The following is a 140232-nucleotide window of genomic DNA, read 5'->3' as shown; positions in this document are numbered from 1 at the left end:
GACCTAATGCAGTGTAGTCAAATGCTATAGGACCCTGATCTATAGACAGTCTTGTAAGTTTTTCAGTGCTATTCTGTGACTCAGCAGCTATAATGCAAATGTGCCCCACTGCTCCCGGCACCCTAAGGTCTAAACACAGGCATTTCCCAGATCTTCAGGTTTCCTTCAGATGTGATTTGGCATTTTCATAGTGTGTGACCATCTTTTTTAACCCTTCAGCATTCAGGAGTTTTCAGACAAACCTGGTTTTCTAGCATTTGCTTTTCTAATTCCTTGAAAGCCATTGTTTTTAGTTGGTCTGGGAAGCCACAAGCTCCTTGACTTCGGTGCAGAAGTAATATTAAGTCAATCAGTGGGCTCATGACAGTTATAATGAGGGAATATGTTCTTAAATTAGAAGTCGGTGAATCAGCCTCAGTGTTATACGGCAGTGGCACACTGGTCTGCTGGACTTTCCTTGTTGGTACAGAAAACATTCATTGTTTCTTGCTGATTCTCAGTTTTTACTAGCTAGTGATGGGTCCAATTTTTAGGAGGACCCCTAAAAATACCCTGATCCGTCAGCCTGCACAAATGCTTGGGGCAGGAAGATGTGCAGGAGTGTTGTGCTACCTGCAGATGCTCAGTGTGTGCTTTCTGAACATCTCCTGTACAAAGAGTCTAGCAGTGGATGTGCTCTTAGAAACTACTACACATCAAAGGGCATTTATACCTGAAGAGGAAGAATTACAAGGCACTGTGGCTCTCTGCCATCAGCCCATTATGGGAAACCTCAATAGACTAGATCTCTTTCCAGTTAGAGACAAAATAACTGGGAGACCGAGTGACCGCTCTTTTAAATCAATTAAGACCAGAAGAAACTATGAGTTAGTCTTCTGGTAGTAGGGCATGCACTCCAAGGAAGGAGAATTAATGCTGTTCCTACAGATAAATTCATCTCAGTACGCAGGCATCTGCCTTGCAGGGCCGGAGCGAGAGATGATGCTGCTCGGCGAGAGCAGACCCTGCACTGAAGGCAAGGTTTGCTACAGCTTTTGGTGCATTTGGAATATAAAGGATGGGAAGGACACGTATGGTTGGATGTTCCCGTGTAACACTACTTGGTGTGCTACTCAGTGTTAATTCCTCCTTGTGACATTCTCTGTATGTATTCACAGCTGGTACATATTTCTCTGCCTCCTCTGTCCTGTATCACTGGAGAGCAGCCATTAGTAAAACCGCTTTTACTAATTATTCAGTAATTTATTGTAATTTTTTAAAAGTACAAATAATACATGTGATTTTACACTGTCTGTCTGTCTTATCTGTCATGTACTCAATAAATGAACCAGAATCCTGTATGCTACCTTGACTGCCTCTTATTTCTCTGAGCTCATTGAGTATTGCTTGTTCTCTGTCCGTGGTGGTTATCTAAAAGAACAGACTTGATGTGACTGGAGTCTGAGGGCTTTTTTCCCTCTTTTTGCCTCCCTCTTTTTGCCTCCCTCTTTTTGCCTCCCTCTTTTTGCCTCCCTCTTTTTGCCTCCCTCTTTTTGCCCTTCCCTTCCCTTCCCTTCCCTTCCCTTCCCTTCCCTTCCCTTCCCTTCCCTTCCCTTCCCTTCCCTTCCCTTCCCTTCCCTTCCCTTCCCTTCCCTTCCCTTCCCTTCCCTTCCCTTCCCTTCCCTTCCCTTCCCTTCCCTTCCCTTCCCTCTCCCCCCCCCTAATGTTTTTTTAAAATCACTATTCTGTACATTTACTTTCTAGATAAGGCAGCCTGACGCAGCTTCAGGTAGGCGCCGACACGACCGTCGGTTACTCGGCTGTTTTTCCTCCTGGAGGAAGGTTACCTGTATCCACCACGCCACATCCCGGCTACCCTCGCCAACTCTCCCGCCGCCTCGGCTGCGAGGCGTTGCCTTAAGCCTTCCCGTGTGCGGGCAGCTCAAGCTATGGCCATGGGCTCAAGCTGCGCCAGGGGAGGTTTAGGTTGGATATTTGGAAAAATGTCTTCATGGAAAGGGTGGCCAAGCATTGGAACAGGCTGCCCAGAGAGGTGGTGGAGTCCCCATCCCTGGAGGCGTTCAAAAAACGGGCAGAGGTGGCACTCTGGGCCATGGTTTAGTCTGGTCTACCCTTGATTGGTTTAGTGTGGACTTGGTAGTGTAGGTTACTGGTTGGACTGGATGATCTTAAAGGGCTTCTCCAACCTAAACGATTCGATGATTTTCCAGGACGGGAGCGGCTGCCCGGCGGGCGCGGGGGCCGCGCGGCGTCACGTGGGCGGAAGGCGCGCGTTGCCGTGGCGAGGGCGCGCGGCGGGATGGCGGGATGGCGCCGCCGTGCTGGGCGCTGCGCTGCTGCTCCTGCCGCCGCTTCCAGGTGCAGCAGGTGGGTGCGGGCCGGGCTGGGGAGCGGGCGGCGGGCGGCGGGCGGCGGGCCGCGGCTCACCCCTCTGCGCCCTCTAGGCCAAGCGGAGCGGGAAGTGGAGCTGCAGCGTGTGCGGCCAGCGGCAGGCGGTGCAGAAGGTGAGGGGCCGCGGCGGCCTCGGCGGTGGGACGGGCCCGGGGGAGGCCTGTGCGGTGGCTCTGGGGAGCCCAGCGGGGTGGCGGACAGCCCTGTGCGGTGGCAGTGGGGAGCCCAGCGGGGTGGCAGGTAGCCCTGTGCGGTGGCGGACAGCCCTGTGCGGTGGCTCTGGGGAGCCCAGCGTGGTGGCAGTGGGGAGCCCAGCATGGTGGCAGACAGCCCTGTGCGGTGGCTCTGGGGAGCCCAGCGTGGTGGCGGGGAGCCCAGTGTGGTGGCAGGTAGCCCTGTGCGGTGGCTCTGGGGAGCCCAGCGTGGTGGCAGTGGGGAGCCCAGCATGGTGGCAGACAGCCCTGTGCGGTGGCTCTGGGGAGCCCAGCGTGGTGGCGGGGAGCCCAGTGTGGTGGCAGGTAGCCCTGTGCGGTGGCTCTGGGGAGCCCAGCGTGGTGGCAGTGGGGAGCCCAGCATGGTGGCAGACAGCCCTGTGCGGTGGCTCTGGGGAGCCCAGCGTGGTGGCGGGGAGCCCAGTGTGGTGGCAGGTAGCCCTGTGCGGTGGCTCTGGGGAGCCCAGCATGGTGGCGGACAGCCCTGTGCAGTGGCTCTGGGGAGCCCAGTGTGGTGGCAGGTAGCCCTGTGCGGTGGCTCTGGGGAGCCCAGCATGGTGGCGGACAGCCCTGTGCAGTGGCTCTGGGGAGCCCAGTGTGGTGGCAGGTAGCCCTGTGCGGTGGCTCTGGGGAGCCCAGCATGGTGGCGGACAGCCCTGTGCGGTGACTCTGGGGAGCCCAGCGTGGTGGCAGGTAGCCCTGTGCGGTGGCAGTGGGGAGCCCAGCGTGGTGGCAGGTAGCCCTGTGCGGTGGCTCTGGGGAGCCCTGCCCAGTGGGGAGCCCGGTGCGGCAGTTGGCCCTACTGTCCTGGTTTCGGCTGGGATAGAGTTAATTTTCTTCCTAGTAGCAGGCACAGTGCTGTGGTTTGGATTTAGTAGGAGAAGAATGCTGATAACACACTGATGGTTTAGTTGTTGCTCAGTGCTGCTTATGCCAGTCAAGGGCTTTTCAGCTTCCCATGCTCTGCCAGGGGCACAAGAAGCTGGGAGGGGGCACAGCCAGAACAGTTGATCCAAACTGCCCAAAGGGCTATTCCATACCATATGGCGTCATGGGCAGTATAGAAACTGGGGGGGGTTGGCCGGGGAGCAGCGATCGCTGCTCAGGAACTGGCTGGGTATCGGTCGGCGGGTGGTGAGCAATTGCATTGTGCAGCACTTGCTTTGTATATTATTGTTATTATTATCATTATTGTATTGTTGTTATTATCATTACTATCTTACTTTATTTCAATTATTAAACTGTTCTTATCTCACCCCAGGAGTGTTTCTTGCTGTTACTCCTCCGATTCTCTCCCCCATCCCACCGGGGCAGGGGGAGTGAGCGAGCGGCTGCGTGGTGCTTGGTTGCTGGCTGGGGCTAAACCAGGACCCTAGCCAGGACATCAGCTCCCAGCCATGTGTGCTAACCTTAGTTAGCACTTCAATACACCTGGGGTGGAGCCTCACTTTGGGCTGTTTCCTTCTGGCTGCTCCCTAAGCCTTATTTGGGGTTTTTTGGTTTGTTTTTTGGTTTGTTTTGTTTTTTCTTTTCAGGTTTACGGCCAAGGATCTGGTGTGGACTGTAGGCACCATGTCCAGAAATTAAACTTGCTGCAGGGTGAGGCAGAGGAAGCAATTGATTGGACATATCGGTAGAGTGTTTACTCTTTATCTGCTTGTTTCTTTTGATGCGCTACATACAGGTGATGCATGTCTTCACGCACTGGGTGCCTGTTACCTAATTTGAGCTCACAGGAGGGGTTTCTGTCCTGTTGTAAAGCCATGACATGTGCCAGTTTTGTCGTCACCTCATAGGAACAAGCTATTTGTTGGGTTTAGTGTCCTGGCATGTTTCTTTTGACACAGAATTTTTTCAGATAAGTTTACTTGATCAATAGTGTGTGTTGGTCAGGCTTTTACCTGTTAAAATATATGCAATAGGGTTTGGTGTTGTGTTTTGGGGTTTGGTTTTTTTTTTTTAAATTGGTCTTTCTTATTTACTGTTTGATGAGCTGAGTGTGGAGGTGTCCATCTTACAGATTGACAAGCAGTGTGGAGGTGCATCCTCAGAGAGAAAATATCCTCCGCTCTAAGCTGTTGCTACCTAACTGTTGGCATTCAGGGGTTTCACACTGTGAATCTGTTGAGTAATCACTGCTGCTATTGATAAAAGGACTTGTTTAGTGCAAACATTTGGGTGTAATTCCTGCTGGGCTGGAAAATCTGAGTAGCACTTTCCTGTTTATTTCATTGCTGAATCTGTTTACAAATTGCCTAATCTTGAACTGGTCCAGCTTCCTTTTTATTCAAGGTTATTTTCAGAAATCAGTCAAAGCTAGTTAGATAACTTTGTGTATATGCAGTGCTTCAGGGTTAAGCTTTGGGAAGAGAACTCATTGTTTGTTCACTGTATCAAAAAGGGTTGCTATTTCTATTCTCAAAACATTTTGAATTTCATAATGTTTTGAAATAACTTCCTTTTTTCCTTGGTTGCTTGGGTTGTAATTAGTGGGTTTAAGCTGTTGTCCCAAAAGACACACTGTTATATCCCTAGTTATGATCAATTAGAATTTATCATTTTGTGATTAGCAGCTTTAGATCAAACTTGCTACTCTATTTTTATAGAAGGAAAGAGGACTACCCTCTAACTAGATTTTTTTTTGAAGTATTTGGGCAATATATCTTGCAAATCCTTTATTTGACATCTGCTTTTCTATAGTCCCTTTTTTTTTCTGGCATGTCACCTATCCGGTGTTCCTATCCATGCTTTCTATCCAATCCCTTGTGCTATGACTAGGTGTTTGAAAATTATAAATCAACAGACAGAAGTGTGTTCTAGAAAATCTAGCTTAAACATCTATTTTAGGTGCACAGAAGAATCTGTAAATGACAGCAAAAATATAGCAGCCCAACGTGAAGACAGTTCGGTCCAGCAGGTAAGATACCTACAAAGCTGAGGTAAATATCAACCCATACTGACCTAGGTGAATCACAGTGAAATCAGTGATCCTTTTATATGGGTTCAGGCAGCTGAAATGGTGTATATAATCAGAGAGGCTCCAGCAAAGAGAATGAGATGTACACAGAAACTCTCTGCTCCACCAGGATACTGAACCTGGGAACACGATACAGGAACGTGTCCTAAACTGACTTGTGATTTGAGGCACTTTGCATATATGTAACAATGCCAAAAATGAGAATCCTGCATTTTGCTGTTTTCAGTAATTCTCCAATGTTGTAGGAGGGAAGGGCACAAGTCAGTCGCTGGAGTAAATATCTGGACAGGGACAGTGAAGATCAGGAAGATGGAGAGGACAAGGCAGGTACAGAAAGGCAACGGTTCTGTTCCCGGAGGAAGAACACTGTGGAAGAACAAAGGTACAGAAAGAATTTTTTTTTTTTTTTTTTTTTAATTCCTATCCCCGAGTGGTGACAATTGGTTTGGAGATGTGGGAGGTAGCTCATCTCTGATAGCTGAACAAAGTACAGGTTGCAATATATGACCTGAGCTGAGCAGGGATTTGGTATTTGGGGGTAAAACTTCTCTTATTGCTAGAGCATTTTATGAACATTTCCAGTGATCTGTGAAAAAAATTCACAGTGGAGCTAATCTGTCCTCTTTGTGAATGGTTTTCTTGGCCAGGAAACACCAGAAGAGCTTCCTCTCCAGTGATGTTCAGGAGTATGCAGAAGAAAATGGAGTTTTCCAGCTTGCCTGCCGAGCCAAAAAGGTTAAAACCTCTGAGGTATTTTAGTTGTAGGACGTGCTTCCTAACAGTAAAACAAAACAGTGTTATCCTGACCTCTTTTGTGTCATCATAATTTTGAAGTTTTATGAGTCTTCCTCTGCTCTTCTGTTTGAATGACTGGGAAGAAAAAAGTTGTCAAGAGTTTGTCTCTAAAAGGTTTGAGTCAGGCAAGAACAATGCCAACTTGTGTAAGCTGAGTGGCTGAGCTGGATTCCTCTATCAGCACAGTTGCAAACTATGCTGCTTTTGCCTTACTGAGCAGTGGCACCCGTGTAGTGTGCAGTTATTAAGGCTGCTGTGATTACCTGTAGTGCTGGTGAAGCTGGCCTGAGCCTTCACAGGCCCACCCAGCGCATCAGCCTCAGCTCTGCCTCAGGGGGCTGGTGAGAATTTGGGCGCATTTGAAGGACCTGAGTGCTCTTTCTTTGCCTGCTTCTGTGCAGCTTGGCTGTGTGTGCTGGATTTATAACCGAGCTCTCCTTCTTACAGCACAAGAAATGTTTAGTAGCAGTGCCTGATCAAGATGATGGAGATGCTGTTTCTGGAGACAGTGTGGTTCCTACTGTCTCTGAGTCCGTATTGCCTGAGGAGAATACACAAACCCCAACTGCTTGTACCAAGCCCTCAAAGTGGGAAAAATTTCTCTCTTGTTTGGACAGCTACAGCGAAAATGCTGCCAGGGCCAGCTTGTCACCACAGGAGGGCAGTGGAAGGTTGGGGCTACGCAGCACTGCAGTAGATGTTGGTATGACCAGTAGATGCTCAGAACAGACTGGAAGAACTCTACCTCAAGGTACAGGTTTTGAATTTAAAAAGTGTGCTGCTAGCACCAAGTGGCCTGCCTCAAAACTGCCTGGCACTACGGTGCCCAGCACCAGTCGCTCAGTTGAGGAGGATGCGTTGTTCAAAGAACCTCAAAGCCAGTTGGTGAGGGCAGGATCTGGTGTTTTAGAGACCGCTGCAGGAAGGTGCTGTTTGGAGAGCACAAGGAGGGCAAACACCCTTGTTAACTGTAACACTGAGCCAAAGCCTAGCAGTGTTTCTTGTGAACACCTCTTCTGCACAGGTGAGGAGTTTGATGATGATCTCTGAGTTCAGGCACCTTTGGCATTGCTCTTTTGTTTGTTTCTATAATGTATTTGGTATGTTGAGTTCTGAGGCAACATTTTGACCCAAAGATGGCTTTACTCTTACAGAACTGCACTATTAAAGCTGTTTACTTGCTCTGTGGCTGTGTTTGGGGGAAGGATACAAGGGTGGAAGGGACTGTTGCAGAGGGCAAGTACCAGGGTTACGCAGTGTTGTCTAGCAACCTCATCAGCTAGAAATAAGAATGGAAGTAGGTCAGCTTGGGGGGGTAAGAAAGCTCCAAGGATTCCTGGCCAGTACAATTAAATTCTGTGATTAATTCCCATTACAAACTACAGCGCTCTTCCCCTGCACTACCTCTTTGTTTAGATCTCCCATAGCAACCCTTTCTTCCAGAGCTGCAGAGGCGGGCTTCAGAGCCAGCAAAGCATTTGATTTCTCTTCACAAGTGTAGCCCTAAGGGGGTACACCAAGCTATGTGCAAAAAGGCACACCTACAGTCCTGGGCTGCCTCCCTCACACAGGGAGCTGCTTGATGAAATCACATGCTCTCAGCCAAGTCCTTCCACTCTTTTAATTAATTAATTAAGCTGCGATACTTACAATAATCACACAGACTCATCACAGGTAGTAGTATTTATTTTTCCTCCATTCTACAAGCATTTAGGAACAATGAGACAGAAACCCTTAGCTGGAAGAAAGATGAACCACTGTGTAAGTTGTACTGCATTGTTTGCTTTCAGTTAGAAGGAAAGTGCTTTTTGTTACACAGACCACTACAAGTGAGGTGGCTGCTTGGAATACTGGATGGCATCTAGCGCTGCCCCGATGTCGCAGTTCTTTGTCTGCAGGAGTCGAGTGAGCCATCCACCCTCATCAGAGAAGCCCATAGAGAGCATCTGGGACAGAGATTCAATGAGGCAAGGGTCTGCTTCTGTTGAGAGGAATAGTTTAAAGTTGAAATATTTCATGTAATTTGCAAACCAGCCAAGGCTTTAATACCATACAGTAGGTAGGCTGGCACTAATCCTAGTAAATCTAGCATAGCTGGTTAAATGCAAGAAGACATGCTCTCCTGTCTCTCAGGAGGGCAGATGTTTTAAGATACATAACCAGCTGAGAAAACTGCTGAGTCAGACACAGCTGGCCTTGCTGTAGGACTCTATGCTGTTGATCCCAGTTAAGTGGCCTGGCATACTGTTACTGGCTCCCATCAGAAAAACGCTGTCTTAAAGTCACAGGATGTACTAGTCTGCATCCTGCATTAAAAGGGCTCTCCTGAAGAGTACATAGCAAGGACGTGATTTAGGATACCACCTTTTTTTGTGTTGCTTGAATGGCAAATAGGTCTAAGGTCAGGAGTCTTGTTAAGACTTAGCTGCCCACATTCACAAGAACCACCTGACTGTCTCTAACAGGGTGCAACAGCTGCCATTACCTGCTAACAAAGTTATGGACAACTTTAGCTGTAACTTATGTGACCTTGGATTCTACCATCTCTAAAAGCAGATCTGCTTATGTCAGGCAAGTTGGCAGTTCTCAAGTGAAAGATTACTCACTTACAAAGCCTGCATAGATTCTCGTACCTGGTGGGAGATGTGGGTAGAGTGCAGCTTCTCGCAGTCCTGTAGGTCCTGGTTGGGGAGGATCCTGAGATACATCAAGGGAACTGGGACCCTCTGGCATTTGCAGAGACTGCAGTTCACCTGTGGAAGGATCCACTTCTTTGGAAGATAAGTGGGTCCAGTCCTCATCACCCCCTGATGAACTGCTGGACTCACTGTGTTCCTGAAATGGAAAGAAAAAAGGTCCAGGTGTTGCAGTGCTTTCCAGGTAGGATGCATGTTCCTACTATCTGCCTTTAATACGAAGAGTTACATCCACAAGAAGTGCCACCACCTTTGCTGTAAACCTGTAAAGCAGAGGTGCTGTACATCACTTAGTCTGCAGACATCTTAATATTCAATCCCACAATGCATGCTAAATTATTATCTTCCTTTGCAGTAAAGCCTCAGCAAGCATATTAAATTAGTGTCATAGTTCTTGTACCTGGGACTGGAAGCTGCTGTCTTCCATTTGTGTGGACACAGGATCTATCACCATGTCTTGTATCTGCTCTGCAACAGCATTTACTTCTGTAGCAGAATCTGTGTTATTCCAGTCTGGTTTGGTCTGAACATTCTGGTTAAGAGTATTGCTGCCTGACTCAGCACTGTTCTTCTCTTGATTGGGAGAAGCAGGAGTCACTTTGCTTCTCTGTCCTCCATGTTCCACATCAATATCGACTTCAATACCTAGAAACATATTTGAGATGGAGAAAGCCTTACAGAGAGATTTTTCCAAAGCACAGTCCTAGAAGAGCATGGATCAATCCTAGTCTAGATGCTGTAAGGTTTCTGTAATCCTAGAGTTTGCCATGTAACACGTAGGAATTAAAATGCAAAGCATTCTTTAAACAAAGAATAGCTAAGCACCAAACAGTCATCTTCCTCTAGACAGACAAGCCATACATGTAGAGGATCAGGGCAGAAGTTATCTATGTCCACATAAGCCAGGAAAAATCCTGAGTCACCACTGACTGAAACTTAGTGTTACAGTGGCAACATGTTACTGAAATATTTTCCTCATTTCCTTCCAAAGGAGGGCTCTGAAAAGGTACTGAGTGGCTGTTCTAAGCCTGGGCATTATTAGTGCCACAAGTAAATTAAGCCTTCAAGGCTTAGTAGCATGAGGTAGTTCCGGTATGAGTCACAACAGCTGACTGCTGCTCCTGTTAAAGGACCTTTATGCCAGTCTCGGGGATTGGGATAACAAACTGTAAGTCACTTACCCAGGGGGCTCAGAAAAGCTGCAACACTCTCCCCAACATTCTTTAAGAAGGTGACATTGGGGTCCTGAGGCTGGCTGTTAGTAGAAGCTTCTAGAAAAACAATTTCTGTTAGCACACATAGAAGCTCAGAGGGAAAGAGCACCTATAGAGTGTATCCCCATGAGATCTTGGTGCTTGTTTCCTGTCACTTGCTTACACTGCACAACAAAGGCAGCAGAGACACAAAAACTAACTCTGAGCTACCTCTGGAACAGAAAACCAGTGGCATTAGCATTGTTAAGGCTCATTAGCCATGCTGAAAGGCGGATCTGGAGTAGTGACATGCTTGACCTAACAGCTCAGCTTGGTTTGGTTCCACATAACCTCTGCATCCTCATCTACTGCATGGGCCAAAGCACGCCTTAAAATGTAATCCTGCTCCATGCTGAAAGGTCTTTTTCCTACCCAGATTCCACTCTGTGCTGCAGAACCTCAACTACTCTGGCTCCACCACCACCATTTACTAGAGCATCTCCTCTTACCTTCTGCAGCGGGTGGACTAGAGGCTGCAGCACTGGCTTGGGCTTGTTCGGAGTTTTGGCATGGAGCTGCAGGGCCAGGATATCCCCAGCAGTGCATCCATGGGAAGGGTGGAACACCATGCCGCATTTTACGGAGCCAGCGTCCTCGGGGAAGCCACTGTAAAGGGTAATGTTCATGTGACTCTGTTCACACAGCCAGATTCTGAATAACTGAAACCTATGACTTAAATTTGAGGAGTATCATAGAATGCTTTGGGTTGGAAGGGACCTTTAGAGGTCATCCAGTCCAACCCCCTGCAGTGAGCAGGGACAGCTTTAAGCAGATCAGGTTGCTCAGAGCCCCGTCCAACCTGACCTGGAATGTTTCTAGGGATGGGGCCTCCACTACCTCTCTGGGCAACCTGTGCCAGTGCTTCACCACCCTCATTGTAAAAAATTTCTTATGTCTAGTCTAAATCTATTCTTCTTTAGTTTAAATCCATTATTCCTTGTCCTGTCACAACAGGCCTTGCTAAAAAGATTGCCCCCATGCTTCCTATAGGCCTCCTTTAAGTACTGAAAGGAATATCCCATTCATTAGTTCCCCTCCATAGATTTTGCTCACCTCAAATGGATTTAGCAGTGGACTTTGAAACATCACCATGTTGTGCTCCTTGTGGATGCCTTTATGCTCACAGGTGCTGCACAGGTCATAGTCTGGACAGACAGTGCACTTGAACCTGGTACCCACCACCGGTCCTTCACAGCCATCACAGATCACATTGGGGTGCACCATGTCCCGGGGAGGCTCCTGGCTGCACTGCGAGCGATGTTCCCGCCTGCACTCCTTTTTCTCTATTAAGGAAAGGAAACTTTGCATCAAGAACGAGGTTACTATTTAAAGGCTGGAAATCAGGCAGAGAAGGAAGCACAAACAGCCCTTGTCAGAGCAGTATTGACTTACTAGGTCAGTTTATTTTTACACTGGCTGCCAAACACAAGCTGGGGGCATGTAAGAGAACTTAAACTAAGCGTGAAGGGGTTTTGCAGATACCTGCTCCTCAAACTGAGCACGCCTTATCCCTAACAGTCTCTTGGCATGTTTATTTTAGATTAGTACCACACCACCCCATTTGGCTTCTCATCCTACCTTCCTAAGCACTGCAAGAACAAAATGTTTTTGGAGAGGGAGTTATGAAGAAATGCCAGGAGGCATAACAGATGAGAACGGGGACAAGCAGCGCTGACTCATTCGATGGACTGCAGATAAAGCTTTGCAGGTATTTACGTGAACAGAAGGGACTAGAGAGCAACTACGCGCTAAGGAATAAGCTGGAATTAAGGCTTCCTAACACACCGTTGTGAATATTAACAATACCGGTGCTAGTGTCTAGTGTTTCCAGGGAGACAGCATGACAATGGTGGCTTGCATCGGGCCAGCTGAGATGACAGGGCTAGGAGGAAACTTTACCCCACCTCAGCAGGGAGGATTCATATTCCGGCATATTACCCTGCCCTTTATTTAACCTCCCCCCGAAGGCTGCAGGTTACACCAGGCCCTTGAGCACAAGGGGAAGGGCCAGGGCCTGCTGCTCGCGTTTGCAGAGGCCTGCCAGCGAGCAGACGGCACAAAGCCGGAGACCGGCTACTGCTCTGCGGAGCTGCGCGGCCTTACCTTTGATGTACACACGAAAGACGCCATCCTGCACGTAGGGCATCGCCATCTCCAGCTCCTCATCGGTGGAAAAAGCGATCAGGTCCCCGTCTTCATCTAGAAAGGGTAAAGGGCAGGATTAGGCGCCCGGTGAGGTGTCATGGGGGGGTGCCTATGGCGGGGAGCCCGGGGGGTGGCAGGGACACCCCGGGCGCTGGGCCACCCCCTGCCCCGAGGCCTTCCCACCCCCAGGGCCGCCGGTCTCGGGGCCTGACCCGGTGCAGGGGCGGCCCGGCCCGCGGAGGAGCCCCCGGCCCCGACTCACCCTTGTAGTACATGCGGAAGGTGGGCGGCGGCCCGGCCCGCAGCAGCCCCTGGAAGAGCTCGGCGACGCGGTCGTGGACGGCCTGGTAGCGGGCGGGCGGCGGCAGGGAGAAGCGGCGGATCTCGCGGGCCGCCTCCTCCTTGCCTAGCAGGTAGGCTTTCACCGTCAGCGCCGCCATGGCTGTGGCGCAGCAGGAATTGCCGTCGGGGGTGCCGGGAGGGAGGGCGGGCGGCGGGCGGGCGGCGGGGCGGGAGCCGGCCCTGGAGCGGCCGCTTTATAGCGTCTGCGCGCTGGCCCCGCCCCCGGCGCCGCAGGCCCCGCCCCCGGTGAGGCAGACCCGGGCGGCAGGCCCCGCCCCTGTGCCACAGGCCACGCCCCGGTGCCGTAGGCCACGCCCCCGTGCAGCAGGCCACGCCCCCGGTGTGGCAGGCCCGGGCGGCAGGCCCCGCCCCTGTGCCACAGGCCGCGCCCCCAATGCCGCAGGCCCCGCCCCGGTGTGGCAGGCCCGGGCGGCAGGCGCCGCCCCCGGGCGGCAGGCTGGGTGTACCCGCCAGCTCCAGGCTCCGCCCCCCGCGTCTAGGCCCCGCCCCCTGTGAGCCAGGCCCCGCCCCCTGTGAGTAAGGCTCCGCCCCCCTGTGAGCCAGGCCCCGCCCCCCGGTGCGGGCCGCACTCACCCCCCGGCTCCGGGCCGGGTCCCGTCCGTTCCCAGCGCCGTGGGCACGCTGCGGCTTTCGTTTTTCCCGGCACAAAGGGGTCAGTGCTCCTCGGTACGTTTCCTGCAGCTGGAAGCACCTGTGAATGCTTGCAAATGCCCGCCTTCGCCCTCTGCCCTGCTCGCCCCCCGCGAGCGGTACCCGTGCCGGTCGGGGCAGTGCCCGGGAGCGCGCCGGTTTGGGGGCCCAGGGCCGAGTCGGTCGCGAAAGCATCTGCGGTGCCTGAGCAGCGGGGAGCAAGTGCGGCCTCGGTACCTGCTGGGCGGCCGCATGGCCTCCAAGAGCCAGCAGCGGGGAAACACGACCGCGGGTCTGCTCTGCACCGTGGGGCAGCTGTGGGCTGTGCTGTGCACCCTGGGGCAGCTGTGGGTCTGCTCTGCACCCTGGGGCAGCTGTGGGTCTGCTCTGCACCGTGGGGCAGCTGTGGGCTGTGCTGTGCACCGTGGGGCAGCCGTGGGTCTGCTCTGCACCCTGGGGCAGCTGTGGGTCTGCTCTGCACCCTGGGGCAGCTGTGGGTCTGCTCTGCACCGCGGGGCAGCTGTGGGCTGTGCTGTGCACCCTTGGGCAGCTGTGGGCTGTGCTCTGCACCGTGGGGCAGCCGTGGGTCTGCTCTGCACCGTGGGGCAGCTGTGGGCTGTGCTGTGCACCATGGGGCAGCTGTGGGTCTGCTCTGCACCCTGGGGCAGCTGTGGGTCTGCTCTGCACCGTGGGGCAGCTGTGGGCTGTGCTGTGCACCGTGGGGCAGCCGTGGGTCTGCTCTGCACCCTGGGGCAGCCGTGGGTCTGCTCTGCACCGTGGGGCAGCTGTGGGCTGTGCTGTGCACCGTGGGGCAGCCGTGGGTCTGCTCTGCACCCTGGGGCAGCCGTGGGTCTGCTCTGCACCGTGGGGCAGCTGTGGGCTGTGCTGTGCACCGTGGGGCAGCCGTGGGTCTGCTCTGCACCCTGGGGCAGCTGTGGGTCTGCTCTGCACCCTGGGGCAGCCGTGGGCTGTGCTGTGCACCGTGGGGCAGCCGTGGGTCTGCTCTGCACCGTGGGGCAGCTGTGGGCTGTGCTGTGCACCCTGGGGCAGCCGTGGGCTGTGCTCTGCACCCTGGGGCAGCCATGGGTCTACTCTGCACCGTGGGGCAGCTGTGGGCTGTGCTGTGCACCGTGGGGCAGCCGTGGGTCTGCTCTGCACCGTGGGGCAGCTGTGGGTCTGCTCTGCACCCTGGGGCAGCCGTGGGCTGTGCTGTGCACCCTGGGGCAGCCGTGGGTCTGCTCTGCACCGTGGGGCAGCTGTGGGCTGTGCTGTGCACCCTGGGGCAGCCGTGGGCTGTGCTCTGCACCCTGGGGCAGCCATGGGTCTGCTCTGCACCGTGGGGCAGCTGTGGGCTGTGCTGTGCACCCTTGGGCAGCTGTGGGCTGTGCTGTGCACCCTTGGGCAGCTGTGGGCTGTGCTCTGCACCCTTGGGCAGCTGTGGGTCTGCTCTGCACCCTGGGGCAGCTGTGGGTCTGCTCTGCACCGCGGGGCAGCTGTGGGTCTGCTCTGCACCCTGGGGCAGCTGTGGGCTGTGCTCTGCACCCTGGGGCAGCTGTGGGTCTGCTCTGCACCGCGGGGCAGCTGTGGGCTGTGCTGTGCACCCTTGGGCAGCTGTGGGCTGTGCTCTGCACCGTGGGGCAGCCGTGGGTCTGCTCTGCACCGTGGGGCAGCTGTGGGCTGTGCTGTGCACCATGGGGCAGCTGTGGGTCTGCTCTGCACCCTGGGGCAGCTGTGGGTCTGCTCTGCACCGTGGGGCAGCTGTGGGCTGTGCTGTGCACCATGGGGCAGCTGTGGGTCTGCTCTGCACCCTGGGGCAGCCGTGGGTCTGCTCTGCACCGTGGGGCAGCTGTGGGTCTGCTCTGCACCCTGGGGCAGCTGTGGGCTGTGCTCTGCACCCTGGGGCAGCTGTGGGTCTGCTCTGCACCGTGGGGCAGCTGTGGGCTGTGCTGTGCACCGTGGGGCAGCCGTGGGTCTGCTCTGCACCCTGGGGCAGCTGTGGGCTGTGCTCTGCACCGTTGGGCAGCCCTGGGCCAAGCTGGTCCCCATCGCTGGCTGGCAGCAGCCCCAGCATTGGCCAGGGCACGTGGTAACGCAGCACTCGGCCATCCCGGCCCTGCTTGTCACCTCCATCTTCTGCATCGGGGCGAGCAAAGCCAACCCCAGGCAGCGTGATGGAGGTGGGGAGCCTTGTGCCTGCCCCGCTCCCGCTGCAGTGGCAGCGCCCATCGGAGGGGTTTGCGCTCTCAGCGTGGCAGGAATAAATAACTCTTCAGTTAATGCTCTTCCCTGAACCCAGTGTTTTGGAAGGGGGGCTAAAAATAAAGATACTAGTATAAACACAACTGACATTAAGGAGGATGTTCTGAGGGCTTTCCAAGTTGGTTGGCAGCAATATTTTTTTGCAGATCAGATACAGTTGACAGGCCTCTTAATCTGGCCACAGGAGAGTCCAGCTGGCAGAAGGCACCGTCTGTGCCGTCCAAGTGTAATTAAATAAAGATGGATCAATGATTATTAGGTTCCTCACTGGTGTTAATTTCCTCTCACCCAAAGGGCCTGACCACTCTGACTCTTAGTGATATATTTCTTGGTTTAAGATAATAAAAACTTAGGAGAAACTGTGTCATGATTTATCATCTTCTGCAATCAAGAGAAGGGTATGTTTTAATTTCCATGATGGAGAGGTAGTTTATTTCTTGACCTAAAGTATATATGTTAAAACACTTGGCCTTCCATATAGATAAATTTTTGGCATATGTGTGGCAATTTTGAAATCACAACGCTTTTCTGGAAAATAGTATTTACAGTGAAAAGCGTTGCCCTTCCTAACTTAAAAAGTTTCCTAGGAATTGGGATTTCTAGGTATGACATGGCCAATATTCCACTGTGAAGTGATGAGTTCAAGTTGAGACACAAGCAGATTCAGGTTTAAGCAGGAATGATGCTGCACAGGGAATGATTCTCCATGTTTTACAGCACGAGATATCAAAAGGTTTGGGCGTGCAGCAAAGGCGTATTGCACCCACCTTCCCTTTTGCCTCTTTCCTGTGTGTATCCTTATTTCTGAAAATGTTGGTGAAAGTTGCTGACTTGACGTTATTGGATTATTTTTTTTCTCCCTAAAATCAGAAGAGGGACCGGTGGTAGCAGGGCGTGCAGTACAGGACACGCTGCTATTGTCGTACCTGCCTTGCCAAGCAGCACCTCCAGCACGTCCATCTCATGTCCTATTTCTGAGGACACCGATGGCCACTTTTGGTCTCATTTATAGAGCCAGAGACTTGTATTTTGGGACCCAGCCCCAGCACATTCACTCCTTAGGCACCGAGTTGCTGCCCTCCCAGACAGGACCGACTCCTTATTCCTCTCTCCGTCACTGCCTGGGTGTTTGAGGTGCAGGGGATTGTCCTCAAGTTCTGGATCTTCCCAAGCCAGTTGTGTCTCCAGATTAATTGATGCATTTATAATTATCAGGCGATGCACCAAATTAAAAGCAGAAATCTCAGTTTTCCTCTGGGTGAACTTTAATCCAGTTGGCAAATATGGAAGGGGCCAAAAGCCAGAGAGAATTTCCTTTCTCCCGGTGGGGTGTGCTGAGTCACGCTCAGCTTTCTGGTCGTGACATCATGCGCTTTTACAAAACAGAAGGAAAACAAGGCTTTCACCAGCCTGCTGTTAGCTTACCTCACCAATCACGGGACAGGGGTGACTCAGTGAGTTGCCTCCTCCTCCTCATCCTCCTCCTCCTCCTCGAGGTCGGGGATTTCCTCCCGGCGAGCCCTTCTGCGCAGACCTCAGCCCTCGCTCTCCCCTGTTTCCCGTTGCCCCCAGCCCTGGGCTGTGCCTCCGGGCGGTTTCGCAGCCCCCTGGAGAGGCCATGTGAGAAGCTGTGCTGTATTCCCACATATATTAACTTGAGATGTTTCTCCCTCCGTTCACTGGGGGATCCGGGTTTTGGCATTCTCGGCGTGAAGGACTGGCTGCGTGGATGTTTTCTTAGGGTTCGCTAGGAATCCGATAGCATCACAGCAACCCCTGCCCAAAAAGTGGTTTGTCAGCCCTAGCTGCTGAGCAGCCAGCTTCACAGATGGAGGTAGCAAAGGAACAGCAAAGGGGATGGGAAAAAAAGCTGTTCAAGTTTAAAATTTCAAGGATACAGAAGAAAGGCTCAAAAAGGAGCAATTAGCATCCCTGCAGTGCTCTGCTTTCTCTCTACACCCACTTTCTGCTGGGAAGTGTTTAAAAATATTTGGTGAGATTCTTGCTCCGAGGGCACGATCACCAGAAATACTCCTTATATCCAAACTTTTCATGTGCACAGGAAAGTCCTGGTGGGATGAAGGCGGGGGGTGGGGTGGGGGTGGGCGTCCAGTCTTTTCCTTGCTTGCAAACCACAACAGAGGCTGATGATGATTTTCCAGAGGGAATTCTTCCCCAAACCATCACTCCAGCCTGAGGTCCCTGTCACTGCCCCGGCACTCCCAGAGGGCTGCTGTGTGGTGGGGAGGGGAGGGGAGGGTTTGGCCCCCGAGCACCCCCCACTCTGGCAGGACGGTGTGCGGCGATGGAGGGACGGTGTGCGGCGACGGAGGGACGGTGTGCGGTGATGGAGGAACAGTGTGCGGTGATGGATGGAGGGTGTGTGGTGATGGAGGGACGGTGTGCAGTGATGGAGGGACGGTGTGGCGATGGAGGGATGGTGTGCGGCGATGGAGGGACAGTGCGGCGATGGAGGGACAGTGTGCGGTGATGGAGGGACTGTGCGGTGATGGAGGGACGGTGTGCAGTGACGGAGGGACGGTGTGTGGCGATGGAGGGACGGTGTGCGGTGATGGAGGGACGGTGTGCAGTGACGGAGGGACGGTGTGTGGCGATGGAGGGACGGTGTGCGGTGATGGAGGGACGGTGTGCGGCGATGGAGGGATGGTGTGCAGTGATGGAGGGACGGTGTGCGGTGATGGATGGAGGGTGTGTGGTGATGGAGGGACGGTGTGCGGTGATGGAGGGACGGTGTGCGGCGATGGAGGGATGGTGTGCGGTGATGGAGGGACGGTGTGCGGTGATGGATGGAGGGTGTGTGGTGATGGAGGGACGGTGTGCGGTGATGGAGGGACGGTGTGCGGCGATCGATGGATGGTGTGCGGCGATGGAGGGACAGTGTGCAGTGATGGAGGGACGGTGTGGCGATGGAGGGATGGTGTGCGGCGATGGAGGGACAGTGCGGCGATGGAGGGACAGTGTGCGGTGATGGAGGGACTGTGCGGTGATGGAGGGACGGTGTGCAGTGAGGGAGGGACAGTGTGCGGTGATGGAGGGACGGTGTGCGGTGATGGAGGGACGGTGTGCGGTGATGGAGGGACTGTGCGGTGATGGAGGGACGGTGTGCAGTGAGGGAGGGACGGTGTGCAGTGAGGGAGGGACAGTGTGCGGTGATGGAGGGACGGTGTGCGGTGATGGAGGGACGGTGTGCGGCGATGGAGGGACAGCGCAGAGCCACAGCAGGCAGACGCTCGCTGGGCTGGACCAGGTGTCACGGTCCGCATGCTGCCCCGGTGCCACAGGCTCCTTCCAGAGGCTTCTGGAGCGGTGCAGGATCCTCCGGACACGTTGGGTCAGGCGCCGGTGACTCAGCCCGGTCCCATGACGGCTTCCCTCCTCCTCTTCCAGCCCAGCGAAAACACTGTTCGCCGCCTCCGAGGCAGAAACCCTCCTTCTTGAACAGCGCAGGCAGAAAGAAAACCAAGCGGGTTTTTTTTTTTTTTGCTATCTCATTTTTGAGGCTGACTTTTCCAGAAGGTTAACGCTGCCACGTCAGGTGTTTACACAGGCTCAGCACCATTTCTCATTGCTGTGACAGGAAATTTTTAAGGGCAGAAAACTCTGGGACAGTTTTTTCACTGAGACAGAGGAGCAGATAGGGAAAACGGGTGGAAAGCAGGCACAAAGTACAAACACGCTAAGGGCGTTGTGCAAATACGTAAGGATTTTGTGTTCCCGACGGCAAGAAGGAACTTTCTGCAACCTGCACGAATTGCTTGGGGGTGAGCGTTGCTTTGAGAACCTGACTTGGAGCTTTTGCCCTGAGTTAAAGCATCAACGTGTCAATACATCGCGGGTGAGCACCCTGTTGAGATATTCATCTCTTGTGGCTAAGAAGCATTTGGAAACTTTTGTGCCGCAGTGAAACAAGCCCTGGTGATGTTTAAACAGAAACCTATAAAACACATAGGAAATGAAGTTACTTTATTTTATGAGAAAATAGCAAGTGCTCTTTGCTTAAAGCAGCGTGGGAAGGACCGAGCCCGACCTGCTCGCAGATGAGCCAGAGTCAAATGCTAGAGCCAAGCTCTTTAGAGAGCTCAACAAAAATAGCTATTAAATCTGGATGAAGTTTTATATCTAGACCTAATAAATGTTTTCTCTTTCTAATCTTTGTAATGGCCTCAGGACCTGTGGATTGCTATCGAAGTGTTTTCGGTGGAAGGCCCTGATTTCTGCAACGTGCTCGGTACTGCCAACATCAACTGTTCAAAGATCACGAGATCCCCTTAAAAACCATCTGCCCTCTCTTTATTTGCTGTTGGGGTTTTGAGTCTCTGCAGTTCATTTTTGAAACTTTGCTCTGCCAAAGGACCAAGGCTCAAAACTTGCAAAACAGAATAAAAGCCAAAATTGGGGTAGGAGGGGAGGATTTCAAGAATAAAAGTGGGCTTTGCAGGTCTGACATAAAAATCGCAAGTGCTGACAATGTTGTTTCATCCCTCTTTTTTTTCCAAGAGAGCCCAAGGTTTTTGTCATGCGAGGGTGGTATAAAGCACATTCATTTCTTCAGACTTTTATGAAGGCAAAGTAAAACAACAGAAATTAGATTAAGCTTTATCCTTGGGAAAGAGTCTAATTAATTGCCTTGGAGAAGTTATTAATGTTATTCTGTTCTCTTCTGCTGCAGACACATATCCCGAGCAGGAGGAGTGTTTTGCACGTCTGAAAATAAACACCCAGCATCTAATGCACTAAAACGTGTCGTGTTATTTCTCTAAGCTCTTTAACGGCAGTAGCATTTCGCACGCCTTTCCCACAGGCAGCTCTTACTTATCTGCCAGCTCTGGAGGGTTTTTGCCATTAGTTCCTGTGACTCCTCTGTCAGCTCCTGCGTTTAACACATAGGTTTAAGGCAAGAAGGCAAGCAGGCTGGGCGGGCAGAGCTTCTGGGGCTTGTTTTCTTTGCTCTACCGGCGGAAATGCTATTGCCGCTGCGGTTGAGGCTTCACCTGCAGCCGAGGAGCGAGCTGTGGGTGGGTGGGCGGGGGGCCTGAGCCCGGGGACGTGGCTGCTCTCCGTGGAGCCCATCGAGCGCTCAAGGGCTGCACCGCTCCGGGACACGGGGCGCGCTGCTGGCTCACGTTCTGCAGCGACGGTCGCTCAGGCAACGCCTTGCAAAATCCAGGTGAGGAAGCACAGATCCAGCCTCCCTCGGTTTTTTTCAATATTCCCAAGTGACGTTCCGTGCATTTCCCTCCCGAGGGATGTGCCCGCTGTGAGCAACGCTCCGTGCTGGGGCCCTGCGGCTCCTCGCCGGCTCCTGGCAGTGGTAAGGCACAAACTTCTGGTGCCATCCAAAGGGCTCCCTCTGCTGATTTTCTTCTCCGATTTTCTCATCACCGCGAGGCGCCATTTCAAGATTTGAAAAAATGTGGTTTATTTTATAAACTAGAGAAGACTCTAAAGACGCGGGTAGGGACAAGACCGTCTCCTGCAGAAACGGGCGATCCGTGCGTCCCCTCGTACACATTTACGGCTTTCAGCGAGGCACACGCGTTGCCCAGCGCGCCTCGAGGCAGCCCCTGCACCCACCCCTCCCGGGCGCTGAGCTCCCTTCGCCCCTCGCCTTTCCAGAAGGAAGCGGAGCGGAGGCCTGAGGACCCGTTTGCCGGATTCCCCCGTTTCAGAAGGATTCCCGCGCGGGCTGGAGCACTGCCCGGAGGAGGCGTGCCTGCGGAGCCCGGCTGGCTCCCGGCGCATCCCTGCCCTGCCGCCTGGGCCGGCTCCGAGGCCGCGGCCGAGCATCGCCGAGCGCCCGCGTCCCCGCTCCTGCCTCTGGCGCTGGCACGCGCTCCGCTTTACGTTGCTCCTAACTGGCCCGAACATTTCGCGCAACAGACTCGGGTCGCTGGAAGCCAGTCCCACGATATTTACACGTCCGAGAGAAATATTTACTCGCTCGCAGAGGCCCGGGGGGCGGCAGATGACAGCTTTAGGCAGAGGAATTACGCACCCGCGTACGGGGCACACCAGCTGCCGCCTCCTCGCTGGCCTCAGGAGCAACCGCAGGGGCGCGTTCAGGCGACGGAGGCACCGAAACTCAGCATTTCGAACCCGACCTCGCTGTACAGCTCCTCCTAGTCTTCAGGAAATAAAGCCGGACCCACCGACAGAAGAAAACACGAGCAAAATAATTTTTAAATGCGATTTCTTCTGGCCTTCATCCGGGCAAGCAGCTTGAGGCCATAACCCCCGAATGCCAGGTGCTTTGGAAGAGTGACGGCGTCCTTCCGGGCAGCAGCGTCCATTCGCGTATTCGCCTGGCATCGGTTTTCGCTCAATAAACATTAGATGCCATTGCCTTAACCAAGACGAAACGCTCCTGCGGAAATGGCAGCGAATGCGCACGGCACGGCTACGGGGGCTGCTGCCCCCCGACCTCGCCCTGCACCCCCCCCGAGCTGCGCACACCCCTGCGTGTGGGGCCACCCCTGCGTAGGGGCCGGGCGCACGCCCCGTCCATAGGTGCCCCTGCACACCCCGGGTGCCCACAGTCATGTCCACGCAGCCCGGGCACAGAGGCGCAAACGTGGGGCCACGTGCATGCCCCGTGCCCAGAGATGTGCGCACCCCCGTGCACGGATACAGGGGCACGCACGCACCCACACGGACATACGGACCCGGGCATGCGCATGTGTGCATACACACACACAGACATACGGACACGGGCATGCACATGTGTGCATACACACACACACAGAGACATATGGACCTGGGCATGCCCATGTGTGCATACACACACACACAGACATACGGACGCGGGCATGCGCATGTGTGCATACACACACACACAGACATACGGACACAGGCATGCGCATGTGTGCATACACACACACACAGCGACATACGGACCCGGGCATGCCCGTGTGTGCATACACACACACAGACATACGGACACAGGCATGCCCATGTGTGCATACACACACACACACACACACACACAGAGACATATGGACCCAGGCATGCCCGTGTGTGCACACACACACACACAGACATACGGACACGGGCATGCCCATGGGTGCATACACACACACACAGCAACATACGGACCTGGGCATGCCCGTGTGTGCATACACACACACAGACATACGGACCCGGGCATGCCCATGGGTGCATACACACACACAGAGCGACATACGGACCTGGGCATGCCCATGTGTGCATACACACACACACAGACATATGGACCCGGGCATGCACATGTGTGCATACACACACACACACACACACAGAGACATATGGACCTGGGCATGCGCATGTGTGCACACACACACACACACAGACATATGGACCCGGGCATGCACATGTGTGCATACACACACACACACACACACAGACATATGGACCTGGGCATGCGCATGTGCGCACACACACACACACAGACATATGGACCCGGGCATGCACATGTGTGCATACACACACACACACACACAGACATATGGACCCGGGCATGCACATGTGTGCATACACACACACAGACATACGGACCCAGACACGCACACACATATGGACATATGGACCCCGACACACACGCAGACACATGGACCCAGGTGTGTGCACACACGCGCGCACACACGTGCATAGCCCCAGGCAGGCGCAGCTAGCTGTGTGTTTATCTTTGCGTGCATACGTGCATGTGCACAAGTACGCATGTGTGCACCTGTATGAGTGAGGCAAGTATACAGGAATGTACACTTATAGGGGTAACCCATAAATGCGCACCTGTACACGCACGTACACACATATGTACACACACACGTACACACACTTACACTCACACACTCCTCACACACACAATCACTCACTCCCATGAACTCACACACAGTCACACACACACATACTCTCACACACACACTCTCACACTCTCTCTCACACACACACTCTCACACTCTCACACTCACACTCACACTCTCACACGCACACACACACTCACACACAATCTCACACTCTCTCACACTCTCACACTTTCACACACACACACGCACACACACTCACACTCACACACACACACACTCTCACACACAATCACACACACACTCACGCACGCACTCACACACACTCACTATCACACGCTCACACAATCACACACACACACTCTCACACACAATCACACACACACACTCACACACTCACACTCACACTCTCACACGCACACACACACAATCACACACTCACACTCACACACTCACACTCACGCACACACTCACACTCAGTCACACACACACACAATCACACACACACCCTCTCACAATCACACACACACACTCAGTCACACACACACACAATCACACACACACACTCACACACACTCACGCACACACTCACACTCTCACACGCACACACAATCACACTCACACACTCACACTCACGCACACACTCACACTCAGTCACACACACACAATCACACACACACTCTCACACACAATCACACTCACACACACACACTCACGCACACACTCACACTCAGTCACACACACACAATCACACACACTCACACACACACACTCACACACACACACTCACACACACAATCACACACACACACTCACACACACACAGTCACGCACACACACTCAGTCACACACACACAATCACACACTCACACACACACACTCTCACACACACACACACACTCACACACACACAATCACACACTCACACTCAGTCACACACACACAATCACACACACACACTCACACAATCACACACACTCAGTCACACACACACACTCACACTCACACTCACACACACACACACACACAATCACACACACACACACTCACACTCACACACACACACTCACACACACAATCACACACACACTCTCACACACAATCACACTCACACACACACAGTCACGCACACACTCACACTCAGTCACACACACACAATCACACACTCACACTCAGTCACACACACACAATCACACACACACACTCACACAATCACACACTCACACTCAGTCACACACACACACTCACACTCTCACACACACACACACACAATCACACACACACACACACTCACACTCACACACACACACTCACACACACAATCACACACACACTCTCACACACAATCACACTCACACACACACAGTCACGCACACACTCACACTCAGTCACACACACACAATCACACACACACACTCACACACACACAGTCACGCACACACACTCAGTCACACACACACACACACACTCACACTCACACACACACACTCACACACACACACTCACACACACAATCACACACACACACTCACACACACACAGTCACGCACACACACTCAGTCACACACACACACACACACTCACACTCACACACACACACACTCACACTCACCCCCTCACCCCCCGCCCCGCCGCCCTCAGCAGTCCCGCAGTGCCCCGCACGGGGGCGCCCTCGGCCCGCTGCCGCCCCGCCCCTTGGCCCCGCCCCTGACCCCGCCCATTGGCCCCCGCCCCCCCGGCCCCGCCCCGCCCCGCCCCGCCCCGCCCCGCCCGCCCGGCGCGGCCCGGCCCGGCCCGGCGCGGCTCGGCCCGGCGCGGGCGCTGCGTGCCGGCGGGCTGCGTGCCCCGCTCCGCTCCGCTCCGCGCCGCGCCGCGCCGCGCCGCGCTCGCCGGGGCCCCCGGGGCCGCCGAGGCCGCGCCGCGCCCGGGACATGCGGCCGCCCCCGCCGGCGAGGAGGCGATGAGGCTCCGCAGCGGCACGGCGCTCACGCTGCTGCTCGGCTGCCTGTGCGCGCTGCTCTCGCTCTCCTGGTACGGCGCCTTCGGCGGGCACAAAGGTAAGGGGGGCTCGGCCGCCTCCGCCGCGGGAGCCTGGGCCCGGCCGCGGCCCCGCCGCCGGGGCTGGAGGCTGGGGGGGCTGCGGGAGCCGGGCCCGGCCGGACCCCGGGGGGTCCGGCGGGATCCGGAGCGGGGGTGGGGGGTGGGTCCTGCGGGACCCGGGGGGTCCTGACCGGCAGGATCCTGCTGGAGCCTCCGGGATCCGCACCCGGCGGGATCCTGTGCGCCCCTGCCCCCTCGGTGCTCCCCTGCCCCCGCGGGACCGGCGGTGCGGGCGTGTGCCCGTGCCCGTGCCCGTGCCCGTGCCCGTGCCCGGCGGGGCGGGAGGGGCCGCGGCCGGGGGTCCCTGCTCGTCCCCGGGGCGCCCACGGAGGACCGGGGGGAGGGTGGGGGGGCTGCGGGGCGCGTTGGGCTTCGCTTCGGTGCCGCACTCCTTTGCACCCCCGCGGCTATGGCGGAAACCTTCGTGGGCGATGGGAACCACGCAGGTTGAATTCTGGTGGGGGGGCGGTGGTGCCCGCAGCTGGGGGGGCCCCGGGCTGGGGGGGGTCTCGGGGCAAACTGGAGGTGAGGGGCAACGTGAGCAGCCCTGCCCGCCCCGCGCCACGCAGGGCTCTTGCGGCTGGACACCCAGTCCAGTGACTTCAGCGCTGGCGGGACGGGTGCGAGGGCTGCCCGCTTCGGCACTTCAATATCGCCGCTGGTTTTGCACCGAGCGGGCGGCTGCAAAGCAGGGGTGCGGGGCCCCGTCCCGTCGAGGCTGCGGGGGGAATCCCGCGCAGGTATCGCGGATGCTCGCCGCCGATTTTTCCTGGCAAGATAATAGTTGCTTTTCCCCGTCCTGTCGCTCACTAAAGCAGCGCGCTGGATTTAGCCTGGCCTGGAGGACAATTCCGGTAGTGGCTTCTGAATTGTGTTTCTGTCTCGTGTATGGGTGCGCGACCTCTCACGCCCGTGCTAGTCGCTCGGCTCTTCCCGTTCCTGCGATTTGAGAGGTCTTTGAAGGCGGGCGGCCCGGCCATCCAGCCCTTGACCCTCTCTTCCCACTCGCCATGTAAGCGTCTCTCCCCGTTACAGGCGAGAAGCGGCTTTTGCTGAGCGTTGAGACGTGACTCGATGGCTTTGCGCTCCCGCGGCACACCGTGCACAATCGCAAGGTGCAGCTCGCGCACGGTGCGAAGCCGGCGTCGGGGCTGGGGCCTCTGGGGACGGGGGAGGTTATTTTGGCTCCGATGGGCAGGATGACACGAGCCCGTGTAGGTGCCCGTCCAGCCCAGCCCCTTCCCCGGCAGCAGGGCAGGAGCGCCTGGGACGTGCCACCTTCTCCTGGCAGCTGCAGGCGCCTGAGGGGCGGCTGCTCGGGCTCCTCTGCCTCGCTCATCAGCTGAAGGGCTCTCCCGTCGTGCCGCCGACATGGTTCAAATCCCACCGGAGCTACCTCCCCGCAGAGGTTTGGGTGATGGGCGTTTGTAACACGGGGGTACCGCCGGTGGATCAGCTAGCTTGTGCCGGTGAGATTTTTAACCAGACAAAACGTTTGCCCAACCAGGTGGTGGTGTACGTGTTTTCAGCCAGAAATGCTAGACCGCGGTAAGTTGTGCCGGAGCAGAGGAGCGCTCCGAGAGCTGCTTTCTTGTGGTTACCGCCGAGCGGTTGCTTCGCTCGTAGCTCCCTCCCGTAAGTGAAGTGAAACCAGCATGCAGTGCCGCACGGCTCCGAGCGGTCACTCCCGTTTTCTGAAGCCTGGTGGCCAACGCCGCTAGGTAGTCTGTGCCGTCTGGACTGTGTCGTCCTTTGACTCACTTTGATTTTTTAACAAGCAGCTTTTCCCCATTGCTCATTCAAGTGCCAGAATAATAACCTTGGGTGCCACGGTCCCTGTCCTTCTTGGTAGGACCCTCCCTGGGATACGCGCTTTCCTCTGACAGCAACAGATTGTCACGTGCAAACAGCAATCCCTACAACGGGTCGCAAATGGCGCGGGTCGGGCTGTGTGTGTCAGCACAGCAGCTTCCCGGCTATTATGCTTATTTACATACCAGGCCATTATTCAGTACAGAGCTGGAGAAGACCTTGAGAGGTCATTCAGTCCATCTCCTGCCCCTACGCAGGATCGGTGATAACCAACCCCTTCCTGACGGATGTTTATCATACTCATTCTTAAAAACCTCTGACGACAGAGATGCCTGGACAATCTGTTTGACATTTAGCCGCCCTGCCATTAGATTTTTTTCTTACGATCTGAACAGAAACGTCTTTTCCTTCAGTTTGGTTTCATGATTGCTCTTTTTTTTCCATTTATTGGGCACAGGCAGAAAAGTTCCTTCCGTCTTTCTTTACAGGAGCCTGTTAGATATCTGGAAGTTGCTACCGTGTCTCCCCTTAGCCCCTGCTAATATAGATTAAGCCACGCTGGTTCCTTAGATCATTCTTTTTAGGTCACGTATTCTTGGTCTGCAGTTGTTCTTCTTACTCTCTTCTGGACCATCATCCTTTGTAAAAAGTGATGCTTAACCTGCGGTACAGGACTGAAGTCGCTGCCTTATTTTCGCTCAGAATAATAAGGGATTACTTCAGCTCTTTTACATACAATGATCCTGTTTATACATCCCAGTGTGTTTGCTTTTTACTTTTGCCACAGATGACTCGTGTTTCATTTTTTTTATCCCATTGACCCTTCAGCCATTCTTCTCCAGAACTTTTCCTGCTTTTCGTTCCTTATCTTGTATTTGCCTGGTTAATTATTCTTACCAAATCGCATTAAGTCATGCTTGTCCTTGGTGAACTGTGTCCTTTTTTTTCCCCGACTGTTTCTTCTAAAGCGTCAGGATTGTTCTGAATTCTGATCTTGTCCTCTCCCGTGCTTGCAGTCCCTCTCAGCTTGGTGTAGCCTTCAAAGTGTGTTTTCTCTGCCATCAACCAAGTCATGGATGAAAACACTGAGCGGTATCAGATCTGGGATGGGTTCTCCTGGAACCCACTTCAGTAAGGTCCTCCCAGTCGGTGTTCAAAGAGCAATGACCGGTTCACCGGTGGTCTTCTCAGCAGTGGCGCACCCACCTTCAGGTGGCTTCACCCAGCCCCTGCGTCCCTAGCTGTGTTATGGGGACGTCCCATGAGATGCTATCAGAGGCGTCTCTGAAATCTTTATTTCTTCTCCCCTTTCTACAAGTCCTGGCACCCTGCCGCAGAAAGAAATATGATAGATTTGATGTGATTTGTTCTTGATAAACAGAGGTTAGCTCTTGCTCAAGTTCTTCTCATCATCTAAGCACTTCAACTGAAGTTAAACTGATTATTCTGTAATTTCCTGCATCCTCCTTATCGCCATCTGCTAATTTTTCAAAGACAGGCTTCGCGTTTGCCAGTCCTCTGTAACATCAGCCATCCCCCGTGAGTGGCTGGAGACAACTCCTGGTGATCCTGAGCTGCTCATGTCGTTGTGTTCTGGGGAAGGCTGGCAAGGTGTCCACGTTGCCTCTGATGGGGAATAAAATTATATTAAAACACATGTAAAGCATTACAGAGCCTGCTTGTCTTCCTGCTCTGTATTGGGAGGACAAAACAATTAGTCGAAAGAAAATAAACCAGGTCAAACCAGCTCTAGAGCTGCTTTTCTGTGACCGATGCAGTGTGTGTTTACCTGCTAATGGTGTTTTGCCGTGCTGTGGCTATTAGTAAAGTTTTGACTTCATGGTCTGCAAAACCAGATGCTGCCTCTTTCCAATTATAAGCACGGTTTGCAATAGTCTGCTGGAGTAGGAAGAGAAGGGCAGCCTCAAATAGCACGACTAGTCACCCAGGCAGCTGATGTCCAGCATCACGGGGTGGTTCGGAGGTGGACCACGTGCTGTGTATCATGGCAGTGGGTGTCTTGGCCAAAGTTTAATATTCTCTCTTTGCTGATTTTAGGTTTCAGTACGGTTTAACTTTCAAAAAGCAACAGCTGCCTTGGAGTAGCTCTTCTGTAACCTGCTGTCATGAGGTGGACCTGTAGGGTTTAGCTGTGGAGGGCAACCTGCAGTCAGAGGATGAAGCCTTTGGGAAGGCAGCGGGCAGGCTCGGGCATTAGCATGCCCCATGTGGGGGTTACAGGGGATGTTTTACCGAGGGCTCAGTAAAACCAAGAAGCTTTCATGACCTTAGATAAGTCACAGGTGCAGATGGGACGAAGGCGAACAGTTTAACCTACCTGCAATTAAACTGTTGTGGTTTTTTTTCTTTCCAATGATGAAAACTGTTCAGTTCTCATCCATAATGTTTGTTCTCACCTTGACTGACCCACCAGCCATGTACTGTCTTTCCAGCCCTTCTCGTTGCCCCTTGCAGCCTATTCCAGAGCCATAAATGCTACATGATATTTGTTTTTTAAGAGGGTTTTTTTTTTAATTTATTTATTGAATAGGAAATTCTAAACCTTGTGTGAACCTTTTAGGAGACTCACGACATGCTGCCCCTTGGAAATGCTGCGTTTTGAGGTTGGGATTGCACCTCCAGGGTATGGCTGAGTAGCTCAGGGTGGACTCTGTACCCATGCTGCCTGTGCAGGCTTCCCCCAGCAGGTTTTTGCCCTCTCAAATTTTAATGATTTATAGTTACCCAGCACCAGCCAGCTCCAGGTTTCGATTCTGAAACCACAACTGCAGGCACCTCTGTACCGGTAGATTTGCCTGTGAAGTGGGGTTGCTCTTTGCATAGTGGCTTCAAACCCCTAAGATCAGTTTTGATTGCGCGGTATTTTGGATGCTCATCCCGTGGGAACTGTTCTTCCCGTGGGCGTTGTGAAAGCGTTTCAGAATAGATGTGCACGGCTCCTTGAAGGACTCGCCGCTCGCATCCCGGGTGGGTATCTCGGTGCAGGTCTGAGTGCGGGGTCTCTCCCTTGACTTGCGAGCGTGGTGGGGAGCGGGATGCTGGGGTGTTGGTGATCGCGGGGCACCGGCTGCAGCGTGGATGTTGCTCCGGTGCCTGTTGCAGTGGTGCGGGCTCAGGCAGCATCTCCGTAAAGAAATACTGCTTGTTCGGTGCTGCAGGATGCTCCGCTCGCTCGGGGCGTCCTTTGTGGGAAGCAGACTTTGTCCTGGAGGGACATTCCTCTGAGCGTGTTTACAAAGTCTTGTATAATGTATAAAAGCCGCGAACGCTAATCCGCTCTAGAAGCAGCAGGGTCAAAGCTTGCGATACTGCTAAATACGAGCCGTATCTTGCGGCATGGGGGGGTTCCCGCTGCTTTTTCATTTCTGTTACCTGCGCTGGCTTGACTTCAGGCTTTTGTAGTTTCTTTGAGGTCTCGGGCACAGGCTGCAGCCAGACGGGTGCGAGTGAAAGCCCTGGTCTGAGCTGGGGTCATTTCACTGCAACCCTTGGAAGCATTTACCAAGAGGAGAGACGCCGGCGGCAGACCCAGCGTGTGCTTCTGAAGGCTGAGGAGGTGCAGATGGGGACCTGGCTGAGGAGCCGCAGAGTTTAGAAATCTGTCATTAAAATGCATGGCGAATAAAAAGATGTGCAGGAGCATTTCTGAAAGCCTTTACTAGGCCTGTGTGGTGCTCAGCAGACATTGTGTGGAATTGGTGGCTGGAATGCAGCAGCGTTTGCAAAATTATCCCACATATGGTTTGACCAAATCCATCCCAAGAGTGAGGGACACCATGTAATCTGTTGATACGCATTTATCAAAATAAATCTTTCATTGTCTGGAGTCACCTGTATTTCTGTTTTTACTTCCTTGCAGTTTTTATTAGGGCTTTAAACGGGGCTCCTGACCTGTACAGCACGTGCACTTGTCCATGTCCCATTGCTGCTCCAACAGCAAGAGCTGCAGTTGCGTGACGGAGCTGAAGTACTGGAAGTGGAAGAGGGCTTCCTCCTAACCGGGACAGTGTTCCCCAGCATAGGAGACCTGGATTTGGGTCCTTGCTATGCCGTATCCCTCCCAGTCTTGGGAAAGTCAGTCGGCTGGTTTCATGCCTCAGTTCCCATCTGCTCTCTGGGGACAGTGGCATCTCCTGTCGCAGGGGTTTGGAGGGCACAGCCGCGCTTCTGTGACAGCGGGGTCTGTGTCAGTGCGTAGGAGAGGAGCAGGCAGAGGAGGTTAACACACACACCCGCAATTACATCAAGTACTTCTCTTGGTTTACTTCTGTTACAGAACAAAACCCTTTCTCATTTGTGATTCCCTTTGATTCATCTAAAACAAATCATTGATTTGTGCTTACATCCTGAATGTTCATTGATTATTCACTTAGTGTTTAATGTAAAACACATCTATAGCTGGCTAGTTTAAGTGAAGTTGCCAGTCATCTCTAGAAAGCTTTGAAGCCTGCTAAGTGATAGAGAAATTGCTTTAGCGATAGATTGGGCGAGGCTGCTAGTAGGCTACTGCAGGTAGGCTGGGGTTATCCACGGTTCTCCCTGTTCACAAAACCCAAACCAGTCACCAAAGTACCAATTTCTCAGTTCATGGCGTGAAGAAACACGAACAAATATCCGTGCTGGGGTGCCTGGCTTGGCACGGGCATCCACAGCCACCCGGTGCTTTGCAGGAGACCTTTGCAGGGGTGGGACCCTGCCACCTGCCTACAAGGATTCGGAGATGAAGCTTTATGTTTCACATCAAGATTTTTCATATCATCATCGTGCCAATTCTAATGTTGACATTTTGTTTTTCACGAGACAAAGCCCAAGAGATCTGTGGCGCTCCGTGGGTGAAGAGGGCTGCCGCGGCAGCAGAAGTCATTGCTCAAATTAAAGGATTATGGAAACTATTAAAATAAACAAAGGGCTTCAGCGGGGGCTGGCAGGTTAACGCTGTTAGGAGGAGAGGCTTTTTGGGAAGGGTTGATCAAGCATCTGCTTAACAGCTTCCTGATTCAGGGAGAGGACTGTTGTCTTTGATGAGGGAAATGCATTTTTTCTGCCTTTTTTATTTGAATTGAAGTGTGGGGGGCTTTTTATTCAGCGATGCCCTTCTTGGGTTTGTTTTTGAGCTCATGTCAGGCTTCTCTTGCAAAGCAAGAAAATCTGTGAGGGGCAGATTTCTGGTTTAAACCATCTCTTTCAGCATTAAATGTGGCACTGGCCGCTTCTCTTTCTGTTTTTGTCCTGGTGTCAAGTCACATTCGAGCCTCCAGGATCCATGCATTAGCATGGACGCGTCTCTGGTGCACAGAGACGGCTCTGTAACTCCATCTTCCCTCCTGCCTGCCCCTGCCTTGGACTGACTCCCTTAATATTTAAATAGTCCTGCCCTCTTGCGCTACGTACAGGGTAAATGCTTACCTAAAGGTTAATCTGTATTTTGAAGTGACTAGACACGTTTGTGCAAGATGTTTTCATTTCTGCTTACATTAAAGTGGACAGCAGTAGCATTAAAATGTGAATCATTAGTCTTTAAAGAAGCTTCTGTGCAAAAATTAATCTCCAGCAGTCTTTTATTTTCATTATGAGTTTTGTTGAGTTGCAGCGCCCATTCACCTGTAGCTGTAAGTGTTGCACTGGTGGTTTAGGACTTGTTGGTGGCGGGGTGGATGCTGAACTGGGGGAAGAGCACGGTGCTGGCTTGTGTCAGTGCTGCTACCTGGTCCACCCCTATTCCTCAATGAGTTTTTAGACCATCCTGATCACATTTTCAAGACTGCCAAGGAGCACATAGGGTTTTCTTCTCTCCCTCTGATGGCGAGAGCTTTCTGGGAATAAGGTTTAACCTGGAGACCCTTTTTTGTCACACGCTACTTCTACGTACGCTGCAATAAATCCTCCATGTATTGTCACTGCTCCGAGGAATTTCATGGCTTAGATAGGAGGCCTGTGGTACCAAAAAAGTTGTGTAGCCTTCAAAAGCCCTTGTAAATAATCAAAGAGAAACTTCCAATACTGAGATATTGAGCTACTTCAGATGTGTGTAATAGCACTGCGTGTTTGTATCGCTTGTTCTAGTGAAAGCATAGTAGCAACACTAACCCTGCCAGTACCAAGAACGTCATACAGAAGAAGCTGGAGAAGTTTTCTGAGTGAGGACTAAATTGCTGTATTCCTCCCCAAATGATGGGCGCTTAGGGGAGCGGAGCTGCTGTGCAGTGTCCCCGCGGCGTGTCCGTGTCTGGATGTGAAGAGCAAGAGCAGTGTTTGATCGTATGGGTTGCCGGGAGGACGGATGGACCTGGATGGTGGTGGACTCTCTCGGACTCAACCACTGCCACAGACAAGTGCCTGTCAAATGAATTATCCAATTAATGCTGGCGAAAAGCGGTGTGGTGGTCTCCCCTCCCTCTTCTCTGCACCCAGACTGTGATCTTTTGCTTTTATTTGATCTTGCCTTTCGTGTTTTAACTATTCCTTTTTTGCGCCATCTCTCATTGCGCTCCCTCCAGAGCTGGCTTTGATATCTTTTCTCTTTCTCTTCCATTTCCCTCAGTTTCCTCCCTTCTTCCTTTGATGTTGCAGAAAATGACCAAGAGGGACGTCTTCCCACACGTCTCTCCCGCTCTTAATCTTGTCCAGTTCAAGTCATCCACCATTTGAGGAACTTTACCAGATGCTCACCTACTAGTGTGGCTTCGTTAACTCCAAGTAATGATTTTGGGTAGAAGCTGGTAAAGGTTGGGCTGCCCAGGGACGAGGCGGTGCTGGTCCTTGCACCGGGTGCCAGGGGTTGCTCCGAGTCCCTCCGGGTCCCAGGCGTGACGGCGAGGCCGGGCACGGTCCCCCAGGACAATCCCTCCGGCTTCCAGGTGGGGACGTGCCGTGGGGATGCTCGCGTGGGCGGCCGGCGCTGCCGGGCGGCAAGAGCTGATCCCGCGCCTCGCGGATGGAGCTTAAACTAAATTGAAGGCGAAGCAAGAATCGTGTTTAAAAGCAGATTAATTTGCTGACTTTGGGGAGCGAGAGTTATTTAGGAAAAAAATTGGAAATGCAAATTCTAGCTGAGCACAAGCTTCGTCATTTGATGGCTGAAATTCTCTGCTTTGTCGTGCCAGTGAAGCTGCATGAAACATGTATTTTTCCGAGCTAAAGAGCTGACCTGGGTGGGGGAGGTAAGTACCCAGAATGGTGGATGAGCATAATTAGGACATGGATTGTGGGTTGGCTCCGTATAGATCAGTTCGTGTTTTGTTAATGTCTGGTTCCACCCTGTCTGTCTGTTTTATTAGATTAATTTATTACTTTCTGAAAGTGCCTCTCCAGTGAGCTAAAATATCTATTTACTGGAAGTATTTGGTTACCATGAAAAAGTATATTTGGCTTGTGTTTGGCAAATATTAACTACTTTCTTCTGTTTCTTTTGCAATTTAATTGTCTATTTATCTTGGGTATTGATTGCTGAAGGCCTTGGTAATTATTTGCTGATTTTGGAAATAACAATTTTAAAGGCTTGGATTACTTTTGTAATATTAATTGTTCTCTTGGTGTGCTTGCCTCAAAGGATGGGATGTCTCTGATGGCTCCAGTTGCAATGTGGACATTTACTGTCTGAAACTATGCCGCTGTCTTAAAATAACAAAATCATTACTGGCGTTTTGTTCCTGAAACTAAGCAGATATTTGTGGAGATGCAAACCTGGCAGTCGCAATTAGCTCACAAATTTGCTGTTCCTGTTGGCGGAAGGAATGGCCAGATTCTGGAGTCAAATAAAAAGATAATTTTATTTACTTTCTGCTGTTTCACTCTTTCCAAATTAATTTCATGCCGTATTGGTCTCAACTCTGGTGCAGGGCTGGTGGGGAAATGGGCTGCCCCTCTCCAGTGGCGGCACAGCAGCAGTGCAGCTTTGCTTTGTGGGGGAGAAGCAATACTCCGACAGGGTGTTGTTACACTTGCAAGTAAATGTGCTGCTGTACAGCGGCACATCTTGCTTTGGGGGAAGGTGAGAAATTGGAAAGTCTCTGCCGGGAACTGAGTAATTGGCACCTGCTATTATTGTGTCCCTCCTCCCCCTTTTAATAACTTGTTTATAAAGATAACTCTCCTACAGATCTCATTACACAGCCGTAAAGCATGCTTTTTTAAAAAAATACATGCATTCCTAGTCATGTCAGGTCCGAATACCTACCTCCTTATGTTTCTGTGACGAGGAGGGATAGTTTTCGCGTTGTCCAGGCATCTTTCCTCACTGCTGGGCATCATTCTCGCAGATGTCCATGGGGAGACGAGCTGTGTCCTCGCTGTACCTGGAAGGAGACGTAATTCTTCCATTAGTACAAAACCTGGCAGGCGGTTAGAGTGGCTGGGAGGGGAATTTTGTCGTCTTGTTGTTTTAGGCCTTGAAGCAAGGGATTGTGTTGGCTGTTTGAATGATGGTGGCTTTATCTCCATCGGAGCTCGCATAGTGACGTATATTACTAGAGAGCACGAAAGGCAGCGTTTAGCATACGCCCCTGGGATCTCTAGTTGCAGCGAACCCCACTTCTTTCTCTTGCATCAAGTGATTTGTTTAATTGGCTTTAACAGTTTCATCCTTGTTCTTTTATTAGTGGATTGTGGCGCAAAAGGAAGCTGGGAGCATTTTTGGATCCTGTCGTGGGTAATTTGATGACTAAGTCTCGTTGAGCTTCATCTCTGTGCAGGTGCAGTGGTGCATCTCCTGCAGGGGATGCGGTGGGAAGAGCGTGTCCTCCCCCTCCCAAATGCACGTGTGGGGAAGGAAGAGGAGGAGCGGGCAAAATCAGGTCCGTGACAATTGTTTTCTAATTCTTTTCATCACTTCATAGAATGAAAATGATAAAAGGAGCCTCAGAAAAGAGGGCATTGCAGCAAGCCTTGGCAGGGATGTAATCTCTTTTCTTCATACCGAGGTATAAAGATAATTCCAATCGGGATTGAAACAGTGGATGGCAAACAATTCTTGAACAATCCGCTTATGGTGTTCCAGGATGCGAATGAAAACCACTAATGGGATGAAGAAGGATCTCGATAATTATCTTGACTGCGTTAAATCCTGTCCTTTCAGGAGAGTACTCTTGTGTGGACACTGATTTCATGTGCATGAAGTGCTAAAGCTGACTAGACATTTTCAGAAGTTAGCTGATTCCAAAATAGCCATCATCGCTTGGTGATCATCTATCTTTTATCCACCTGGTTGGTCCTAATAAATCCGATTTCTGGTCTCTGGTATCGCGGTTCCCTTTTCCCCCCTCCCTGCAGCAGGTTAAAGCTGCGACACACATTTTCTCCAGGGTGGATCTGAAACCTCCTTCATCCTTTTCTTTTGTCATTTGGTCTGCTGTTTTGGGAGACATCCTGGGTTTTTTTCCCTTTTACAGCTGGTAATGCTGTTGTTTTAAGTCTGACGGAAGAGCTGCTTGAACTATTAAGGTATGCAAGATATTTTTTAATTTGATCTGTTTTTTTTCCCCCAGCAAGAGCTCTGCCTTGCAGTGCGGGGGATGGCACTGTGCTCCAAAACAAATCCAGTTGTACAGGCGGCTAATGAGCCTCTTGTTGTAGGCTCTTTGCTGCCTTTGTGTTTGAACCTAATGGATGCTCCATGGATGAAGTGGAGGATGGCAGGAGGAGAAAGGAACAGTTTTGTATTGACAGGAACCATGACATTTGGATGGGGTCGGATCAGTTAACAGCGTTCAAAGATCTGCGTTACAGGATCTCTGTTCTCTACGACCCCGTGGTCAGAGGACATCTGCTGTTCGGAGGTATGGGCGACAGAAATGCGCCTCTAAGAAGCGGCTGGTTCTTCGTTATCCCCCGTCAGCTGCAGGCAGCTGCATTTGCCAGCTGTCACAGAGTTGTCTCTCTCCAGCCTCACACCAAGCGACCTGAGGCACGCCTGAAGCGGCTGCAGCATCCTTCAGTGAGCCAGGATGTGCATCCGACAGCGGGATCCAGGTCTGGGGACTTCAGCCGAGACGGCTGCCCGCGAGCCGTCCTCCAGCTGGAAGAGGAGGACGGGCAGTCAGCATCACCCCTTTGCACACCGGAGGACAGATGCTGTGCATGGCTGTCTTGTCAGGGAAGGACTCCATCATTCACCACGTGGAGAGTGCCCAAATGTAGTCTCTCAGCAGCGGACCCTCTTGAATCACACGGTTCCCATCTTTTCTTGCCAGCATGGCAGTACAGTTAAGGTTCAGATGTCTTTTGGAAGTACGGAAGGGCTTCCTTGCTTTTAATGCAAAGTCAGACAAGAAATGCTGTCCTGTCCAAGGTGCACTTGGGTTTCCAACCTCCTTCACGTGGCACAGAGGGGTTACAAGGGCCAATCTTGTGCTGAAATCCAGGGAGTTGGTATGTCTACTTTTGCTGCGGACTGGAAGTTGCCCTTGACACCAGATTTGCCGTTCACACCACCATGAGCTGTCACTTGCCTGTCCCAACCAGAGGATGTCCTTAAAGGCACATGAAGTGCAGCCTTCCCATACCAGGCTTGGATTTGGGACAGGTAGCCTGCAAGAGGGCCTGATGCACAATTAGGCACATCCAGATAAGGCACTTCCCTAGTAGGGCTGTGTGTAGGGAAGAGGGTACGTGGGATCCTTGCTGCCTCTGGAAGGCTCTTTAAGAAACAAATTACACTCAAGAAATGTGGTGACCTTTCGTCTTGGTGACACGGTTCTTGACCAGCAGCTCTTAAACTCAGTTGCTCACACAGAAGAGTCAGTATCAAGGTTTCTTCGCCTCCTGGTCACATTTACTAGCCCTGTGGCTCTAGGAACAGGGCTGAGCTTTAACAGTGGTGCCTGGCGCAGGCTTTTGCCTAAAACTGCCGACGTTCTGCAAGAGGAATCTGGTGAGGTCTAGCAGTTGACCCCTAAAAAATCGATCGATTGCTGGTTAAGGCAAGACACCCGTCTTATCTCTGAGAACACCAGCACTCCTACATGCTCTTGACTTCCACAAAGATCTTAATGGGGATTTTTACCTGGTTCTTGGTATCACTGCATGCCTTTTGAATGAAGCGCTCGCTAGGAAAGCTCATTACTTGCTCCGTGTTAAAGGTGTCGGGTTAGCTGAGTTGCTAGTTGAAGTCTCCTTTCCTCCTGTGCTGTGATGAAGTGGTACCTGGAGCTGTTGTGCCAAGTGTTACTTCCATAGAACATAATAAACTATCTCCTGCCATCTCCTGCTCGGGTGAGTTGTACCCAGAGAGAAACTATTTTTCTGGATGTCTGCAGAGCTCTCTGTGTGTGCATCGTTCAAGTCACTTGCGGAAGGCAGATATTTCACATCTCTCTGGAAATCTGTCAAGACAGTGGCAGATCACTTACCCTGCGTGCTGCTGTCTGGGCTGTGGTTTGTAACTTCCAAAAGGCAGGTCAGGGAGTATTGCTGGAATAGTTAAAGGTCAGGGAAAATGACGACCTTTAGCTCTTCGTAGCAGCTGTGGTGATCAAAAGAGGTGTTTTACTGGTGGGATTGAAACATCAAGCGCTCACCTGTTGCTCCAGAGTGCTGGTTAATTATTCTTAAAGCCTTCAGACCAAAGGTGGTCGTTTCTGCAGCTACCCCTGACGGTGAGCCCGTGGTGCTCAGAAGCCCAGCTGAGAGCAGGATCCTTGCTGGCGTGCCCTGGGCGTGCTGGCTGCGTGGGGAAGCCTCCCGCGTCGCCGCACCAGGGGCGGCTGGCCTAGGAGAAGCGGGGCAGTCATCAGTGGCAGAACTGGCCATTTAAAATCCACATCTGCTCATCGACGCCGGTGGCCAAGGTTGCTGCAGTGCCGGGGACGGGCGTGGGTGCCGTTTGCATCAGGCTTACGGATTTGGCAGAGAGGAGGAAAGGGGAAGATGTTGGCAAGAGAGGGCTTGTAGGTGCGTAAAATTCGGATTGCCAAACAGTGCAGAAAAGGTCAAGAGCTTCTTTTGTCTGCTGGTGTGTGGCATAAAGTACAGGTGAGAAGGTGTGGATTTATTTGTATGTGTACTCCTGTTTCGTTTGGCGTCCAGGAGAAGTCCTTATCTCTTCTGCTGCCAGCTTCCTCTGAGCTGCCCCCTTTCCCTCTGCTCTGCCTACACTTCCTGCTGTGATTTCAATTATTTACAGTATTTCTTTTCCCCTTAAACTACTCCGCTGCGTGTGCGCTATTTAAGCAGCTGTCGCTTCCCGAGCCCATTCCGCTGATAGGTGAAGAGACGGTCCCTGTGCATGCAACTCGTTAAGAGCATTTCAGGGCTTCTCAGTGTGGGCAACTATGTGAATGTAAAATTGCAGTTGGATCTTATTTTATGGAAGGTTTTGATTGCAGCTGGTGAAATAATGATCCGCTTGTTAATGTAGGGTAACGGGAGGAAGCTGCCGAGGATCGCAAGGGGAGAGGAGGGAGAGTTTTGCAGAGGAGCATGCCCCCTTTTTTTTGGTGAAACTTAAGGAGCCTACAACAAGAGGCATATTCTCCTCTCGGTTACATCAGTGTGCATCTGGAAGAAACTCGTTAAAATAATTTAATTTCTTCTCAACACAGGCTGGTGTCACAGAGAGGGGGTCCGTGGTGGCAGGGAAGCGCAGGCTTACTGGGCTGCTCTGAATCCAGAGCCGAGGCTGGGAGAGGCAGGTTTAGCTGTTCAATTTAGTACCCCCTCATTTTTACCTCTGCAGTCTCAAGCTTAGAGAGGAAGCAGAAAATATTTGTTTAAATCCCTTTCTTCATTGCTGCCATGTTCAAACTGAATTAACTCGCATCTGAAGGAAACATCTGCCATGGTCCAAATTGTGTTTGAGGTCGGAATTAAAATGTATGTAACTGTTCGGCGGTGAGCAATGAATACACAAACCCTGCTCTTTGCCAACAGTTGTTTTGCGAGACATGATTTGTACGCTTCCCTTGTACCTGTGCGGTTACACGAATGTGTTACTGGAATACGAACCAGCACAATGTGTCTCAGGAAATAATGATTATAAGGTGTAGCGGCTTGCTAGAATGTCAGATAGTTCCTTATTTCAGGCTTATGTTTGTTTGTTTATTTATTTGTCTTCTATGAACAGTGTTTCTGGAGCGTACTAGTAATTGATGTGAGGGTGTAATTGTATTCATGGTGCATCTGTGTCGGGGGCAATATTTATGTGCAGCGGCTGCTCCTTGCAATATTTGTTCTCCTCTTAGCTCCTCCATCCAATGAGTTGACGTAAGCTCTCATGGAAAGTACGAACAATTTTTAGAGCTGTTCTAGATATAGTCCTTACAGATTTTTTTTGATTGTGTAACTGAAAAGAGCTCTTGAAAAGATAGAACAAGTCTCAAGTATAGACCGATCAGGGAGAGGCTGGTGCTTTTGCTGTATTTGATGAGCTTTCAGTCCACTGAATTAAGAAAAAACTAAAGCTCCCATTTTGTGGAGTATTGTCTGAGGACCGGGACTCTTGCAGTGTATTTGAGTGCCTAGGCTTCCTTCTGGCTTCTTTTGGGTAAAGACCGTTCAAGATCTTTAAATTCTGTCCTGTCTTTCAGCGGGAATTGCAGAGGTAATTGCAAAATAAACTGAGGAGTGACTGACAAAAATGAATAAGGCAGAAGTTTGGGCGGGACTCGGTGGTGCGTGCTAACACCATATTTCTGGCGCATGGTGGCAAATGTTGGTACCACATGTATTTTGGAGGTTAGTTACATGATATTGCCGGATTCCCAATGGATTAATGGACATTTTGGTTCAGACCGGCAGCTCCTGGGGCCCCAGAGCACCAGGGTGAGGGTGGTGGCACGGGGCTCCTAGATGTGGAAGTGGACTGATGAAAAGCAAAGCCCTCTACAAAGTTGGCCGGGTATCATTCAGCCCATTTCACCGGTGGGAAATCAAGGCACAGGAGGGGTTCCCAGCTTGCAAGGTGCAAAAATCCCTTTGAAACATCCCTCTGACCATCCCTCCTGCAGCCCCGCAAACACAGAAGCCATGCCTACAGAAGGATGGGTTTGAATTTCTCTGCTGGCACATTTGCTGGCAGAGAAACCACATTCATTGTGTTGCTCCAGGAGGTCTGTGCTTGTACTGGGATGGCGAGTCTGCAGGGCTCGGGGCAGGGACCTCGAGTGCTGCAGCAGCTGCCGGGAGGACAGCCGGAGAAGACATCTACGCACCTGGGGCTGGGATGCCCCAGCATCTTGCCCCTCTCGGCTGTATGTTCTTCAGCAAGACTCCTGGTGCCAGACAAAATACGTGTGCGGGGAGGCGGAGGGTGCCAAAGCGGCTCTGGGAAAGCAGCAGTTGGCCATTAATTTGCTCTAAGGTTGGGTGGATTGATTCTGCTGCTGTGGAAGCCCAAGTGGATGAAGGGGCAGGGGGACAGGGGTGGTAGGTCACACCAGAGTCTGCTGCCAGCGCAGAAGAAAGAGGGAGATTTTTATGTTTTGTGGCGCCTCTTTTCCTACTTTGGAAGAAGCTTCCTTTTTATGTGCCTGTGTAAATGCTTTATAGCCTGAGTGCCGTGACTTTGAGTAGTTCCTCGGAAACTGATGATGACTTTTGACCATGTACAGCTGGTGTCTTCAACTTCCTGAGGACTCTGCTCTCAGTTTATGATGTGATTTTTTTACTGCATTTAAATAACTGATTTTATGTAACTTCTGAGTATTGGCAGGCTTACAATCACTTTCTTCCCCCCTCCACCTTTTTTTTTTTGTTTAAGCTTATTTTTTCTAAGGGACTGAAGCTATGTCCTTCTTCCCAACAGGTTTCAAACTCTTAGTCTCGCTTTAGCCCAATTGGGCCATGGTATGGGAATCCCAGAGGTGATCTAAAATCCTCCAGGTACTTTTGAAGGTAGCCAGAAGGGTAGAAGAGAGAAGGTCTGTTGGTGGCTCTACTGGAGGATGGCATGAACTCCTCCATCAAGTGTGGGTGAATCCGTACAGAAGGTGTTATCTTCATAAAGCCCCAGCCACAAGAAATGCTTTAATCAAAGCTTTTGGTTGAGTAGGGGACGCCCAGATGTTGGGTTCCTCCCCAGGGAGGGTTGCCGTGGGGTGGCTGTGGCCAACACTGTTCTCTGTGCCTGGTCAGCAGCTCAGCTGATCCCTCATAAAGTCCTGCCAAGTGCAGAAAATAAGTAAGACCAAGGCTGTTTTTTCCTTCTCACACCTCAGGCAAGGATTAGAAGTAACGACAGAAAGAAAATAATTGGGGTTTTTTTGTTTTGTTTTGTTTTTTTTTTTCAATGGCTCCATCCATTTCAGTATTCCTACCTATGGCCAATGCCTCATTCTCTAATTTTCATTGCTCCGATTGCTTTGTTTTTTCTTCGTTGCAATCAAGATAATGCAGTACAATATTGCACTAAGAATTTCAGCTATTCAATTACCTTTCAGAAGTTGACTTAATTGGCTCTCTAAGTGATAGCTCTCTATTGTGTGCAATCAGCACGACTCAAGGAGCGAGCAGGAAGAGGATAAGGACTTTGTTTCTAATCAATAAATAAAGGTCTTTGAAATAATACTGCTTGCAATTTGTATCACTGGTCAAATTACGCAGAAGACGATCGTCTGCCCATTCCTCGCGGAGCATGGCTATAACAGAGTAATAAGCCGTTGCTATCAGCAAGTATGCGGACTATTTTACTCTATGTTTCCAGCAAATACAATTCTCCCCTTGGATTTTTTTTCCCGCAAGTATTAAGAGGAAAAAACAAAACAAAACTGCTGCAGAGCCTAGCACAGATGGTTTGGGAGAGTCGAATATGTAATGACTAATCATTTATTTTGCACCTCATAAAGTATGCAAATGAATGTGATACCTGATGATAAATAATTCAAAATGGAGATGCAAGGCAAGGGGAGATTATAGATGGAATGAGTATATGGTAAACCAACTTTTTTTAAAAAAAAACAATCCCAAAAGCCTAAGCTCTTCTTCCAAGCTATGATCCATAGAAACTGCTGGTTCTTGGCGGAGGTTTGCCTCCAGTGCTTGAATCCAAGGGACTTTGGGCCAGCAGGATTTCTAGAGTTTGCAGTCAGGGTTTGGCCAAAGCTACAAATCTCAGGAGCTGCCGTCCTTGCTCTGTTGCACCTCAGGTCATCACTGAGCTTATTCCTGCCTTGGTTTAGGCAGCGGGAAAGCTTTGCCAAACACACCAGGTTTCTTTTAGAGAGATACAATTTCCCCCCCTAGTTAGTGGGGTAGAAGTGATTGGCTGCTGCATACTTTTTTTAAAAGCTAAAGTTACTAACCATAATTAATGATTTAGTCCTAATTAAAAATATTTTGAATCCAGAAAGGTCGTCTTCAGATTGGAAGAGGCACAAGACTAGAAGCCACCCTCAGTCCCCTGGTGCTGCTGCTGCCTGGGACAATTCCAGCTCCTGTCACCACAGTCCCATCCCCAAACCCATCCCCTTCCCAGCCATGGGGGTAGGTGAAAACTACAGGTGCAGAACTGAACAGAGCCACGGGTTTTAATGTTTCAGCATCCAGCACACGCCTGGGTACGGTGCTTGTCTCTCTGCACTCTTCCAACACCTTCTGCACAGATAGGGAGTTTCATTCTGTTTGGGGGAGCGACCAAGGGATGTTCTTTGCAAGGATCACCTAGCTCAGACCAAGCTGAGATTTAATTGATTAAAGGTGCATCTTCCTTTGCTCCCTCCCCCATCCTGGTAAGAGATGGATAATTGCCCTTCAGCGCGATGTTCTTGCTGCGGGAGGGAAGATGGTGGTGATTCAGATTTATAATCCTGCACTGAAGAGCAGCTTTAAGACCATTTCACGCGTCAGCTTGTAGGAGTTTTCACGAAACTGTGGAGGTAGATTGAGCTTGCCCTTTTACCGGCTAGAAATAGCGATGTTACAGTGTCCTGGTCCAGCTCAGCGTTACGCAGGTCTTTAAATTGCCAGCAATCTTCTCCTGGCAGCTGCTGGCTGGTGTCAGGCGCCTTCGTGCCCAGACACCCCGACAAAGCGGTGTTTGTTAGCGGAGGGTTGGTACGGTCTTGCCTCGGTGGAGAAGTGGAACTGAATGATCATTTTGTGATGACAGTAATTGCAGCATCCATGTAGTTTCGCCATCCAAGTGTTTTACCGGTGATCCCAAGTGCTGGGTTGATTCCATATTGACTTTGCAGAGCACCACGGCGCTGGGAAGGTGTGCAGCATTTATAAGATGCAGTAACTGCTGCTTTGCTAGTAATTTTGTCTGTATTGAGTTAAGCAATATAGGGGAAGAAGGGCAAAAGAAAACTTTTTTATTGTAGATTTACTCTGTGGCTGCTTTTGCTCCTGGGAGGGGCTGTTATGGTAAAGCCTGATATATTTTCACATCTGCCTATGAAGAATGTGGATTTATCTTTCAAATGAAATTTGCTTTGCTGCGCTGCCAGCAGGGTTTTTTTGAGTAGCTATTTTTGTGAAATATAACCTCAGAATTTGTATTGGCTTAACACTTAAAATGTAGCCAGGGGAAGATGGAATATTCATCTTTATTGTATTTGTTTCTCCCGTAATGAGACATTACTGTCTGTCGTAAAGGAAGCGGTCCTTGAGCCCAGGGAGCATGCCCAGTTATTTTCTGCTTGCTCCATTAGCTCGTGTGCAGACCTCCCAATTTTTTATGTGCATGTGCTTTTCTACTTGTTTGATCCTGCCAACTGCTCTTCTGGTTGGAAATCCATTTCTATAATGCTGGGTATTACACAAATTTGTTGAAGCTCTTAATGCAGATAACGGGGGGGGGGGGGGGTGAGGCTGGTTTGCCCAATCGGGCTGTGCCGACTTTCTGCTTTCCATCAGTCACACAGAGAGCTTTACGCTGCAGCTCACTGAGGGCATAAAATGCATGCAGTAAAGAAAAATAAAGTTTAAGGAACAACTAGAGTGCTGTAAACATCGCTTGGATTTTGATTTACAAAGTTCATAGCACAGCACAAATTGTATGGCTCGCTGTGCCCTGTGGAAATCTCTCTTTGTATTCCTTTTTTTGAAAAATTTCCATAACTAGTAATGACGGGATCGTAGCAGAGAGCCCGTCTGTAAATAGCTTTTTGGTCACCACTGCTGTTTATTATTATTACTCTGTGCATCATGGTGATCGAAGGTCCTCCTTCGCGGGAATGTTCGTAATGAATTGCAGCATGGATGCAGGCGGTGGAGCTTCGCGGCCCTGGGTTTCGGGGGTTTGTTGGGTGCGTGATGCTTTGGGGAGCAGAGCTGGGGCGGGTGAGAGGCATCTCCTCTCGCCGAGCGCTGCGTGTGATTTGCAGTGTTTGTGTAGCCGTTTCCAGCAGAACTGAGCACATCCCTGCCTGTTGTACTGTTCTGGTTGTTTTAATCTGTTGAATTTATCTGTGGCACTTTGCCTGGTAGAGAGTGGTGGGAATATTGTCAGCAGTGGCAGAGAAGGATGCCAGGCTGCTTTTTTTTTTTTTTTTTTAATTATTCGTAGTGAAGCCATACAAAGTCCATCCAGGGCCTCATGGCAAGGTTTAAGTAGCTCTCAAGCATGCACGTACCCTTTGTTTAAGCAATGGAGTAGGCGACCTGCTCAAAGTTTAGTGCGAGTTTATATACTCGTGTTAACTTCTGACTTAACTATCCAGTTTTATTAAAAATAAAAGGAACAAAATCATTCTGGCACACTTTGATAACTACAACGTTTGGAAATTCTTCAGCTTCTCTCTCTTCTCTTTGCTGATTTCTCCCAAGAATGGTTGCAACACTTTTTTTTATTTTTTAGGACTTTGCCCTAATAATTACATCTGTGGAGATCCGCTGAGATGGGTTATCCCACAAGCAGGACGATGCCTTTAAATGGAAAATAAGCCGCTGCAACAGCCAAAGTTTGGGAAAAAATATTATTGTGGAAAAACTAAGTTGCTGGATGTACTTATTCGATGTCGTGGAGCTGCACAGTCAGGTAGTGCTTGTTAGTGTGGAGAGGAAATGCTCGTGTCTTCTAAATGCTTGTTGCATTCTTTTTTTAATTGTTAAAATAGGAAAACATACCTCCAATAAAATAGCAGCTAATATTCCCTCTGTAAAATGGATGGGAGGCATGAGAAGACATTTGAGGGATGTGGGGAGGCCAGTCTTGCTTTCTGAACTCCTTAATTTATTTGCTGGCTCCTGCTCCCTCTCCTTCCCCCCAAGCCGGTGGTGGTGCAGGTCCTCTCCAGGCTGCCCAGCCAGTTCCCCGGCCCTGCTGCCTCTCGGCCAACGATTTGGGCTAAATAATCCAATTAAGCTTTGCAGCTTATATAACTCTTTTGGCTTGAGGCAGCAGCCGGACTGACGGGGATAGAAAACACATCTGGAAATAGTGTACTAAACATACTACTGCAGCCGGAGCCAAAACGATTTGGACAAATTTGCTCATACGCACAAGATGTCCTTTGAACAGCAAGATGTGTGCGTACGGTCTCCTTGCTGAAGAAGTCAAAGTTAGAAAATGCTCCTATCCATAAATCGTTGCCCTGGCTGGGAACCTTAACTGGCTTTTCTCCTCTCCCTTCGCCTTTGGAAGATCATCCGGCTCTTCCTCCAGCTCCGGAGGATCAGCCAGTCCCTGTAGTACGCTGATCATAAATAACACATACGTTTAGGTATTTCCAAGGTGGAAAGGACCTCCAGCATCATTTTGTCTGACTTCTTATCTGATAGCCATCATAGGAGTTGCTTTTTATTTACACTGAAATGTAACTTGGTGTATAAGTGGAACAGAGCTCCGAAGAAACAATCACTTTTTTTTTTTCCTGAGAATGCGTTATAACCCTGGTAATTTATGCTAATAGTTAATCACACTTACTATTAAAACGTGGGCATTTTATGTCAGCTTGAGGGCTGGGGAGAAGGAAGAACTCAGCGATTCTGTATTTCAAGTTGTGTGCCCAGTACAAGCTTAGAAGAAAACCTGTGCATGTTTTAGCACTCTCAAATGTCTGTTCTCCTGCTGAAATCCATTAATCTTAGTAGGGAAGTTATGGGCATTAGCAGCAGAATGAATTTCCCTTCATGTACAGTGATACGCTCTTATAGCTTCGTTTTATAGTCTACCGTCTGATGTTAAAGAATTTATTTGTCTTTGCAGGTGTGCAGGGCTGGCTTAGCACTCACGTCCTGCCCGTTCCTAGGTGCTGGCATGGCTGCCTGCCCAATACCTTCCAAATCTGTGCTGGGGAAGGGGTGTAGAAACGCCACTCCCCCAAAATCTGATATGCCACACAGAGCTGCTGGGCTTGTCCTGGGGAAAACGCGTACAGGGAATTAGCTACAGCCAATGTGCATTGGCCGGGTTGCAAAGGAGTTGGTGCCGGAGCTGCAGGGACCCCGGAGGTGGTTTGGCAGAGAGCGCGTTTCGGCCCCGAGAGGGGACATCGCCGGGGCGCAGCGATGCCGAAGCAGCACTCCGTGGCATCCTGACCCTGTTTTGGCTTTTGAAGTGTTTTGGCCGCTTCTGGATGGTGCCCGAGGACATGCAGCCGGGCAGACCCCCCAGCGCCGGGGCGGCTCTGCTTGGGGCTGCCCCGGTCTGCGCCAGCGCAGGGCTAATACGCACTCAACCCACGCTGACAGCGTCCAAATCTTGGCACTAGCAGGGCTTACTCTGGTCTGTTACAGAAAACTTAATGTATTTCTTCCAGCATACTGACTTATGAGGCTGTCAGAATGCCCCTGCTCTCACCAGGCTTTGGACATGGCTGTTGGGAGTCTTCTGCGAGTATCTTTGGAGTCATAAATACCTATGTACGGAGTCATGATCTTAACAGTTTATACATTTTGGTTTTTTTTCCCATGGTCATAAAACCAAATAATGAGTTCCCCAGAAGAGCTCCCGGCTGTATCTTGAACCACTCCTCCCAGCCCGTGGCAGAGTTGGGGCTCACCTGTCTGCATTGCTCCCGTTCAGACATGGGTTTGCTGGAGACGGTGACACAGCTCTGCCTCCACTTCTTCCACGTTGCTACTGCATTGGACAGGCTGACTGCCCTCTCTTGATGTTTTATCCCTAAAGAAGAAGAAAATTGGATTAGCTTTTCCACAGCAACACACAGCGGTGATCGTGGATAACGAAGCTGATCTCTGCACGGGGAGCTTTGGGAAGCTGGGTGCAAGGGTAAGTTATTAACAGGGAACTCACCCAGCGTGATTTGCTTTATGGACGTCTCATAAAGGCACTCCAAAGGATGAGCCGATCACTAAACACTTCTTCATGTACTCAAATGAAGCTTTTAGTACTAGAAGAGGAGCTGAGCAGCCTGGGTAGCCGGTGAGAGAGCATTTCCAAAGCGATGTTCAGATGTATCGGGGTACCTAAAGCACCCGAGTTCAGAAACGGCCTCCCTGGGCACGGCAGTCCAACAGTAACCCTCTTTGTACAGAGGGAACAGGGGCTTGAATTGAGCTCTAAATACTCGTGCTGCAAGTTTTAAGGGCAGTTTCCATCGGGGTGAGTCATGCCGCTTGTTTTCCTCGTGCCGTGCCGAGCCTCGCTCCCCCGTGGTGGGATTTTTCCTGGGTTTTGACCTCCTGGCACCCCTGGGACAGCCGGGCTGCCGCGAGCAGGGTCAGGCGTGCACTCTGTCCCTCCCGCTGGTGTAGTCTGCTGTGATTCCGTGCAGTTTAACTCCCTCAGTTCGAGCTGTGGCTTTGCTCAGCTGTGCTCGGGATTCATCTTGTGCAAAGTCCCTCTCCCTCCGGTGCCTTTGCCGAGCAGCCGTGGCCCCTCCGGGAGCTCCGTCTTCCCCTCACACCTCCCCAGGTTTAAAAGTGCCTGGGTTCTTGGTTTGAGCATCTCAGCAAACCCTCCTGTCCTGGTGTAAAACCAACCGATCGACTGATTCCATCCCGAGGAGCAGCCGGGGACGGCGGGGCGCTGCCGGGGGAGCCATGGCTGGGTGCTGCAGCGCTTTGCTCTCCGCAGCCTGATTCAATGCCCTGTGCGTGCTCCTGCGAGGACGTATGGCTGCGCTGGTGCCTTCTAGACCGCGTAAGACAAAACCGTTTTATCGTGGAAAAGTCTCTCCGTGGGCTCTGACACTGTTTGCTGGGCGCAGCTCGTGGGTTCCTGCGAGGAGACGGGGCTCTTCTTTCAGCAGGCAGCCCGTCCATCTTGCATTCTCCTTGCAGCACCTCAGTGTGCCAAAATGAATCTTTCTGTAACGTAGCTTCCCTCTGGGTGGAAAGTCTGGAAAACTGAGCCACAGCAGGCCGCATAGCAATTAGCGTTACCTTATATATGCCACCAGTAAAGGTAACGGTGTGTGAAATACCGAAAACCCAAATGCATTTAAATAGACATGCTCTAAGGAAATCAGAGGCATGAACAGCGCATCCACTCGCAGGGAGCGTGAAGTGTCTCCCAGGACTAAACAGTACTTTAGGAATTGTCATGAAATCAAGCATAACACGACAGTCTTGCAGTCCCAGGCTGCGGGAAGCATACCTGTTTTTGGAGGGGGTAAGCAGCATACTGTCGGGCTCAGTGCATTGTCTTTAAGCCATTAGGTAAACCTGACATGGCGAGAAAGCAAAACTTCTTAAGGATGTGGTTCCACAAGCCATTTAAACTGCTCCCCATTTGGGCTGTCGTGCAAAAGGGCATCCTGGTTCCCACGTACGCCCTTCGCGGCACCGGCTCAGTCAGCAGGATGCTCTGGTTGAAAATCAGGCCTGCCTGGCTTGAGATCGCCGAAAGCCCTCGTGACACCCTGCCCGGAGCTCGGCACGGGGAGTGGGAGATGCCAGTAACGTTTCAGAGCAGCAGCTTCTTGAGAAGCTTTCAGGCATCATTTAATAAGCAATCAAAGGTCTTAGCAGTAGGACACCCGCATAGTCAGCATCCTCCTGTTTATTTTCTACCCTTGAGATGCCCTGCAACCCCCACCTTGTGCTGTGCCATTGCCAGCATCTGTGTTGCCTCACGGCACAGCCGGTCTGCTGGAATAACGCTGCTGCTGCTGCTGCCGCTGCTGCCACCGCTGCTGCTGCTGCCACCGCTGCTGCTGCTGCCACTGCTGCCACTGCCACCGCTGCTGCCGCTGCCGCCGCTGCTGCTGCTGCTGGCGCGGGGCTGGCCGGCAGCTCCGCAGCTGAACTGTTGTGGGATGTGGAACCAGGGCCTCCTAGCTCTGGGTTAGTCCCTGCGTTTTTGAATAGGGAAAAGTTAAATTACCGCAGGTTGCCGTTGCTGGCAAGTCGGGAACTCCATCTTTTTGTACTTTAGCAATGTGTTTTCTGCAAGGGGAAGAAATAAGGGGGTTATTTTGCACTCTAAAGCTGGCTAGTGTGGTTTTGTGGGGGAGGGTGTCGGCATTATTTGATAACCCTTTCTCATATTTTCTTGGCTACTGAATGAGAAAAGGGAGAAGCAGGTCTTCCTACTCTTTTAGCGGTATGTTTTTCTTCCCAGGAATTATCCTAGCATATAAAATGAAACAAGAGACCTCAGATAGCATCAACACTTATAGTTGGTCTAAGTGTACTATTTAATGGCAATGTCTTGTTTTTTCTCTGGAGAGAAGAAAATGTACCCCATTAAGTGCTCATGTTACAAGCCTGCACCCTGGGGGATAAATATTTCAAATATTAATGCTGAGTAATTTTTAAGAGGTTCTGTATGCATTTTATTTTAAGCATTCTGCAAATTATCTAAGACTATTAAAGCAAAATGCAGTTCAGATCAGCTCAGTCCCACGATCAGTATGTGGTGATTTAAAAATCTGCACAGTCGTGCATCCGATCGGGCATTGGTACAATAGGGAAATTGTAATCTGTTTGCTGCTGCGGATCTGTAGGTAGACAAGATGTACAATTTACGTAGACAGTGGAGCGAAGGGAACGCTCTAAATAGCATTTCACTCTAATACAGTCGCACGCACTGCAAATGAGCTACTCTTTTGGAAAAAGAAGTCAAACCTGACTTACATTGAAGTTCTCGGCTATTAACATCAGCGGAGCCAGGGACTCCAGCCAGAACTTCTGTGATTTCCTTGATATCCCTGTGACTTAGTACATCACTCTAACTTTTCCGTATGTGTTCTCTGATTTATAATACAGCAATACTTTATTTTGCTGTTGTAAAATTCTTTCATATGCTCACCCATGCCAAAAGCTTCATATGTTATTGATTAAACAAATTCCGCCTGTTCCAGGATTTCGGCTGTTCTGAGTCTGGTGGTAACTTTAGTAGAATGATGAGCGCAATGGTCGATCGTACAAGGAGGTGGGGAAATAGAACATCCCGGCACTTATTGCTGCTAATCAATAAGCTCTCTTTCCATTTGCAAAGTGGAACTGCTTTTTCCACCCGCCACTGCCACGTCTCTCCCAAGGCGGGCTGAGCTCGTCCATCAGCTGCGAAGTGCCGGTGGCTCGTGGTCATTTGTGGGGGGGTGATGATGGTGTTGGATTTTAGTAATGTTGGGAGGAGGATTAACAAGAATTTCATTTTGACTCCTTCACAGGCAATTAGCGACAGCTGCTGCTAGAGAAAGGGCGAGATGATTAACACCGTGACCTTTGCAGAGATCAGCTTCCCTTCTTGGAGGGATTCCTTTCGGATGGACTTGCGAGCCATTAACACTAGGCACAGAGCAGGATGCGTGGGTGCTTTGGGGTTTGGTGGAACAAGGACTCAGTTTCACTGTTAACATAATTAGGTTGTAATAAAAAGGGGTTTCCTGTTAGACTGTGAGGCATTTGCTCTGCTTCAGGATTTTTTTTTCTTCTTTAAAGCTCCAGAGCTGGACCTTACCAGCACCCACAGGAGCGCAGTCCTGCATGCTCCAGACATCAGCTGTTTCTTCGGGGTTGTTTCGGTTCATGAGATTTTACTCGCTAGCTTTGGTAGTCATTGTGAGAACAAGGCAAAAGGGAAAGAAATCCACTCTGGAGGTTTGCAAGTGGTGGGAGCCAAGCAAATCCAATTGGAGTTTTTATTGCATGTGATGGTTTGCAATCCAGCATGAAGCTGATGGCCACAAGTGACAAATAAAACAACCCATGGCATTTCCAGTGCCGAGACGCATGTGCCTGGGCCTCGACGATACGCGGACGAAAATGCAAGTGCATTTTCAATACAGGAGAGCAACACGCTTTCCGCTGCCAGTCTGTTCCTGCTGCCCTTAGGCGCATCCAGGAGCATTTTCCCTGCCCATGCCATGGCATGGCAGTGCATTAGGCAAATGTATCTTCTTTTAAACCACGCACAGGTTTGCTCGGTCAGGACTGACCACGTCTATAAATTGCCAGCCTTTCCCCCCTCTTTCTTTCCACCCCTCGCCCAGGTTTGCCTGTGTGATGTCCTTCCTCAAAAATCCTGTAGAGCTGCAATTATTTCCAGGTTTAATGACCCGTGATTTCTGTAATGCTTTATTTTGTTCCCTTTCAGCACGTTTTTATTCCCCAATCAAATAAAGAGTATTAAAAAAACCCACCAAGAACAAAGCCTTTGCCTTCCATTTGAGAGAAAAATGCTTCGAAAGCTGTATTTGTACTACACAGGTAAATCATTAGATTGCTAATGAATTAGCTTCGCTTTGAAGAAGGCAGCTGCAGTGTTCCTGATTAAGTTGTGAGGAGAGACACAGAAGTTTGGGGTCTTTCTCCCAAATAGCGGGAGAAAAAGGGACTGCCAACCCAGACGAGGCCAGGGACCATCGTCGGGGTGGAGGTGTACCCCATCTCGATCTCAGCCCCATCTCATGGTGCCTCTGTGCTTGCAGCACCTTCCAGCTCTTCTGCGCTGTTTAAATGCCTCGTTTCAGTGTTCCTCCATGGCAGTGAATTTAGAGAAATAATATACTTTCTCTGTGCAACACATTTCCTTTTATCAGTTTCAAATTAATATTTGAATTGGATGGTTATTTATTCCTATGTTTTGAGACAAGGAGAGTGGAAGTCTGTGATATATTTTCATTATATCACTCTATTTTATATGCTTTTCATCATGAGCCCTATTATTATGCCCATCCTAAGATGCATAATCTCACTTTTTTTTTTTCTTTCCTCACAGACCATGGGGTTTTTTTCAGGCCTTTGATCATTCTCATCACCTTCTTCTAAAGCCCCTTTTAAGTCTGTAATAATACTCTTTTTCAGATGAGGTGAAAACTATTCTGGGATTAGGCAGCATCATTTTAATAATGTTATAATCTTCATACTATTATTCCCCATCCCATTCACTAAGCAGACTAACATCTTGTTTGCCTCCCTCTCCGTCCCCCTTTTTTCCCCTGCATTGCTGCTGCCTGCAGAGCAGCATCAAGACACTCTGATGCTCTGGTCTACTTCCTAGTTAATATTGTTAATTAAGAACCATGTGAAAAATACCTTGATTCCCCCCGATTAATTTGCATCTGTCAGTTTTGGCATTAATTTGCCATTTTGTTGCCTTTTCTCCTGGTCATCTGCTTCTTTTCTGGCTTTGACAAACTTATCTCCGTGTCAGCTCTGTATTTGGCTGCTTCGCAAATTCATCTCCGTCTCCAGATCCTCACTAACTCTATTAGACGGTGGGTTTAATACCAGCCATACGGCTTCCTCTTGATAGTTAACCTTTTGCTATGATGAAAATTCACTATTTAATTCCATCTTCTTTCTCTTTAGATCAATGACAGTGTTTGCCCTCTTCCCTTCTCCTCCTTAGCTGTTTTGCAGCAAAATGAATTGCCATCTGATTTCTCAGTCTTGTTAAATCCCTTGAACGGGCTGATAAAAACCCCAGGAAAAATCAGAAGGGCTAGTTCCTTTTGCAGAAGCTGGTGGCGGTTTATACCTACCGGGGATTTCCTTGCCCGCCAGTGCTTTTGTTTGTGGCATAGTAAAACCCAGGGAATTCACAGTGATCTTGGAGCTCTTTGTATTGTTCCGTGTGATTCCCCCATGGAGCTGGGCTGCACAAAGAGATCCCAAACCTGCTCTGCAGGTACCCAAGAGTGGTCTGACGGCTTCTGCTGCCTCCTCTGCCCTGATCCAAGACATTTTAGGCACAGGTGATGGGCATCACTGTTTGCTTTCCTAATTTCGGAGTTTCTATAGCCTTGCTTTGGTGCCTGCATCCCTCCTGCAGCTCCCTGGGGAGCTTTTTGGGTCTGGGCGCAGGCACCTATGTGACTTGCTCGCCTCCTTGGAAGGGGAATTATAATATTCACCATCTGTGTTGTGGTTCACCATCCCCGTAATGGGAAATCTACTCATCCCCGTCCCTGAAAACTTACTACTTAGGACTTCAAAAAAAAAAGCTTATTTTTGGAAGGATCAGTGTGAATGTTGTCTGAACTGGATCTCAAATGCAAACTTTGGAATAATAAGGCACAGGGGATATGTATTTTCCTCTCTCCTTCTGAGGACGTATGTGCTGAGACAACATTAAACTCCAGCGAGGAGACGTGCAACAGGAATATGATCAAAACCTACTGCTGCAAAAAGAAGAAATGGTGACTTAAGGGTGCCCGTGTTCCCTAGGTAGAGACTGTCAGCGGAGAGATGCATTGCATTTTGCTCTCATTACGCAGAGCTGTTGAAGGTTGAAATGCTGTTAAATATACCACAGGCTCTTATTAAATGGCTATATTAAAACCCCCACACACACGCACAACAGATTGCAGCCGGTGGAAGCGCTTTCTTTATTTGAGGATCATTTTTTCAGACAGGCTGACTTTTAATAAGCCTCTTGCACCGGCTGATGTGTTAGCTCAGCGTGACGGTGGTGTAGTGGGATGCTCAAACCCAGCAGCTGACCCGGGGGCAGCGCGAGAGCCTCCGTGGCACTGGTCTGAGCAGCTGGGCGGGCGCTGGCTGTGAAGGATCGCTCCTGCTGCCGTCGCCCACCTGGGCAGCCAGCACCTTTTGCTGGGTATGGTGGTTGGGTACCGGTTTTTCTAACATGCCATAGACCCTGGTGCTGCAGAACGGTGCTGCCTGCCCTCAGGATGGTGCTTGAGCACAGGCTCTAAGTTGGGGCGTAGCAATGGCATTGAGGCGTGCGTTGGGGTGGTGGCGGCAGTGAAATACATTATTCAGCCCTGATTCAGGATAGCGCACGCCATAGGTAGTGACTGAACTGAAACAAAGTGTAACTAACGGGCAGGGGATGAACGTAAGGAAGTAAACCATAGCTGCTCTTTCTGATGGCTGCTTTGGCCCCCCGTGCTCATTATGCCCTCTCCCTGGAAGTGTTCAAGGCCAGGCTGGATGAGGCTTTGAGCAACCTGATCTGGTGGAAAGTATCCCTGCCCATGGCGGAGGGGTTGGAACGAGGTGATATTTAAGGTCCCTTCCAACCCAGCCTATGATTACGGTGACTCTGGGGCTTGCCCCGTCAGTGCCAGTGCTGGCACCATCCTGACACAGCCCCAGTAAAGCATCCGCGGTTGCTGTGTGGTGATGGCACTGCTGAAACGCTCGCTCTTTCTGCGGGGACGGATCAGCCCCCAGCAGGGTAGTGGCAACTGCTGGAGCCTTTCGGAGGTCCACCCTGCCAGATAACGCCCGCTCCCCAAAAGCTGGCCTTGACTCTGTTTGATTTGCTGCTCAGCATGTCTTGGTGCTCAATTCCTTAAGGCAAGCCGAGTTCTCGGTGGCTGCATATATCCTAAGCTGCCAAAATATTTATGATTTTAAAAGACAAGTCCAAGATTGGGAACAACGGTCCGCTGGCTCATAAGGGAGATGATGTGTCTCTCATCTTGCTCATCTTACAGGAGCATGGTTAGTGTTTCTTTAGATATGAAGGAAAAGACCTGCTGAATCTTAATCCTGCCTGGCAAGGGCAGTGACTTTGGGGGGGTATTTTGGATGCTGAACTATCCTCTTTTTGTTTCTGCTACTTAAGACAATATTTTTACTGTCACAACTTACCTGTAGCTCCACGTATCCCAGCAGAGTTGCTTCCCTGTGGCTTTTTGGGGGATGCTTTGGGGTTTTGTTTATGGTGAGTCTCTAAAGCTGGTCTTTTCCTTCTACAGCCAACTAAGCAAAGGGCAATATTTTGCTTTTAATGGTATAAAATGTTTATTGTAGAGTTAGTACCAATCCCTGTGTACCTGTGTGCAGTGTCTAACATCTGTGTGCTACGCTAGCCATCAGATTTCCATGTGAAGCACGACTAACCTTTTTCGCATCTCAGGAGCTGAATTTAATTCACCGATACGGTGTGGTAATTCCTTATATCCATTTTAATGGTCTGGTGAAATTCGGTTAGCAAAATACGTAATGAATGTTGCGATGCAATCAGGGCAATCTAGAGTGTAATGTGTGGAGTGGTGCCAGCATCATATAAATCATTACACATCAAAACGTTAAAAAAAAAAAAAAATCCCTAATCATCATCTAACTCCAAGAGTGCCTGTAAATGGCTGGGGATGAAGCCAGGCGTGGGCAGCGCAGGCGCCTGGCTGGGACGGGCACGGTGGCGAGCTGAGGTGGGGTGGTTTGCCAGCTTGGTTCCCCGTGCTTCACTGGTTGCATTTTGGGATAACATAGATGCTATAGCATGGGGCAGGGATTGTTTGTGTGCTCTGGAGTCCCCCCAGACCCTTGCAAGTCCTAGGGGGGGAAAGTTCATTAATTAAAGGGGTGCTTTAAATAAAACAAAGGAAAATAGACATTGCAGAGAAATTTTCCATAGGCAGTTTAGTTTTCTGCTTCAACTCCATTTGTGTTATGAACTGGGGACTGCACTTTTTTCTGCTTTTTTGGCCCTGGGAACTCTTGCAGCAGACCGGTCAAAAGGTGCAGTTGTGCTCTTGAAGCCAAGATTTTATAAAGATAAATGGTTTAGAGGTTTGGGGGTTGTTCTTAGTTTTTAAACAAAGTCTCTTGAAAGTCTTCCTAATGAGAAGTAAATCCAGCTAGCAGAGACTTTGCATTTGCTTTTGAAAAGATTGAATTGGAGGGAAATCTCTGGCTTTGGCCATGGGTCCGCTCTGCTGGGAGAGGTTATCTGCGGAGAACAAAACCAAAAGTAATTGGTCCTGAAATATGGCCATGTTTAAAATGCGCCACAGGCTCCCTGGGAGGTTGGAGTGTGATTTGAAAGACTAATGCAGAATACAGAATTATAACATCCCTGACTGTATATAGAGAGAGATATATATGGGTGACCGTGTGAGATTTCAAGGTGGGGGTTTTATTGGCACTGGCCTGATTTTGTGCCCGTCTGCTGGTTTAGGATCAGATTAGGTATTTTGCTTTCACTCAAAACCTGAAAACGGATAAGCAGAGGGGACGCAGATGTCCCAGCCCTCGCCTCTGCTAGCAAACATGGTTTGCACTTAATAGTCACTTAAATAAGAGCAAAGCCACAGAATTCTCCATGATGGAGAAATACTTTTTATTAAACGGGTGCTGTCTTGGATGGACAAAAACCTTTGGGAAGGCTGCAGGAGATCAGCTCTGCAGAGCCCACATAAGGCTCCTGGGGAGCAGCCCGTGTTCCCCGCCAGCGTGCGCCCATCCACCGCGCACCCTGCGTCCCGGCTGCCGGGAATGGAGCCCGTTCAAGCCGTCCCTGCCTGCTGCTTCACCAGCGGTTCGCGTTGTTGCTCAGCAAACCCAGCATGGGGCTCTCAGCTGGAGGCCCCCAGCTAAAAAAATGAAGCCTGGCAGCTGCGGCCGGGCGCAGCCGGGGCGAGAGATGGGAACAGAGCGGGGAGCCGCTGGTCGGCAAACGATGCTCAGCTGGATGCTTCCTACGGCCGCGGTCCCTCCGCCGCAGGCTGCTCCCCCTCCAGGGACGCACGGCCCCAGATCTGCTCCGGTGAGCGCCGGGATGGACAGATGGCGGCCGGCGCTCAGCCGTGCCCAGTGCCGCCTTCTCTGGCCTGCAGAGAGTTGGCTTGTACGAAGCTGCTCGATGCACGCTTGGAGCTTTACAGCCGGCCTGTTTCTAAAGACGGCTTGTGAAAGACCGTTGAGTGTAAATATTAGACATGGCAAGGTGAGAAATGGGTTATTTGCAGGGCACGGGGTGTGCCCAACGTGTGCTGCAAGTGCTGCAAGTTTGAGAGGTTTTTGGTTTCCCAGACCTGTCCTGTGGACCACCACCTAACACCGACTTTCTTTTATTAAACCAGTGTATTTTAAGCCTGAAGCAACGTGTTATCTCTCAAGAAAAAGTAAGCTGAGGCTTTTTTTTAACATAGTTATAGTTAGGAGTTTTTGTCCTGCAATGCTTGAGTTTGGAGATATTTTAAGAGCTCTGCTGTCTTGTGCTGTGAGGGAATACAATAAATATGTAGATAGGGAGTGCTGCTGCTTTGAAAGGGAAGTAAAGGGTCTGTGCTGAACTGACACTAGCTGAAAAATTTGTTCAGCCTAATTAGCAGCAAATCACTTTGGTGTCCAACCTTGCTCGTAGAGATGGGAGCCAATTTCCCAGCCCCTTATCCTCTGCTGCCCTTCGTGGCTTTTCAGAGCCCTCCCTGGCTGAGTGGCTGAGGGTTTTTGCGAGGATGGCAGATCTGCATCCGTGTGTCATTGCAGACCGACAAGTGCAAAATGGCATTACTGGAAATTCATGGGAAGCTGTATGCCCATCTTGGGCTTTGCCTCGGATTGTTCAAGTTGTCACCGGAACCGGTCACGATCGATCGGCTTTTAAATTTCATGAAATTTTAATTAAAGAATGGAAAGCCTACGAAGACATCATAGGACAAAAGCACTGGAAACAAATACAATTTCACTTCCAACCATTAGCCAGAAAAGCAGCAAATGGTTGACTGCACATCACCATTGCAGTCTAATGAAAAGTGCAGCTCTTGGCTTCAGCGGGCAGGTCATTAGTGACTGAATAATCAGTGACATTTCCCTTCTAAATCTGCCACAAATGAAGTGCAGTGCTCTGGAAAAAGCCATTAAGCCAAAAAGCCATAAGCCTTGCCTTTACTCTGCTCCAGGTATTGCAGAACAAGGTCTAATGGCAGCCTTTAGTTGTGATTTGGCTTTGGTAGCATCCACGGGATAGTAACCCCCCGGTATGCCAAGAGCCAAATGCTTCCAGGCTTGCACAAGCACGATTCCTGACATCATTTTGTGCAAAAATGGGGAGCAAGACTTGCTCCTTGCTGGTGTTCACAGATGCTGCTGGTAAAAGACACAAGTAGGAAAACCTATAGTCTAGAGTACTGGGAAGCTGAAAGGTGTATTCTTATGTCTGAGAGGTACCAGGAGATAAAGTTCTAGCTCATCGTGGGGTCAATTTAAAGCCTGACATCTTCCTGTGAATTCCCATGGCAGCTCCCGAAGCTGGGTGTTAACCTGTTTTTCTGCAAATTTGTAAGTATTTTCTCGATGGGAGTGGAAGGCAAGCAGCACCGCACAGGAAAAAGGAAGGACTGGTCTTGTTTATGTCTGTCCCTCGGCTTTCTCTGAATAACGTGTTGTCAGATGGACGGAGTAATCAAATGGGTGTAACTTCCTCTACTCCCTCCTCTTGCGCCAGTGGCTTTGAAAATAATGCTGAAAGGTTGATAGGAGCCAAACTGCCTTGGGGGGGGTCCCTTGTGTTGAAGCAGTGAGTCTTTAGGAAGTTTTTTTGGGGGGAAGAGACCCCATGGAGGAAACTTTTCCTAGGCAAAAGCATTGATGGGAGCTGGACTGGGAAGCACTGTTGTCTTGGAAACTCTTGTGCTTTGGAGCTGGGTATGTCTGATCTTCAAAATTCCTTTTTCTTTATGGACCCCAAATTAGAAGTTGTCAATGCAGTCAGTGTATCTTTTTTCAATGGCTCTGATTTATATTTAGCCCTGTGTTGGGAAGTTCCAGTGCAGTATTTTTGGTCATTAGCTCTCCTGGTCATGTTTGGGCTAAGGGTCTACTGTTGAGTGGATAAATCTGGTTTGAGTGTAGTCCTGTGAGTTATAGCCTTACTGAAAACACATGAGCGACCACAGATAGAAGTGTAATTTTAATGAGTAGTTTCATTAATAATGGGGTAAAAAACAGCCAGGGAAAGTTCATTAACGGCTAACTGATTCCACTCCCAGCTATTGTACGGTTAGTTCCGGCTGAAGGCTCTCAGTAGTTTTATTGCTTAAAAAGGGCATGGTCATAAGATGTTGTTTCGAAATAAAAAGCTTTATTACCCTATCAAAAGTTTCTTTTTTATATATTACATTTATGATGCGTCCTTAAGGTGCGTATCCGAACACTTGGACTTATATAAGCATCCAGGCAGCTATTGCCGTGTGATGTTCTTTATCCTGCCTTGTTTCAGAGAGCTTAGATTCCCAAAATCCCTTTTGGCCGTTTGAATTTGGGACTCTCTTCTGAAGCTGGAGGAGGTGCTGTGCCCACCCTCATCTTGCTGCAGAGCGGCGTCCCCCTTGCCAGCATCTTGCTTTCTGTCACTTGGGGTCATCTGGGAGATGCCCCATGCCATCTGGAGAAGGCCTTTGAGATGCTGTCTGGGGGGTTTTCTGAATTAACCACTCGAACGCCCTTCCACATATACTCTTAAAACTCTTTCCTTTGTGTACCATAAGGGAACCAGAGCAAGGAGCAAGGCAATTAAAAATATTTCTCTTCCTTGGGTTTGTCATGGCTTTAACAGGCCATCACCACCAGTGCTTTCAGTTCTTTTTCACTTGATTCTGGTTCTTCACTGCTCACTCCAGCGGTCACCATCTCACGTGCTCAAACTTCTGGAGCTGCAGAGAGATGCTGAACATTGCTCATAAAATTGATGCCAAAAGCTGACTCTCTTTTCCAAGTATATAGTGAAGAGCAGCTACCATGCAACTTATTTTTTGCTGCATGCTTTGGTCACAGAGAACAAGGTCGTATTTCTATATGACATGACCCAGAAACCCAAGTTAAAGAGAAAAATGGAAGGAGCTTTTTAATTGTAGTTCTGCAACTTAAGCTGCCCTCTCTCCAACACAACGGATGGGTACATGCTGGACCACAGCTCCTTAAATCCACGTTTTAAGGATTGTGGAGGTAGGGGAGGTATGAGTGATGGGCATTGCTTTTGCGACCTGAGACCTTCAGAGCGTGGAGGAGAAAGCTTCTCTCTCTTTTCCATCCTCAGGTGACGTTGTGGACATCTACCAGCGGGAGTTTCTCGCCCTCCGAGACCGACTGCACGCAGCCGAACAGGAGAGCCTGAAGCGCTCAAAGGAGCTCAACCTGGTCCTGGAGGAGATCAAGAGAGCGATCTCGGAGAAGCAGGCCCTGCGGGATATAAACCGGACCTGGAGCAGCTTATCTGGTGAATAAACAGAGAAGTTGAGGAGCTCGGGCTGTTTTGAAGCTGTTGCTAATGAGGAGGTAGCGAGATGTGCGTGCGTGTGTGTGTGTGCAGGGCTGCGGACAGGACATGCTCTTCTCTCCCCTGGCGCGAGCCAATTGCGGAGTTCAGAGGGATTTGGGAACTCTTAAACTCCTGTTTAATTAGAGGTACATATGCATCATTAAACACTGAGATTTGCCTCTGCCACGGATATTTGCCAATTTGCTTGCTTACAAGCCTTTTTTTTTCTTGCAAGTCATACGTGCCGTTTCCTATGGCTGTATTGAATCCATATGGAAAATGGGTATCCAAAGAGAGGGGGGAGGAAGAAGTTAGGTTGGCTGAGCACCCCTCGCCAATTTATTTGTTCTTTTTTTTTAAGTTGCTCCGTTTTGGATCTCTACAGAAAGATCCAATTTGACCTTCATTTTTATCTTCATTCTCCCCGCTCCTTCCCAAATATTTTGGGATTTCTTTAAGGCCCTCATGGCTCCTGCTGAACTTTAATTGGGTTTGTGGTAGCATGTTAAAGGTTGGCCTGATTTTTTATAACCCAGCAGTAGTCTCGGGTGGCCAGGCTGCTCTAAAAAGGCTTTTTGCCTTGCAGTCTCTTCCTACCTACCATTCCTTGCAATTGATTCCCTTTTCCTTTTTAAGACGAAACCAAGTTAAAACTGTGGAATATCACCAACAAGAATGTGCTGCACCTTCCCACCATCTTCCATCATTTGCCACATTTGCTGTCAAAGGAGAACAGTCTGCAGCCAGCCGTGCATGTGGGACAGGGGCGCACTGGAGGTAAATGGGAATTAGTGCTGCTTCTGGTGCTCTTCCTCACCTTAGTGCCTGTCCCTCCCCTTTCCTCCGGGCCTGGCTGTGGTACGGAGATGAGCAGGACTGGAGGAACGGCTGCATGCATCATGCAAGCTTCCTTGGCATTGTGGCACGCGGGGTGGGTAAGCCATGTCACATCTGCAAGTCTACAGGGGAGTGCTCTCTGTGCTCTTGACTGGCACTAAAATGTTCTCAATGCTTCTGCCAGATATTTTTTGCTGCTTTCCATCTCCAGAGTGCTCTAGACCTTGCCTGGAAGGCGGTCAGATGAAAGCACAGTTTGCAGGGTGCTTCATGGAGACTCTAACCAGTCTTAAGAGACAAATCCCATCTGGAGTATGACGTTGGGTACTAGATGATTCCCCCCTGCTCCCAAATCCCAACCCAAAGCCAAAGACCTGACTTATCCTTCCTAAACTGGGGTGCTTCTGGCCATGGGAGGGGTTTGGAGAACAATGGTCATCTTGAAGAAGTTGACTGTTCCCAGGCTGAAAAGGCCCCTCGGAGCGGGAGGGGTTTTGGGTGTTTCCTTAGGCATCAGTCTTTCGTGGAGAAAAGAAAGAATCTATCTGACTGCCATGGGTGCCCTGCCAGCCTGGGGCACTGGGGTGCTGCTGGTTGGTACTGGGCTGGGGGACAGGAGTATGGGAACCCTACGTAGCCCAGGATCAACCTGATCAGCCAGCCTGCTGATCACTGCTGGTTTTTAACGACGGACTGTGGCACCGAGCAGGTGAACCATGAGGCGGTCACGGGAGAAAAGCGAAGTGTCTTGTCCCAGCACACCTCCCTCTCTAAAATCTCTCCTTGGCCCTGGGCAGTGTCTGTTGTGATGGGAATCCCCAGCGTGAAGCGGGAGGTGCATTCCTACCTCACCGACACCCTCAACTCCCTCATCTCAGAGCTCACTCAGCAGGAGAAGGAGGACTCCGTCATCGTCGTCCTCATCGCTGAGGTAAGACAGAGCTTTGCCTGTTTATTCCGTTTCCCCGTTTATCCCGTTTCCCTGGCCCCCATCCCCTCCCACTGTCTGCCAGACTCGGTGCCAAACAGGACGGCTGCCCCCGTGGAGGTCAGCTCTGCCGCTTGTGGGGGCAGATAAGCCCAGCCTTGGGCTGCCGTCTGACCAGGATCATTAGGTTCGTCCCGCTCAAAACGAAACACCAGTTGGGCCAGAGAGGGTCAGGACGCGAGCAGGCAAACATTAACAGCTGCCAGTGCAGCACGTGTATTTATCTTTCTCATCTAAATAGTGATGGCTCTTGCAGGGTGCTTGAGTGGTTGTTCCCAAAATGTGCTGGAGCAGCCCCATGGCCACATCTGGGGGAGCTCTCAGACCCGCTCCTGAAGCAGCTTTGTTTCTCTGCGTGCTTGTAAGACAGCACTAACCCCCTCTCCAAAGCCAAGAGCCTGCTGATTTGGGGCTGAGACGAATATGATGCCTCTGCGTACTGGTGCCTGGAGCCCAGAATCAGTTGCTGAATCCGGGGGCTAAAAAGCCTTGATACATTAATCCGCAAGAGCTGCTTTTATCTATGGGTTTAGATGGTTATTTTTCTCCATGGCTTTCCCCTCAGGATTATTTTCTTGAGCTTGAAGTGCATTTGTCTTAATTTCCAGAAATCCGGTGAGAAAGATAAACCTCAGTGGCGTGTTACTGGGAGCAGAACAAAGATAAATGTCTGGGTTTGCTGCCTGTTTACCCATAATTTGACATTTTGAGTAGCATTTGGCTTTTGAGTCTCTGGCTGGTATTGCGTACAAGGAGAAGGTGTGCACAGATGGGTGCAGCCCGAAGTACCCGGGACAAGGTTTGGTCCTGACCGTCATTTCCCTTTGAGCCAGGACCGGTTTGGTGGCTGTTTTCACAGTGGGTGAGTTAAAGCATGAGAGGTTTTAAGTAACTTGACCAAAACCATCTTCTGTCTAGGACTGCAGTAATTTTTTTTTTTTTGTTGACTCGAAAATAGGGTGCACGCTGTGATGGCAGCACCTGACTTTCTGTGTGTACCTGTGATGAGGGAAGTGAACAACAAAGATATTAATTCTGATACCGTGAAGTGCAGGAGCGCACACGCCGTAGCCCGGTAGCAGCGATGGTAGTCGTTGCAGCTCACCACTGTCACTGTTCTTTCGTGCTGACACAATGTCCTCCTTCCATGCAAGTGTCAACCACCGCTGTGCCTGCTCTGCCTCTTCCCAAAGTGTTCCTTGACGTACCTGCACTTGGCATTGCTTGTTAAGGCTCTTCAGGCACGGGATAAAGAGTAAACAGTGGAGAGGTGGTATGGACCTCGAGCGGACGCTGGGTAATTTAGAGACTCAGGACGACGAGTGGAGCAACTGCGTGTCCTTTCTGGGATGGGGACTTCTCATTTCCGCGTGCCACCGCTAACCACCGTGGGTGTCATCCAGGGCGGCTGGGCTGCCTGGGAGAGCCGGGGGCTCCTCGGCTGGCAGAGGGGAGCCCTGGGGCGAGCTGGCTGGCTCGGCTGTCACCAACCCGCCGTTTTGGTGGCAGCTGGGTGCTTGGAGCGGAGCTGCGTGTTTGCTCCCAAAGCCAGGACCATCTTTCCTGCCTTTGTTTTTCCCGTTGCTGTTTTCTTGGCAGCGCTGGGGTGAGAAATCAGTCCAGCACCGGGAGCCTGAGCCCTGTTTAGGAAAGGGACCTTTTTCCTCTCGAGAAAACCCTCCGTTGTCACCGTTCCAGCGTGGAAGCGGCGTCCTCGGCTTGTGACATACATCCCTGGCGTCTCACTTCTCACCTCCGCCCGGCGCCGAGTGCAGCGGCAGCTGGTCCCAGCTTCTGTGATGCTGCGTCTGCAGATCCGCCCGGGACGCGCAGTCCCGTGATCTGTACAACCTCCCAAAACAATACCCCACCAGGAAACAGGCACAGCTTTTGCCTCTGGGTCTCCTGCCCTTTGTTCTTGGATTTTGTTTTCCCAGTCACTGTGCAGATGGTTTCTGTCCAGTGCCTGTCCCTGCGTTTGCACTTATCTCGCCTGCAGATAAGCGGCATGCAGCGCTGCTGACCTTTGCCTTTGCCTCCCAACCGTTGCAGGTTGCCAGGTTGATTGTGGGAACAAACTGTTGTTTTAGGAAGAAGAGTGTCAAAGTGAACCTGAAATGAAAAATGCACGCTTATAAATAAACCTCTCTTTTTCAAAAGGGGTGGAGATCCTTTTCTGCTGAGAGTATTCGCTTGGATGAAAGCCAGCGTGTATAGAGAAAAAAAATAAATAGCTCAGAAGTTAATACTTTGTGCAAACGCTTGGCGCTGGCAGGGGCAGAAGTGCCAGGAGAGCACGTGGAGAAGATGTGCAGGGTCCTGAGTCCTTTTGGGGTGTTTTTTGGTGTGTGATGCCTGTGGTTAACAGTGGCCACGAAGGAGGGCTCCTAGGAGTGCGTCAGCACAGGGAGAGTGGTTAAACTGGATAAAAGGAGACATGAAGATGGTACGGAGGTGCTGACAGTACCCCCAGGGTGCCTGGAAGGTGATTTCTGAGCAACGGGGGACACAGACTGAGGCTGAAGGATCTAACACTGCTTATCTTTTGTTTTCAGACGGATCCGCAGTACACAGCTGGAGTGGCAGAAAATATCAAAAACTTGTAAGCACGTCCAAATGACTACGGCGGTACGGTCTGTGCCTGTAGCGAGGCCAGGGAACAGCTTCATTAAAGAGAAAATACACACTTTCATGCTTCCCTTTTTTTTTTTTTCCTTGTTTGGGTTTTTTTCTGTTCTTAAACTCTGATCTGTCTTTGCTGTTGCTGCTCCACTTTCTGCTTGTTCTAAAATGCGTCACATATGCAGCTTCCATTAGGCTGCTTTGTGCTTGCAGTATTTAACACAGACGGTCATGCCGTTTCATTTTGCTCTTTCTGTCCTGTGGCGTTGCGAGAAGATGGATTATTTAGATTTCCAGTGATCCTGGCAATTGTTTCTGTGTCTAGTGCAGCCCTCTACCTGCTCTGCGGAGTCAGAGCAACTGGGCAGCGTGGTAAGCACACCCAAATGCTCCTGCCTTATTTTGCTTTAAAATCCGTGATCCATTTTTCTTGCTGCTCCAGCCTGTTTGTTTTTCCCTTGTTCTAGGCGCTAGTTACATTTGTCTCTCACGCTAGCTGCTATTTATGTCCTGGAGTCTTAGTGGCTTTCGCAGCTTCGTCTATGGCTGTTTAGGCAGACGCCGGTGACAGATTATTAACCGTGAGCCGGTCCAGGCGTTAACAGCATCAGAGCTCAGAGCCAAAAGAAAAAGGTGGTGAGAGAAGGGGCTGTGACTCCCATCCAGCTCCTGCGATTGCATGTTTCCAAAGGATCGCAGTCGCCGTAAGGAGATGCAAAAGGGCAGCGCATCCTCCTGGCGCCCCGTGTCCCCGAGCCAATGATGGGAGAGGGGCTGGGACGTGTGCGGGGAGGGTTGTGTTCCTGGGCACTTGCAGAAGAGCTGAAACAGAGCCCTCCATCTTGCTGCGCAGGAGCTGGCAGAGCTCCCCTCCTTCTGCCTGCTGGCAGGAGGACGCACTTATCAGGGGATAATGGACCGATTGTCCGATGGATCCTGATGAAATTACTGGGTGCTGCTGCAGAGAGTGCTTCTGCATAGAAGGCCTGAAACTTTAATTGACTTAATGATTTGATTTCTCGCTAGCCCCCTCTCCAGTGCCTCCTTCCCTTCCCTGATTCACTGAAATTATTTTTCTTCCAAATTGAATTGAGGTGGTGTGGGGCCAGGGCAGGCTGAGCTCATATCGCAGGAGCCGTTGCTGCTTTGGTGCAGGTTTTGTCAGCTCAATGAGAAGCTTCTGTTTCGCTGCTGCCTGAGGAATGGAAGATTTGAAAATGTTAGCTGAAAATCTTGCCAGTCCCAAGGAGGGAATAAGGAAGGGAAAAATAAGTGAGAAGTTTTTGGCAATCTTGCTGCTTTGTCTCCCTCTGCCCCATCTCCCGTCCTCCAGGCTCTGCACAAACAAAGGAAATCAGCCTTGCACCAAATGTTCTCAAAAAGGCAGTATAAAAATAACTGGTTTTCCTGCTTATCTCTCACAGTTACAGTAATCTGTGGGTATTGCTTGCAAGGCTGTTGTAGGTACCTATTTTTCAGATGGGTGACTTTTTTTTCTGTTTGAGTTTGACTCTTTAAAGTGTTCTTAACCACATTATAGGGAAAAATATATGCTGATTTTATCAGCATAAGAGAACTAGGTAGAATTCCTGCTGGCTGTCCTAACTACAGCACAGCGGTGTTTAAAGTAACTTATCAGAAATGCATAACATAATCTCTGCAAAATGGCTTTTAATTACTGATGCATTTGGAAAATCTCTAAATGCCGGTAATGCCAGCAAGTCCTTTCTTTGGTGAGCCAGTCTGCAGGTCTCTTTAATCCTGTAGAGAGTCCATGGTGCTCACGGCTGGTCTTTAAAGCTGACCCATGTTTGTGCGGGAGGGAGGAGGGATGCTGGGGGGGAGCATGCTAATGTGGGGCTATTAGAGACTGTGGGAGGGAGAGAGCAGCTTTAAAACTGCGTGGCAGTCCTTGCTGATATCCTTTGGTGAGGCCTGGAAGTGCACTAGCTGCTGGGGAAGTTTTATCTTAGAGGCTGTATTTTTTGTTTGGTTCTGCAGCTCAGTGTTTACCCAGCAATTTGGTCCATGAAATGGCGTGTCAGGCACGGAGGTATTTGTTTACTGCTGCTTTTCTCCCTCAGGTTCCCAAAGGAAATACACTCAGGTCTCCTGGAGGTAATTTCCCCGTCTCCGCATTTCTATCCTGATTTCTCCCACCTGCGGGAATCCTTTGGGGACCCCAAGGAAAGAGTCAGGTAAGAATCAATGAGCTTAAAAACAAGCAAGCCCTGAATTGAGTAACTGCAGCATCTCCCCTCCCGACTCCAGCAGGGAAAGCTCCTCTGCAGGGCCAGGCGAGGCCCTTAAACTTGCTTCATCCAAGAGCTGGGAGGACGTGGGGCGGCGGGGGGGTATGAACTGCTGCCAGCTTTGCAGGGCTTGCCTTGTGCTGCAGTGTTTCCATCACCAAGCAAAGGGGTTGTTTTAACCCACATGATGTTCGTTTTGGAAGTCCCTGAGTTTTCCAGTAACTCTTAGCCGGCCAGTTTGAGACCAAAAGGGAAAGGCCCTATGCCATCCCCTCCTCCAAGAGCTGTGTCACCTTCCCGGCTTAAACCCAGCCTCGGCTGGCTCCCTCGAGCAGCCCGGTGTCCCAGGAGAGATCGGTGCTCCCATCGCGTTCGTCTCTTGCAGGTGGAGGACAAAACAGAACCTCGACTACTGCTTTCTCATGATGTATGCCCAGTCCAAAGGCATATATTACGTGCAGGTGGGTTTGGTGCTGGGGCGGAGGGGATGTGGGTGTACCTGTGAGTTCGCTGTGGCTCGTACCCAGCTGAGAGAGGGAAAGAGCATGTCCAGCTGCGTGACGCAGCAGAGTGGGAGCGGGTTTTAACCAGATAGGTTCAAAAGCTAGGTTTCTAAGATGCTTTAGACTTGGGGACCTCCCGCACAGGGAGGGCAGGAATCCTTGTTTCGTTTACCTGTTAGACTGGGTGAGAAAAATCTGCTGGGAGCATCTTCCAAAATAAACTAGGTCTGTGCCAAAGCTTTCCTCCGGTCTATGGCGTGATTGCTCTGCACAGAGAGGCTCTTACTGGAACCTGGATGGGTCATTGGCACTGCGTGTCCTTTCCTCTTGCAGCTGGAGGATGATATTGTGGCCAAACCAAACTATCTCAGCACGATGAAGAACTTTGCCTTGCAGCAGCCCTCTGAGGAGTGGATGATCCTGGAGTTTTCTCAGCTGGGGTTTATTGGTAACGTTCTCCCCCCCCTCACCCCAGTCCCATCAGGCACAGGCACAAGTGCCTGTTGGTTCTTGCAAGCACTTATGCTCTTGGTCCAATGAGTTGTCCCCACAAGATGGTAAAATACCTGGACTTGATCCCTCCCTATTTTTGCAATGACCCTTGTGTTTGTACAGGGGAGAAAAATCCTCACAGCTGGTACTGCTGATACTGACTTTTAATAAAAATAAACCTGGTCAGTGGCCCAGCTGACAGCCAAACAGCTTAGACGTGACCAGTAGCTTTTAGGCTGGATGGGATCTGGAGTTGCCAAAGAGTGTGCAAAAGGAAGTTTACATCAGCACAGAACTATTTTGGGAACAGCAGTACATGGTTGCAGTAGCAGCTCGATCTGTTATTTTGGATACTGGTTTGACTGGCTTAAAACTTGTAGCTTTCGGGGCAGGAAATGGTCTGTCCTGCAGCTGGCTGAATGTTTTTCATCCTTATTTCTCCGCACTGAATGGAAGAGTTTTAGAGCTTTTGATACTGTTGTGACATGTGAGACACTAATGCTTTCTAATTCTGCGATGAATATTAAATCCGGAACTGTTATTAGCAATGCCAGCAGTACTGGTACATAAAACAGAGCTGCATGCTATTTCCTTTACGTAGAGAGATGGACACATCCAACCTCCACAGCCCAGTCTCCCAAGTTTTTCCTTCCCAGCTCTGATTCTTGACCATTTCATACCATAGCTGCTCCCTTTTCTCTTTCTTTGTGCTCTAGGAAAAATGTTCAAGTCTCTGGATCTGAGCTTGATTGTGGAGTTCATCCTGATGTTTTATAAGGACAAACCCATTGACTGGCTGCTGGATCACATCCTTTGGGTGAAAGTCTGCAACCCTGAGAAAGATGCAGTATGTAAACAACCTCTGTTGAAGGGAAACCTTCTGTTGTGTGTGGGCAAATGTACATTTGGTCTGTGTCTCCAGAGGATCTTTTCTGCGAGCTCTGGTGCTAACTGACTTTGCACCGAACCGTGCCGTCCCTGTGGAGTGTGCTGTAGGGTGTCCTTGCAGATTGTGTAAGCAAAGACCTGGGAATTCAGGCTTTTGTAGTCTGCAGCTGCCAGAAAAGGTATTATTTCTGCATCTAAGCACTAACAGGATATTCCTCCTCCAGTCCTCGAGGAGAGTAGCCGTTCCCCATTCTTCTGTGTTGTTTTTCATTCCGGTGTGCTTCTCTCTCTGAAGCCGTTCCCCGCTCGCTGACTATAACCCCAGAATAACCCTTTGGCTCTGGGCTCGTGTGTCGTACCCGCCTGGAGCACACATGCAGGCTGCTCAGAGAGCTCACCCCAGATGACCCAAGAGCAAGCCCGCCGTGCATAATGTGTCAAAATGAAGCCACAGCACACAAAGCTCTTCTCAGGGTTTCTAGGAGGGTGCAGAGGGGTGAAATGGCCTCCGCTTTCATGCTGCCATCTCGTTTGCAGAGCCATGTCTGCATGAAGCCTTGCAGACAGCAGCACAGAAGCCCCTCTGCCCTGCGGAGGTTGTGTTTGAACTCCCATCGGCGGCAGCAGCGAGGGGCTAAAGCGAGTGGGAAGGGCAGAGGAGGAGTGTGTGTGACAGCAAATGTAAGATGAGCTCACCACCAGATACTCTCCTGTCTCCTCTCTGAACATATTGTATTTACTCATACGCTCATTCGCCCTCCTCCTCCTCCGGCAGAGAATGAGCAGCGCAGTCCCTGTGCAGAGCTTGAAGCCAGTCGCTTAGGACAGACCTCATGGCCACAACTGCTCTGTGGTGGCAAATGCCAGAGCAAGTGGTCACTCTGGGGGTAAATACTGTATCTGTGTGTTGGGACAGGGCATCCTCAGGGCTCTGCAGAATTGGGGCAGGGATGTGGCTTAATCTGGCCTGATCCCTGGCAGAGGCCGTGACATCGGCTCCAGTCCCCCATGCTCAGCAGGACCAGTCTCAGATGATGTCCATCACGTCCTTCTGGCACTTCAAACCCTGTGCTCAGGTGTGACAGAGCGGTCCCCAGGCCTGTCTGGCAGCCACCAGGGTCCTCACAGCCATAGGTGAAGCCGGGGTGGTGGGATGCTGGGATGGAGCTGGGAACACTGCTGCTGTCTGTGCCCCCCCTTCAAAATTTTCAGTTTGAGCACTGATGAAATGCAGATCCTGCTGTGCAGGATCATCTCCTTAGCTCATCTTCACTCATCTTCTCCTACCTGGCGGAGCCAAGGTTTTCCCAGGGGAAACTGCAAACCTCTTAAATGTGTTGCCTTTTTAAAAATTAACCTACTTTCCATGTGGATTTCTGGCTCCTTTCCCCCACTGTTTGCATGATTAACTCTGCACAGTGCCCTTTCAAACATGACTTTCCCTTGTAAATCCCACTGTGCAGAATGAAATTGGTAGCAGGGAGGATTTGTCTTCTTGATTGAAAGTTTGTTTGACCTGGGCTTTTGGTAAGTGCTTTGCCTGCTCTGGATATATTCTGCTCTTTCTTTTTTAACTAATTTTAGATTTACCTGGGGTGGAGCTTTGTGAAAGGATGACCTTCTTACCACCAACTGAGCCATTCCCCCTCCTGGCTTGACTGAGACAATGCTGCTTTCAGCAAACGCTTCTTCAGCAGAAGGGGAAAAGGGGAGCAAGAGAAATCGGGAGCTGCTGTAGCTCCCTCCGTTCCCCTTCCTCCTCCTCTCCCCATCCAGAGTGAGATCAGACCTGATGGCCTTGCGTCTGGGGTGCTGGCAATGAGTAGGGTCTCTCCCATTAGCATGGCTAGTTTTAATTTTCTAATGTAACGTGAGCTGGATTAGGGGATTATCTCCTCTGCAGCTTGCAGGGGTCATGCCTGGAATTTCCCAGCTCCCGGCACAGCGGCGGTGGCCCGTGTGGGCAGCCCATCGCGGGGGCTCGGTGTGGCTGGCTTTCCCCGCTGCGCCCTGCCTGGTGCCAGGCAGCCGGTGATGCAGCGGGATTTCTGCCGGGGTTGCTCTTGGGTGGGAGGTTGCGAGAGCAGATGGTGGTAGGGGTGTGCGTGTGTTTCTTGTCTTGGAAAAAGCAAAATTTGGAAACTAAATGCCCTCTCCCTCTAGTTTTTAACCCTGTATTTTTGTCCTGCTCCCCCAAACTGAGAGAAATGAACTATTTTTAAAATGTGAGTTCTTGTCTGCACGCTCTCAGTGTTTTTCCCCTTTGTCCTTTATCTGGCTGGATCAGAGTTGCATCTCCAAGTTTATTTATATGGTGGAATGGGTGTGAAACAGCCAAATAGCTCAGACAATGGCACATGCCATACATCTGCCTAACAAAATCTGCCAACAAACCGAAAACTCTGCCTGTCTGAAAAGAGCCCGCAATTGTGTGCTTAGGCTCTGAATCGTCCCAGGACTTACTGTACCTTCAGACACTGGTGATCCCGAGCTCCGAGTTGTAGGAAAAAGGCTTTCCTGATAAGCCAAGGAAAAAAAGAAACAAAATGATCTAGCTGTCCCTACCTGACAGCACCCAGAGGAGATTTGCTCAGCGTTTGCTAAGCTTGCTTGGCAAGGAAACATTTGACACTTAACCCTGGGCACCCTGGCTGCCCAGCAGAGCCCGGTGGGTGACCGGCCAAGAGTCACGGTCAGGTTCCTCCAGAGCGTGGTTAAAAGCCCTGTTGCCAAATTAAAGCCAAAATAACAGAGAAAGGCCTAGAGATGGAGGGGCAGGGATATTTATCACTCCTCGTGCCCATGTCCATTGGCACAGCTGACCATGGAGGTTTAAGCATGGGGCACTGCGGGATTGTCTCGTTTCAGAAACACTGCGACAGGCAGAAGGCAAACCTGAGGATCCGCTTCAAGCCCTCGCTCTTCCAGCACGTGGGAACCCACTCCTCGTTGGCTGGGAAGATACAGAAGCTGAAGGTGGGTACCAGCTGCCTGTCCAAGCTGCAGGCAGCCTTTCTGCCAGGCCTGGCCTGCAGGCACCCGGGAGCTGGCTGCTTTTGGGGTGGGGACATCAGTGACAGCAACTGCTGGGACGGTGGCAGCTGGATTTCTGTGCAGTGGTGCAGTGGTTGTGTTTTATTCTGAATTACAGTGAGCTCGTGTAGCTCCTGCTTCTCGGCATGGCAGTGACATGTACTAAGAGTCGCTGCAAGCTTTTAAGCCTGGCCGCCCATCATGAGTGCTAAACCATGATACGGGGCAGCGATTTCGAAGCATCTACTGAAAATCCCTGGAGAGATGACTCCTGGGTTGGTCTGACTTCCTTCCCACCCCCTTCCTTGTTCCTGGGATTTGCTGATAGGCGAACTAGAGCTTGCTGTGTAAAAGCTTAAATTGTTTGTGTATATTTAAACATCAACAAAATCAAGCTTCCCACAGCTATATGTGCAGGACCCACAGACACGCATCCCTGGGCTGTGCTCGGTCCTGTGTCTGTCCAATCCGCAGGTAAATGGATGGTGTAATCCAGTTTGTATCGCAGCGCAGTGCCTGTCAGGCCATGTGATCCAGGCATTTTATGCTATTGCCAGCCTCCCAGCCACTTCTCAGGTGTAAGGACTGTTTGCAGAGCTCCTGGGGCAAGGACACGCGTTCATGGACACTTGGACAGTGAAAGCTCTGTGGTGCCGGATCAGAGTGCAGAGCAGTGGTGCTTCTCTGTGCTGCCTCTCCTGAAGTTGTGTCCTGGGATCCAGCCACGCATTGTCCTGTCTGGTGCCTTCCCCAGATCACTTCCATCCCTTATCATAGAATCGTTTAGGTTGGAAAAGACCTTTAAGATCATCCAGTCCAACCATCAACCTAACACTACCAAGTCCACCACTAAACCAGTTAACGGTAGAGTAGCCATTTCATGTTTCCTGGCTTGGTGGCTGGATCATTTGTAATGAAAGTAAAATCCTTCTGCACTGTGCGAATCGAGAGCTTTTAATTTACAGTGCCCTGTTGCCGGGACCCCTGTTCCTCATGGGCGTGAGCAGCTCATGACCCTTCTCTGCCCTTTTGCTTTGCACCCACCAAGGACAAGGACTTTGGCAAGCAGGCCCTGAGGAAAGAGCATGTCAACCCTCCTGCGGAGGTGAGCACCAGCCTGAAAACCTACCAGCACTTCACCTTGGAGAAGGCTTACCTGCGGGAGGACTTCTTCTGGGCCTTCACTCCCACCGCCGGAGACTTCATCAGATTCAGATTCTTCAAACCGCTCCGCATTGAAAGGCCAGTGCCTGGGGAGGGTTGACGGGGGAGGACATGGGGACAGCCTGGAGCATGTGGAGACACTTTCCTTTTACTCTTCTGGCTCATGTTGAATTTCTTGCCTCTCTCCTGCTTGGCTGTCCAGGAGCAGGGAGCAGTGCTCTTCCTGGGGTGGGGGGGGGGATAACTTTACCCTTTTCTTGTGGGGCCACATTTGCCAGAGCCCTTTGCTTTCCTGTGCTTGTGAGCAAACCGCGCTTCAGCTAATCTGGCACAGAACGTCTCCTTCCAAACCACGTGCCCATGGGCTTTTTGGGAAGGTGCCTGTTAGGTTGAGCTGTTTGGTGGTTCAGCTGGGGTGAAAGCCATCATGCCCTCCCCCCCCCAACTCAGTGTGGGTTTCCATGGCTTTGGTCTCTGTCACAGGTTCTTCTTCCGCAGCGGGAACATCGAGCACCCAGAAGACAAACTCTTCAATACGACTGTGGAGGTTTTGCCGTTTGACGTAAGTGTCTTATTGAGAATTGAGTCGGGGGTGGAGTGGGAAGCAAAAGAGGTTTGAGAGAAGGGAACTGCTTAAAGCCGTCAGGAAAAAATCTTTACAAGACTCATTGCCTTTGAGAGGTGCTGGCTGGGAGCCAGGGGGGTCACGCCTGGTGTGGGACCACCTCGGGAGCGGGGATGCTGCGCTGAGCAGTCACTGGGAGCCATCCGTGCCTGCAGAGGGGATGCTCGGATGGAGGGGATGGAGCCGGGATGGTGCAGCGAAAGCAACAGCATGAGGGCAGCAAATGTCCTCGTGTTTTGGGGCATGAGGCTCGGGGTGCCAGGCACGGGGGGGGGACGAGATGCCAAAGGGCTGCTGGGGAGGGCAGCTCTGGGGTTGCTGCTGTTGCTTGGGGCTTTTGGGTGGCTCTTGCTGCTGGCCTTGTGCAGAGCTCCTCTCCTTCCCGCAGAGCCTGCAGTCAGATAAGGAAGCCTTGCAGGAGGGAAGAGGCGCAGCCGTCAAATACCGCAGGACGCCGGATGGCTACATCCAGATAGGTACAGCAGGGTGTGGGGTGCCCATACCCGCACCTTCAAGTGAATCACGACCCTTAGTGCTGTTTGCTTGGCAAAGAGTAATTTCTACTTGCCAGGAGCCAGGCTGGAACAGGATTTAATTGTCACTGTCTCCTCTCCTCCACTACCCTCCCTCCCCTCTTAGACTTGGTGTCCTCTTCAGAGAGTTTTCAGTCCTATGTTTCTGCTCAGACCTGGGACCATATTATTCAGATTATCCATTTGGCTAACCTGGTCTTAAAAAAAAAACCTCCACTGTGGGCAATTTTGCACAATCCCGCCTCAGCCCATCTCAATTCTCACACCACTTGCAGCTTGGGCTTTGTCTCCTGCCACCTGAGCTTGTTTTAGTGCTTGTCCTGCCTTTGGACAAGGAGTGATTGCAGCCTACGGGGACCCACTGGTGCGTGGTAAAGCCCTGATGTCCCTGCTAGGACTTCTTTTTTTTTAAAAAAAAAATAGACCAAGAAAAGAAGAATTCCCTGGCACACACAGCTTTTTACCATTTTAGCATTCCTCTGCATGCTATCTGGTTTCTCCCAGTGGCATTTTTTTTTTTTTTCAAAAACGACAACCACCAAAAAAAAAAAAAAAAAAAAAAGCACGCCCAAAAATGAGACATAGCAACAGGCTGAGACCTTGCTAGCACTGCGGCTATGAGCCTTGCCTCCGTGGCATGAATCCTGACCCAACATTTGTCTCTTACAGAGCAGTGCTGCCGTCAGGCCACTCTGCCCCCCCCCCCCCCCCCCCCCCCCCCCCCCCCCCTTTGCACAGCAGTGATGTAAAGTCAAATACTCCCCATTGTGTTTTGCTTCGCTGATAATTTTTTGGTTTGTTTTCTTCCCCTCAGTGTAGTGTTTTGCACTGTATTGCTGTCCACGATGCTGTTTTTCAGCCCGTCTGGCGCGTGTCGGGAGCTGCGGGCCGGGGGCTGCCATGGCTGCTCGTGGTCCCCTCGGGCGGGGGCTGGCTGCCAGGGGACTGTCCCCACGTCACCCCGTGCTCTCCCCGCAGGCTCCTTCTCCAAGGGCGTCGCGGAGGGCGAGGTGGACGCGTCCTTCGGGCCACTGGAGGCCATCAGGCTCTCCATCCAGACCGACTCCCCGGTGTGGATCATCTTGAGCGAGGTCAGCCGGGCTTTGTGGGCAGAGGGCTGGCCCTGCCCGGCTCTTGGCGCGGGGCTCCCCACCGCCTCCCCCCAGCTTCTCTCTGATCCCGGCCCTCTCTCCTTTCAGATTTTTATCAAAAAAGCAGAATGACACGGGCGTGAGGAAGAGTGGACACGCGCATGGATCCCCGGTCCTGCTCCCTCCCCTCCCGCTCCCTCCTCCCCGCGGCGCCTCCCCCGGCCACAAGGACAGCCATGCCGGGAGGCGCAGGTGCCCACAGGCCTCGGCTGCCAGGCCGGCACCACCACCCCCGGCCGGTGCTGAGGGGCCAGGGCGTCGGCTTCTCCGGAAGAAGAGCAAAAAGCAAAAACCAATATCCCGTGCAGAGGGCTGGCTTTGCTCCCCCCGGGCAGCGCCCCGGCGCTCCCTCGGCCCCTCGCGGGTGCGTGGCTGCCGCGCGCGCCACTCGGGCCGCACCGACGCAGGGGACGGTTTGGGGTCGGGGTGAGCTTTAGCCAGCGTGGGGACTAAAAGCACCTCCGGCCCAGGACAGGGCAATGGCTGGCTCTGTCTGGGGACAGAGCCGGGGCTTGGTCACGTTGAGTCCTGCCCGCTGACCCCGCAGGCACGCTGGGACCGGGACGGCCAGGGACCGAGGTCTGCCTTGCCTTCGCCCAGGCACTGGTCCTGGCCACAGCTGAGGATTAAGCGAGGGTGAAGACTGACCCTCCTTCGGCAGAGGAGGAACGAATCCGAAGGGGTTGGAGCTATGAGTATGGCAGGGAAAACAAAAAAAAATAAAATATGCCACACTGTGCCTGCCAGCATTGAACACAGCCCCTTAACTCACGTTGAAGTCTCCAGTGTCTTCATGCCTTGAGATTGAGTATAGAAACCATCTTTTTAAATAACTATTTCAGTTATTGATTGGTGTGATTTTTTTTTGGGGGGGGGGGAATAAAAGCAGAAGTAGCCCAGTTCAAAAATAGTAGGGATTAGTGTAAATCCCAATGTCTCTTCAGCTATACACTGGAATGCATTATACTACTTTAATGTGCTGTATTTTTTATTATTGGATACATTTGATTTTTTCAAGTACATCTCTATATATAAATATATAAAATAACATGCACTGTAATAAAAGCTAAATTTAAACTTTTGGTGCGGCGGTGAGAGTCACTCGTGGCAGGGAGGCACATGCTCTGGCTCTGCCTGCCCGTTCCCCTCCCCAGGACGCGTAGGCGTCCCCAGGGACCAGCCGTAGCCCCTGCACCCGAAATGGGAGTCATTCCTCAGCGCTCACCAATACCCGATGCTCCCAAAGCATTGCTTGTGCTGGGGGAAGCACTTAGAGCAGCCCAGTGGGACGCCGGTTATTTTTTTGCCCTAGGAACCTTCACCAGTTGTTAAAAAAAGAAAAGTTGGTCAGGTCTTTGGGCAGCGGGGAGCAAGGAAGGTGCTTGGGCACCAGCACCCCCAAGGGTGCAATTGTGGAACAGTTGTTTTTATTACAAAATACGTTTTGTTTTGTTTTGTTTTGTTTTTAATACTCACATACAGCTTCGCAAGGAGCTGCCTGCTTGATCCCTGCTTTAGTTACCTGCGAACCCTGAGTTTGCAGTGGAAGTTGAAATCCAGAGAGAGGGCAAAGTCTTACTGGTGGGTCGGTGATAAGCGAAGTCAGGGCCAAGTCAAGATCATTCACATCAATACCAAACACAGACATTGCCATTTGGACTAGAGTCAGGCTTTTTTCCCAAAATTTAGATAAGGTTTTAGACAAGCTTACCCATCCTTTCAAGTTAGTTTTAATCGCAGCAGCTTTTCCCATGCAACCCAGTCCTCTACCCCTCAGCTGTTCTCAAACCCAGTCCCCAAGCACCCTTGACAATCACAGGTGATTTCTGCTGAGAAAAGGAATTTATTTTTTGTATATCCATGGTGTGATCCTTCAACATACGTCATTACAGCAGTAAGGAGGAGTGACCACAGCATACGGGTCGGCCCGTGCTCCACGAGGCAGAGCCAGAGGCATTAGAGTTTTGAGAGCAGACAGTGCTACAAAACCTGGCAGCGAAGCCCAGCGGCAGGGGCAGAGCCTGGGCAGCAGTCGCTTTCTAGAAGGGAAATCATCTCTGAAGAGCGGGGCTTTGCGAGCAGAGGAGCGCCAGCATCCGCTCCCTTCAGAGGGAAGCACAGAGATGGGAGATGCTCAGTCACCGACCACACCACGCGAGTCCCTCCCCTCCGCCGAGCAGCGGTTTTGGGAGAGCCGCGGCCCCGCTCACCAGACGCCGAGCAGCCGGAGGGGCCGTGCCAGCGCTGCCGTCCATGCGAAGGAGCGGGGCAGCAGGAAGTGTGCCAGGAGCCCAACCACCGCCAACCCCAGCAGCAGCCAGAGCAGCCAGGCGCTGGCATACAGCGGTCCCAACCTGCGTGGGGAGAAAACACCGTCAGATACCGCCGGCTGACCAGGGGCACGAAGCATGCCGGCGAGGGCTCGGCGTCCCCCATCCTCCTCCGAGACTGCGCTGCGGAAGAGCTGATGGGGCCACGAGCGTGGTGGGGGCAGGAGGGAAGGAGAAGGGGGTGATGCAAACCTGCCTTCAGTCCCACCCGCAGCAAGGAAACCTGCCCCGGGGGACGCACCCTGCACCCAGCCTCCCCGGGTTGGTTTGGGGTGCCCGCAGCCCCCGGGTACTGACCGTCCCTGCGCAGCCGCAGTGTATCCCTGGAAATACTTGAAGCGGGTGTAGAGGTACAGCAGCCCGCACACCGCGGCCACACCTGCGGGGGAGAGGGGAGCCGAGTCCTGATGGAGCCGGGGGTCCCTGGACGCTGCCGGAGCTGCAGCCCAACTCAGTCACTCATGCCCCCGCTTCCCCCTGCGGATGGGGCCCGGCCACGAGAACCACAGAGGGACTCGGCTTTAAAATGGTGTGGGAGTTCAAATGGATTTTTTTCTTCCCTTTTTGTGAGGAGTGAACCTCTCTACCCCCCGAAGTTGCCCCGGGGCTTGGCTTTGCAACACTGCCTGCCGCCGTCCTTCCTCCCATCTTCCCCACGGTGGCAGCCAAATCCCCTAAACCCGCTTGGTACGGGATGGACAGCGGATGACTGATTGTTTGGGTTATGGTTTCTCCTTCTGACACAGCAATTTGGGTATCGCATTGCAGCTCAGCTTCAGTTTGCACCTTCCCTGGCGCAGTGGGAAGCAGCAGCTTCTGAAGCAGAGCGCCACGCTGCTCCCAGCCCCACCACTGCACCAGCCTGACTTTATCTAAGAAAAAAAGTGCAGGGGGACGGCTGGGCACTGGTCTCTCTGGGCAGAAGACCAGCTCGGCTGCTACCAGCAGCTCCATGCTCCATGCACGCTGGAGTTGGGGCGCTCCTCGGTCCGTCCTGCCAAAGGGGAACATTGCTCTCGCCAAGTAATAGCCTCACGGGTACAGAGAGGATGTGTCTGAGTCACAATGGGATTTGAATTGGGGTTTTTTTTGTTGTTGTTTAGAATAGAATAGACTATTTCAGTTGGAAGGGACCTACAATGATCATCCAGCCCAATCCAATGCCTGACCGATTCAGGACTGACCATGTGGTGCACGTGGTTTGGGTTGGGGTTCCCCCATCCCCCTTACTTTGATGGAAGAAGATTCCAGCAACCCAGAGAAGTGAGACAAAGATCGGGAAGTACTCTGAGCAATTCACCCTGGTGAGAACCAGATATGAGTGTTAAAACTGCATCCGCACACGTCACAGAGTGGTTAAGAGGCCAGAAAGGTGAGCTGGAAACGCACAGCGGAGCAAACTGAAAGGGCTGATAAGAGGCATTGCCTTTTCTGCGACCAAGGACACCCAATATCTGTATTTTAGAGACGAAAAGCACCCAAACAATGCACAGCGTTCACCTCACCTGCATTCGCACGGACCCTGCAACAACGAGCCGTGGCCGAGATGGAGATTCGTCTTTGCTGGACCCTCAACAGGCTCCGTCCTCGGCCCCACACACAGTGCCTTTGCAGACATCTAGCGCAGCTACAGCTTAAAAGCTACAAAGGTAGGGGTTCCTTGACATTATTTAAGGAGCCTTCTCTTCCCCTTGCGTGAGCACAGATCAAATTTGGGTGTCGCACAAGTCATGCTCCAAGAAGGAGCCTTCTCCCAGGTTTAATTCAGCTGAAGGTGATCAGATCTGCAGCCGGGTTTTCTTCCTTCCTTTTTCTTTTAGTGACAAAAATACAGATTTTCTGCAAGAAAGGACGGTGGGAGCTGTGCTATTAAAGACAACAGTTTTGTTTCTCGATTTCTCCTACATTTTACCATTCCCTAGGCAATTTAATCTTAAATTTGGCCAAAAATTTACCAAGCCTTGGGGAATGGAGCCAGATTGGGAGCTGGAAAAAGTTTGAAGAACCTTATGCTGCAAATGCAGTTTGAGCTTCAGCGAGCAGAGGCTGCCAGGTTTCCATGAGTGAGTAATAAATCAATACCTTTCTTCCCCTCTTTTTTTTTTAAATATATCAAAACATATTATCCATTTGTATCCTTTTCCACAGGGAAAAGAATAAAGAGAAGAAAAAGCCCACAATGAAGAGATACCTTCTCAAACTCAAGTTCCCTGAGGTCACCTCCTCTGCAGAATATAGCGGAGGGCTTCCCAGTACGCCGCAGCCCACAGCACGACTCCGTTCACGCACAGCCCAGTATTTAATTAAAAGCCTCATCAACAGCTACCCAGCTAGCAAAGGCTGATGCCTCCCATGCGGGCTGGCCTTTCACTGCATTGCAAAAGGACCGAAGCAGGGGTTTTTGTCACTCCACAAATGTTTCCTGCATGCTGGCAAGGAAATGCAGCTCCTTTGTTCAGGATTTAGTGCCATGCTCGAACTACCCTTCAAACCAGCTCCGGCCATTTCCTTTCAATCGCTTATGAAACAGCATGACTGAGAAGAGAGGCAGAATCTGGTGCTTGCTGGAAGCCGAAGGGATCTGTGAACGTTTCCAGTTTAGCTCCAGCATTGCTCTCTCCATAGGAACGCAGCAAAAAGAAACAGCCCTCGGCATGGGCCCGCAAGTGCCGACTTTCACAGTACAATGGCTTAAAAAAAAGAAAAAATAAAAACGTCCTTGTAGTTGGTTCTGCCAGCAAGGGCCTTTGCTTCAATTCAACAGCAAAACCTTACAAGCAAATATTAGGTTATTAATATAGCTTCAGCTACTCTTACAATTTGGAGCCAATATTAATATGAAACTTAATGATTATAATGCATTAATGCGCAGGACCTCTTCCACTAATTTGTAATTTGGCTGCATCTCACAATGCCAGAAGGAGGATTATCGTGGATGGACAGAAACACTCCAGCCAGAGCAAAGTGCTCCAAATCAAAACTCAGACCTCTGCACGCAAAGCATTAAAAAAACCCAAACAACCAAACAAAAACAACCAAACAAACAAAACCACAAGCTAGTATCAGCAGCAGTAAGTGAAAAGGTGACTTGATGGTGACTTCAGTCTTTCCTGGTAGCGATACTTGACTCAAGTCATGTGTAGATGGAGTCACTGCAAAAACATCAAAATCTTACTGAGCTCTGAAGACCCGCTCAAATTCAGGGTGACCTGTTGTCTCGGGAGGGGAGATCTTGTACCTCCGTCGGGCATATATCACCTGCAGCACAAAATAGGCTAAAAAAAGAACACAGGAACGGTAACAGTCCAGCAGCATTTTATTTAGCTAAGCTTTATCTAGCTTGGAATCAAGCGAGTGGTTAGAGGAAAAGAGCTGATACCGTCTAGGTTCATAGTCCAGGGCAGTCACACACGACCTGGAATAAATGCGCTATTTATTTCAGGCTCATACTTTACATTCAGATTTGGCTATCCTAGCAGAGCACGCGTACCGCAGAGCCGCCGTGCTGGCTGGCGCTTTGCATAGTCTGACACTCAGCACGCAGCGGCAGAACCCTCGGTGCTGCTCCCCAGCAGATCAAACACACCCAGGAAGGCCAGCAATGCACATTAAAACCTTACTGAGTCCACATCCCACCACAGAATTATGATTCTCTTTTTAATCTTGCACTCTGTATTTGGAGTATTAGTACACCTTCAGCCAGTCCGATGGGAATAACCCGTAACACCTCCCACTATACCGAGCAGGCGCAAAGCTTTTGTACAAGGATGGCACCACGCCACGGAGCAGCATCCAAACTGAAGCACCAGGACATCGTTAAGTCAATTAGAGATGCTCGTAATCATGGCGATATAAAGAAATGGGGAAGGGGGTGATTATTTCTTCCACTTCATTCCTGGGGGGTAGCCCCAAGGCTTGAGCAGTTCAAGGAGCAGGCACGCTGGCAATGACCGCCTGTGCCAGGTACTAACTGTGTGTCTGCTACGTCGCTCCTTTGAACATTTGTCAGGGACATGGAAAGTCACTTCTTAATGATGGAAACCTGTTAACACGAAGATTTGGACTGTTTCACTGTTTGATGAAAGTTCTTACTCCCACAGGCGATTGCTGATGTTTCAAGCATTTATCTTTTCAGTGCACTACTACGTTGTTACCTTCATGGAAAATGAGGATTTTCATATAAGGGAAAAATAAATTATAAAACCAATTTCTTTGGTGGCTGCGGCAGCGTGCTGCTAGGTGAGTCACTTGGATTAGCAAGGTCCTAACGTAGCAACATTTCCAGAGCATCGAACAGAGAGACAAGGAGCCAGGCTGCAAGGACTGCCTTGCCGACTGTCTTATTCTAACAAAGAAGATAAAAGCAGAACAGCAGGAGAGAGAAGGAAAGTAGGGACACATGTTGCAAGATTAAAGACAGATCCATGCGTGCCTGCAGAAAAGCATTAGAACATATGTAGAAGTAAAGGGAATTAGAAATGTAAATAACCTGATGCTATGTAACCTGCGTATTACACAACGTATTATCCATTTAAATACACAGACATTCGTTTAAGAAAACATCCACCTGCTCTAGTGCCTCCCACATTGTGTGCAGTGACCCAGCTCTAAACAAGAGGTGCTGGGAGAGAAAGGTGGGGAGGAACAAGTTTGCTTTTCCCCTCCCGATTCGTGTAGCACGCCGATTACGGTCAAGGGTGAGGATATCGTCCGGCCTCTGAGGTGCGGCAGGATGCAACACAGCATCCCCGCTCCGAAACCAGGCGGCTGCGCCCGCAGTAACGCACAACTGGCAGTTCAGCGGTGGCTGGCAGAGCTCTGGGAAAAAGGTGATGAAAGCGTGGCCCGCCCCATTACCTCCTCCTCACATCAGATAAGCACCTCTCTCCTACGCGACTATTTAATGCTCTCAAGGTCTCATCCCAGCCACCTCTCAAGAAATGGACCGAGCTAAAGTTACTGCAGCTCTGGCTTGTGGCATAAGCCTGACTGCACCGGGCAAAGAGCCTTCATCCCGCTTCGTGCCATCCGCACCCTTCCTAATGCAGCACTCCCAGTTTTTACTTTCATTAAAAATAATCCAGGCACCAAGCCAGGAAACATGAAATTGCTACTCTCCCCTTAATTGGTTTAGTGGTGGACTTGGTAATGTTAGGTTAATGGTTGGACTGGATGATCTTAAAGGTCTTTTCCAACCTAAACGATTCTAGGATTCTTGTGACTGATGAGCGTGGTAAGAATAATTTCAGATCCAACCTCTCCATCAACTCCATGCTTAACATCTTGCTTGTATACAGGGGCAAGACGAGTCTTGCAACAGATCCCTTACGCTTAGGGATGGATAATATACAAAAAAAAAAAAACACCCAAGAAGAGCAAGAGCCTTCTGGAGGATGGCTAGCTGTCCTCCAAACCTGGTGTATGGGTGAAGCATTAAGGATGGAGAATCACCCTCCGAAAACAGTTCTCTGAATGAGGTGCTGAAAAAAACTACACTGCATAAGCCTTCTCAGCATGGACTTTTAGGGAAAAGAGCTCAATCTGCTGTGCAGAACCTTTCAAACTAGTTTTTTATGATTTGTGTCTCAAGGTTAAACTCCTGTGTGGATTCCCACATGGCTCACAGGGGCTGAGCTCTCCCTGCACGTTGTTCCTCACTAGAAGTATCAGCCAGACCTTCATTCTCTATTTGATTATGTCCACAAACTTACCGGCTATGATATGGTTTGACATCTGCCACATTTGAGTGAACCCAGCAAACAAGCTCTGTGGGGACTGACAGACATTGCATAAGCTTTATTTCCTTTGAAGCCATAATAAAAAGGGGGGGGGACGGACCCCAACCAAAGAAAACCCCCAACAACCGTGGTAGCATTGTTCTGCTCTCTGGTTCAGCGTTCAACACAGGGCAGGGGTACGCATCTACAGTGCTAAGCTCAGAGCTTTGCTAAACTGGGCATAACTAGATTAAAAAGGGGAAAGTTACTTGAAAGAATGTGGAAACTGCAGGCTCCCAGAAAATTAAGAAAATAAAAATCAACCAACCCTGTACTAAGCTCACCCATTAAATTACATCTCCTACATCAGGATGCGATGGAAGAGGATTTGTACGTATAGTGCACATCAGTGCTTCAGGGCTCTGCCATCTCAGAACGAACCCCACATCTGTAACTCGCAGAATGTCCTTTCAAAGCACGCAAGAAAAGCTACTGCACAGCTCTGAATCAAGGTGACATCAGCACACCTGCTTCTTACTAATAGGGAGAAAGGAAACACATTGTATTTTGTAATCACTCCTTGGCTTCCCCCACAGAGACCATAAAACTTTGTCGATCCAGCATAGATAAGAAGGTGCGAATGCTTGCTATTTACGTGCTGGCTTCACACCTAGGTGTGGTTTGCATAGTATGAAAGCAAAATGCCTAAGGCTGCAACCTTTAAAAAATACCTGAAGTTCTGATAAAACAACTATATTTGAGACAAAGCTGCTATCTACCAATTTGCTACTGTTTCCCAACAGAAAGCGCTTAGCAACATTTCAGTAACTCTATTTCAAGTTTTCTTCACGCCTTCTCTTTGCACACTAAACACGCTCTCCATCCCCACTTAGTTTAATAACAAAAAAATTCGTAAGACAAAAGTATCTTCCATTTGTAGTTGCTGATATTTCTCTGCACATTGTTTGAGAGGAAGTTACTGGTAATTCAGAAATCTTGAACTCTGTTCTTCAAGTAGCATTTGTGTTTTAAATGGTGCTTATATTAAGAGATTTATCATCTGATGGCTAAAAAGAGATCAGGCTGCTCAGAAATTCGCATCCATTTGTAAGCAAAGAGGTGCGATAGCTCTACAGTGAATTAATTCAGTAATAAAAAAACCCCACAAACCAACCTTCCTCATAGAAATGTGAAGATTTTAATAAAATGGGTGCTCTGCCCCCACCCCAGGCAGGGGCAGCACCCCCTTCCGTGACCCTGCCGAAGCCCAGGGGGGAGGCGCCTTTGCCCAAAGGACCCACAAATAAACACAAGAGGTAGACAGCTTGGCAACACCACCACTTCTTTCTAAACAGTCTAACCAAACGCATCTATTTAAATTACAAGAAGTTGCCGAGTTTCTTTGAGGATGTCTCTTTTTATTTCTGACCAGAAGGGCTTGCATTAGTTTCCAAATTACTATGTGCTGTCAGCTCATCTCATCACCTGCTCCGTGCAGCTAAGCTGTATGAATTGAACATGTAACGATATAGGTCACAGAAGAGAAACACACGTGTACGCGATGCTCTTTTCTATATACATAGATGTATGTTTTTACACTGACCTCTTCATCTGTGTATTCATCAACCTGCCTTTATTTCAGCTACCTCCAGCCACCCTAAGTTACAAATTACCTGCTGAAATTAATTCACAGAAAATATTTTAAAGACATTCTATTGTTGAGATCATTTTAAGTTTAAAACTTAAATTTTATTTCCTTCTAGGATGCTGGCTTTGAGGTTTGCAAATCATTTTAGTCCCTATTAAATAATGAACATCCCCAGCCGTAACACTTCCACATGAACGGCCAAACATTTGCATCATTTTATCATGTCGGAAAACAGCAACTTCCATTCCAGAGAGACTCCAGTCAAAATACAGGAGCCAGGTTCCACAAAGCTTAATATAATTGGCTTAATACTACCTAGCATTATATAAAGGACATTTACCTTGCTCCAGGACTCCCAAAACTGTGACAGTGGCCAGCAGGTCTATCTGATTTCTCATGTTGCCGCCTGTGGCCCAAAGCCCTTGCAGGTGCGATGGTTGCAGATGCTCTCCAGCCCTCTCTCCCACACTCCCACTACTGCATGCTCTGCAGAGCCTTCTTATTGCTCTGCAGCAACACGTGTTTCCTCCACCACACGTTAACTCTCCCCATGCCACACACTGTCCGAGGCAGCCAGCCACCAGAAAACGCCTACTCCAGACAAATGCCTTTTGCTGAGCTACCTAACAGCAGAAGCTGTCCGTGCGCAAACCGTCAAATTATTGAAATTATATTTACAGATGTTGTACCGTGATTGAATTATATATTGCTGGCAATTGAAAGATGATGGGAATGTTTCCAACCCTTTTATTGCTAATCAGCTCTAAAGCATCTAAATTATGTGCGACGTTGTAAAAAATTAACAAGCATTTACAAATTAATGACTCAACCTTCTGCTCTTATTCCAAGTAGTGGAGCTGCCCACGTGAAAAGATTTTCTAGACTTCAGCTGGAGCAACTTCATTCTGTTACTGGATTCTGAATTTTTAGAAGAGCATTCAGAGATTTTATCCTATTAATTAATACTGTAAGTTTACCAAATAAGAGTATGCTTCCTTTCTAGTGATCAGTCACTTTTTGTAGTTTTCTGATTTTTTTAAAATTCTGCAGTAGAAACCTTTTCCTGGCTAATGTACAAAATACAAGTTCTCAGTTCAGAATGATGGCAGCATAGGATGTAGAAACACACGGACCCTCAGAAATGTTACACTGACATCAGAATTATATCTGTGAAATGTAAAATTAAAAAAAAAAAAAAAGCAAGCCCTGAATAACTTTTTTCCCCACTCCACAAAAGCAAAATATGCATCAATTCAAAAAGTTAATCCTGTGTTTTTGAGCAATTTTATAGGGATAAAAGACTACTCTGACTTTAAAGATTTTAAAACAGAAAAGAAGGCAAAAAAAAGGTATCATTCATTATCAACTAAGGTTTTCCCTTAATTTTCATGAAGAGCTATGGTTGACCATTTCTCTCTGCACAGTCACACACAAAACCTCAGCGCAGAATTTGTGCACAATACCAACAAGAAGTGACCGGACCTACAGTCTCTCCTGAATGGGATACAGCAAGTTCATTCTTCTGGTTTGGCTCTTTATCGCCTCAAAACCCCATCGTGACAGCCTATCAAGTTGAAAACTTAATTAATTCAAATATACAATTGTACATTTAAAAAAAAACCAACACCAAAACCCCAAACCAAACGCAGGTAGAATAGCAAAACTGCTCCCTTTCTCTGCAGAACACTCATACAAGGTGACTTTAGACCCTCTAAGCTGCTAGCAGACCCAGAGTGAAATAGAAATAAAAACGTTAACCTTAACAGAATCTATTGGCCACCCAAGATTTCATCGGGGGTGGGGGGGTGGGGTGGTCTAATACAAAAGTCAAGGGGGAAACGTCACCAGTCTACTGCTTACACCATTTCAACAAACAATTTGGGCTTTAGAAAACACTTCCATTACGGAGTTACATTGGCCTCAGCAAAAACACTAAAATCAAGCCAAAAAAAAAAAAAAAAAAATCAGTTTCTGAGCAGAGGTTGGTCACAAGCTGCCACTGACTCCCTAAAATCTTTGGAAAAACACGCATGTGCACGTCACTTCAACAGGGAACAGTTTAGGAATTTTCTGGTTTACTCAACATTAAATACAATGCAGCAGTTTTAATGGGGCGGTAAAGCAAAAGTTAATGAAGTAGTAACTTCACAGCTCCCCACAGGCTAGAAGCAGCTCATCCTGGTATTGTTACTTATATTACATTTGGTTCTTTATAAGCTTCTGAAGTTACAGGTCCCCTCCTTCCCCCAAACACAACTCAAAACTTGCAGAGTAGGAATATAATCGAAATATACTCAGGTTAAGTCAGGATGCACTCTGTCAGGAAATCTGAAGGCTTGAGCTGGGGCTCAAAAGACATTTTTGATATATAACGAGACACCAACTTCAATGCTTGGAGAATGATCCTTCAACATTTGAAGCCGATTAAAATTCTTATTACACAGGGGGATGCATGAAATTACAGTAGCATGTAAAACAAATACAGCCTTAACAAGAAACGCATGTGTCACACTTTGCAAATTCTTCTTTATCGCTACTGCTAAATCTGTGGTTGGAGAGATCTGAGACGTTAGTTTAGAACTTAAGGCTAGATATCATCAGTTAAAAGTGTACTTGGCAAACAGGAAACACTACATAAATAACTGAATTCTTGGGTCTGCTGCAAGTGGTATGATTCGCTAAGAGAACTGCTTTGAAATGTTTGATTCAGAGTAATTCCTCAAGTAATAGCTTGTTAACAAGAACTTATTAACATCCAAACACACCTCACTAAAGCTGGGCTGCTTTGGGCGCTGATGGAGCCACAGATCCTTGCTTTACTTCTCTTCTAACCAACATCCACGTAAGCGTCCATCTCAAGAGGCTCAACAACCCAGCAGGGGCTGAAAGACCTCTTTTGCCATTATTTTCCACAGCCTCTTCAACCCCCCGGCTCTCGGCAGTGCCTTAGGGACCTTACCACCTCTAAGCCAAAATCTTCATGTAACTTGCTGCCAGTATTTTGTTCCATGTTCAGAAACAGTAACTCATGCTTCCCGTACGTGTTCCTCATTTCGGGGTTTTTTTTTTTGTGCAATCTGCCTACATCAAACAAACATAATCTTTGTCCTTTTACAAGTCTCAAGGAAACCAATTTGAACCTCTAAGGCCTGTTATTTTGAGGGAATCTGAGCATATTTTTTGGAACTCTACAATTTTGCACATGTGAGGTCTCGGTAGTTATTGACATCTTTTTCCCTAGTAACAACAACCTCTGCAGTCTTATTTCCTAGCTTAAGGCCTACAACTGCATTGGAAAAAAAAAAAGAAAAAAAAAGTCCAGAAGCCGTGGGTGTAGCACAAAGCCTTGTTTTCAAAGGAAAGTTTTCTAAGGCCTCTTTATCCAGTTCTGGCCTGTTGAAATGGACTTTCGGAAACCCTAAGACACAGCAGAAGAATCTGAGCCTTAGTAAGAGCCTGACCAAAGCTGTGTGTTGGGATGAAGGGAACCATCTCACTAGGAACAACAATGCTGAACTCTGCTCAGCTCACACAAATGTATCAAGTCACACCATGTATGTTTAATACACTAGCAAAATATTTATTTTATAATGATAAAACAGAAGTGAAGGATTTCTTTTTGGTGTGCACCAGTAATTGTAGTAAAAGAATAAGGGGATTAATGGACTCTTTATACATTTCAATGACAAAAATTCATAAAGGTTAGCATCAAATTCAACTGTTCTCCATTTACAAGCATAAAACTTACCATAATACCCCCCAAACACATATATAAAGAATTATAGTTTTAAAAATCTATAAAAAGTAAAAAATATACAGTCAGAAGATCTAACTCTTATTCAAATCTTTAATATAAAATTGTAAACATTTATTTACACAAAGGAAATGTGTATAACAAAATTTTGAGCACCCTTTTCAATTGAATCGTGGTTTTTGGAAGGCAGTGGATGTTGCACAGTGACACTCTCACCTTTCCTACCCAACCAAAACCGCAGTTTATAAATAAAGCCATGGGCGGCTGGCTAGGTACAGTTCAGGGGAGATACATTTTATTGCTCTGAAGCTGCAGCAAATGGAAAGCCCAAGTGCATATATAGACAGCTACATGTTAAAGGGCATAAAGGCAAAGCCCAGCCCTACCCATGCACCTATGTACATCTAAACCGTATTTTCGTTGCCATTGAACTGTTTCAACTTGGTTACAGTGATACCGTATTTCCAAGAGTCTGGTCGCATTATGTGGACAGGGACCAAAGCCAGAAGCGAGGGCTGTTTTTTCTACCAGGTTAAATGCTGTTTGGATCCTGTTCACATATGAAGACCAATGGGCATTAAAAGCCAGTCTGCCTAGAATCACACCTCATTTTACTTCAACAGTACCATGAAAAGGCCCTGTCATCAAATGTAGATACCTTCCTGAACAAACCCTCTGGTCAAGCAGGGCAATATCCACCTTAGCTTCCAGAAACAGCGGAGGAAAGAGTACATCTGCATTTTCCTGGAGATTTAGCTGGATTGCCTTTTTGGTAGTAACAATGCAAACAGCAGATGTTCTTCTCCTCCAGTTAGGAAATCGCAACTGGATGGATTGTATTTTGACTTATTCAGAACAAAGCCTGTGTGCAAAATCTACTGGAAAACGTAGCAGATTTCACCACAACCTCAACAGGGAAGAAAGAAAAGCTGAATCCTGCTACCCTGTTGTTTCTCTCAAGTGTTTGTAAGGGGTAAAAAAAAAAAAAAATAGTGACACTGAAGGATGTCACTTGAAATTATGAGGTCCCAAGCACCCCCAACAGGAAGGGAAGGCACACTGGTGCAAAGTTAACCCTTAAAAATAAAAATACAGCAAACACTCCTTCCCCTGCCATTGCTAGTTTATATCTATACTCTTCTAATGACACTTACCTTGGACCAGTTTTTGGTTTAACTTAATAGTAAACCAAACTCACTAGCTCTTTCTTAGATTGCCAGTATAAGAAAAGTTAGCATCAGTTATTTGCATCTCAACTACTTATTCTAGAAAATATCAGAAGTGTCAACAACCAAAGTCACTAACACCTTCGTCTTCCCATCCAAAGACAATCTTTATGTTATCTTTTTCACAAGCTCTACGAGGGATTAAGTCTGCTTCAGTGAAGTTTTATCCACTATTCAACGGTGGGATCCACTGATCAATGCACATCTTTCACCAACAGTTCAACATGACACAATATCAAGTCTGTTCAACAGAGCGTAATTCATCCACACTAAGTAAGTGTGTTGGACAAACCATGTTCCATGCATATTTGGAAAGGGTTAAAGTATTAGTGTTAAAAAGCAGTTTTTAAAAGTGCAAATTGTCTCATAAAGAAGCTGCAGATACAGTAAAATACTTTCCTTCTTTGAAATCAATGTTATCCTTCACTTCCCTTCACCCACTCTGGAAAAAACCCTCTCTCGCGCATCTCTGCGGTGCAGAAAACTCCTGAAGAAGCCAGTCTGTGTTGAAGGAAATTGCTTTTAAATCACAATGCTGGGTTTGGTTAGAAAGTTTAAAGTTTTCCAAACAAGTGGATTTAAAAGGGAAGAGGTATTTGTGCATTTAAAACAAAAGCTTTCAACTTTATTTTCATTTTAAAATAAAGGTTAAGGCAAGGTGGTTTGTTGGTGGATAGGGGATTTTTTTGGTAGAAAGTAAGGACGTTGGAACACCGACTGTTCCCACTGTGTGTTCTGTCCTTTCTGGGACTGACCCCAAGATATGGATAAGAGGTCTCCTTGGGCTGAGCTGAAGAACCAGCATCTGCTTCAAGGGATATTAAAGAAGTAAATCCACCAGTCTATAGGAAGATTATCAAACTTGTAACCCAGTAATTAAAAAGAAGTATTTAAAGGGGGAGACTTCCATATTGGAGCAACCCTGATACAAGCGTTCTCCCAGGCTGCCTGTGCTATTATTGCTGATAAGGACTTTTCACCTCTCAGCCAAATTCTTTTTTCCTCATTTTTATCCTGAAGTGACAAAGTCTTGTGCTCATTGCATCACTGCTAACTCTGGGGAATGAACTGATCTCAAAAGTTAGTTTTACTTTTTACAACAAAGAAAACTAGATGAGCTGTCATGAAGCAAAGCCTTCATTTAAATACAACTACCTTTGGAAATAAGTTATGAAGAAACAGGTGCAAAGTAAATGGCTTTACAATTCACGTTAAACCTACTATAGTTTAAAAGTTCTCCCATAAGAAATTCCCCCTTTAAACACAGCAAGGTATAAGCCAAGAACTGTGCCTCTCTACAACAGAGTGCAAACTGCAGCTTAAAAGACTACAATCTATTAAGACGACTACCTAGACTAACTGGCCAGGTTTTAATACTTTCTTTCATCTATCACCAGCATCTAGAAATATTTACTGTGAAATATCACTTGCTTATTGAGAGTACAGGCACATGCTTCAGCGATGGGGAAAAGAAACAACTCAAAACATTTTGCAAGCATACTCAGGTGCATCAGCCTCTTCTCAAATAAAAAGTCAGAAGTTTGATGGACAGTACTGTAATAGCATGTCAAGCTATGAACAAATAATGATTGCAAGTAATAGCTGCAGGAGACTAAGCCCTAAACACAATTTGTGCAACTATTTGCTTTCTTTCTGCACTATTTCTGTGGAATTTTGTTTTATTTTTAAATAATTAAAAAAAAATTAATTTTAGAACACTGCAAGTGAGATTTCCGAAAGGCTGGCTAGGACACGCACAATTTTTTTTGACCTGTTCAAGTGTGCGACTCCTTAGAGCCACCAAGATAAAGCGCACTGTTCCTGCAGACCTGCTTGGTGCACCATTACCATGTATCAACACTCATTGAGAAGCAGCTCCAGTCCCTTTCCCAACCATTTACCTCTAATGCCTGCAAGTCTCCTCAATGCCACAGGTTTTTTGGTCCAAGTGTTGTTTTATATTTCATGAAATAATTAAAAAAGTAGAACCCCTACCCCCTGCCCCATTTTAATGAGTTCCTAACAACTCATCCAAATCATTCATCCACTCCTCTGAAGTCCTGTTTTTCAGCAAAGAGTCTATCAGATCCGTGTCACCAGTTAAGTTCTGAAGTCCATTACTGCCCGACTGGCCGCTGTAGGCAAAAGGCAGCTCTTGGCTGGTTGTCCTCACAGGGTACCCTTGACTACAGTGCAGATTACCTCTGTTGGGCATTTGCTGATTTGGATTCTGGTTGAAAGCATTCAGATCTGGAACAGTCTGGTTCATGCCAGGCAAGACTTGCTGTGAGGGTACCTGCTGTTGCGTGGGTGGGTTTGTCCGCTGCTGCGCGCCTAAAGATGACGACAACATCTGCCCAGAGACGGCAGCATTCATAGAGGTCATCGGTCTGCTGGTGCTTAGGCTTACCTGAGGCATTCCTTGGGCAAACTGTTGGTTGGCCATCTTTAGATGAGTTTGCTGCATGTGGAAAGAGGAGCTGGCAGTAAATGGTCCTAAGCCACTGTTTGCTTGTGTCTGGTTGTTAATATTAGGGATACCTTGGTGTTGCCAAGATGGATTTTGAGCCCCCATAGCAGCTGGTACTCTTGCCATCTGTGGCTTAGATAAGGTTGGATTCAGCGCACCTTTATTGTGCTGCTGAGAAATACTTGAGTTTGCTAAGGTACTCTGCCCATACCCAGCAGGAACGGCAGCGCCCTGGCCCAAGCTGCCTTGTCTCTGCATTGGTGGCTGTCCATTGGCACTTTGTGTTGCATGCTGGGGAACCACCTGTGTCATACCAGACGCCAAGTTGTACAATCCCCCTCGCTGAATGTTTTGCATATTGGTATACTGAGTCACCCCCCGATCCTGCTGACTGGAGCCCGACTGGAGTGGAGGAACAGAACTGTGTCCAGGTCCCATCTGAATCATGTTCTGGGTCTGAGGAAACATCCGTGGACTACTGGAGCTGGACTGTCCTAAATTACTGACCCCAGGCATGGCTGAAGATGACCCTGAAATACACAGAAATATTTTGTACATTAAATACCTCGGTTCAACCAGAGCCAAGCTAGGCTTGTAGACACTATAATCCAGAACGGAGGTGCAGCTGCATTTGTATAAACCAACCTACGCACCCAACACACAGACAGCAGTACTTTAATTAAAGAGTGGCAATTGTTGCTCCAGTTAGCACCTCCACCTTGATCTCAGACACAGATATGCCAATGTCCTAAAAAATCTGAATACCACTTCTAAGAGTTCAGCATCATCAATTTAAAAAAAAATTAGACTTTAAAGGCAGGACTCTGATATTTCTTTGTGAACAAAGCTATACACACATACTTTGAAGTGCATGCACAATTTGCCAGGCTGTTAAAAAATACCACTTACTGAACACACACATTGTCAGTTATTCCATGCATACACTGTATAGCTCTTGTACAACTGTAGCGTTTCCAGTCCTGTGTTTTCCCAATTCCAGAAACTTCTTCTATTTTATGTAACTTTCAGAAATTTTTGATCAAGTGTCTTTTGGATTTCCACAATGAAATATTTGCTATGTTAATATGCAATGCTGATAACCAAGCAAGATGATTTGCAAAAATAAGTCTTCTCAGCAAACCAAAAAATCCTTTGTTCTTGTAAATTCTGAATAAAAAAGTTTCTTCCTGTAGAAGAAACAGCCCCCTACTTAAAGCAGAAAAAAGAATAGAAAAGCACTGTGAAGTGTAATGCATATAATCCCCCCCTCACACACTTCTTACAGTCGACCACGGGAAACCTACCTACACTAGACTTTCTCTACTTCCAAACCAAAAAGTAAGCTGCAGATATTTTAAGATAGCTGAGGAATATTGGCTCTTCATTATCATTAGTCCAATTCTTACTAAAATATAATTTTATTAAAATATATTAAAATGTAATTCAAATTATATTGAATTCACTACCAAAGCCATAAAACCACCAATGTTAAGGGGGGTGGATGGGTGGGCGAAGAGTCTTACTGGCACACTACAGTGAGGAGGTAGTACACATACCAGGATTTAAGATGCAAAAACCAGCTACAATCAAAACAAATAGTTTTCGTAATACTGATGTTCATTATAGCAAAACATACTGTATTTCTACCAGGTGTACTACTGTCTTAGAAAAGTGGCAGGAGAAAAACTGTTCAGTGCAATATTTGAAGGATGCTACTGATCGCTGTGTTAGCACACAACCCTTTTGTATTGGTATCAAGTTTTTTCAGTTAAGTAACAAAACCCAGTCATAGCTCTACTAGACACTGCACAGTCATGAACACTATCAGAATGAGGGTGCCACATTTCTATTTGCATCTTTTCCTTTCAGTATTTATTTCTGTGGGAACATAGAGAGTAAGGAAACAAAACGAAGGGAATAAGCACTTTTTTGGTACTCTAGGTTTATGAAAAAAAGACAAGTGGCTTTTTGATGCCCTGTTAAGTAAGGATTTTTCAGGTAAGGAGACGAGTTTTTACTGTTCTCTAGTTCTTTCACATTCATGAAGTTATTCCAGCTTAACAGTAACAATATCTTTTATTTATCAGCATTAATACACTAAAGACATACCAAGCTGCTTCTCCCACAAAAAAAACCATGCAGGACACTAACGTGTAATGAAGAGAATTCAAATTGCATTCCCTTCTAAAGGTAGCAGGGATAAGATTAGAGAATTTTAAACTCATCCTAGTAGATGAGAGAAATAATACATCACTTTTTTTTTTTAATGAGGGTCTGTGATAGATACAAGCAGTAGTGATGTTAGGCTTCAGAAAAAAAAAAAAAACCCAAACCTGAATCCTAATATATGAAAGTTAAGGAGAATTTACAACCTGTAAAGTGAAATGGTAGTATAAAAAGGCCTTTAGAACAATGAAGGGACTTAAGAATTTTACCCATTTCCAAAGCAGTATTAAGAATCAGAAGCTTAAGTTGCCCCAGATATCTGGGACAGGGGAAGTTGTTAATTTGCAACTGAATCAGAGTATGGGTCTAAAATTTTAATGCAGTGACGTGAAAAGATGTTGTAATAAATTAATTAAAAGCTATCCAATCCAGGAAATTTGAAGACACCTTGTATTTTACTCACGATATTTTTTTTCTGCCATTATTTCAATTGCCATGTTTACTTACCTGTGAACTGTCCAACCTGTTGCTGGTACAGATTCTGCGGTTGATCCTGATATTGGGGAGGTGGTCGAGTCAAATGCCGCTGCAGCTGTTGCTCTTGCTGCTGCCGCTGTTTCTCCTAGAAAAGGTCCAATGCAAGACAATTAGAAAACAAGTCGAGCTTTTTCCAAGGGTGACCATCTTGGATAAAAACAAGCTATCCGCATGCTTTTATGCGGAGCTGGTAATTAAAGGGGCTTCTGCAGCCTTAAAGTCACTTCAGACCTTTGTTCTCAAGGTTCAAACACAAGTCAGTTTAATCTGATGGTGACAAGACTAGGAACTCGGAGACAACAGTACACATTACAGAGTTATTGCAAGGCACATCTGAAGCCTTTAAAACATTGAAACTCTGAGATGTTAGCCTTTTAACCAGTAACATAAATCAACAGACATTTTTAGCAATATTCTAAAGATATTAACAGGTACAAGAGGAACAAAAGTGAGTGTGTATAAAAAAATTTCATACATACTTCTTTTGTTCTTTAGCCCCAGATCAATTTATTTTAGACCTCTCTTTAGAAATTAAAATACAAGTCATAAATACCAATGTTACACAGGAAAATAAAAACTGAACACGTAAATATTTTCTAGCCCTTGTTTTCAAAAATGAAAAAACTATACACAAACCCTTATATACCACAGGTTTTCCTAGACGATTATGGAAAACTGCAGAACTAAGTTTATAACAGAAGCTATAAAAGTTCTGTTACCACTGTTCAAAACCATTTTCTTAACAATGCACCGAACAATTGAAACAAACCCCACTAATGATTCAAAATAACCTTGCCTCTTTAAAACCACATTGAACCCGTACCTACTTTATGATAAAAATATCTGAGAAATAAAATAAGCAAATTTTCTATTAGGAAACTTTTGGGGAAAATGAAATTTAAAGCCTTGAGGGGAATGCTGAGGGTGTCCGTACATGTGCTAACAGTACACTCGGAGATCCTGACAGCGTAAACAGCCAACAGGCTGCTTTTACAATATGAAACTTATCAGGCACAACACTTCTGGGTCTTCTTCCACGGCTGTCTTCAACCAGACTGAAATTCTGAGACAACTAAGTAGTGATACAATGCACAACTACCTACTCATCTAAAGTTCCACAGGGCACAGAAGGGGACAGAAATTTGCTTCAAGAGTACTGGGTAAAGACACAAGCAGTAAGCCTGTAAAGAAGAGACTAGTGCAATGTAACAAATACGCAGATACACATTACTACCATCCTTTTGAAATGTCTACAACTAAGAAGCTGTTGAGACATGCAGAGGAATGAAGAGGGCAGGCTGCTTGACAGAAAGGACCTGCTACTTGCAGGACCAGTCAAACCTGAAAGAGGCTGACCACAGAAGCCAAGGAGAGATGCCATCGTTCTGAGAAAAACCGAGAGCTGCAGAACCTGGCTCGGGGCGGGAAATGCAAAATACCAAATGCAAAGAAACAGAAACTTTAGAGTGGCCTGGAATGGCACTGAAGCGACCTGAAACTACAATTCTGCAAAAAAAGAGATCAACTGATTCAGAAATCTTTTTGTAAAACTACATCCACTATCATGTGTGTCCAAATAAATAAATATCTAATTAGAATGCTAACAAGATCCAGCTTGACTGGGCAGCGCAAGGCCCAGAAGCGTGGCAAATGCAATATCCAGGCCTGTTCAGCTCCAAAGCAACGCCGCTCCTTATTTGGAATCACAGTCTCAATATCACTATACAGAGATGCAAGATGTAGAAGTTAGCTGTAATTACCGTAACTAGTACAGGAATATTTTCATAATACTGATATTTACTACAGCAACACGTGCTGGCTAAGCAGCAGCAAACAGGTAGGAAAAAAAAATTTCAAGACTGTTTGAGATATGCTACTTATCACCCTGTTAATGTACCACCCCACTGTTCAGAGAGGTCCGATGCGTTAGGTCCATTACGCAGGTAAGGAAACCTACTGAGCTGCAGCTCCAAGAGCTCTAATAATCACCATGCACTGGTGGTGGAAAAGTACAAGCAGGATGCCAACATCCCGTATTTCCTTTCTCCCCACCTTCTTTCAAAGAGTACCTGTTTGTCAACATTTTGGAAGAGTAATGATTAGTAATTCTTGCCATTTGATATTAACATACAAGGCATCAAAAGCTGAATAATTTAGTAAAAAGTATTGGATTGATTTATATAAGTTTATAGATCACAAAAATCAAACAGAAAATACTATTTTATTGAAGATCTGGGTATTCTTTGTCTTCAGTCTTTGACAGCATATTTATCAACATAAACAATATTTCCACCACGATATTCTCTTAGCCCAAATTGTATTTGTGCCCAAATATCTTTACCGATGTTAATACAATTTTCTTTAAAACATTGCCAAGCACATTCTTATGTTTTTATCTACACTGGGTCAAGAACTGAAGGGGCTTTTCTGTCACCTCAATCTAGTCCTCAATTTTAACACAAGTCTCTAAGCGATGAAAAAAGCCATTAACTAGGACTTGGCACAGCCGTAGCTCCACAATACTGCAGACTCTACTACCCTCTTCCCCTCGTGCTCCCCAACCAAGATTTCACATTTTCAGTTCAGAGGAGACTGTATGATTTCATTCTTTCTTAAATAAAGCTTCTGATGGACAGTTGCTGCAATAAAAGTTAAGGTGTCCACACACACAACCATTTCCTGACCTCCTCTCACCATCTCTATTTTCCAAACTATTATTACAGTGAAAATCCTATCTACCAGGATAACAACTCCCAACTTCAAAGTTGAGAACACTGAGATTTATCACCTTTATACAGTGCTGAAAATTAAGAAAATTATACATTCCCACCTGTTATTAGTTGGAGGACTCCAAAGCATTTAATTTTTTTTTAATTCTCAGGGATAAATGCAGTTCACTTATTTCATTAAACCGCTGGTTCTTTTTTCCCTCCTCCCACTATCCTCAAAGAAAATGCTTTCCGTGGCTCTTCCCTTCCCCTCCCCCCCATTATCTTAAATGATAAAACTTTTCAGCAGTACAGATCATTACACTTTTTCCAGAAGATCTGAATACCAGGTTCTCCTTGGGTCTCGCAAACCTTTGAAAAGTCATCTTCCCCTTCCTCCATAACAGATACTGATAATTCCTCTGTATGTGCAGTGCCAGTGCCTGGAACATGCCTGAATGGACTTTTAAAAATGCAGAAAAGCACCAATGACGGGAATAAGGCCCTTTGGGCTGATCCCCAGCTGAAAGACTTGAAAAAGTTTTAAAGCTTAGAAAGGTTCACACAAGGAGCCCATTTCCTTGAAAGAGGCTAAAGCAGCTTTCTGCAGTCTGATGGACAACAGAGTTAAATTCTTTTGGCAGGATAAGATGCAAGTTGAATGCAGATAAACAAGTGAAAGATGTTTTAAAGTTTGAAACATGAACTGCAGTGGATCTCACAGGGAAGAAAGGCAGAAGGCACAATGAGCTTACAGAGTCCCTTGCTCATTGCTTCCATTTTTAAAGCTCTACAGAACACATCAGCAGTATCCCAACCTCATCTTTTACTTTTGCTCTGATTTCATTTGCCTTTCTTCTTTCACAAAGAATTACACTATTGCTGGTATGATACCTTCTCTCCATGTAGGTATTGTCTTGCATTTTCACACTACTCAATTCTACCTGTTTTATTCTTTTTATTCACCACATTGCTTTATAACAACAGAAAAAATAAGCCTCAGCAATCAAGTGCTGTGTGTTTGGGTAACTTTTACAGAAACATAAACCAGCGATTATACTTGTGATACCAAAATGCTTTGCAGTTTACATTCCTTATTTTGTAATGTGATAACTATTCGGCAAGATCTCAAATGTTTCAGTCCAAAGCAAATCAGCGCAACGAAAAAAAGACTGCTGGCCCCTCTCACCTGCTCAGCCAGAAGATGTTGCTGTCGCTGCTCCATTAGGAATTGCTGCTTCTGTTGCTCCATGAGCAAGTGCTTTTGTTGCTGCTCCCTCTGCTTCTGCTGGTCCATCAGCATTTGGTGTTGCTTCATCACTGCTGCTTGCTGCTGATTGCTGAGATAAGGTGGGTTGCTGTGGTTACCTGCCATGGAGACGTTGGGAGCCTGGGCACCCACACCAGGGCCCGGGACAGAAACGGGAACGCGAGGAACGTTAGGAGAAGGGTTTTGATCCTGCAGAATATAGAAAAAGTTACATCAGTTACAGAAAGAGGTTAGCCCTGCAGAATTTAGAAACTGTATACAGTTACACAGATGAGGAAAGGCACTTTCATGGTGATGACCATGATTTGCATTATTTTTATCATTTTACAGGATAAGGAAGAGAGACTTTATAAACAAAGTCTACACAGGGAAGGGAATCGTAACACGTCTCAGAAAAACAGAATTTGTCAATTATTGCTTATTTGTACATTTACACTATTTAATAAATTTAGATCAGTTCCTTATATTTTGCCATCATTGCGCAATAGCTTCTTCACTTGTGGACCTTCTAACAGAAAAGGCAAAGTGTGATACAGTTTCCAGTTCAGCTAATTAAAGACAGCCAAAACCCCATTTATAAAGGTGCCCCAGAAGTGACAGTTCGGAGTCAACGTCAGAAGCTCCACAACATTCAGGAATAGAGGCTTTAACTTCAGTACTTCCCAAAGTCCAGCTCAAACAGGCGAGTACAGCTCTGTGTGCTTCTGCTCAGCCGGAGGAACGGCACCAGTTACAAACAGCAATTCAAACACACCAGCTTCAGTTAACTTCGCTAGTAGCTTTTCAAACACTACGTTTTAAATTTTCATTATACAAAACATTTACTTAAATCCTGCCTCTTCTGTCAATATTTAATTCAGCAAGTGTTTATGCCTCCCCTCCTAGAGTAGCTTTTTTTAGTATCAGAGTATTTGCTATTTGCAGGTGAAGGGGAAGAAGGCTATCACTGATCAAAATGAGTCTTAATGTATTCTTCCAGCAATCCAACCATCACCATATTCCACAGAGAAAAATACTACTACAGATAAGCCTGTTATTATTAATTTTTCATAAGTCTGCCTTTTTTTTTTTTTTGAGATTGGAACTTGGGATAAACAAAAATAACATGGAACTATTATCATTCAGGATCTGATACTGTCCTCTTTGTACTGGCAAATCCATTTGAAATTTGACAAATTTTACAATTTTTAAGCACATTTCAGCCTCATTTCCAGTTATGCAAGCAAATACTACTTTCAAGTTTAGAATTCAGCTAAGGGGTTCGACTGTTGGTTCTCACTCTCTGCAGTTTCCTAAGAAATCATGAGCCAAATATAGGTAATGCTGTGCTAAGTTGTTTTACATGCAAGCTTTTGAGAAATCCTCCAGAAGCGTCCACCAGTATTTCTGTTAATTCAGTGCAAGCATGGCAGTATAGGTCACCCTCATGTTTTTCAGTGAGGGGGAGATGTCACATACACAATCATCTCTAGCCTTCTCCTTCTTCCACCAAAACGGCATCAGATTGTTATTTCTGCTAGCTTTTAAAGAGATTAATTTTTTGTGCCTTATGAAGCACACATGGATCTCAGATTTTTATTTGTATATCAGTGCGGTCTTTATCACAGACTAATCAGATCTTTTTCACGAGTTTTTTTGTTTGGGGACATATTACTAAAGTCGGATCTCCAACAGCTTCTGCTAAAAGAGCTTTAATCCTTACAACAAAGACCTTTTTTTCAACAAGCCCTCTAGTATATGCATTGCAGGCACATGTTACAGAATCCCAATGAGTCTACACCTCCATCCACTGCATAAATTTTCACCTGCAGCATACCTGTAGTATCAGTTTATATATAAGTCAAAGAAGCACCATCTGGAATTTTCCTTTACAGGAAAACCTGAAGCATATTGCTTCAAGCAGACAAATATTACTATTACTCATTCTTGAAGATGTATTTCTCTCTTATCCCATGCTTCCCTAATCCCCAGAGACTTAACCAATAGCAAATTCTTAGATTTGAAAAGTCCCAAGGAACACCCAAGAAATCAGGCATGCAGCCCCCACTTCCATCGCTCTTCAAAAAAGCAGCAACCAAAGGCATGTCTTTTTATAGTAAGCCAACTCTGACACAAGTAGGGACTAAAAAGAAGGTAAAGAAATCAAAGCTTCTTTGAGAACACTGTTTAACACTACAGTTTTACATGAGTTATTTTAGGCAAAAGTTTACAAAGCGTCTATTTATCTTTGTAAGTAGAAGCTTCTACGAAGCATGACATAATTTGTTGCCCACAAAGTACATTAAGCTGGAAATCACACATTACCACATGACCTAGAACTGAGTATGAAAAACTGTCCTCCATGGAAAACACAGTTCTTGATTCTTGTCTCAGCTTATTGCATATTATCATTTTCTTCTTTAAAATCATACAGCAACTGTTTTGAAACGATACCAAGTAATCTGTACTCCAGCCTTATCTATCCAACACCCTCTTGCAAAACGTTAAATCTGCTACTAAACAAAGGTAATAAAAACCAGAACATTTACCTGGCTGTGTGGTAGTCGGTAGGCAATGTTTCCAGACTTGGGTTTCAACAGGATCATCCCATTTTGGTCATCGCTTACGTGAGACAGCGGTGGCTGCTGGCGCTGTTGTATGTATGCCAACATGGGAGCCTTGTTCTGACCAGGTACTGTAACCCCCTGTTCACATTCTGCCTTGTAATGTGAAAGAGGTTTGGTGTTCCCATAGTCTAGCATAGAGCCTTGACTATTCACAGGGTTCTGGTTCAAGCTGTTTTGCTGATGACCCAAAATGTTCACATGGTAATTGCCTCCAGCTCTCGGCGAGCTTTTATTTCCCATATTAGGCATCATGAGTTTCTGATTGTTGAAGTCTGGCTGGTAAACCAATGGGCTGGTGGGATTTTCCATGGTATATGGGACAGCCAGTGGACTATGAGAAGGCCCAGACTGTTGCCACGTAGACATCTGATTTGTTTGATGGACTTGTGAAGCTTGCTGCTGGTTCTGCAACATCTGGTCTCTCTTCTGCTTGGCAGCAATCTGCTGAAGTTGATGAGCAGAAGACATTTCTTTGGCACTTCCTGCACCCTTCCCAGGTAACAACACATTGGGGAGAGGCCTCTGGACGTTCTGAGAGTGGTTTGATGCCTGCATCATGGGCTGATTAGGATTTTCAGTCATTGACTGACTGGAAGGCTGAAACATAGCCTGAGAACTACCAACCGCTGGAGAAGCGGCACTTACAGGTACGGAAGCAGCACCAATAAATGCTGGACCTGATGAAGTGGATCTCACCTGGGGAGATCCCATCTGTTCCTGTTCAAAGGGTGCTGGGGAAAACTCAGTCTTTATGTTAATATCTTGTGGCAATGGAGTCTGTGCAGCTGAATTTGAAGAATCCGCATCTTTTTTCTCCTCAAAGTCTTCATTAAAGAGATCCTTCATGTCTTCATCGGGCACTGATCTATTAAGCTCCTCAATAAGTTCCTTCCACTCCTGCTCATTAAGATTAAGATCAGGCATCAAGTTATTCTGAGATATAGAACCCCCTGCTCCAGCAATCATACATGGAAGATCATCTACAGGCTCCTGCTTCAGCTCTTTGTTCAAACTCAGAGGAAATGAGTCATCAGCATCACCACCTCCATTCATCTGCAGGCTGGAATCTGGAAGACACTTCTTGCTGATGCCATCTAGCCCCATCGGATGTTTTCCATTAAGTTGTAAGGTATCTCCACTGCCAGATTTCTTGTCAAGATGATGGAGTGGAGACACAGGGGGCATTCCATTGGAAGAACCGCTCACTCCACCAAGACCATCATCACGACGCAGTTTCTTGGACACAGAAAATACATCACCATAGCCATTCTGCTGGTCTCCATTCTGAGGGGAAGCAGCACTATCAAGCTTTCTTTTCACAGTCTCATGGAGCTGCTGAAGAAAAGGAAGGTTTTAGTTATTTAGTTTTGTGTTTCATAGATTAGGATTTTTATTTCTTACCAGAACATTGTCTAGCTCTGAATAAAACATTTTAGGAAAAAAAGGTTAAAAAAAAAAGTCACATCTTTGCTTTGATGAGATTTGTTTTAGAAGTCATCACATGAGATGGCTTCCTTACTATAATCTCTTAGGGTAAACTTTCAAAGATGTATCAATCTATATCAAACAGAGCCCCCTCCTTCAAACAAAACTAAAAGCTGCTATATACTTTGACAACAACAAAAACTTGAGAAATGGCTGTGAACTGGAGTATATTATGACCTTCCCTATTCAAAATGGAAAAAAAAAAAAAATATTGAAGAATGTTAAGATTCAGATTTTAGATGAGAATGAAAACCTGTATTTTATTTGGCCCATGTACACACAGTATAATTGTCCTGTAAGACTGCTTTATAAAGCAGCCTCACATTTAAATATTTAGAGAAAAAGAGAACCATTTCTCTTGCAATTATAATTTTTGGAGAAGAATTATGTATATAAATTTTGTACACAATCACATTTTTGGCACTACAGCAAAACCAGTTTGTCACTAAGCGACCACTGTTTCACGCTTATGAAAAATGCAATTCAGAGTTCAGTCAACTCTATCACAGAAGATTAAGTTTATTCCTTTCCTCCTTTCTCCCAGAGTATTTGCCAGCGGCTCCTCTCTGCGCTATGACCAGCAGAGCCCCAACCAGCTCAACAGTTGGCTTCTCATAGCTAGTGAATACACACATTCTTTTTCGTGTAGTGCCACCTAGAAGCAACCAGAGGGTACAGCAACAGTTTTACAACCAGTTTGAGAGCCTTTGTTCAACTTCTCTCTCCTTCCTTCAAATCTAAAGTTCCTTCCATTGACCTCAAAAACATCTGAAAACAGAATTCACGCACACATCAAAGATGACTATAAACTCTTCCTTCCTTCAGGTGCATTCTGTAAAAAAAGTTGTGCTTTGCTTGTGCTGGAATGCTACACCAACACAGACAAACCCGTAGAGCAGAGACGCTGCTCGAACAGAGCGGTGTGCTTAAAGAGGGAAAGCTCCCATCAGCTCCCCTGACCTGGACGAGATGCCCTTGTACACCTCAGCAGGACACACGAGGAGAATCCCTGCAAAAAGCCACCCATCTGAAGCGTGGTTCACTGAACAACAGTTCTCTCAGACGGCACAAAAGCAGCTCATTAAACAAACCTCAAGACAAGTATGCTTATTTTAATATTACCTGCAGTCTCCACAATGCCGTCCACTAACCCTTGGGGAAAACTGTCTCATCCAAGAACAAACAGGGGAAACCTCAAGATCTTACCACTCAAGCACAAGGTTGTCTGTACAGCCAGCATAAATTATCAGAAGAATTTTACAGCACTTGCCTGGGCAACAGCATTCTTTGATTTAAGGACAGAAGGACCGGTTCACAGTTAATTGTTGTAATTTTTTTTAAACAGTCTACAGTTAGCTGATCTTTGGAAAAAACACTATTCGTTTAATGCTTGCATAGGTAGCAGCAAAATTATATTTTTTTCTGAGGGACAGACTGCAGCTTCCCGGGAGACTATGATCTTCTAGACAGTTCATGGAAATAGCAGCAGAGTAGTGAGATCAGTAGAAGACCTGGCAGGACAAGGTGAGGTGTACATTTAGAGAGGAGGCTGGAACTTCAATTCTCTTAATTTGAACACTAGGCCTACAACTTGGAGTAGCAGATCTAGAGCAAATTTTTCAAATACCAACTTAAAAGAATAATGGAAATTTACTTGTTTGCAAAAGGCAAAACAACAGAAAGCAAGGAAGCCTCAACTCAATCACAACATTTGGTTTTCAGCAAGTTCCCTATTGTTTACTTAATACTCCAACAGGGAAGATTGAAGCTCAAGGTGGATGAGTAACTTGCCCAAGGTCATATGATGAGTCAATCACTCAAAGTTTGGGAATGGATCCTCCTTAATTCTAAATCATTAGGGGAAAAATACACTCCCCGAAAACTGACATACAAGTAATAACTTAGCTTTGTACACTGAACATATTCTTCCCATAGTTGAAGCAAACTTCTATATTAAAATAGAACATATGCCCATTGGCATCACTGCTGTAATTATAATTCATATAGACAACTCAAGGCAACTAGGATTTTGGTAGCATAGATATAATTGCACACAGCTCTTCACAGGCTGCAAAACCCACTTGGGTTCCTGGACAAATATTCCAGAAGTTAATCTGTCCTAAGGTCTTTGCTACTGTACTACAATGTTTTCCATATATGCAGCTAACTAGTCTAAGATCAAATCATCCATGCTTATAAGCCACACTTACTGTAGTCTAGAAAAAGATACTGATCCCTAATATCCATCGTAGGCTCTCTCCATCAATAAAAGCATGTAGGAGCTTTCACATCTATATGGGTTTTAACAGTCATAACATTCAGGTATCTGATTCTTGGTGACATCTTGACTTGCTCTAGACAAAGTCCTCCTTTCACCTAAAACTATATTCCTTTGTCAAAAAAGGAGATTAAAGAAAAAATAAATTTATTAAATTCACTAAAGTAGTAAAATTTGGGGGTGACTGCTTCCAACCTTGCTTCACCTCAGCTAAATCTAAGATTATTTGAAAGATACCCTACCTGTACACGACAGCCAACAGACACATAGGAAAGAAGAAAATCTGCTTATCTTCTATCCGTATCAGAAAAGATTGAGCCCAGTCGTAACCAGGACACTTAACTTCTGAGTTTTAGAAGCTATTCACCAACTGCACTTGCATTCTAGTTCACTTTTCACATTAAAGAGTCAAAACCGTACTTGGATATCATGGCACTAAGCCTACACTGAGATTTATGCTACTGTAATTAGCTATCTACAATACAGCCAGCTAACCAGCTTAAGACTAACCTAGGAAGTGTTCCATTTCCTACCTCCTTTCCTCTCACAAGAAAAGACAGTGCTATAAAAATTTGTGGGAGCCAGTTTGCGGGAGTTACAGGTTCCTTCTCTTCTGCCATTAGAAGTATATCCCGATACCTTCTATTTACTCATGTTTGATTTTGACTAACAGAACCTGAAATTCTCACACCAAATACATTCCTATAACTACTCTGCAAATAATGCAACTTTCTCTTGTGAAATTCCTTTCTTATGTACTATCTCAGCTCTTGATTTCCTAACAGAAAAATAAATATTAAAATTAAGTTCTTCCCCAATTTGTCTGTGTCTACCCAAATAAACTGGTTTTTGGGGGAAAAAAATAACAAGGAGCATGTGAGATACAAGACAGACTGCAAGCTATCTACATATCAAGCTGCTCCAACAGAGTTCTCAAAGCAAGAAAAACCTGTTCCCTTCTGCCAAAACTTAAAAAAAAAAACCCCAACCAAAACAGCACTGACAAAGTAAAGCATAGCTTGCTACTCGCTAAGAAAATCCCTTTAGCTTTAATTTGATTGTCCACTATCATTCTGTAAGGCACAGTGGCCCTCTGGTATGCTGTCCATGGTTTCCTTAGCAGAATCAATTTTATTTACAACACAGGAGACAATCCTTTCCATTGCCACAAGATCGGATACAGAAATGCATTCCCATTTCCTCAGCCTTCTCAACTTCTCAACAAAACATGAACCTCCAAGATCTCTTTGCCTAAAAGTATTGCCCCAAAAGCATTTATCCAAAGTATTTAAATCAATACAGAACAGTGCAAAGACAGGGATGTAAGCAGGCCTCAGTCCTTTTGCCCAAGACAGGACACACAGTTTCTCAGAGAGCCACTGAAGGGCCAGCGGCTGCAGCTCCTCCACATCACATCATCAGAGCTGCATTTTATTCACATGAGCAAAAGAGACCGTCCTCAACGTGGCAATAAACACACTTACTTGGCAGGAGCACACATGCAAGTCAGGCCGTAACTCTGGATTCCTCAGGTGAGGAACACAAACTTTGATCCAAGGGCTGGAGCCCCTCTGCTCCGAGGCCAGGCTGAGGGAGCTGGGGGTGTTCAGCCTGGAGAGGAGGAGGCTGCGGGGAGACCCTATGGCGGCCTTCAGTGCTTAAAGGGGGCCTACAGGAAGGATGGGGACAAGCTTTTTAGCAAGGCCTGTTGTGACAGGACAAGGAATAATGGATTTAAACTAAAGGAGGATAGATTTAGACTGGATAGAAGGAAGAAATCCTTTACAATGAGGGTGGTGAAGCACTGGCACAGGTTGCCCAGAGAGGTGCTGGAGGCCCCATCCCTGGAAACATCCCAGGTCAGGTTGGACGGGGCTCTGAGCACCCTGGGCTGGTTAAAGCTGTCCCTGGCACTGCAGGGGTTGGGCTGGGTGGGCTCTAAAGGTCCCTTCCAACCCAAAGCATTCTGTGATTCTATGATTCCATGAAAACCCAGGTATCACCCATCACAACAGAAGGGGTGTCCAACACAAGCAGCCCCTGATCATATAATTCACAATATATACATGCTGTACTTGACTAGGACACAGGACCACAATGCCAGAAATGGATGCATGCCCAGGCAAATGACACTGTTTCCATCAGAAAATGGACAGCACACAAATAATTTTGATAAGCTATATTCAATCTCTGCCTTAAATCCACCAGTTTTACCACAATGATGCTCAGCCATATTGTGGTCTTACTGCAGGGGCAAGTTGGCAAACTTCACAGAAGCTGTCCACAAACTACCACGGAAGCCCAACAAGAAAAAATTGGAAAAAGCTTTCAAACTTAGCACTGGCAGAGTTCAAAACTTCAGAGTCCAGTGCAGTGCTCTCTTACTGCTTTGGTGGGAAAGGGGCATGAATCACTGATCAAAACAGCAGCACAAAGTTGTTTTGTTTTTTTAAAGAGAAAGAGATTATTCCAGACATCAAAACATCAGTGTGAAACACTCAATACCTGAAACTAGTTTTAGATAATAATCTGAAACCAATGACATTTCAATGTGTTAGAGCTTAACAAGCATGAAAGTTTAGTTCACATTGTTTTCTTGAAAGCAAGAAATCCTTCAAAATGCAGAATTTTTAAACTGAGGACAGTCAATTAGACTACTTTTGTAAAAATCCAGTAATTTGTTATACTTTTAGTCCTGTAACTTTAGGCAGTATACATATAAAATAGAAACTGTATGCAAGTTTCATTTTTTCTGAAAAAATACCTAGTGAACATGGCAGAAACAAAACTTCTAAAAAAATCTGGTTCTTATACTGCACCTTTTAGGGTCAATATAATGTTCTTGCTTAGTGTTTTAAGGCATCTGTTACAGAGATTAAAATATTCTTAAAGGATTCAATAGAGCTTTGATTTTTTTGTGTTTTATTTGGAGTAAGTTTACCATTTCAGTCTCAGAATTCTGTCTACAAGGATTTGTCATGAAATACCTCCTAGGTAGATACCAGCACTCTCACCTAGAAGGGGAAACCAAAATAGAATATATCCGTTTTTCTGCCATGGAAGCGGTAGTATTGCAGCACAGATAAGCTCCCACAAACCGGAGCTTACAGTAGGTCCTCCACAGACACAGATTCTCCTCTCCTGCCTGCCCAAGGACAAAAGCAACAAAGATGACAACCTCTTAAGCTGGAACAACAATGCAAATATCGGAAATTGTAGTGTATGAAGTTTGGATAGAAAACATAACATTTTGACTACATGACATCGTAAGAACTCCCCATTTACTGTGCATCTACCCACAGCTTCCCAAGTTGCACTCCCCCCGCAAGGAAAGCATTTTATTACCCAATGCGTTCCTGCATTCCACTGTGTTGTCAGAACCAAACTGCTGGACTAATTTTAATTTTGACTTTTACTTTAATTCCAGAAGACTTTTGTATTTGGGTGGCTGCCTGCTGGAGTGAAGAAGGGTTGTGGATATGCACGTCTATAAATATCCCAAGCCTGCATTAGTCACAAGGGGCAGCTTCTGCTACAGGAATTGTTCTGCTGAATCAAAAAAACTGCTGTGCCTTCAGCTGCAATGCCGGATCCTCCACCTCGCTTGAACTTAAACAGCAGCAGCAAATCAGTCACTCACAGATCCTTACAGTTTAGGAAGCATCACTGCGTATCTAACTAATCTAGTAAGGGAAATGTTTCGAACACACAACAATACCTCACACAGAATTAAAAGGAGACAAAGAAAAACCTGTCTGAGTTGTTGGGCAACAAACTACCCGACTTGTCAGCAAAAACAAACAATGGTGGCAAGACTACACTGCGCTATAGTTATGTATAAATAATGTGGAAATAATTTGCTATTTTTGTGGTAAAACATAATTTCACAATTTAACACCCCTATACCACAGCTTACACAAAAATGAGGTCTTCTGAACTGTTAGTGTTCTGTTAGAGCTTCGCTAGTGGAATGCTAGTAATGCTTGTCAGTACAATCCAGGCAGTCTATTCCATTTAATTTATTACTTTAGGTCTCTAACTAAGAAACATTGCATTGCTCTCCTTATACTTAAGTTTCTTTTAAAATTTTTTACTTGGTGCCTTTGCTTAAATTAGAACTTACCTATTATTAATGAGAAAACTTTTATCGCTCCCATGTAAATGCTAGTCTGCTCTTCAGCTTTAACACAAAGCATTCCCAAGACAGGCCACCAACTAGACCTTCTCTGCCCATTCCAGAAATACTGTTTGTGGGTTTGTGGCAGTCCTAGACAAAGCAAGCCATCTACACAACAACTGCTCTCAGGTGGGGAAATCAAACAGTAAAATGGGGAGCAGGTCTCCTTCCAAGAGACCACATCATAAAACAAGGAGTGGAGATGAAAATCCAGCTCTTGCCATTCTCATTCCTGTGTCACGGAAACACTTTTTGTTCAGCTCAGCGACATGTTATGTTAGAGCCTATCAGAGAAATGCAAGGAAGCCAACCTTTCTACTGCACAGAATTTAAACAGCGTATTAGAATGAACTTTCTCAAATCAGAACCTGGCAAAGAAGAAAAAATGTGCTAGGGAACAAGTCTTTTCTCTTCCCAACTTCCCTGTTTCTCAAAAATGTAGGATTAACACAAGGGACAAAACATTATCCAAACACTAAGCATCTTCTACTTTGAACATAGTCTTAATAATGTCATCTTAAACAATAGAAAAGTGAAGTAAATACCAACATTTGAATTTCCCATTAAATAATGCCCTCAAAATTTTAAAAAATAGGAAACTAATATTTTCATCTTTTTCTACAAATGAAGGACAGGCCTACATGGTGCACAAATCATCCAAGGTATTTCTGTATCAATACTGCATTCTCTTGCTTTCTGTGGCTCAAATTTTAGAGCCGCTTAGTAAGAAAACAAAGGATGAATCTGCCCCTTACTTCTTGCTTGTAAACAGGATCCCATCCAGGTTCAGGATCTAAAACAGTGAAAAGACTAATGGAAGAGAAAATATCCAATTTTGGCCATGTGAAAAAATCATACATGAGGTTCATAAGGAAGTGGCGGTGCTATCCCTTTCCCCACGGCTATTCTGAATTTGCAGAAGATGCTCTGAAGTACAGCATCTGGGAGTGCACAAATTGTCTGCTGTCCACACTCATGGCAGTGCAGCTTCACATCCTTCTACTACAAGTAGATGCTAGCTCACAAACCCTTTACATTTACATGAGTTGCTTTCTCTTTCAAGGATCAAAATAAATGCTTCATTAACTTTCAACACAGAATACCAGTTTCCAAGAGAAGATTCATATGCAGCTTCAAGGAAAACTCTGGATCCTAATAGCAGTAATAGCTAATATGATGCATGTTTCACTGATCTAGCAGCATTCTTTTGAAAGGAATGTGTCCAGGATATTTTAAAACAAGGTAATTTTGGTTTTCATCCAAACTTTATTGAATATTGTAAACCAAACCCATGTCCTTCCCATACAAAGCACATGCTTGGTCTTGATAACAGCTACACAATTGCTAGAGGTAAAATACCAACCTAGAGAGGTACTTTTTACGCCAACGGAATGAAATTAGCAGCAGAGGGGGGTTGTTGTTGTTTTTTTTCAAAACTTGAATTACTAAGCAAACCAACTTTATACCCTAGTAACGAGGTGATGAATCAGCAGCTGCAATTAAGCTTACAGTCATGTATCCTAGGAAGGAAACAGCAGGCCAGCACGAGGAAGAGTCATTCATACACTAAAACCCTCTTCTGTTGTGTAAATTGGCCACTGGCAGCAGCTTCCTGTACAAGAAGGGCTTCCCCAGATGTGCAGTGTATTTCAGAACCTCACTGCTGTTGAGAGTCCTCATTATAATGGATGCTAATTAGATCAAATCCACATCCAAAGCAATTTAAAAGAAACACCACCAATGAATCAAAGACGTCTTTCTTTTAGAAGATCAATATGAAGACGTGTGGGGCCAGTTTAAGCGACAGGATTTGACATGCTAAAGAGCTCTTGTGTGTAACAAAAATACGCGTCTTTAATGGATAGAGCCCCATATGCAAAAAGCCTTAGAGCCCAGACAGGAAATAAAAGAGAAATCCTACCAAGTCTTTCGATAATAAAATATGAGTTTGAGTCGGTTTTGTTCTGACACAAGTTTACATTCAAGATCAGTCTACTAAACTACCTGGAAAGTTTTACAGAATCACCATCAGGAACGCACAAGGCTTCCTCTCTTCCTCAAAGACTCTTCTTTAACAACCATCTGAAGTGCTCTAACTGTGTCACAAGTACCTTAGTCTTCAGAACAGTCAGTGTGTCCTAGATTCTCATATGTATATTAGCAAGAATAGAAACAACTCAGCTGAATAACATTTTCAGTTCATCCTGTAAATACTACAAGCTGCACACACGCTTCCTAGTGCTAGTTACATTAAAGCTGACACTGATGAGCCCCGTGTTTTACTATTTCACATCATGTCCAGTCATACCGAAGTATACAGTAAGCTCTATCATGATGCCATTTTAAAAACTGTAACTAAATGAGGTGCAAGACAGAAGAGGATCACATCCTCCTTCGCTTCTAACTTGATCAAAACCACATACCATCTTAAAAATACAACTTCATCTATACATTAACCTGGAAATGTCTCTGATTAATCCAGTATCCCCTTTAAAAGACACTCAGAACAGCACCGTATCATTTTCATGCAGGCCACCATTTAGAAATACCTGGTTTTAAGAAAGACAGGTATTAAGACAGGCAACACTTAAGAGGTTATCCTACTAACCTACATTACTGGCACATTAGTACACAGCAGTATATTTTAAGGGCTCAGAGTTAAGTTAAGCAACAGCTATCTTGATATACAAAGAAGGCTGTATGAATATATCCTGACAACCAGAAATGCTAGAGAAGCCAGAGAAACATTAAGATTTTGAGCTAAGCCAGTTTTTAATGGGTGGAGTGGGATTCCCATAGTGTTCACACCCACTACAACGAGTGGCAAATAAGCAGCTGCCTTTCCACTGAAATTCTTTCCAATATGTACCAGAATTAATAGACACGTTATTTGTCTTAAAAATGCCCCCGCAGTAATAAGCGTATCCTTATCAAGCGACTCCACTAAGCCCTGACAGCCTAAATTAAAGACATAAGCAAGCAAACAACCCAAGAAATCCAAAGCCACCGCAGTCTTAATGCTCCCCTGAGAGTTTCTGCGGGGACATTTTAGGTGAATTAGCCAGAAACATGATTCACGGAGCGCGACTCTGAGCGACTGCAACCATCGCAGGCGGCCACCCCCTACTCCCACTCAACAGGCAGCAGTTTTTACGCGCTCTTCCAGCGCGCAAAGGTGACAAGAGCGAAAACAGAACGGCCCTTACCAGCTGCAAAGCTGTACCAGAGCAGACGCGAGTCCTCCGCAAAGCAAGACCAGCCTCGGCCGTCCCACCGCAGGCCATCACCCCCACCGGGAGAGCTCCTTTTCCTTCCTCCATCCGGGGCCGGCTCCAGAGGAGAGGTCGCGGTGCCAGCCGGGCACAACCGCGCCGGCCGCCGGCTCCCGCCCACGGCCCCGACCACCCCGGCCCCCCGACCGCGACCGGGCCGGCCCCTTACCGCGATCAACGTGCTGCTGCGGCCGTGCTGCTCGCCGCTCGCCGCCTCGGCGTCCAGGCCGTTGGCTCCGGTCCTGTCGGCGCTTCCCGCGACGGCGGCGGCCGGCGGAGGGGGCGCGGGCGGCGGCGGCGCCGGGGGCGGCTGCCGGTGCTTGCCGGCCCGCTTGGCCTTGGCCTGCAGGCAGCGCTGGTGCAGGGCGAAGGTTTGCTGGCGCTCCAGCTCCAGGCGCTCCGGGGACACGGCCTGGTAGCGGGACTCGCAGGCGCTGTGGTGCCGCCGGCAGAGCTCGATGCGCCGGCGGAGCCGCTCCATCACCGCGCTGTGCCGCGGCACCACGAACTCCGCCATGGGGCAGGGGGGCAGCACCATGGACCGGAGAGCGAGGGGGGCGGCCGCCGCCGTTCACCGGTTCCTCACGCCGGCCCCCACCATGGCGGGGGCTTCCCCCACCCCCCCCCCCACCCCTTGGGCCTTCCCTGGCCTCCGCCGCTCCTCCCCCTCCCGCGGGCCTTACCTGGGCTCCCCGCCGGGCTCGCCCCCGCCCCGGTTCCTCCCCCCCGGCCCGGCCCGGCGCCCGCTCCGCTCCCCCCGCCCCACTTCCTCCTTCTCCCCCGAGGCCGGTGCCGCTTCGCTGCCCCCCCTCTCCCTCAGCCCTGTCCGGCGGCCGCTGCCCACCCCCCCCGACGCCCGGCCGGAGCCCGCTCTGCTCCCCCCCGGCGCGGCGCGGCCCGGCGGCCGCCGCTCTCAGGCACGGGCCGGCCCGAACCCCCGACTCCCCATTGTTATCCGCGCCGCCGCCATCTTGAAATTGTTTTTCCCCGCAAGAGCCGAGTTGAGAATAAATAGGCGGAGCTTCCTGGGTGGTGGGCTACGTCACGGCGCGTAGCGCGTCACGAGCCGTGAGGGACGTCCCTCCGAGCCAATAGGAAGGCGCGGAAGCGCGCAGTAAGCGGCGGAGGCGTGGGCGGGCAGGGCGGCTCTCTGGAGGCCGCCTCCGGCGCGTTTAAAAGGCACGGGCAGAGGGGGCGGGGCGGCGGCGCCGCAGCCATTCAGGCGCGCCGGGAGGCGGAGCCAGGGGTGATTGACAGGGAGGGGTGGGCAGCGGCGGCAGCGGGAGCCCCCGGCCCCGCCCGCAGGAGCCAGGGCGCTGAGCGGAGCCCGGCCCGGCCCGGCCCGCAGCGAGGGGGCCCGGGGACACTCGGCCCTCACCTAAACGCACTCCCAGGCACAGCCTCTTCTTTTGGGTCAAACCTGGAAAAAACAGCCCTGTAGGAAAGAGAATGGCTGAGCGCCTCAGGGGGACAGGACGGTGTCACCTCTCCTTCCCCCCTCGCTGAAGGCACTGCTAGCCCAGACCTGCTCCCTTCACTTCAAGTCAACCGGGGCGGTGAAGGCTTAGGCAGTTTTGCTAATTAAACAAAGCAAGCCAAAGAGATTTAAGTTTCTTTATTGATTAGGTTTTTACATATTTCTTTTTCAAGTTGCATCTACAGGTACCTGTTTGAAACGGACAGGTCTTTTCTGCAAATGAAGTCACAGCCCTCGTTCAGCAAAACTAAAAAAAAAAAAAACAAAACCCCAAAACAAACCCACCTAAAATACCCTTTTTGAAACCACGAGGCAATAGTGGTATTAACTGGGGAACAGTTAGGGATGGAGAGAGCGATCACAAGCTCCGCATACATAACCACAGCCTAAGTGGAGCACTGCTTTTGAGGAAGGAGTAAGGGAAGAGCAAGAGACAGCCAGAGATGTGCATCTACCAGCAATTAGCACTTGCAAGAATCCCTCCTCAGCCCCGGAGCCGACCTTAAAAACACACATTCACAATGCATTTTATAGGCCACATCCTCACGCTGTGCTAATTCACTATTAGCCAGACCCAGAAAGGCTAGATCACACCCAGCGACCCCACTGCGACAGGTTAGTTGGTTAGCTGCATCTTTATCAACTCCCTTTACTGAGCAATACTCCAGGAGATAAACTGGTTGCAGCATTTCTACTGCCTCGTGTTTCAGACCCTGCCTGCACCTAACTCCCCTGGGGTGTTGTTCTGCTTCACCATCTCAGTCTAAGCCCCCCCTCCATCTTCAGACACAGCACGTTCAGCTCAGTAGAGCATCCTTTTCAGAAGCTGCCACTCTCAGATGCACAGACATAAAAGGCCCAAATACACCTTCAAGTGTTTGTAGCAGTCCCAAACCTAGTTCACAGGTTACAACCAGGTAGAGCTTCAGTACTTTGAAAACACAGCTATGCTTTAAAAGCACTCAGGATAAGCAGATGGCTAATTTTTCCTCAAAGGCTTTAAAAATACAAGTGATTCTGAGGTTAAACTGAGCCACCCAAGTCAGAAAGCAAGATAAAAAGTAACTTTGGAGCTGTCTATCCATTTTGGAAAGTCTTCATTTATTGTAGTGATTATTTAAGCAGCATACACTATGGTATCAAAAAAGCCATAACATGCAGACGGGAGACCTTTTCAGGAGATTTAGCAGAAGCAAATGTAGATTTACAGTTAGCTTTAATATAATACTATTTAAAAGCTGATAGCAGATCTTAAGTTCACTTTTGATGCTTTGAAAGAACATGTATGCACATGAATTGTTCAGGAATTTAAGGCAATTTGCATATTAAGATAAAAAAACATTAACAGATTTTTATGTTGTGCTCAAAATGTCAGCTGAATTGAAACCATTTACAGATACTTCATCTCAAAGGACTGAGAGTCATAAATAGCAGCTGCTCCTTGATAAAAATACAGTCCTGAGAACAAGCTAGTAGCAATGCTTAAGCTATGACATCTTCCATGTCAGAGTATAAGCTATTTTTGCAATAAGGAGCAGTATTTACCAGGTGTTCAACAGGCAAAGGCATTCTAAACATGCAACAGCTCCCAACAGAAGTCTGAAATTACTTCCAGTATCTTGCTTACAACAGTTTATTTGCACACTGCAGAAAGATCAAGAAATCCTGCTATGCATTTGTGATCACTAATATTTCAAACACAACCACCAAGGGATACAACATAAGGACAGGCAGCAAAAAGTGTTTTACAAAAAACCCCCCAAACCAAGAGTCTTTTAGTAATTGGTTAGATTGTTTGCAAGGTAATTGGAACACTCTTCCCTCCCCAGCCCCTGGGAATTATTCCCCACACTATACCTATGCTATGACCAAACAACACTGGAGTGTTTAAATTCAGTGCAAGAAGAGTAATTTGAGGACATTTAATTTCACTCTAAACAAAGGCAAAAGTTTATCTATATAGACATCCAAACGCCAACATATTTGGTACAGTGTAATGAAGTTACATTGATTTCACCCTCAGAGGTATACTCTTGTAGTGATCACCTGCATTCCACAAAAAAAAAAAGTGTTTGAAACAGTATAATATGGTAGACTCAATGCTTTAAAAAAAATTTATTCAGCTGGAATTGGAACTCCCTAACATTCACAATATAATTTAGGATGCATTTGTTACATGAAGAGCAGATGAAAGACTTAAACAGTTTCACATACCAGTTAAGATATTCCACATGCTCCTTCCCCACCTACAATACTGACATCTTGCTTGGTTGTATTTCCCCCCCCCCCACCCCTTAACAAATACTCAGTTCAACTTGTCTACCTGACTACCTCCCCCATTCCTACAGGAGTAGACATACACTGATAACAGTGAGAGGCTATGGGACACTGTCCTATCCAGTGTTTGGACCCTGGAAAGGAGTAGGCCTAGCTATAAAAATAAGGTTCGATGATGAGCTGAACATGAAGCGCTTCAGCAACTGAGGCAAAGCCGCACTCGGAAAAAGCTGTATAGTCACAGAGAAAGGAAAGCATCAGTGGCCGAACAGACAGGAAAGGGGGGAAGTAGTCTACCCCCCCAACAACCCATTAGCTTTACAAAAAGAGTTCAAGAACTAACAAAATCCATTATCTGGAAGGTCCGCAGGATTAAATGCCACATTAAGATGACCCACTCCAAATCCTAGATCATTTGTCAACACTTAACAGGGCTTTAGCCATGCACAGTATGATATTCTATAGACTGACTAACCCCTTCCCTTCCACCCCTTCTTCCTCTTTCCCCTCCCCCAAAATAATGAAGTTGATTGATTAGAGAGTTTCACTGATTTCCCCATACACCCCCCGCCCAGTTTTCTTTTCTTTTGAGGCTTAGAGGAGTTGCCAAATACATTGACAACTTTTCTTTAAACAATTATCAAATTTTAAGGGATATAAAGACATTGGTGCATTTAGGAATTTACATATATGTAAAAAAAACTAGTTATAAAACTGCATTTTTATCACCTAGCACTTTCAAGATTGTTATTTTTCACTAATTAATATATTAAATTAAGCCAAAGTTTGAGACTGGAAAGTTCTACCAATCTACTTTAAACCAAAAAAGAATATTTAAAACCAAAAACGAAAAGGTTAGTTATGTTACATTCCAAAATCCACAGCCCATTATATTAAATGCATTCTTTCTACAGGAATGATGTTCTTTAAAACAGATGATTGCAAATATTTTACTGCTAGACACTCCATTACATTGGATAGTGTGACTGGAACCTGTGGATGGTGAAATCTTGAGGTTTGTCCAAGTTTCAATGTAAGGTGTCCAAGGTCCTCTCCCAGAACCACGTTTGGAAAAAAAAAATAATCACAGATCAAGTTCTTATGACTTTTTTCAATCTTTCCTTGGCTTTCTGTTTCTGGGTGATCTATTCACAGTTTCCTCCTCCTGCAAGAAAGTAATTCGTGTAAACATCAAGGAAATAAAATCTAAGGACACCCTCAAAACCCTTTTTGAGCAAACCTAGAAAGAATAATGTGCTTTCATTTCTACATTAGGATTTAATTTTTGAAAAGACCTACTGCTGTTACTATCCTTCCTTTCTATACATGGCAAACACAAATCCTCGTTTTCCCAGTGGATGTACACCATTTGCTGAGAGTACTCAACAGCTTCGGCTGCTGTGAGAATCCCTTTAACTTCAAGCAACACTCCGCCCATTTTTAAGTCAGCCATTATGTCAGTGTGGAGCCCTTAAGAGGTCACATCCTGACTGCATACAAAGCTGAATAAGCCTTTTGCCTCAAGAAGATGCATTCCACACAATCCCACTCCTCTCACAATGCAGGGTCTATGGCAGTGCCTTTAGCAAGGTGCCCAGCTCTGAAGTTGGCCACAGCAAATCCTGTTCCACAGGGTGATTAAGTTTTCCAAAGTTCTGACACTGGGAGGGAGTATCACATGAGACAGGTTTACTTTTAAACACTTCAGTAAGGCTTGTTCTACACAACTTAAGGAAAAAAATGCACAAGACTTCCCTCAAAGATTAAGCACTCTTACCTCTGATGCAGGTTTCCTGTCATCTTCCTCCTCCTCTTCCTCCTCCTCTTGACTAGCACTTCCTGTATCAGCATCAGTTTTCTGCTTCTCTTCTAAGGGAAATTAAAAAAAAAAACTCATTCTCTTTTCATTAAGACTTACCTTCAGCTCACCACTGGCTTTACTCCATGTCTGCCAATCCTGCTGTTTTATTCTATCAGAGGCAAAACTCAAACTAATGCAAGATTATCTAGTTTACCTACCTAGCTTTTCCTCATTTGCTTCCTCCTCCTCCTCCTCTTCTTCCTTGCCCCCTTTGTCTTTTTCTTCCTCTTTCTCCTCATCCATCACATCCGGCTGAGGAGCATCAGTCTTTTTGTATTCTGCAGCACTTGGCTGTTTCTAAAAAATTGTCAAAACCAGGCAATTATTTGTGACGTTAAGGCACATTTTTCTGGATCTCTCTTTAAACATTATGCTACTTATTATCAGAGGAAATGCATACCTTGCCAGAACAGCAGAAAAGGACAACAAGGAACACTGGCAAAGCCACAGTGAGGATGTAGACTACCCAAAGCCAGGGACGCTCTTCAGCAGCTGCCATCATCTGGCCCACAACACCAGGCTGTAAGATAAAAAAAACCTGTCAAATTTCATCCCATACAGCAACTTGTAGCAGTGAAGTTCAAGCTACAGAATTTTCAAATAGGCTTTTTGCAACTTTGAACATTATATTTCATACCTCAAAAAAATGAAAGCTAACCTGCACAAGTACTTTTTCCATAGTTTACAAATGAAGAATTAGGCTAAAGTTAACAGCCCAATTGTCAGAGCAAAAACCTCACAAAATAGCAGTGAGTACTCATTGCTACTTATAGGAACTATTACCACATTATAATTAGGAATTGAGGTGCCAGTCTGGTTTATCGTAACCCCTAGCCTTGGTACATATAGGTATATGTTGATAAAGACTGTGGGAGAGAACAGCACCAGTGCTCCTACTGTTCCAGTCAGAAGCACACAATTAAACCTCTATTTCTCACCTCTGCAGCACCATCAGCTGCCTTTTTCAGTCCCCATCCATCACTGGCCCAATCATCAGCCACAGCTCTTTCAGTGCAGATGATGAAGTTGTCAAAAAAGATGTCAGAAGTCATTGACCATAGCTCAAGTCCCACAGCACTGAAGGGAGTCATCTTGAAAGGTTCCAAGTCTTCAAAGAAATCTGGGTTTGGGATCTTCCTAGGTTTCCATATACCCTAGGAAAGACAAAAGACATTCAACCTCACCTGCTATAATACATTCTTAGTTTTCAGCCCATTTTGAACCGAAAGACCAATCTATTGCACTTAATTACAATGCCTATGGGTGCAACTCATCAGGTTTTGGGAATCAATTTTCATTTGTGTTACAAAGAAGTGAAGCCAAGTAAGAAAGCACTCTGAATGTGTCCACTTGAAACACAGTACAACTATAACAGCATCTGTATTCTTAATTACACATGCTGAATCTAAGTCACTCTGCTTTTTGTAAGAGAAATGCTGCATTGGCCAGCAGTTCAAGCAGTGAAAACACCAACCTGATAGTTCACGTTATCAATCATAGGAGGCTTCCATTTGCCTTTGTAGTTTGGATTGTCAATCATTGGTCGCTGCCAGGTACCACAACCAGGGGCTGTCTCACATTTAGGATTTGCAATCTGAGGTGCCTCCCATTCACCGTCCATATCCTCATCCCTGAGAAGAGAAATTCATTGTGAAGTCCACCCCTTGTCTTTATACAGAATAAGGCTTAAGACAATGTCTGATTTCTGTGAATTTTAAAATTCCTACCATGAAATGGAGATACTGAAACTTTGTATAGCATTGGTCTGTAGATAAAGACGCCACAGAAGGAATGAGGATTTCAAGAAATAGCTTGGAAGAACAGAAGCTCAACAAAAGCCAGTCCCTGAGCACAGCCTCCCCCCACTACCCCTTCCTAGTATGGTACAATTGCAAGATGACCATCCCTGCCCCGTTCAGCTTACAGTCACAGAACAGAGGGTTTAAAAGTGCGCAGGTGAATGCAAGAACACAAGACTCCTCAGACCAACTCTGCCTTCTACTTTTGAAGCAAGATAGCCTTAATCAACGACTTTGTTAGCAAGCAACAATGAACTAGCTATTTGCGTACTTGTAAAAGCCAATACCAAAGCCATGAAATACTCGCTGTGATTTGCAACGGGCAGTAAACATACCAATCTTCAGGCTTCTCAGCATCAGGGTCTGCTACATATTCTGGCTCATCATCCAGCCAGCCCTCTGGTTTCACAGCATTTTCATCTGTGATCTTTGCAGGAGCATCCTCATCCCTTGAGAGCAGAATATTGTGTATTAACACACACAACACATAAAAATTCTTAACCCCAAGGCATGATTCTACAGACTCTGAACAAGCCCACTCATCTAGACAACCAGCCAGCTTCACTGCTGATAGGGCAAATGTAACACCATGACTTCAGAACGCAATTGCCTTGCAATCTGTTACCTAAACATGTGCCTCATGGCACAGTCATGGCACCAACTGTAAGTTAATACTACTTAGTTTTTAAAACCATCTGAAAAAGGGCATGTTACAGCAAACCCCATATACTAGCGGTTGCTGCAAACGTGCATTTCGGCTTGAAATTGAATCCATGGTTGACAAAGCATAGGTTCAAAGACAGAAACCCAGTATCAGTTTCTGATTTAGGATGTTAGATATCTCAGTCACTTGTAACTATGCATTACACAAACAACTCACAGTTATACCTTATCATAGAATGCTTTGGGTTGGAAGGGACCTTTAGAGGTCATCCAGCCCAACCCCCTGCAGCGACAGGGACAGCTTTAACCAGAGCAGGGTGCTCAGAGCCCCATCCAACCTGACCTGGAATGTTCTAGGGATGGGGCCTCCACTACCTCTCTGGGTAACCTGTGCCAGTGCCTCACCACCCTCAGTGTAAAAAATTTCTTCCTTCTATCCAGTCTAAATCCATTCTTCTTTAGCTTAAATCCATTATTCCTCATCCTGTCACAACAGGCTTTGCTAAAAAGCTTGTCCCCATCCTTCCTGTAGGCCCCCTTTAAGTATTGAAAGGCCACAGTAAGGTCTCCCCGCAGCCTTCTCCTCTCCAGGCTGAACAACCCCAACTCCCTCAGCCTGGCCTCATAGCAGAGGGGCTCCAGCCCTCGGATCATTTTTGTGGCCTCCTCTGGACTCACTCCAATAGTTCCATGTCCTTCTTGTGCTGAGGGCTCCAGAGGTGGATGCAGTACTCCAGGTGAGGTCTCACCAGAGCAGAGTGGCAGAATCACCTCCCTCAACTTGCTGACCACCTTCTGCAGCTCATCTTTTGATCTCATCAATCATGAAAGCATCAGCTAGCATAGCTGTTTCAGTAAAACCTTTGTGGCCAGCACAGTAACAGGAGCACTAAACTAATTCCCAAAGGACATAGATCCTGTCTGCCTTCATCTACCAAACGGCTGCTCAGATGCCTAAGCTGACTGTGTTTTGATTACAAGAGTGAGACTCAAAGCCTTCTGTAAGTCATCTAAGAAAGACTGTTTGATCAGGACCAAATTATCAGGCCAAGGCCTCCCTCAATTCCACCCCCCCAACAGCTTACCAGTCATCTGGTTTAACAGCATCTGGGTCTGGGATTTTTGGTCTCTCATCCCAGTCCTCAGGCTTCTGGTCATTCGGGTCTTCAATCTCTCGGGGTGGATTCACAGGAGGAGACATATCATTTAGCAAATTCCCACTGTTGACAACCGTTTGATCAACCAGTATTTCAAAACTATTATCAGGATTCAAGACTGTAAGAAAAAAAGTTGATGTAGCCATTACATAAATGATACAAAGTGTGCATCATCAATTATCACTCATCCCCACTGTAAACTACAGCTTCAGCACTCCAAGCTACCACCTACCCAGCAACTGTTTTACAGAATTGTTAAGAACCTTTCTCCTTATGCCAAAGTATAATTAGTGATGATGTACCACATCTCACCTTGTGAGAAAGAAGACTCATTGCAGGAGTCCTACTGTAAATATGCTAAAAGCACAAAGAAGTTTGTAGAGTGATTTGCCAGTTACCACAGCAAGGTGACTTTGCACAGTAAGTATTGCTTCAGTAGTATGAATGTATGTATTCCCATTCTACTCAAGAGTAAGAGTCCTTACTACTCACTCGCAGGATTTTAATCTCACTCCTGCATCCACTGCTGCCTCTGTAGTAGGAAAAGCTAGAGGGATCCTCCCAAGTGAAAGAGCTTAGTCACAGTAATATACCAGACCAGACACTGTACTTCAAGAACTAGAGTTTGTCTGGTACTATGAAAGCAGCAAGAAAAAAAACTATCCCTCTAAATCTAAAGCCTAGTATACCCCAAATTACTAGGGGGCAGCATTCAAGCAGTTTATCAATGTTGATCATTATTTTGGATATGCTTAGCATAGGAAGTTACACACGACTGCTCTGAAATTCAGTTCTCTCAACTCATGATCAAGGTCTCATGACCTTTCTTACATGAATCAAGACTTCTTGCAAGGAAGAAATAAGCCTTTGTATAATAAGATCAGGTTTTGCATTTCAGAGCTTTCAAGTGGTTTTCAGTAGTATGGTGTGTTGACACAATATTCAGTTGTTTATCTGGCTCATTTTATGAGTTTTTGATTCGGGAAACATAGTAGTAGTTATTAACATGCATAGTTAACGGTGACCATACCCAGAGTATAAAGATGGGTCTTCTTATCAGTAAAGTAAGTCTTCAGGTCTGCATCTGGACGCTTTGCATGCTTCTCCTCATATTTGCCAGTCTTTGGGTTTTTGTGCCGGAAGATGAAGTGCAATTTATAGTCCTCTCCACATTTGTCAGGGCCAAACATGATTGTATACGGAGTTTTGTCATGGAACTGATCCTTTAAAAACAATGCAAAACTTCATTCCATTATTTCTGAAATACAACTTAAGTGACTGCCTGGCATAAGAACTACCAATTCATTAGAAATTAATCTGCAACCTGGATATCAAGCCAGTGAAGTACCCACACTAAAGCCTGTAGGAAGAATACAAGCCTCTAGAGAAAGCAGCAGAATTATCCCAGGTACTTGATTTTGCACCTCTGGTCTCTACTTTCCAGATAGAAAACAACAGCTATTCAAGTGTTATCAAATAAAATAAACATTGTGGTTGTCCCTTACACTTAAGTGTATCTGTACATTACAATAAAGGATTTTGAAAGCTATCAATATAGAATTATCAGTTACTGGTAATAATGAATGACTAGCTAGTCCAGTGAGTTTCTTTCACACAAAGTGATAAGCAGCATTAAAAGTGAGGCCAACTTGTATTTAGTTTACACAATTAAAAACTGGTGTACCATCTCAATCTGAGACCTAACTGGATATAATAATCTCACGTTTGAACACTGCAAGCAATTCTGTTTGTTCTTGCTAATGTTATCTTAGAGTCAAGCAGTCTTTTAGGTGTCTTTTTATTTTAATAATTTGGAATCTGTACTAATAATATAACTCCAATGAGACTGCAGAAGGAAACGAGAAGGATGGGTAACAAGTCATAAAAGGTACTTCCTATGAAGTCTAGGAACATGGCTAAAGAAAACGCATAGGCTACATAAGCCTATGCCAAGTGACCCAGCAGTTAAGCTTTGTCTGAATAGGCTAAACCACTTTAGGTAGGTATATCATTGAGAGGAGATAAAATTATTCTTAATCCTTAGGAGTTGTAGCATGGTCTCTTCCATTGACCACACTTTTAAGACAATGCATTCTATGATTCAAGGGTTATTTATGAAGCAAATGGTTCTATACAGCTAGTGTGTGCAGCTGAACATATAAGGTTGTATCCAGGCCAACCTCTCAAAAAAAAAATTTTTTTTTTTTAAATATACCCAGTAACTGACAAGTGGGTTCACTTCAGAGACAAGGCAATAAATGCAAGGTGTATTTTTTAGTTATTTGCATTAGTCTGTTTTACAAGATGAAACATGGTATCTTCCTTCTGGGCAGCAGCTTCCTGAGAAGGTTTCTCCTCATACACTGGCTGCTCTTGGAAGATACCTCCTCTTTGGTCCTAGAACCTAGGGAAATCTGAAGTATTGCAGACTTTAGCAAAGGTCTAGAACTGCTCAGCTACGAGGAAACTCCAGAGTTTTCACTCAGGAGGCCAGAAACTGCTGAGTGCAAAGTACTTTGGAGATCAGGCCATAAATATACCCCACTGCCTTCATTGAAGGCGTTTCCTCAGGAAGAAGCAAAATGAAAAAGGTTTTCTTTCATGGCTAATACTCAAAGTAACAGCATTACTCACCAGGTTCAATTCAGGGGTTTTGGAAAGCAATTTCACATAGGCCCCACCGCACTCTATTCCATTTTGGAAGTTTACTTCATACCTAATTTTAGTTTTGGCAGAGAAGGGGAGAACACATTATACATGAGAAAAAATTACTTCTGTAATACACAATTACGAATTTTCAAGTACAAATTAAGACTAAGACTGTTTTTTTGTTGTTTGCTTTAAATCACGTGTCCAGTCAATATTAAAAATACATGCTGCACTCTAAGGACTAAGCAAATATTCACAAGGGGCAGAGAAACAAGAAAAATTGAGGATTTAGAAGATTTAACCTGACAGAAAAGATTAAAGGAATTGAGTACTGGTCTAGAAGATTATGATCTAGAAGTAGAGAGAAGGAAGAAAAAGCTTACCAGTATGTAAGACACTGCAACAGAGATTAAGGCAAGCCAATTATTTTCCCCACAACTACTGTGGCAGACAGACAACTCAATTTGCAAGACTACCAAAGCAACAATTGGATCCTAGGAGAAGCCCCTTTAGGGTTATAAGCATACAATAGTATATTTAGGGGTGCCAAATAGTCTGGAAAAGGCAAAACATCTCTGTCAGGAATAGGCTAAGTATGCTTGATCCTCCCTCAATGCCAGCAGCTGGAGTGGATGACCACTGGGATTTATTTTTAGCCTTGCATTTTGAGCCAAAACTAAACAGTCATGCAAAGCAAACTGACCGATTCATTATCTTGTGCAAATACAAATTAGCTTACTCTTTGTTTAAAACTGATGAAGTAGGTAATAATCCACAATTCAACTGTTCTCACCAATTCCACCCCCCACCCCCCCCTTCTTGCTAGTCTAACATACATGCAAGTAGATTCTTCTACATCAGTCACGGCCAGAGCTAGGCAAGCTGTTCATCTTCCATGACAGATGAAACAAGACAAAGGAAGGAGGAAACGAGTGCATCTTTACCACTCTGTGCACTCCACCTTGGAAACAGCAGGCAGTCTACTGCATAAGGAAGTGCACTGACCTACATACAGAGCAGCTTTTCTCCAAAATGACAAGGGCTTTCACAATTAGCAGTACAGAGGTCAGTTGCCTGACCCTGTTACTACAATTAAATCAAGTGAACTGAAGTCCCGAGACAGGTTATCAAGTCCAGTTTTCATAGACTTCTTTCCTTTTCAGGCTTCAGAGGGGCCCATGCTGTTCGTAACTTCCCACTTCAGGAATATGGGTTGCTACTTCACTCTTACTCGAACAGTATAGTAATAGGTTACAGTATCTCCTGTCATCTAGACCCTCAGTCACCAAAAACTCACTTATGGAATTAACCTCAGCCTGTTATCATGTCACCCTGGAAATAACAGAACACTAAGTTATCTTTTACTTACTGTATAATAAGGGGTTTGGTATCAAACACAAAAGGCTTTGAAAGTTTGGATGAAATTGCATGATGCTTGGCTCGGGTTACCAATACAAGCCCTTTGTCTCCTGGAAGCTTAGTGTCCTTCATGTCTTGGACTTCCCATTTACCTGGAGAGAAATTAACCAAACGTTATCAAAACTTGTTTGAGACAGTCTTTGTTTAGCCCAATTTTGAACAAGATAGTCAGTGTTCTGAAAGAACGCCCTACAGGGGACCTTATAAAGTTATTAGCATAACATCTTCACTACAAGTTATTTTAAAACCTCCAAGTGGATATCTTGTCTAAATCAGAACTACACGTTAAATTCTTAGCCAGGTATATAAACACTCCTCCCATTTTCTTCAGTGAATGTAATTTTAACTGGGAAACAGAAAACAAAAGCTTGCACCTCTTCTTCAGGTATGACAAAAGACAGAAACATCTATCATCCAAAACCCAGGTTGGACTCACCATCATATTTGGCAATCTCATCATCCGTATCATCTTTTTTTGCTCTGGAAAGGATCCATCTAGAAGACAGATATCCAACCGTCAAAAAAACATACTTTTTTTTTCCCCACCCACTAAAAATCCTGCCCTTAAGATAACCCTTGCTATTCTATGACTACACCCCAGTGTCTTGATCCCCTGAGGAGTTCTATCCCCAAGCCTGCAAAGTCTTCTGCATTTGCCACTTCCTTCCCCACCCGCAAAGCAGAGTCATGGCCTCAGTGTCTTTCTCTTGTACAAAAATAAAAGTAGTACCTCACCATCCTCACATTACTTGAGGAAAGTGAAAAGTCAGATGAGGATTAAAACATTACACATGTATGGCTCACCTCCCCCTTGTTCCTAGAACTTAAGGAAACGTTACTTTAGCTCAGCACTTTAACAGCCAGCCTCATGTAACCACTGCTGTAATCCTCACCAACCACTGCCCTTTGATTCAATTTTGAGTAACACACAGGCTCTAGTGAGGGTTTCATTGCCTTTCACAGATTTTTTTTTAATTATTTGCTATACTGAATCATCCTTCAGATTATACTCACCCATCCAAAGTTCCTTTATCAAAGGACTCCGCAAAATACACCTCGCCAGTTGGGACTGGGGCCCTGTAGGTAACCTATTGGAGAAGAGACGCATTTATGTGCCTTTCAAGGCACATTCTCTACTCTAAAGAAATACAGGCATACGCGGCTTACATTCCCCCCTCTACACTCAAGTACAGCTTACCTGGAACACCCCTGCAGCACAAATACAAAAGTTACATAAATACTGCTGCTTGTGCCAAGTCACTGTGCTCTTGTCTGCAACTAAAATGCAAGTATACATCTAGCTGGAAACATTAACTCCTGATAATCACATCACAGATTTGAAGGGTGGATCTAAGTTTTCAGGAAGAACATGGGGGGATATGAGAATAGGAACGAAGCAGCTAGGCTTAATTCCAAGCCCTATTCCCAGATAACATCTTCAATAACACCACAACGTATTAAATGTTAGCAAAGTAAAGACAACTCTGATCAGACTTACATTAACCACAACACAAACAGTAATTCAATTTTTAAAAGAAGTTCCATGCCAAACCTTTGGAGTTGGAGGAGGAATGCTCGTTTCGGGTTTTGACTCTTCTCCCTCCTCGATGCCATCATCCAAGTCATCCTCAATATCAACTACATCATCACCATCATTGTCATCATCCATCTCATCTGCGTGGACAGCAAGAGTCCCAAGAGCAAGCAGGGTCACATACAGTAGCCATTTCAGCTCCATGATCTGAATAAATAAGACAAGGCAAAGAGGTCAAGCCAGTGCTGCATGGAGAGCGAAGCATTGCTTCTCAGTGCAAAACCAGACATCCAAGACAACAGATGAAGTGCCTAGTCATACCACTGAAAGAAAAGTGCAAACTTATCTTTTCAGCTCTTATTTACTGCATCTGGCCATTGAGACAGCACTAAAAGCTGGAGAGGAATACAACATAAAGCTAAAGTATTAACACAAATCAGAAGTTAACCAAGTGGAGAACCATGTGTGCAAGTTCTGCAGATGCGTCATAATTTTCCTCTTACACTGCCACAGTCCTTGAGCAGAACAGCAGACACTTGTACACAACACCACAACATCTGTACCTGCAAAAGCCTAAACAGAAAACCTATTTCTTGCTTTTGAAGGTCTTTAAACGCATCATGCAGAAACTGAAATTTCCATTCAGTTCAGGAATTGAAATACAATTAGCTGGTTCTTTCAAGCAGAGCATAATGTACCGAGTAATCAATCCTCTATCTTCCTTTCAGTACTTTTTTGTGCTTTCAGCTGTGGGACACTGGTGTTTTCATTCATCAGTCCCCATCCCCAGGTGTTATTCTGGAAATACCGCCAACACTCATTGATACTACTGGCAGATGTCTATAGGCAGTTGAGGCTACTGAGGCAGACCAAGGAGAAAATTTCTTACTATTTCACGGACAGTTGATTTGAGTCCCCCTCTTTCAATCTCTAATTTAAGAGGATGACCAAAGAAAATGAGCATCTGTTAAACAGAGGCTTTACAGAACTAAAATATCACACTTCAACTAATTTATAAGGTGCCCAGCACATTGTCACACCTAAAACATCGCAGACCTTGGCAAGCCACAGCTCAAAAAGTCTTGTAACTAAAATGGGTTTCAATTTGACTTTCTTGCTAGAAACACCACAAGATCACTGCACCTTTAGGTTGATACAGAAGGCAACACTCCTAGCATGCTGCTCGGTTTTATCTGCCCCCAAAAACTGCACAAAAACAACCTGTGCCTTGCTCACCTTTTCGCCTTTGAATCGCATTCCAAATTTTTCTTCCAAAACCAGAATCATAACTGAGACTAATACTTTTTTGAAAGCAAGTATAAAACCAAATATGCCCTCCTTCCTTGTAGCCCTGTAGACTTACAAACATAACTCAAGCAGAGCTAATAGTGTCTGTAGAGGGATAAGATCATGCTAGGAAACACTTTCAACTTTCCAAAGCATGTTTAGGCAACTGAAAGAATTTATAGTCTTAAAGGCTTATCAGCACTATCCGAAACTACGTTGCATACCAGACCTACTGTTCTTAGATTATTCTTTAACTTACTTCTAATGACAGAGGGGATGTTTTTATAACTACAACAAAACTGTATTTTAAAGACTTGTGCTGAGGTCACATCCAGTTTGTCACTACAGCAACATGCAATTGCAGCCAGTTTTCTAACAATAGTGATGGCCTTGAGGATTATGGTCTAAATGCATGCTCACAACCCTCCCCCCCTCAGAGTTCAGGCAACTGTACTGAAACACCTCTGAGCCAGAAGGACACCATTCACAGCATGAACAGCTGACAAAAATCTTTCAAGTGTTGTTACTTATGAGCAAAGCTCATTTGCTTAATGCACAGCGTACAGCCAAAACTGAAAAGTTACAGACCTCACAGCAGCTCATAGATCTTATTACTAATGTGGGAACCACAATACAAAACCAAGGAATGAAAATTGTCGAGCAAACATCGGTACCCTTGGAAGTTCGAGTTCCTCTTGCACAGATAGCATGTTCTCCAAATAACTCATACCCACCAGCATAAAAACAGTACAGAAGAGCCTGAAACTTCAGTTGAAAAACTGATCTTTAGAGCTCTAGATGTGTCCTGTGAGACTCAAGCAACTACAGATGAGACGGCACAAGGACACCCTTCCAAGGGAAGGGTTGAATTTTGTCTTACCTTACCAACAGGGCCTCACCAAATACATTTTTAACAGAGCTAAATTCAGGAAGATTTTACCCCAAGTTTTATAACTGCTTTCACATTATGCAGATAGAATGACCAATTTGTGATTTAGAAAGTGATACAATGAAATTAATCTTAAAAATAAGCCAATCCTTGCCTCTCCTTCTAAGAGGAAGGAGTTTCTGCATGCCTCCTCCCAAGCCTGTGCAAAGGATATTAATGATTTAGCATGCAAGTAATCCCTTAAGTAATCTCACCACCAGCCAACCAGCAATAAAGTTTTGGTGAAAGAATTAAATCACACCCCCCCCCCCCCCCCCCCAACTTTCATGCCAGTACTGGCTCCGTATTACCTACTCCACAATCCCACCCCAACTACAACCCTTTGGAAATATTTGTCAGCAGCAAATGGACTTTGGTAAATGCTAGCACATAGGTGGCAAAGCCGCACAGCCTCATACTGCAGGCAAGGTTGCTCCAGAAATTCTTCTGCCAAAGCATCCTAGTGAAACTAGACAAGTCTACCAGTGACCCACAGAGCAGGAGCAGAAGCTATGCCACCCTGCGCATCTGTGCTCCCGATACAACCATAGGCGTCTACCCTGTAGGTCTACATTTATCAGGTAATGCTCTGTCTGAATTTGAGGCCTCACTGAAGCTCATTTCAAGGTAGAAGTACTATCTGTTCAAGTTCCCAAGGAAGCTGCTTTATCTTCCCATCCCCCTCATAAAAAGAAAGCTAAAAGCATGAAGATAAGCTAATCCAGTTTCATGTCCTTGCCTCTTTATAATCACTGGCAAGCAGTATTCACAAATCTATATTCACAGAGAAAGCTGTTTAGGACACCTCCTACATATTAAGTCCATCCCAAATTCAACATAAGCTCCCATTCATACACCTTGCCTACAGACTGGTAGCACCTCCTGCAACTGCCAGTTATCATGCCAAGCTCCTTATTCTGTTAATCTGTAACAATATACAAACTAACTAAATTACAAGAAATAAAAGACCCCATGTTCTCAGAAGAGCAATTTAAGTGAAGCACAAATTTTTGATATTTAGAAAGCTACTTCTATCCCTAATGGATGTACTGCTACAGGAGAAAATTTCAGCTTCACTTCTCACAATCCTTAGGGACACAACAGAAACATGATTATGCCCTAGTAAATTAGGTTATTCCTAAACAGAAGAGAGAAAGGGAGGGGAAGGGGAGAGAGAAGAAACTCAGGTTTTATACAAAGCAGGCATAAACCAATTCTTCAGTGGAGCTTTAAATTGCTAGCAACCACAAGTGTTCAATTAGTCACCTAAAATGCAGTCTAACCTTCAGACGCACAGCCACCTACTCTATTATGATCAAATTTCTCCCTTGAAGAAGTGTCCAATTTCCAAGCAATTATCATCATTAGCCATTTCTGACTCTGCCTGCACTTCCCTTCTTTAGGTTTAACTGTGTAATATTTCTGAAGGTTAGTGTATTTCTGATCATGCAACTGCCAAAAGCCTTTAACAAAGGAACCCTTTCATAATAGGCAAGAGCTTCTGACGTCTCCATTCTACTTGAGTGCAACTCTCATTTTCACCATAACGTTTCAAGCCAGAGATGACTAAAACTTCATCTATTTTTTTTTTTTAATAAGGACTTCAGATACTTAGACATTCACACACCACTCGGATCAAAGGATCCAAAACTACTGCAGTATAATACCAAAGTACGGACTAGGAAGAGAGTTTGAGACTGCCAGGGCTAAACTTGTTCTCTGTCTGTGTGTCCATCCACAGCCAGCTTCTACACTAGAAGATTTATAGCTGACATTTAAGCACTGTTCACCTGATTGTCAAAAGGCCAAAGCATTTTCCCCTGGAATTTACAGGAGCTATAGCAGAGCGCTGAAAACAGACACCTGGAACAGCCACACTACACAGACTTTACTTTTTACAAAGTAAAAACTAAACCAAATTGGAGTGAGATTCAGAGACAGGATCAGCATCTTGCCATAGAACTGGCACGCTTAAAATGTAGGGCTAAGTGATTGCTACCTTTGGATTTTAAGGAATTCATGCAGCTTCAGAGATTTATTTTTATTTAGAATTCCCCCTTCACTGAGCATAAAGGGGAAAGTTCTTCTTAATTATTGGCATGACACTGGAAACACTTGACCCATACAGCAGAGAGTTCTCACCACTCTAACAATACATGTCCCAGGGAAGGACAGACAGTGAAAGGGCCACACAAAGGATGGTTAAGTCCTTTGCTATCATACTTCCAGAACATACTATTTATAAAGTAACTTCCCTGTCAGGTCAAACAGAGCCTGCAAAACCAGTTTAATCATCTCCTTAGTTACTAATCTATTTGAGTGGTTCATCAAGCCAGTTCTTAACACTGCATATTTCAGAACATATAACTACACTTGAATTGCTACTGGCTATCTAGTTTACTACTTAGTTTTTTTGAGAGGAATTAACAGTCAGATGAAATGGGTCTTATTAAAAATAAGTCACTTACTATGAACTATACCTCAGCAATTTAACTGGAAGAGCATCAGTGGTTTCTATTTCAGCAGCAAAAGAGCAAAATTCAAGAGCAAAATTCAAGAGCAAAATTCAAGAGCAAAATTCAAGAGCAAAATTCAAGAGCAAAATTCAAGAGCAAAATTCAAGAGCAAAATTCAAGAGCAAAATTCAAGAGCAAAATTCAAGAGCAAAATTCAAGAGCAAAATTCAAGAGCAAAATACTGGATGTCAGTACAGTATTTACAGTGGAGGCACACCAGTAAAACACAAGCACAATGTGTCCTCATGCAAGGCAAGAATTATGGAAGAAAAATTTAAAGGCACAAAAGTAAAGTAATTTATCACAACACATAAAAAAATGCAAGGAGACAAGAACAGAAAGGCTGAGACAGATGCTCATTTTCCCTCTCAAATGACATTTTTATGGTTTCTGGGCAAAGGCTTGGCTCCCCTAGTTCATAGTCCACCAGTTTCTTAAAGTCAGAACTACTGAATAGCAGAGGAAACCTCTTCTGCATCTCACAATCCCTCCAACCTCCCACATCCTGGCTCCTCTGCAGTGCCAGGGTAACTGTTTACACAGCCTCATGATGAACTAGCAGCTGGTCTAAGATGGCTTGAAGTCTTTCTGCCATGTTATTTTAACCCTGAATCAATACCCCAGGCCAATCCAGCACACAAAGGCAAAAAGAGTTGTAGCAGGACAAGTGAAAGCACTGTGAGAGTACTGTAAGTAGCCAAGGATAAAGGAAATTAAGCTGCTGGCAGAGTCAGCTTAATGCCATAGTTTCACATGCAGTTCTGTCACCCACGCTTGTCTAAGACAGACCTGTCTTTAGGCAGACTTGGGAGATCTACACTCTATGGCAAAGCTGAACAACTAACTGTGTGGCCAAACACTGTAATTCCAGCAACCAGTACATTACCTCACCACCCCTCAGAGGGATATGATAAAATTATATTCATGTATATGCAGCAATTCATATGATGCAGACAACAATTTTTCCCTTTAAATGCTTAATTTTGCAGCTAGACAGCTTCCAGCATTATAAAGATACTGCCTTTAACATCGTAACTCAATGAACAGCAGACAAGGCTAAACTAAAGCAGCCTTGCTTACAACAGGCCATTGGCAGGAGCTCTGTGGGGGGGTGGTTTGCCCCCCCCCCCCTTTTTGTTTTTTTTAAGGAGGGGGTGGCTAGGATACATTGCTACATAAGATCTGAGCAGAGTCTCCCAGAAAGGATTAGCCCAGCCTCTCCTGGAGAGCTCAACAGCCCCACAGAAAAAGCTGCCTTCTGTTTGGGTTGTAAGGAACACAAGCCAGGCAAGAGATTAGGTGTGAAAGGTGACAGCAATAAAGCTTGTTTTTAATAAGCATTTCAAATACACTCACTTGTTTCTAAAAATAATGTACAACAGTACAGATACAGTAAAGGAAGAAAACACCATGTACTGTTTGTCAGCAAAGAGATCATTCCCACAGAACTGGAAGTCCTTGGAGGGCAAAGACAGAACTGCAAGGCTTTTTGATCATGAAACAGATGGGCTGCTAGGAAAATTACATTAGGTGGGGAGAGATCTGGAGGTGCCCCAAGATCTTTCAGACCATCATGCCTACAAATCAATTCAAGTTTGCCCTGCTACAGAATCGATTCCAGCAAGAACATGCTGCCACCACAATCACTACTAGAGGCAGAAAAATGAAAGGCCAGAAAAGGAAGTAAAAGGCAGGGCTAAGTTCAAGTCACAGTGTATTCTCAGTAAAGGATTTATTAATTTACTTAAGGGGAAGCGCTGCAGCACATCAAATGAGGGGGCTAATCTAACCGAAGCTGCAAGCTTTCTTACTGTTTTGCATTAGGCTTGCCTTCCTAGGAGGGCAGTTGATACCAGGAAGCAGTTTACATCTTAGACACAGCTTGTGATATTGTCTGTGAATTGTACAAGTATTCCCTTCATAGTATTTTTTTAAACTAAAAGTAATGAGACTTAATAAAACCACAAAGTTTAATTCAAAAGCTTTTCCTATTTTAAGTGTTTTGCATAAGCCCGGGTAATATGACCAAATCAACAGTAAGGAGGTTTTTGAAGTCATTTCAAGTGCATCAGAGTGAACCTAGAAGAACACATTTCAACCTGTATTTAACCAGTATTTTATCTGTATTATCTCATACATTATTACAGTTCCGCTATCTCCTTGCAATATTTTAGCAACAACCCAAACCACAGTGGGTAAAATGTCACATAAAACCTGTCTGTTAGCTATACTTATTTAACAATGTTAAGTAAACATGCTGCATTTAGAAAGACATTACATTCCTAGAGACTAGTTTTCAGACATCTAACATACTCTAAGTAAGCCCCAGAAAGAGTTTTCCACGATGCTCTGCAGAAACACTGCACCATTAATCATGTTAACACTAATAATAAAGTCTCGACCTTTACCATTACTACTACTACTATTAATACACATCTGCTTCCCTTCTCAACCAAATCACCTACAATATTTCTCTTTCTACAGCCTAGAAAGTTCTTAACCACAAAACTGCATGTGAAAGTTCACCCTCTAGAATCAGTACAGACAAGAACACAGTAGGCTATGCATGCTTTAATTCAAAGGGGGGGTAATTTAAAAGCACACAATATAGTACTCAGCCAAAAATGAGAAATAAAATGTCATTTATATACTATTTTGAAGACACCCAACACGAACAAGATTCAAGCGGTTAAAAAAAAAAAAAAACCAAACAAAAATCAAAGCACGCATTTTAAGTCCCCAAAATTCTGCGACCTTGCTGCTGCAGAGCCTCCTTGCCTGCACTTCACCTTTGGCCTCCCTCGCGGTTTGATTACCACATCTTCCCCACCTGTTGGGCTTCCAGTTCTGCGCCTTGAACTCCCCCTTTCCAGAGACTTCCACTTCCCCTCGCACAGCCCGAACCAGGCCACACGCCATGCAACGCGCCTACCTCCCCTTCGAGCTCTGCAGGGCTTCCTACTCACGGCGAGCGTTTTTAGGTAGCTCAAGACTATTTCGACACATTAGCGGCCGACATTCTAAGAAGATGCCAAATAAAACCCAAACCACACGCCAACCCCGCCAGCCCACATCTACCTCCGACCGCCGCTCCCCCTCCCCCCGAAGTCGCTCCCCGTCCCACTCCGTCGTGTGCTGGGGGCCCCTGCGGCCCCGCTCCAGCCGCGGCCTCGCCACAAGCCGCTCCCAGCCCAGAGGTCCCAGAACTTACCAGAAGGCCCGCCGCTCCCCGCCAGGCCTCTCGGAAGCCTACGGGGGCCGATGCAGGCGCAGCCCCGTGCCCGCCGCAAGGGCTCCCCAGGCATGGCCGCCCCTCTCGCCCCGGCTCCCGGGGGACCCGCCGCCCTCCCCGCCCCACGCCGCAGGCACGACCCCCCTCCCCCCCCCCCGCCGCTGCCCACCACACCCAAGGCCCAGCAGCATCCCACCGAGCCCTGCCCGCCCCGCACCCCCCGCCAGGCCCGGCTCCCCCGGGCTGCCCCGCCAATCCCCCAGCATGCCCCGCGGGCGGGCCCGCTCCCCGCTCCCCCACCCCGACCCCGACGGTAGCGGAGCTGCCCCGGCCGTGGCGGCCGGGCGGGAAGGCGCACTCACCCCCCGCGCCCCGGCCGCCACCGGCCTCTCCTCCCCGCCGCGGCCCTCACCTCCGTCACGTGTCCGCACGGCCAGCGCCGCCGCCGCCCGCCTATCTACCGCGCGCCAGCCCCGCCCCCGGCCCACCTCGCTCCGCCTTTCCCATTGGCGGAGAGCGCACCCGCCCGCCCGCCCCGCCACAAGATCGGCGCTTCGATTGGCTGGCGGCGCCGCCGCTCAGCGGCCTGCCCGCCTCAAAACACGCCCCCAACGGCGCTGCCCTTCGTGGAGCGCTCTTATTGGTTGGTGGGGATGCAGGAAGTGTTGGGTGATTGGCTGGTTGAGGGGAGGCCGTTGAAATGTGGGCGGGGACCCAACGGATCTCCGTCCAGGGGCGCTGCGGTGGCTGAGCGGGCGCTGCGGGCGCCGGGCTGCCCGGCGGGAGGGGCTGAGGCGGTGCCCGGCAGCCGCCTGCTGCCTCACGGCCTCTCCGCCGCGGGGACGGGGGCGGTCCGGTCGTGGGGAGGGGCTGAGGGGGTCGTCGCTCCGCTGCTGCCGCAGGCCCTGAGGCGAGAGCCCAGCTTGCTGCGCCCTGGGTCTGCCTGTGCCGCTGGAGATGCTGGCGGGCTCACCCGGGAGGTCTGTCCGGGGAGGCTGGAGGCCGCTGCCTGTCCCAGTGCCTGAGCACCGTGATATGAAACAGCAAATTCACCTTCGCTTCTGTCTTTTCTGTCCTTAGCTCCTTGGAAAGGGTTCTCAAGTTTTCCTGCCTACTCAGAAAATTCAGCATATCTAGTATTTTTTTTCCTCAATTACAAGCTGAAGTTTTAAGAAAACCATAAAATGACACACGCTCTGATGTCTTCAGAATGTGGCAGTGCTGCTGAGGCAGCCTCTTGTTACAAGGCCTTGTTTAACATCAGAAGCTTTAAGCCATGCTGTTATTTCCAAAATCAACATCATTTATTTCTGTAGAGGTGAAATACTGTGTAAATGCTCAACGTTCACACATCCCAACAAGTACAGAAACACAGGGAAATGCAGAAATAACTCTCCCTGCTGTACTGCCTGGGAAGGAGAGGCCGGACGAGGGAACTGGTTTGCATGGGAGCATGCAAGCAGCTGTTGGAGCAAGATTACGTTTCAGGAGACCCCATCCCCTGCTGCGTACGCTCGGCAGCGTGGGATGGCAATGAACGAGGTCCTGCAATGAGGAAAGCGGAGTCCTGTCACCCTATCAGTAACACCACTTTTAAGTTGTATCTGAGCTGCTCCAGCTGAGAAAGGTTAAATGGAAAGCTGTATCTGAACGAGACAGTTTGAAGCAAGCTCCTGTGTGGTCTGTGGGCTACAACCTGTTCCAGCAGATAGAAGGGATTCCGTAAGAATACCAAATTCAATATTGCTAGAAGGGGTGAGAAGAAGGAAGAAAGAAGAGGTTTTTTTTTTTTTGTAAACATAAATCTGTTTTGAGTTGATGCAATGAGTCAGCAACGTAAGTCTCCCCACAGAGAAAATTCCACCGCGTTAGGACAATGCAAGCAGGGTCCCGGCGCTCAGAAATAAGGCTCAGCATAAATGAAATCAACAAATCCCTCTTTACACTGAAGTTTGGAATCAAACGCTCACATTTTTCCAGAAGGCCACCAAGCTGGCTCCTAAAGCTCCCTGTTGACAGAGCTACACCCAGAGACTGAACAGAAGATGCAGACAGGCAGGGAAACAGCCACAAACAACAGGCAGCACAGGAGATACCAAGTGCTTTAAATAAGAAACTAAAAACACCACAGAGGAATACTTTAAAGGGTAGCAAGGCAGTATAATTTAGCAGGCTCCCTCCCTAATCTAGGCAAAATCCAGTTTTCCACCTCTCTTTTGAGAGCCTCTTTTGAAACAGGTTATTAACTCCAACACAGCTCGCAGGACAGCACGATACTACTGCTGCAATCACTCAAGCACCAGGAAGTCAAATATACACACACATGCCTGTCACACATGCCTCCCCTTTCTCTCCCACCCTTTCCCAAAAAAGAAGACATTCCTTCCTTTTACAACCTGCTGAATCATGGCACAGGCAGGCAGCCCTGAAGCCTGCTCCTGCCTGTGCTGCTTTGTCATCGAGGAGAACAGAACAGCTAAGTTAAAAAAAAAAAAAAGAAAGAAGCTGCTAAAAGCATATCCTACACTGTGATTTTTGAGATGTTTGAACTTAGATAAAAGGAATACAAAATCAACACAAGAGAGACAGATAATCCAGAAAGAAAAAAAAAAAAAAAAAGACGGAGGAAGGGAACAGAAGAAACATGCACAGAGATTTAACTGCTTTGGCAGCCGAGAAGGTGATATTTTTAGACCAGACTATGGAGTGCCAGGGCAGGGGCGATGAAAGAAAGAGGGATAGCAGATACTGGACGGCAAACATGACATTGTCAAGGAAAACCATTTAGGTGTGTTCAGGCTTTGCTGCAGCAGATTTGCCTCATTCTACTGATAGACACTCGGGGAGCGTGCTGTTCTCTGATTTTGGCAGTAAATTTGGAAAGGCAGAAAACGGGCAATGTGGTGAGGCTGGCAGAGCCTGCATAGGCAGAACTCAGAGGTGAGAGGCAATCCTCAGTTTATGAGTGAACCACAGCTTTGAATATTATATTTTTGGAAACTTTT

The 140232-nt window shown here is 47.4% G+C and overlaps 6 protein-coding genes across 8 annotated transcripts; 2 read left to right on the top strand and 4 right to left on the bottom strand.

Moving 5' to 3' along the window:
• The first annotated feature begins 2307 nt into the window (after positions 1–2307).
• On the top strand, positions 2308–7432 carry MRNIP (MRN complex interacting protein). Its single transcript, XM_075715640.1, has 7 exons — positions 2308–2367; positions 2445–2504; positions 4139–4236; positions 5451–5520; positions 5826–5962; positions 6228–6330; positions 6823–7432. Exons 1-7 carry the CDS (start codon positions 2308–2310, stop codon positions 7423–7425), a joined length of 1131 nt encoding a protein of 376 aa, XP_075571755.1. The 3' UTR covers positions 7426–7432.
• A 611-nt stretch (positions 7433–8043) lies between these two features.
• SQSTM1 (sequestosome 1) lies at positions 8044–12934 on the bottom strand. Its single transcript, XM_075715271.1, has 8 exons — positions 12732–12934; positions 12428–12523; positions 11378–11607; positions 10774–10930; positions 10253–10342; positions 9472–9716; positions 9009–9210; positions 8044–8356 (listed from the first exon to the last, which is right to left on the bottom strand). Exons 1-8 carry the CDS (start codon positions 12907–12909, stop codon positions 8199–8201), a joined length of 1356 nt encoding a protein of 451 aa, XP_075571386.1. The 5' UTR covers positions 12910–12934; the 3' UTR covers positions 8044–8198.
• A 12543-nt stretch (positions 12935–25477) lies between these two features.
• Positions 25478–76856, top strand: MGAT4B (alpha-1,3-mannosyl-glycoprotein 4-beta-N-acetylglucosaminyltransferase B). Its single transcript, XM_075715096.1, has 15 exons — positions 25478–25574; positions 61475–61654; positions 62333–62473; positions 63331–63464; positions 66077–66123; positions 68228–68341; positions 68781–68856; positions 69232–69346; positions 70107–70237; positions 73147–73254; positions 74360–74553; positions 74959–75037; positions 75489–75576; positions 76612–76724; positions 76833–76856. The coding sequence occupies exons 1-15, from the start codon at positions 25478–25480 to the stop codon at positions 76854–76856; spliced, it is 1641 nt and encodes a 546-aa protein (XP_075571211.1).
• Positions 76857–78990: 2134 nt separating this feature from the next.
• Positions 78991–86877, bottom strand: LTC4S (leukotriene C4 synthase). The gene is made up of 5 exons (XM_009491318.2): positions 86820–86877; positions 82290–82389; positions 80345–80415; positions 79412–79493; positions 78991–79138 (listed from the first exon to the last, which is right to left on the bottom strand). Exons 1-5 carry the CDS (start codon positions 86875–86877, stop codon positions 78991–78993), a joined length of 459 nt encoding a protein of 152 aa, XP_009489593.2.
• A 3214-nt stretch (positions 86878–90091) lies between these two features.
• On the bottom strand, positions 90092–114966 carry MAML1 (mastermind like transcriptional coactivator 1). 2 transcript variants are annotated; one of them, XM_075715319.1, is made up of 6 exons: positions 114691–114966; positions 114598–114642; positions 103139–104551; positions 100530–100799; positions 96603–96699; positions 90092–94459 (listed from the first exon to the last, which is right to left on the bottom strand). In XM_075715319.1, the coding sequence occupies exons 1-6, from the start codon at positions 114964–114966 to the stop codon at positions 93468–93470; spliced, it is 3093 nt and encodes a 1030-aa protein (XP_075571434.1). In that variant the 3' UTR covers positions 90092–93467. The 2 variants fall into 2 exon arrangements, with proteins under 2 accessions (XP_075571434.1, XP_075571433.1); XM_075715318.1 differs by having other exon boundaries at positions 96603–96717; positions 103139–104548; positions 114598–114945.
• A 3697-nt stretch (positions 114967–118663) lies between these two features.
• CANX (calnexin) lies at positions 118664–137663 on the bottom strand. Of its 2 annotated transcripts, none has more exons than XM_075715364.1 (15): positions 137640–137663; positions 129283–129471; positions 128745–128818; positions 128167–128225; positions 127681–127822; positions 126297–126378; positions 124693–124885; positions 123591–123780; positions 122178–122291; positions 121518–121674; positions 120982–121197; positions 120444–120563; positions 120202–120340; positions 119960–120051; positions 118664–119347 (listed from the first exon to the last, which is right to left on the bottom strand). In XM_075715364.1, the coding sequence occupies exons 2-15, from the start codon at positions 129466–129468 to the stop codon at positions 119294–119296; spliced, it is 1818 nt and encodes a 605-aa protein (XP_075571479.1). In that variant the 5' UTR covers positions 129469–129471; positions 137640–137663; the 3' UTR covers positions 118664–119293. The 2 variants fall into 2 exon arrangements, with proteins under 2 accessions (XP_075571479.1, XP_075571480.1); XM_075715365.1 differs by having other exon boundaries at positions 119960–120048.
• Between the last annotated feature and the right edge of the window lie 2569 nt (positions 137664–140232).

Source organism: Pelecanus crispus, chromosome 8 (genome assembly GCF_030463565.1).
Source record: "Pelecanus crispus isolate bPelCri1 chromosome 8, bPelCri1.pri, whole genome shotgun sequence".
NCBI classification, from domain to species: Eukaryota; Metazoa; Chordata; class Aves; order Pelecaniformes; family Pelecanidae; genus Pelecanus; species Pelecanus crispus.
The sequence above is the reverse complement of the archived record's forward strand: the minus strand, read 5'-3'. Positions and strand labels throughout refer to the sequence as shown.

What these genes read in the sequence shown, in the direction of transcription:
- MRNIP (XM_075715640.1), top strand. Translation starts at nt 2,308, where the DNA reads ATGGCGCCGCCGTGCTGGGCGCTGCGCTGCTGCTCCTGCCGCCGCTTC. An exon ending in GCCGCTTCCAGGTGCAGCAG is followed by an intron (nt 2,368 to 2,444) that starts GTGGGTGCGGGC and finishes TGCGCCCTCTAG; the next exon opens with GCCAAGCGGAGCGGGAAGTG. An exon ending in AACACTGTGGAAGAACAAAG is followed by an intron (nt 5,963 to 6,227) that starts GTACAGAAAGAA and finishes TTTCTTGGCCAG; the next exon opens with GAAACACCAGAAGAGCTTCC.
- SQSTM1 (XM_075715271.1), bottom strand. Translation starts at nt 12,909, where the DNA reads ATGGCGGCGCTGACGGTGAAAGCCTACCTGCTAGGCAAGGAGGAGGCG. An exon ending in TAGTCCACCCGCTGCAGAAG is followed by an intron (nt 10,343 to 10,773) that starts GTAAGAGGAGAT and finishes TTGTTTTTCTAG; the next exon opens with AAGCTTCTACTAACAGCCAG. An exon ending in CTACCCACATCTCCCACCAG is followed by an intron (nt 8,357 to 9,008) that starts GTACGAGAATCT and finishes TCCTCTCAACAG; the next exon opens with AAGCAGACCCTTGCCTCATT.
- MGAT4B (XM_075715096.1), top strand. Translation starts at nt 25,478, where the DNA reads ATGAGGCTCCGCAGCGGCACGGCGCTCACGCTGCTGCTCGGCTGCCTG. An exon ending in AAGGCATATATTACGTGCAG is followed by an intron (nt 68,857 to 69,231) that starts GTGGGTTTGGTG and finishes TTCCTCTTGCAG; the next exon opens with CTGGAGGATGATATTGTGGC. An exon ending in AAACCGCTCCGCATTGAAAG is followed by an intron (nt 74,554 to 74,958) that starts GCCAGTGCCTGG and finishes TCTCTGTCACAG; the next exon opens with GTTCTTCTTCCGCAGCGGGA.
- LTC4S (XM_009491318.2), bottom strand. Translation starts at nt 86,877, where the DNA reads ATGAGAAATCAGATAGACCTGCTGGCCACTGTCACAGTTTTGGGAGTC. An exon ending in GAGCGGGTCTTCAGAGCTCA is followed by an intron (nt 80,416 to 82,289) that starts GTAAGATTTTGA and finishes GGTTCTCACCAG; the next exon opens with GGTGAATTGCTCAGAGTACT. An exon ending in TGGAATCTTCTTCCATCAAA is followed by an intron (nt 79,494 to 80,344) that starts GTAAGGGGGATG and finishes TCTCCCCCGCAG; the next exon opens with GTGTGGCCGCGGTGTGCGGG.
- MAML1 (XM_075715318.1), bottom strand. Translation starts at nt 114,945, where the DNA reads ATGGCGGAGTTCGTGGTGCCGCGGCACAGCGCGGTGATGGAGCGGCTC. An exon ending in GCAGCAGCACGTTGATCGCG is followed by an intron (nt 104,549 to 114,597) that starts GTAAGGGGCCGG and finishes TTTCTTCAGCAG; the next exon opens with CTCCATGAGACTGTGAAAAG. An exon ending in ACAGGTTGGACAGTTCACAG is followed by an intron (nt 94,460 to 96,602) that starts GTAAGTAAACAT and finishes TGTGTATTTCAG; the next exon opens with GGTCATCTTCAGCCATGCCT.
- CANX (XM_075715364.1), bottom strand. Translation starts at nt 129,468, where the DNA reads ATGGAGCTGAAATGGCTACTGTATGTGACCCTGCTTGCTCTTGGGACT. An exon ending in TTGATAACGTGAACTATCAG is followed by an intron (nt 121,198 to 121,517) that starts GTTGGTGTTTTC and finishes TGTCTTTCCTAG; the next exon opens with GGTATATGGAAACCTAGGAA. An exon ending in AGCAAATGAGGAAAAGCTAG is followed by an intron (nt 120,052 to 120,201) that starts GTAGGTAAACTA and finishes AATTTCCCTTAG; the next exon opens with AAGAGAAGCAGAAAACTGAT.